This window comes from Rhynchophorus ferrugineus, unplaced genomic scaffold (genome assembly GCF_030347505.1).
Source record: "Rhynchophorus ferrugineus isolate W39M unplaced genomic scaffold, kcgeb_rfMv2 rfM9, whole genome shotgun sequence".
Classification (NCBI taxonomy): Eukaryota; Metazoa; Arthropoda; class Insecta; order Coleoptera; family Curculionidae; genus Rhynchophorus; species Rhynchophorus ferrugineus.
The window spans coordinates 28,939,317-29,051,631 of record NW_027472588.1 but is presented as its reverse complement, the minus strand read 5'-3'; the positions used below and the strand labels follow the sequence as shown (position 1 = coordinate 29,051,631).

Sequence of the window (112,315 nt, the reverse complement as noted above, 5' to 3'; positions counted from 1 at the left end):
TAATTCTTTGCAAATGAAGTCGGTTAAAAATAGAGCTGACTGAAAAAAAAACAAAATTCACATTCCTTCATTTCAAACCAGGAAACTTGTTTCCAGATTAATCCTTGACCGGACCAGAAAGAACGTCCATTTAAAATGCTATTCCTCTTCTCACTTTAACCCTATGATACAACAGAAACTTTGTAATTCCAGAAATGTTCAAGCTTAAACTTCTGTGCCGTACACACAAATCCTCTTTCGTTTTACCCCAAGAACCCAATTTTTGTTCCGATAGAACGGACTTGTTCTTTTCGTGTAGCCATTATTGTTTATGAGTTGCTAGATGTATGGCACCTTTTATTGAATGAATATCTTTATGCTGTAGAGTCTTTCTCATTCTTGAATTTCTCTCTAAACTTATTTGCCAAAATCCTATAACTTTGTTAGGAGACACCACATTTTGGCGTAGACAGCCGATCTCTGAGCTCTTGGAGCATATGAATTTAGAATCTCTTTAACATTAAGGGCTACACTTACATCTTTATCTTTCCTTTAGTATCTTTTCAAACATCGACTCGCCCTAGTTCTATCCACTCTTCTGATTTCTTTACTAACCTAACTGGTAAATTCGATGTTTTTGACATTTCTCTATATAAAATAACAAAAGCGGGGAAAGTAGCTACCACAAGAATTGACTGAAAATGCCACTTGTTTCGCCATCATTTGTTTTCATTGCTAACCAGGTAAACAAAAATATATTTTTCTATAACGTATTGGGATTGGCGATGAAAAGTGGACATATTACGGTAATTTCAAGTGCAAAAAGTCATGGGTTAGCCCAGGGGAGCGTTCCACATTGATATTGAATAGCAAAATATTCATGGCCAAATAGGCATGCTGTGCATATGGTAACATTATCAAGCAATAGTGTGTCACGAGGTACTAAAATAGAATGAAACTATAAATGTTTACCGAGATCATTTTGAAATGTTGAACAATGGCAAAAAGTTGTAGAAAATAATAAAAAATACTTTGACTAATATATATCGTTCCAATATTTTTCAATAAATTAAATAATTAGTGATTAAACCACTAAATGTAAACTTTATTTTGAGATGCCTTCTATTATAGATCCTTAGTTTAAAGTTCACATGAAACCGTAGGTCAATCTGAGAGTAAAGGATTTTTTTCCTTTTGTAAAGTTACTCAACTAATTTACGTTTATATGTTTGCTTTGCCTGTAAAATTGGGGTGATTATTAATAAACTAAAATTAATGTAAAACATTTTATTTTAACATCTTGTATCTTATAGAAAAATACTTTACTATTTACACTTTAAAAATACTATATCACAATAAACATGTGACTTTAAAATTGAAACAGGACTATGCCACCAAAATTCACCCTATTCATTCTTAATTAAAATATCTTATAAAAATATATAATTTCCCGCGATCTCTCCATCATTTCTCGATCTTCTTTTTATATCCGTAGGAGCTAATGGCCTTGAACTCATCATCGCATTTGACCAAAAGATCGTACCACTGACTTCCGTCGATTCTTGGTAAGCTTACAGTACCTCCGTAGCATTCTGGCAAGCAGGTGGGATCGACGTACTGCTGAAGGGATTTGCGATCGGTGCCGTGGAATATGATTCTGCTGCGCAACTTTTCCCTGAGGAATGGTTTGAACAACGCGAAGACTAGCTTGAAGACGTATGGTTGGTTGACTATGTGTATATTTTTTATTCTAAGAGGTACACTGTCCTGAAACATAAAAATCATACGTAATTAATTGGGCTTATATAATTTATAAGTAGTTGATTATTTATGTAAAACTTAGCTATGGTATTTTTATCGAATGATCATAAATACATATTGATATATTATGTTAAATTACATATTTTAGTTAAGTAAATATGATGTTGCTTTTAATAATAATTCTATAGAGGAAAAACTAATATATATTCGACCTTATAACAAAACGTGTTTGATTTAAATGCATAATGATAAATAATATTATCTTTCCATCAAGTAACTAAGCAAAGTATCTAGAATTACTCTTGATACAACACTTCGCCGGAAGGAATATGCTGAAAACAAAAGGAAAAAATTGGAGTTGCAATATAGAAACACCTATTGCTTAATTGGAAAAAAATCACAATTATCATTAGCTAATAAATTACAATTATACAAGAAAGAACTAAAACCTAGATGGATCTATGAAATTGGATTATAGGGATGTTGCGCGAAAAACAATGCAAATATAATACAAGATTTCAAGAACAAGGTCTTAAGAAGCATACTAAGTTCACCCAGATACTGATAGGACTGATTACTAACACATAAATCTTCATATACCGACTGTCATTTAGGAAATCAAAAGAATCGTAAGAAACACGAGGATATACTACATTCTCATGTTAATGTAGAAGTATTAGAACTTTTGAATAACACCAGAACAGGGTACAGACTCAAAAGACTCAAATGACACATGGCGCCGTCTTTTTGAACATATATGTAGTCCATATCAGTATCATCCGGTTTAGGCAGAAAACTCTTACTGGTTACATATCACAATATCAAAGGTTTGAATATTTGAGTTTTAATTATATTTTAATTATCTAATGGAATAACTTTTACACATTATATTTATTAGTAATCTACAAATAATTACTAAAATTGGCAGGCTTCTTGAGATAATAGATCCAAAAAGGTCAAATAAAAACAATACAAAGTAGAAATATCGCAACGCTTTCCAACTAAACAAAAATCCCGTATCATCATTTCATTATTTTCCTAACATGTATAAAGAAATGAAGGAGTTTTAAACAAAAGAAATAAATGAAACCTTGTGAATCATGACTAAATACTATATTGAATTATCATTATTTTCGTATCAATTTATATTTCTACCTCTTTGAATATGTAGTATTTGCAATATTATGATACACAAGTAATGTAGAGGTCTATTTGTATTAAATTATTTTATTGCATTATATTTATTCGTAGACAAATTAAATATTTTTTAATTATTATCTCTTTACTGAAATTTCAAAAAAAAAATAAGACTAAGACTAAAAGATTAAGACTTTAAGACTACCTAGATGGTGAACGAGCGAGATGGGTTTGGTCTGTTTTTGAATAAATAAAAACCCTTAGCGTAGCTTTGTATCGCCGTTTAGTCGAATCGTCTCTTCTTTCTTTGACAAAAACAGTTTATAAAGTAAATTTATAGTTTTTGTAAACAATTTCTCATTTTATAAATTACATCCATAAAAAACTCACTTTTTAATTTTAATAGTTTGATTTTCCATTATTTTATGAAATAACGTCGAAAGTCTTGTCACTCTAGGCTGAACATCAGAGAAGACTTTTGGAAAGACATCATCTTAAAGCCTTATTTTAATTGCTTTTGTTTGAACTTTTGTTCCTGTATGGCTTTCAATATATACATGCGACACTCAAAAATAATTTTAAGGTGATTATTTTAAACATAACTTTTATTTTATTCGGACAATAAAACTAGTTGACTACTTAAATGTTTATTGTATTAAACCTGTCCAATTCAGTTTATATCTTGTATTACTTATTCCCTCTTCATTACCACATTTTTAGTATCTCCTATAAAAGTGTTAGTACCGATGTTGTATTTTCAGTTTTAGGGAATGTTACAAGTGCCTATCACTGTCCTAATTCACTCCCTCGTGGTATTTTCGCGCTGGTTTCTTTAAATTCTTAATAAATGTCGTGATGTTTAACGTGTTATTTAAATGATCTGTTTATGATGCATGATTGTATTGGTGAGTATTACATCATATTATGTACTAAGCCCGGGTACCGTACCTTACATAATTATTAATTCTTCTAATACCATTTATAGCAATGTGCCACTTTGCCAGTACCAACTTTGCAATGTGATCAATTATTGAATATTTACTTCCGAATTAGAATTGGCGAGTTGAGATTAACATTTTTTATCCGAAAAAGCTGATGAATAATGAATGTTTAATTGATTAAGCCAGGTTAAAAATGGGTCGGATTTTAAAGCAATATCTCGATTATTTCTTTGATTTTCTCTAATATTTGTTGTTATATCATAAGCTTTGCTATGTCAGGTCAAACGTTGTCTGATCTTTAAGCTTCAAAAGTTATATTTGTCTGAAACGCAATTTCCTACAGCTGTTTTAAAACTTTTGATTGTTTTGTCTTAATAATTATTCATTGATTACTGAATTCAAGATATCATTGTAATATATTGACGATTAAGATGTCACTGACCTAGTGTTATATATTAGGATTGTTAGCAATGGACAATAACATTGGACTTTTAGAGCATGTATTTACAGCAACTTAGGCGATATCCAAAGAAATTTTCAATACCATAATTACATATCAGAAATGAAACAACGATTAGCACATTAATCTGTTCAAGAATAACAATAAGAAAAGCGAATATAATTTTATAGTGTAAATTGAGTAATGATTATGAAAAATATAATAAAATGTTGTTGGTTCGTTAAAATAGCATGGCAAATATATATATATATATATATATATATATATATATATATATATATATATATATATATATATATATATATATATATATATATATATATATATATATATATATATATATATATAGTAAGAGGCAATTTTTATCGAAAACGACATTATTTTTTATGATACTGGTACATATTAAACCATCCTCGTATATATAATGATTTTGAATGCTAATCAATGTCAGACACGTTTGAACAGTTGCCTTGCTATTGACCTATAACCAAGTATCGAATATTTTAATATACTTTATTAAGGTAGAAATAAGGCCAACTTGATGGTAAACAACCGACATTCAAAATGTATTTTTGATAATCTGTTGGTATTTCCTTTCTGGTATCGCAAAAATATAATAAAATGTTGTTGGTGTCTTTTACTTGGTTCGTTAAAATAGCATTAAAAATTTAATTTATAGCGGCCATGTAAAGATAATATGTATTAAAACTAGCTAAAGTATATGACCACTTACTTGTAACCATTCGACGATTTTGGCGGCGAAGGAAGGTGTAAATTTTGTCGTCTGGGCCAAGGTCAAACCGTCCATATCGAAAATTACGATTGCACCGCAAACTTGGGATTCTTGTTCTAACATGGCGGCTTCAAGGAACAGAACGCAACCTTTGAAAACCTCATCTAGTGATACTTCACTTGTTTTCCATTTTTCTAAAATTATCACAAACACATTTAATAACGTTTTCTTAGGTTAAAAAATGTTGTAAATGTATTTTGAAATTTTACTTACTTCCTAGTTCGATTACTAAAATCCTTCTTCCTAATTGGTCCCTGTTTGGTTGTACTGTAAGAATGTTTTGTTCGAAGATATTTCTTTCTTTGCTAGGCAGTAATCCATCATATAAAGCTGAATGTTTCCGTTTGAAGCCGTAATATCTTTTAATCTGCAATACAATTGGTTCTCAATATTTTAAAATTCATATAGGAAAAAGAAGGCAAAAGTCGCGGATCTGATTTATATAAATATAATAAAAAAATCCGTCTGTTACGTAAATGTTTCATAATATTCAAATCATTTGACATTGACCTACATTGGTATAAGTGACGGTGTTTTTAAAGCCTTCAAAATGATCAAAAATTATATATTAATATGGATTATAACTCTGCAAAAAAACATCTGAGAACTTAGAGTCACTTTATATCTATATCTAATTTATATTATCAATTAATATATAAAATATTAATTTGCCATGATTTGTTAAAATCATTAAGATAGATAGATATACATAAAGAAATATGAATATTTTAAAAAAAACAGTGAATATAATTTGTATACTGTATTCGGTTAAATATATTAAATTATCATAGAAAATTTATTAAAATTATAGTAATATTCTTATTATTGAAATAAAAGCTGTAACAAAACTTTTATTGTACTGATTTGTTTAAATATAATACAATAAAAAATATTTTATAACTCTTTAAGAGCCAAACAAGGCAATAAATTATCAACTTATGGCTATTTTGAGGTTTCATATTTTTCCTTTCATAAATTATTCGGATAATACGCGAATATTTCGATTTATTTAAACTTACCAAATCTCTTGCACTTTCCGGGTAAAATTTAGTCGGTCTCAGGAATCTTATCAACCACGAGTCTCTTTCCAAGGGTACGTGTAAATCTTTTTCCTCTGGAAAAAGTATTATTCGGTTAATACATTAAAGATACATGTTTTATTTCGGAGCAAACCTTTCAATAACTCCCTAAGTTCTTTTATTGCTGCTTTGGCGACATCGGGTGTCTCACGCAGTTCCTTCCTGGCGATTTCTTCTACTTCCGGTTTTAAGTCCTCTAGCTCGATTTGCAGAACATAGTTGCCCAGTACAACGGTGGGCATTTCCTCCAACCCACTCAACATTGTGTCTTTGACTGGAAAAAAAAAATTTTTAGTAAACAATTTAAAGATTCAATTAATCAATATACAGGGTGTCATAAAATAAAGTTTATATATTTTTAGATTTATATGTGAATACGAAGAGCATGGTTAATCGTTAGCCTGAATAACCACACTGCATTTTGTACAAGTACCTAAAGGTAGATCTCTGCAGAATTCAATTGGTGCGAGAATTAGAGCCTCAGCCGCGAAATGACCACTTTTCAACAGATACTATATTATACGCATTGTTCTTCAACGATTAAAACAAACGATCGGTGGAATATGTGATCTGTTAAATCTGTCGCAAGAAAACAAGTTGTTGGTGCTCGGTCAACGGGAGCTTCTATAACGGAAATAGCTGAATTGTTTCATTTTTGAATTCAGTTTATGTATTAAGCAGATCCTCAAAAGAAGCCTACAATATGGACTGCTTGCTTCATACAACAAGCTTCCATTATGTTTTGACCGACAATATCGTGGTATTCAGCTAGTTCCTCTCATTCACATAACTAGCTGGATTACTAGGAATGCATATCTCGACATCCTCAATGAAGAAGTTCCTACTCTGACTAGCACATTGCTGCCAAACACTGCCATATTCCAAGATAATAATATGTCCATACACACATTAGGTTGTATGTGGTTCAGTCGTGGATTGAGGAGCATCAGCATATGATCAAACAGGCCATCAAATGGTAAATATTAATAAAACGACCAGAACTCAACAGAATGGAGAACAGAATGGAATAGTTATGGAAAATTCCAGATCAAAATGAGTAGTAGATTTCCATCTCCAACATCATTGAAGCAATTCGTAGATGTTTTGGGGCAAGGATAAGACACACAATTCTGATGGAAACGATTCAGACACTCTACGAATCAATTTTGCGAAGAATTGCAACTATTGGTGGTTCAATATCAATATTGTGTATATATCAGCAGTTCATATTATTTTGTCCATCCCATTATAGCCGCTAGTGTGCAATTAATCCAAAATTCAAGCACAATTACAAAAATGTCCGTTTACTTCAGATGACTGTATGAAATTTATAAATGAATTTGAATTTGAAGAATATAATTTTTAAAGAAAGAAATTTCCAGACTGTTTGTTTTAATAATAAATACTATTTGATAGACGTATGATTTTTTGAATCATTTCACTAAATATATTCTTTTCAGATACCTTCTTTGACTATAGATTATTCATAAAAAAATTGAAAACTTGAAACAGGCTTATTAAGAAATATTGGGAGAATTATTAATTTTTTTTAGTATTTTTAGATCGTTTCTCTGGTATATGATTTGGTTATAAGAAAACTAATTTATTTTCGGATATTATAAATGGAAATAGTGCTCAGGATAATTGTTCTGACACACGATTAATTTTCCGAGTTTTGTCTATACACCTACCATTTGCCTTGGAACGTTGTTTCGCTCGATTTGAACTTTTGTTCTTTTGATCTGATTATGATCTATTGACTGAATATTTTATTCGAACTGAATTTTTAAAACATTGAAATTAATATTCATCAAAATGACACATGAAATATAATGTTGATTTGATTATATTAACTGATCACTTACAATTAATTTATAATATTGAGGGAATAAGACCGACATAAATAATATTACCAAAAACATCAAATTTTAAATAACTACTTATATCTAAAATATGTTTATGAAAAATACGAAAACTTACTGAACAACACGTATTCTTACTGATAACTGCTTCCTGTGTGCGATTATTAACGTGCACTTTGTATTTTTGTGTTAGTCATACGCTTTAACACAAATGTTAGCTTGATTGATTCTTCACACAATGAAACGAGCTAACCAAATGCAAAATTGATTTTATTCAGACCACAACAACATATAAAAAGTAAGGAATGTTTTTCAGAATTCTTATAAAGCATTTTCCGTAAGATACTGAGTCATTTCTAGTGAATAAACGTTGTTATTATTAATGAGTAATATTTTAACATATGTGATACTTAATGATAAAGAATCTTTAATTGATGGTATTACTTGCCGAGTAAGTTTTTAGTGAATGTACTCGATGTGAACCTATAGTTTCTGATATGCTGCCGTGATCAAAGAATACTAAGACTATTCTTGAATACAGTGAATGTTACAATGACGTCTTGGTTTCATTTCAATCAACTCAAAACGATGACAACAAATATATTTCCTAATTTTAGTAGTTAAGGCAATATTAAGAAGTCCAACTGAGCTAAATCTGGCAAATAAAACATTATATGAGTTGATTTTTTTCTGAAAAATGGGCGCGAATGTTATTTTGAAGATAGTTAAGAACAAATTAGTCTTTATGGCGTTTTACATCTACAGCAGATGTTGGTTGTTGACGTTAGTTGCTGAACAAAAGAAGATTTAAGATATTCAGAAGAATTTAAGTTGATGTTAAGACCCATTGTGAACTAATTATTGTATGAAGATATCGAAAAGCAATTCTGGCAATAATTCAGAAAGACAAAGAATTAATAGCATAAATGTTATGGCACAAAAGACGTTTACATATTTCTAAAACTTTGCTAAACTAAAACAAATAATACTAAATAATAATACTACTACTAAAACAATACCACATACCTCAGCATTTAAAACTATTACAGCCACTGAATATAAATTAAATTTATTGGCCAGGACAGTCAAATAAAATTAATAGTTTTTTCGGTAAAATATCTATTACGAGATGCCTTAAAACAATATTGACAATTATCTTTAACACTTTGTTGACCGTTGAACATATGATTTATTAAAAGTCTAGCGTCATATTTCTTAGAAACGCTTAAACATGTTGGTATCATGTTTAAATATTAGATGGGAGGTAATAAAAAAATTCCTGGGATTCCTAAAAAAAGGAAAACATAATTAAGTTGACCAAAAGTTCGTTTTTTGGTAAAATAATTATGAATGATTGTATCTTTACAATATAACTACAGTGATTTGATTTTTTATGTATTTAAATTAAACATATTTACTTTTAATTTAAATAAATTGAGTTATTTATGTTACGTAAGGCGAGCTATGCGTTTTTCTACTAAGTTAGTACTAAGTACTAAGTAGGAGTGAGACGGGTTGGTTTGTTTTTACCCGCGGTGTCGATTTGTATCGCTTTTCAACCATTCGTCTCTTAGTTTTTTATAATAGTTTTTTTTTTGTTTAAAGCCCTTTCATAAAATATAAATTAAAAATATTTTGCTAAAGCTCTGGAAGTATAGATAATAAATATAACAAAAAGTGAATAAAAAATCCGCTTTGAACTTTTTAGATTCAATTCATCTAATAGTTTATTTAATCAAAAATAACGCTTGGCATTCGATTTTCCTCATAATATCATATATAATATTATAATCACTAACAATGTGATACAATATTATTGACCTCAGCAAGTAGCGACTTCAATTGATTTGTCATTTGATGATTCCTAAAGTTCTTCTTGTGTTTGGTATTACTTTGTAATAACCATGTGGCCAGATACAACTCAAGTTTCTCCTGGATTTGTGAGGCAACCGAATGTTATCTGTCTCTAATTCTTAAAATTCTTTCAATCCTTAAAATGAATTTCCATAAATCGTTTTAGATAGAGTTTGTCATAGTCTTTCACAGTTCTATAATGATTTTTTAACTATTGTTTGGGATTTTCTCAATAGTTTGGGGACCTTCTTTTCTACATGAAGGCTTATGGTCCAATATACACATGTGATATGATGCGTTGAGTGAAAATATAGCGGTATAACATTCATGTTCAAGAAGTCGAGTCGAAATCAAATTAAACCATCTCCTTGATTTAGTTCAGTGTAAATAGTTGAATTAATAAATTAGTAGAATAATAGAGTGAGTGATTATTTACATTTAAGTCTAGCTGAAAACATCAGATGTGACCAATCAAGGTAAATTGATGTTCGCGTCAGTCTGTGAATAGCTGGTGCTAATAATGTAAATAAAAGGTCTCCAAAGGCAGTTTTCACCAGGGATCTATTGAAAATGTTCTCCACTATCGGCAGGAGAACACGAGTTATTGAACATTTTTGGCCCTGCGACACAGATCAAGAATTAGGGAACAAGTTTATTAATAATTATAATGGTGTAAAAGTTTCTCTAAGTAATAAATTTTTTTAAACGAAATTTCATATTTTTTAATAGAGCAAGAAACTATGTTAATTAAGTAGAGCCATCTGTTGTGAAATAGCAAGAATTTATGCACACAACAAATGTATATACATGCATTAAATTTCAAACTAGACAATTGATTTATTTCCCAATCCACTACGCAAGTAAACACGTAGTTGGTCATACCGCGTATTTTTAATTCTGATTGATTTAAATGTCATTAACGCGCCTAGTTAATTAAGTTGCTTAATGTGGAATATTTAATGAGCAAGTATGATTTCGAGGAGGGTCAACTACTCGAAAACCAGTGGTTAACCATATTTTTCTTTGACGTTGTTAGTGACATTTTACGTCTGCACATTTCATGGTGCCCTTGGTGGGAATCCCAAAAAATTAACAATGTTTGCACTTGATTTTATATTTTTCCATATGTAGATATTTATATAGATCTCTTATTTTTTAGAGCGAGATGTACTGCTTATTATGAGTACCAAGTCCGGACGTTAGATTATCTACGGTTATTCCCAAGTAAAACCTGATTATTTAGTACTGTATCCTTGTAATAATTTAGTAAGACTTAAAGATTGACAAAGGATTAAAATCAAAATCAAAATCCCGGTTTTTTTTACTGACATAATTGCGGTAATTATATTTATTATCAAGATAAGCATTTGTTGGAGCAAAGGTGATGCTACCCTTTTGAAAGTTGATTCTTCAACGGTTCTTCATCAAATGCAAATTGACGGACAAAGGTACGATTGATACTCACAAATAGCTTTACTACAATTATTTTTCGTTGTTTGTATATGTATGTGTATGTCCGCGTATAATCTTTCTTTTAAAATGTGACTATTGAAGTGTGTAATTGAGAATAAGATTGTGTCGACTGTATTTAAAATACTTAATAATAAAATACTTCTAAAGTAAACTGAAAGTTTTTGTTTTTATCCATATCAATATCAAGTTTTGGTTATTAGGCAACTTGATTTTAATTGATAGTTTGATAAACTATGGTTTGTGAGATGTTTGAGTGTTTTATAATAGATTTACCCCTGGAAAGGTATAAAAACCTATTTTGGCTTGGACCAAAATTTGGATAAATTTGTTTTCCTTTTCTCTTGTGTTTGAAGCCTTATTTGATTACTTTTGTTTTAATTGTTTCTACAAATTATTAAATATACAACAGAAACAATAACATTAAATATCTTCAGATAATGATCTTGAAGCTCGCCATTTTACTTGAGAATAAACAGTCCATGGTCATTGCAAAAATTCGGGTTAAAATTTAATTATTATCAAATTAATTTGATCTAAATTTATGATATTTCACAATATCTTTGTTTTTTTCTAGAATTTCGGCTATGACTGACATTGCCGAATGTTAGAAAGAACCTTGTGCAACAAGATTTTGATATTTCATGGCTGCAATAATTCATTAAAGTATGGCATTTAAATTTCCAACATAATAATTATATATATTAAATATTTTAACGATAATAAGATGAAACTCATAAATTATTTGACTTTTTTCTAGATGCAATTTACATAATTTACATTATTAGATATACGACTTTATTTTAATAAATAATAATATTATGTATAGTTTTGTTTATGTATACAGTATAATTGAATACTTTCAGTTAGTCCAATTGTTCGCTGTAGTGTTCCGCAAGCACCGTCTAACCTTTTTCCAGGAGTATATAATAAAGTGCTCCTTTCACCAAATATACATGACAATAATATCTTTTGTGTATAATTTAGCGATGAGCTTTTCCCCATCCATTACATTTTCCACAAAACGTATGTTTTATTTCTAGATAATCAACGAATCGTCAATAGTTAGGTTGTGTTCGGTTTATCTTTGTCCCCATTTTCTAAACTTAGCAAATACTTGGACATATCTATATGGGTTACACCTAGCTGTAATTGCGCTTGCGTTAAGCCAGAAGAGGTTGTTATTTTGAACCTTTTCCTTTTTCGGCAATTAATGATGCTTTCTAAGGCAACGTTTGTAGTTATAAATTCATCATAAGACAAAATGTAGACACCAAGAATAATATACATTAGACATCGAAGAAACCTGAATGAACCGAAGATGACCTTCTTTTTATAGAATGCAGTGTTGAATGCGCTTTCTATTCGTTGCCATCATGTATCTACTTATTTTCTGAGAGGTTATGTAATTTAAGTACATATTTCATTAAGTGCCTCGAAAACTTGTGGTCGATCTCTTAAAAATCCATAAATATATTCTTAATTAAAATATTAGATGACCCGATGAAATTCCTGTCACCGATCTATACCTTGCAAATTTTCTCCAACAATAACAATAGCCACTTCTTGATTGTCAGTGAATTAAACTACTTGCGTATTTTGTCAGGCTTCATGACGATATTATAGTTGTCAGATGGCATCCGATCCAATGCTATTTGGATATTTTGATTAAATAAGTTTTTCTAGTGAGGAAATATTGATAGTTTTTGAACAATAGTTTGCTTCACTGTTGGATTATGAGCATAACGCCTATCAATTTCCGTATACGGATTGTTCATAAATCAATTTATAAGTTATTGACTCAGGTTAGGTCTTCTCCTTGGTATTGATGATAATTAAAATTGAGAAAGATTTGGCATACTAAATGTGTAACTAAATAACAGCAATTTTTTCTAAACAATTACTACATACGAGTTCTTCAACTCTATTCTTGGTAAATTTTAACACGGCTTTAATTAAAACACTATTCGACATTACCGTTAGCACATAGTTACATCATATTTGGCATATATATCATTATTTTTACTTGATTTTAATGTTACCGAATCGATACATCTATCAAAAAATACCCATCAATTGAGAAATTATCCTCAATTTCAAATATTCTAATCGCGGTTTTTATCTGTGTTTTGTGACAGTGACAATGACATTTTGCATGGGAATAAACATGTATTGTTTTTACTATTTTACTCGCAATTGTTATTGTTACCATACCAGACTTTCTTGAATTTCTACAAATACTTTAAAACCAAATCGGTCCAACCGTTATCGAGTTTTAGCGAAACTAATAAACGAACATTAATCGTTGATAAATAATATTTTAAACAATCACAAAAGTAACTATAACGACAATGCCCCAGCAGGATTTGAACCCGCGTCTATCGCCTTTATCATTGCGCCACCAAGCCGCCAAATAAATTGTTTTGAAAATCTAATGTAAAGTTCAGTTAATAAAAAATCGCAGTGATGTTTGAAATAGGTGGATGGGTGCATCGAAGTAGAGCAGGTACAATAATTTAATTTTGTTGTCTAAATAAAATAATACTTGCATCAAGCAATACCATATTCCAGGTTCCGCTATCAAATACTTTTCATTTTAGTGAACGTGTTTTAGTACATTGGAAAAATTATTTATTTTTATACTGATTTATACCAGGAATGTTTGGCAAATATAATGATAACGGCCAAATATGCCAAATATATGCCTAATATAATAGTCCTGTAAAATCTCTGACCCGTTCCCCACCAAATTACAAACCTTTTTTGTGTTTTAATATTAATATTAATGAAGAATGAATACATTTTAATATTAAAAATACATTTTAATTCATAGTGCAAATATTTCATTGGGAGTAGAAATACGTCTCCAAAATTTTAAAATTTATAATAAATGGAATGGAAATACTAAATCGTATATTTCATTTGAAATACAATCAATTGCACCTGTCAAGTTGAAAGATTTTCATCTTCACCTCCACCAATATGAAATGCTCAGGCATCTAATGTTCCATTGCTGGAAATAATTAGTAAGCGGAAGCAGTTATTTTTCGTGTAGGTAATCACGGATTTTGTAATATGTGTTAAAACTATAGAAAAATTATCCATGGAAAGGTAAATTAAATGGGAAGCCTCAATACAATTTTCCAATCGGAAGAACATTCGGATAATATAAAAGAGATATAAGGTAAAAATAATATAAAGGATATAAAAGCAAAATAAACTGACATATTTATTACTTCTCATTTTCTGCTTTGATGTTATAGAATATTTTTGGTAAATTTGTTTTTTTCTATTTTTGTCATCCGTTTTTTTATTGTTGTGTAAACGATCTTTCTCTAGCACAGAAATTTTAAAATAAACAATCGCAGACTTAAGAGAATCTCTCAAAAGCTCCTATAGGATAGTTTCGAATGTGAAATTGAGAGCAGCAGAAGTTGTTCAATGCACAATAGGATCTTAAAAAATAATTAGGTCTAAGTAAATATATTTTTTCAGACTAAGTAAATTGAAAGATTTGAAAACTGACAATTATAACAAGTGATCTTCCACGTATTATTTCGAAACATACGAATCAATAACTTGAACTCAAGGCCGATAAGAACTATTGGCCTGTCCAATAACTAAGTGAATATGTTGTAGTAATAATTAAATGTTGTTTGGTTTGGTGAATGAGAAATAGCCGCTGGAATTTCAAAAGAGTAATTCATTTACTATATCATTTTCATATAGTTTATTTCTTTCAACGGCCGTTGTCAAAAATCTGCTAAAATTTTAAGAGAATAAAAACAAACTTGTTTTGCCGAATGGTGGAAACTTATTTGTACATCTAAACGGATGTTACCATGACAAGCATTTGACGCGAGTTTACAACAACACGAAATTTGTTTTACGATATACACAACTCACACAGCTTGAAACTCCTTTCATGAGAATGTGAATCAATATTCTTGTGGCATTTCTATTAAATTATCAGTAGAAAGCAATCATAATTATGCGTCATGATATTATTACACTAATCAGAACGTCGTATTATACATTTTAATATTTGAAAAATTCTTTTAAGAGCGTAAATTTGATAAAATTGTGGTCTACAATCAATAATAAGTAGTTGAAGCGATAATAGCGAACAATTGGTTTAATATTAACAAAATAACTTAAAATTGCCGTTAAATATTATTAAAAATAAAAAATGATTATCAGATCGTCACAAAATTTAAGAGAGATAATTTAACAAAAACAAATCTGATCGGATATAATAAAAATATTGAAATATGTCATCATTATTTACGTATGATTACTTGTTTATGCAAAGAAATGATCTAACTCTCAATCTGGACTTTGTAACTCGTTGTTCAAACCTGTGACGGTCCTTGGTCCAACGGCAGAAAAAATGTATTTTTAATGTTTATATAAAATTACCCAGTAATTATATAAATCATAGTTAATTGGTTACAAAAATAATTATAACGCGCTATTTACGCACATAATTACAAAATATTACTTCGAATTGTCAAATTAAGTGCTGTGAGGAATTATTTCAAGACCAAAATAGTTCTTTAATGTATTTTGTTTTATTTCTATTCTAGTTTCTACTCAGTCATCGAATGAACTGTTACAAAATCATTCAGAATTAAGTTTTCCAGTACTTTGATGAGGCGAACAGACGGTTAGACCGCACGTGTATTTACCGATACGTTCGTAGATTATATGATTGACAAGTAATAGACATAACATGTATATTATTTTTAAAACATTGTATAATAGACCCAAAATCACTCCCAGTATTCCTCCATCATAATAAGCCATCGTCCTATTGAAATGTCATTCCAGAATTCGATTTATTGTGGAACCATTTCAAAGAGTAGAATTAGCGATTGCGAAAATTTATTATCCACAAAAAAGGTTATTTGTGGATATTTTTCTTGACATTAAATCTACCAAATGTCAAGTGATCAACTTAGAAATTATCGTAGAAGAAATCTGACTCAGCCTGGCTACTGGTGTAACAGAGATCTATACTACAGAGAATCACAAACACTAATTATATCCATGAGCATCATTCACCCATTGTATTTAACGCAGTTGCTCCGTTCTATTTTATGATTATAGTAGTTAATAAGTGCATACAAGTCGAATATGATTTTATGATTTCAATCGCACCACTTAACATATTGACTTAACAAAGCCAAATACATGCTTCTATCTTGAAGATTTTTATCAGATTCTTTAGTTACACGTTAATCTTTGATAAGCTTCACAAATTGAAGATATCAATGAAGAGATCGTGTGCTACGTAATAAAATACTATTGCTAAATTCACCAAAGAATCCAAGAAATGGAATAGATTAAAATTCCATCAATCATCAAAAGTTTAATAATATTTTATTTCCGCGTTATTAAAGAAAAAACTTAATATATGGTAGAAATCCTTAACAATTATCTATCGGTATCTGATGCTCAAAATGTCAGAATCAACATTAGTCATAAGGATGAACTCTACTGTACTGTACTTTTTAGAACGCGTCATTGTAGTTCCCATGGCAAAAAAAATTAAAACAGAGTTCTTAAACAGCATCCACCGGATATATCCCTCAGTAACCTTTTTAGTTTCCCTACTAAATTTTAACACAGAAAAGTTGTTAGCGGGTACCGGTTTACGTAGACCGCTAGAAGGTTATCCTCTATTTTGAGGACCTTTCGAAGACAAATTATGTTTGTTCTTTTTATTTTCATCTTATATTTTTAATTATATGTTATTAGAAAAGGTAGGAGAAGCGCCTCGGAAAGTATATAGAACTAGCAAGACATTATGTAATGACACAAAAATTATACCAATATTAGTTTTTCGCCGATTTTATATTGATTTGTTCGATTTTCGTATATTCGTTTAACTTGTTATGGAAATCTGAATGGAAATTGTCTTAATAATTCATCAAATCAATGTCAATATAATTATAAAATTTATTATTAAGTGGGTTTTATTTTTTAATGTGATTATTTTAATTTTATTGCTTATTACATATTTAAAATTTAGTTTAAAGTACATGGAAATTATTTTAAAATAAATAGTAATTAATTAATTATGTTTTAATTAATGTTTTTCTCTTAATAAATCTAAACCAACAAAGTAAGGAACACCAATGAATGATATTTAATTTAACCACTTGTATTAGTTAATAAAAAACAAAATACAGACATATTAGAATAAATAAAATAAGATGTATAGGAATGAAAACTTACTTAGTTCTTTTGATGGCATTTTGTATGCGTTGTATGCAGTAAGCGCGTTAACTATATAAAAAATAATAACCGATAATTAAGCGGTTGGGTCCCGCGGTAATAACCTATCGAATAGTTGTTGAAAACTGACTGAAACGGAACGAAAGAAGGTGTATATGCAGGTCTGAGACCTTAGTATTGTGACCTTCGATGGCGCGCATCAACCTTAAAATCTTGAGCGACGAAAACATCATATTTCTGATGGAACACGAACGACAGAACTGTACAGCTAAATAAGTTTCAGTTAAGTTCTTTTGTTTTTAAGAAAAATATGGAACATCTGTTTAAAGTAATGTTTCTTTATATACCTAAATTTCATAACATTATTGATAAAACTACATACTATATCTATAGTCTATTCAGAGTTTTTTTGTACAAACGTCAAGATGTTTAATGTATGGCCTGCCGCAAATTGTAAATTAATTTTATTCTAGTTAAGAAGAGACCGAACGCTGTCTGATTTGTTCGAACTCGTAAACGAATGAGTCTGTCAAAGTCGTCTGGTTGTCGGATGTATGCAAATTTCTTGAAAGCAATAGTAATGGACATTATAACTCTAACCTATAAACTATTGCGGCTGTATAATTAACTAGTTTTTAGATGTACTGCAATGTTAAAATAAGTTATATTTGATAACAATTTTGTTCAATTATTTTATTTCGATTAGAACATTGTTGTATGTTAAAACCAAACTGAACTAAAACTCAGAGTTGATGCGGCAACATTGTGTCGTTTTGACGTCACAAATTTAGATGACGTATGCACAAAATAACTTTTAATAAACTTTATATATTAAAAGGCTTAACAAAATGTTTGCCTCCCTTTTTCGTGAAAACGGGGATACCTGGACCCTTGAAATTTGGTACGGTTAAATCATATATTGGGAAATCATTATTAGCCATAATTTTTTTGAGTAATATGCTACAACATATAATTTTCAATACATCCAAAATCAAGCAACCAGGAATAGCGGTCAGATCGGCGACATAACATAAAGAAATATATTAGGCTCTGATGAACCACCGACGCGTAATTTTTAAAATCAAAATCTGGCAGCGTTGTACCTCAAAATGTTGGCGGGAAATTATATATAGCTGTGAGAAAAAAATATGGGAAACTTTGTTTACAAGAGATTTTATATTTCGAAATTAGCTTTAGATATAATTTTATGTCTTGTGAACAGCAAACAGCTAAGAAAGTGATATGGCTCTGGAGACATAGTATATCATTGTACTAGAGGTAATTCTAAAGGTTATTAAGATATTTGTGTAAGTTTTAGTGGTATTAGCTTCTGATTCATTTCTGATGTTTTTAATATTCGTAAGTGCATTTCTTAACTAAACACTATTAATAAATGCCCTGCAAATTTCTGTTTCAAGAGTTAAAAAAATATTCTAAAGAATATTAATAATTAAAGAAAAATAGTTTCATAGAATTTTAATTCCTCATTTGTTGGTGAGTTGTTGGCTTCCACGTAGGACATTAGACAAAGTAGAAAGAAGTAGATAAACGAAGTAATAGAAGGCAAATTAAAGATGAGCTACCTGCAAGGGTGAGATTGAAGAGAGGATTAAATAAGCAAAGAATGATGCGTTTTATTTGAAAATTTCGGAAACGAAATTATTTTTTTAATAAGATTGGTATATGTTTTGTTTTTGAAATATATATTTTAGGTGAGAAATATGGATAAAAGATGAATATTATATGAATAAATGAAGTAATGAAAATATGCAGTTAAAATTAACTACATAATTTACATATATGGAACACAGGAAAAATATAAGAAATTATGAATTATTAACAGTAAATTTGTAAACATTTTAGCGTTTATAAATATTATGGTATGCAACGATTAATGTAATAAGATATGTGACCATATGATAATTTATTATTTTAATTTTATATCAATTATTTTGATTACTTATATGATGGACCTAAGCTTTAAAAAATCAAGAGTTCATTTTATGATTGTAAATACACTCCTTTATTATATATGTATAAATTGTAACAAATAAATAATCTAATTGTGTTGTTTTAATATCCATACATATATTACTTCATTTATTATTCCATATTTATAATTATAACATAAAAGTAAAGAAAGATCATGTATACTTATATTTGGTGCTCTGAAGTTGTTACAGTTCTGAAAATAATCTTACTTACGATACTTCGCTATAATATTCAGAGGTGTAGTAATTTAAACTTATCAAGACTTATTTTAATTAATGTTATATATTACATATATTTGTGATATTATGTTGAAAGTACTCTGAAAACAGGATCTAGTAACATTAAAATATCATTTTTAAATTATTCCCTTTACTCTATTATGAGAAAAATATTGTTAACTTAATCAAATGTGGCTGAATTTCGACCACCACAGTTATAGTAAAGCCTTTAGAGAATTATATTTTGAAACTAAGAAAATGTAAGTATGTTAAATAAATGTTGATATTAATAAATTTGGTATGAAGGAAGCCCTCTAAACTGCGTAAATAATCGTAAATATCTTATATATCTTATATAAACGACAACTAGTATTTAATTATTTTCAACATTTACAGAAATATTTCCATTCGAACATATATCATAGTCCCATTAGGTTACAGTAAATTCTGGGAAATATTGTATTGACTAAAAATCACGTATTTTCTATTAATATACGATAAGTTTAAGATACTTATATTCCGATATATAACATGATATATAACATGTCAATTGAAAAGTTCCCGGTCTACTATAGTAAAACACATTTTTTTGGCAAAATTAGTTTTTTTTAATCAACATAACTCCCTTCAAGGGTGGTAGACTGATTATAGCCATCCTGCAACTTTTCGATACCATTTTTGTGGTACGATTTGTTTTTTGCTTCAAAATAGGCCTCAGTTTCGGCGATGACCTCTTCATTCGAGAAAAATTTCTTCTTAGCGAGCACACTTTTAAGAACAGAAAATAGTCACTGGGTGCCAGATCTTGAGAATACGGTGGATGAGGAAGCAATTAGAAGTCCAATTCATAAATTTTTGTTATCGTCTTCAATGACTTGTGACACGGCGAATTGTCTTGGTGAAGCAGTACTTTCTTCTGCAGTCAATTAAAATTATTCCATGCGCATCCCAAAATGCAGACGCCACAACCTTGCCAGCCGACTGTTGCGTTTTCCCAGGTTTTGGAGGAGGTTCATCGTGTCCAGTCGACTGTCGAGTGGACTTCGGCGCGAAATGATAGAGCCATGTTTCATTCATTGTCACGTATCGACGCAAAAGTTCGGGTTTTTTACGCTTGATCATCTTCAAACACTGCTCAGAATGATCAACTCGTTGTTGTTTTTGGTCAAAAGTGAGCTCGCACGGCACCCACTTTGCGCAGAGCTTTCTCATACCCAAATATTCGTGAATGATATGACGTACACGTTCAGTTGATATCTTTAGAGTGTCTGCTATTCCACTCAGCTTCAATTTACGGCCATTCAAAATCATTTTGTGGATTTTTTAAATGTTTTCGTCGGTAACAACCTCTTTTGGGTGTCCACTGCGTTCACCGTCTTCGGTGCTCATTTCACCACGTCTAAACTTAGCATACCAATCTTTGATGGTTGAGTTTCTTGAGGTAGTGTCCGGAAACTCACCAAGCCAAGTTTTTGCTTCTACTTTTCTTATCTTTTCCCTTCAAAAAGCAAAATTTTATCAGCACGCGAAATTCCTTTTTATCCATTCTTTTCACAATAATAAAAGTTTATTCACTAAAAATTCTATAATTCACAAACTGATGATCCGACAGCTGTCAAATTTATAAACGCATCTTTTGATGGTTAGGGCTAACTAAAAAACATATGGATTTAATTCTAGTAGCGCTAACTAAAAACATATGGATTCTGTGTGTCAGGCCGGGGACTTTTCAATTGACATGTTAATAATCAAATATTTTTCATCATTTCCTACAATTTTTTCTCATTCTCCGGGAAACAAGGCAATAGTCTCCCAAAAAAAAGATATTGGTTTTACAACTACCCAATCATAGACAGATTTTCGCACTTATTCACCATTTTAAACCAGTGTGCCAGCTAAGCCATACTGCATCGATATGAACAAGTATTAATCAGAAGGCGGCAGAACTTCCCATTCAAGCTGCAACTGTTCATCGCATCTCTTTTAACTTCACAATTCTTGCAAGGTGTAGCCGAATCTTGTCATACAAAGTGGATGATTTGTTGCTAGATGATGGGTTTGCTTAATTTGTTGAAATGACTTCAACTGACGTCTGTAGATCAGCAGCAATAGTTTCATTCGGTTTCGCAGGTGGTAATATAACACCCCTTACTGATTCCACAATATGTACAGTAAGACTTTATGATAACCTAGTAATTCCGGTAGTAGTTACAAGTCAAAATCATTATTTTAAAAAAAGTTGAAACCAGAACTGAAAATTGGGATATGACCATAAGTTTCTAAATTTACTTGATGGGCTTCGGCAGATTTTTTGAAATAAAACAACAAAAATAAAAAGTACGAAAATGTAATTTTTGTCGTTCCATTATTAGAGTCTGTATATAATGATTAATTCAATAATAGTAAATGGGAAGCTACTAGACACCTGAAATTCATACCGAATGAATGATTATTGGTTTTTATTTTAGTATTATGAGGATGGTCTAGAATTTTAACATTTGTCTTCAACTAGTGACATTTTTCCCGTCATTATTAGTGTTTTTACTTGCTAAAACTGGACTATAGTATTTTAAAGGTCTATAATTTGTTATTTTTGTTTATTTGAATAAATACGGTCCGAAAGCTCATTAAATACTAGTGGAAGCTTGTATTTTGAATGCTCTATTATATACACGCTTATTACTTTGTTATTCATTGCCTGAAACATTATAATAGGCGATGAGAAAAGAATATATATATATATATATATATATATATATACTGTGACAGCTCTACAGTTATGATAACAAAATCGGTAAGACTGATAAGGTCTTTTGAGGCGTAAACAAGAGGCGGTGTATTATGAATAAAACCAGAATTTCTAAAGCCTGTCGAGGTTAATTTAACGTGGTAAGTGAATAAATGTTGGTAATTGCATTACCTCAAAGAGTACCTGTGTCTAAACTGTAATTTAATAGAAATAGATGAGAATTTGAACCCAAATTCCAAACATTTAGCCATTATATTACCATTAATAAAAAATAGAATAAAGATGATAGCGAAAATCATGTTTAATATCAACAGATGAACATATGACTACATGAACATGACCATTATGAGTCGCAAAAATCTTACACTTTAGAAAAATACTGTTTTAAAATCCTACACCGTAAAATCCTGTCCATTGTTTATAAAGAAATATCTAGAGGTTTATGTCAAACTTAAACAATCCTATAAAGTCTGCTACACAATATTATCTTTTTAATTAATTTACATTACCAGATATATTTTCTCAGTTATATCAAATTCAAATTGATGATTTTTCTTTTAAATAATTTTAAAATTTCAATCAAGCTTCAATTATATTAGATAAAAATTATAATTATATAATATAATTAAAATGCAAGGATCAGGTATAAATGTTAAAAAAGGCCACTTCAGTCGTCAATGATATCCCCGTTTTAAATGTAAAATAATATATAAAACTAAAGTAAACACATTTTTTCTAATACAAAGAAGTGTGATTATATTTGAGAGTTCGAAGATCAAAATTTAAATATTACACAACCTTGTAATATATCAAGTGATCGACGATTTCCTTAATTCCTTTCATTTATTTTAGAACAAAACATATTTAATGAGTCATTTAAATTCTTTACTAACGATAACAATAATAAAGGATAAATATTATAATAGTCGCCGAACTACCGCAGATACTCGTTTTAAATTGCTTTGTAATGGGTGGTATATTTGCATTATATTTACATCAATTTAAAAAAATATACCAACAAAGTACACGTAATGACAAATGTAATGTTACTCAACAAGTTTCTAATTTAATGATGATCAATAGATAATCGGCGATATTTTATTAATGTTTCTTATAATAAATTATTTCAATTACTGCTCGTAAAACAAATATCATCAGTTCGAATAATCGTAATTTGTATCATACATAGATATCATATCACCAGTTTAATAAATTCAATAATGTCGTACTCAATAAATTCGTGAAGCTCTAAATTTTCATTAATATTAAAACTGAAAATCGAATTTTACTACTTCTATCATATCCACAAAACAAAAAAATATAGACTGAGAACTTAAATGGGCATACCCTTAACTAGGGATGCAGAAAAAATATCAATATTTTTGGCGGATATTCCTTTGACCTATACATATTTTTTAAAAAAATTATTATGTTTCTTAAGCATTCTAAAAAACCATTTAATATTAAATATAACTGAGAAATAGACGAGAATTTAAAACCAAATTCCAAACATTTAGTCATTATATTATCATTAATAGAAAATAGAATAAAGATGATAGCGAGAATCATGTTTAATATCAACAGAAGAACCTATGACTACACGAACATGACCATTATGAGTCGCAAAAATCTTCCACTTTAGAAAAATACAGTTTTAAAATTCTACACCGTAAAATCCTGTCCATAGTTTATAAAGAAGTATCTAGAAGTGTATGTCAAACTTAATCAAGCCTATAAAATCTGCTGCACATTATCATCTTTTTAATTAATTTACATTACTAGTTATATTTTCTCAATTATATCAAATTCAAACTGATAATTTTTTGACCTATATATTTTTTTAAAAATTAATTATATTTCTTAAACATTCTAAAAAACCATTTAATATTATATTGTAAATTGTTTAAAGGTGTATTTAATTTAAAAGGTTAAGCGTAATTTTAGATACTTAATTGTAAAGGTGTATTATCAAATTATAGTTTTTTTTTCTCCCATATATCTATATATCGACTTTTTTTTAAAATATTGAAACCAATATATCGATATTTCTTAAAATGTCTATATTTTCCTTGGTGGGCAACAACTCTACCCTTAAACATGTTTCAGTTGACAGAATAACACCAAAAAGACTAAGAAATATCACATATAAAGGTAACATTGCAAACAAAAATTATTAGAAATGTTATTTAACGGTACCAGGAATTTATTTTAATTCGTTTTTCTGGGAAGCTATCTTTAGACTTCTTTATTAATTGGTAAAATATATGTATACAAATGACAATTTTTTTACAAAGATTAATTGGGTACAAAATACTGAAAAAAGGAAATGTAATAAGAAAAATAATATTTAGGTGTTCTAGTAGATAAAAAAAAGAGTCCAGAAGTGGCATCATTACAACCCTAATTGTTTTTGTTGTTGCTAAATCTTCTTACCTATATATACGTAATACAGGTATGAGCAATTAATAATAGGTATGAAGAGGTTCCATGAAATTTTTCAAAAGTATTGATATTCATAGACATTTCACTATAAAACAAGACAAGAAATTTGAAATGAGATACTGTAGTAGCCCGATACTGTAGTAGCCCGATACTGTAGTTCCTATATACAGTAGATCTTAACATTTCACAAAGATCCAATAACAGCATCAAACCTCCAAATACACCTTATAATAAAATACACCTATAGCTGAAGACAAGACAATTCAAAGTGTGTAAAACACAAAATTACAATACAATTTGTTTTAAGGTATAATAAACCCAAACAAGTATTCTGTGTAATATTATAGATATAAAAAATATGTTGACGTCATTATTGAATATTGAGATAGTTGCTAAAACAAGCCACTTGTTAATTGAAATGAATATATTTGTCGATCTTAAATAAATTTGAATTTTCAACATTGCTAGTAACATAAGTCGAATATTATTGTTGAAATCTAAAGAATGTCTAAATTTTTCTACTCTTATTACAAAATTACATAGTATAAATCATAATACGTTTATAATAATATGTTGTCGATGTCATAGTTACTTTAATTATCAATTAATTACATCACGAAACTTCCGTTGTCTTAGTTTTTGATAACAAATAGTAGTTCTGTCAATTAATCTTTTATGTGCATACATAAAATTAAACTTCCACGAATATAATACGATATTTTAATAATGTATTATTATAATAACTATAGTGATTTGATACAATCTGGTTTTTATTCAAAGACATACAAATTTATCCCAAAATGCAAATTTTTGTACGTCAGCAGTGACGAAATTGCTTTTTTATTTCTTTCAGTCTTATAAAAAACTAGTCATTTACCATAAACAGTTTTTATTTGTTTCGTTTTGTATTTAATTTGGTTTTAAAAAGATTTGTTATATATTCTATTGAAGTCGCAATATTTATGCTTTTATCTTTAGTTATTTATGTTTTTTATAGATCTAAATCATATCTACCTAAACATATTTTCAATTTAATGTATATTGTATTCATAAACAGTAAACAACAATAAATCATCTTCTTGTTATATTTTCTTATTTATTTTGTGGTTATAAAGTTTTATATTAAAAGTAAAATAAAATAGCTACAACAGTACAATAATATATAAACGTTCTTAATGGAGATAAATAAATAATACTAAAATGGAGACAAGCTAATGACAAAAATGTTTATGAACATACTAACATTTTGCTGGTCAACCTAAATGGTAAGCACAAATTTATCTATGATTTAAATTTGCCGCCATTAGTGTGGTATGGTAAAGTATAACCCTAAAAAATAGTTTAACACCAGACAGTTTACGGTTAGAAAAAATAGAGTAATAGACAATAATAGGTAAAATGGAATTTTCATTGTTAATAATTTATTTGATAATATTTTAAAAATAATGAAAGATGCTGCTCACAAAATGCAATCACACTGTTGGTTCGACTTCAACTGTGAAGAGGACAATTAGAAAATTCAGGAATACTGGTGATTCTATACCCACTGCCCATAAATTCAGTTAATAAACAATTCAATCAATGTATGAGACCTTTTTGGTCGTATAACCTCTAGTTTCGATTGATTGGCCCTATAGATCACGTCATTAAACGTCATTTTTATTATTTTATGAGATTATTTGAAGGTAAACTACACAAGAAAGATGTCATGATGTGGATTAAAATCGTTCTTTCGATACGGTATAACCATGTTACCAGAAAGATGAAAAATTTTGTTGAAGATAATGGAAAATATTTTTATTAACATATATTTTACCAATTTATCGTAATAAGGGTTTTTTTCTAATTTAAAAAAAATATTAGAATACTTGTAAGCACCTGATACAATTAAAACATCACAGCTAAATTTGCTAATTAATTTACATCTTTCGTAAATATGAATAAATTAAAGGGAAAAGGCTTTATAATTCACCACTATTGGAGTAACTATGTGACTAGAAAATATTTGCCTATTACTTCTGAAATAAAAACTATTTGTTCATATTTGTTCATTTTATTTATAATAATGTCTTAAATATTTCATAAAAAGTTTGAGCCAAAAATATTCCATAGTTTCAGATCATTCAATAATTTAATAGGAATGATGCAAAACATTAAAAGAGTCATATCTCCTAAATTACAACACGAGAAAATATTTCATAAAAGTAGAAAAATTTAAAATGGTTGTATTGAATTTTTATTATGCTTTCGAAAAAATTCTTAGACTTCATATATCTGATGCTTATGGAAAAAAGGGACAACATCTTGGGAATGAAACAGAGCTGTTAGCAAGAAAAAGAGATTACTAACTTGGTTTTGGGAATTAATAGATAATCGTAACAAAATTATACCCAAAAATATTCTTTGTCTTCATTCTGTATTTAGAACTTGAATAGCAAGTTTACATTAATATTTATCATAAATGGTAGATATTATTTATATTTTAGGCGTAACTGGGATAACTTTCCTTATCGGATTTAATATTATTGCCTTATGGACAGTCACAAAATAAATTTACATCCCTGACCAGCAGTATTCGAAATCGCGATAAAAAACGATTTTTTTAATGGCTATTTAACGAAAATACTAGATAATTTTAATTAATATATACAAACCAGCACACTAAAAAGGTCACTTCTGGCGATTTATATCAGTTTATGCCCATTTAAAAAAATTAACGTAAATGTTAATTATTTTAAATAGCGTAATCAGTATTCTATGAACATTGTAACTGACAATTTCTTACAACATTCAATATTTAGTTGAAAAATAGTAAGAGTAACGTAATGGTGACCTCAATTTTACAAATACAAGAGTTAAAGAGCTCATTTATAAATATTTTACGTATTCATATTATATAGTGTGGGTCATATGTTAAAAATGTACATATATATGTAATAAATATAATGCAATATAAGTACTGTAATAAAAAAAATAATGAACTTTTTGTGGTTCATGAGTTGATCACTATTAGCTAAGAATATGCTGATTATAGTAATACATCTTTAGCAGAAAAATTATTTTTCTACAAATATATACATTTTGATATGTCTAGGGATGGAAACACACTTGTTCTTGTGGCAAACTATTTTCTCACAGAAAAAAAAAATTGTAACTTGTAAAAGCGATACTGGCCATTAAATAATATAATATAATATAATTAATATAAATAATATAATTAGCCAAATAAAGGCAATATATTTGTCATCACCTGTTAAACACCAATCGATAAATGTATATCGTCTAATAACACCACTGAATACTTTCTGCAAAATACTAATAACACACTTAGTTCCAGTAGTATTTAGTACTTGCATGTATTCTGTTAATTTTAATGTTAATCAAACATATCTTCTTCCACACCTCTTTTCCATTTTTTTGACAGCATTTCGAAACTGTAAGCTGGCCAAATCGTGCTGCATTAATCTAAATAACAACTTGTGCACCAGCGTTGTCATACATTGATGACATGGTCTGTTACTCCCTATTGCTGGCGTTTTTCCAACAATGCATCATTTGACTTGTTCAATTTACGTGGATGTATTTCTCTAGTAACACTCAGGTTTAAGCAGCTCGTAATACACAACACCTTGCTGATTCCACCATATGGATTATGTATCAGCAGAACTTTACGGTCATAAATATTCCACTTCGGCGTGTTAGTCCACTATAACTTTTGATACTTAGAATGGTCGCAATAGATCCCTTTTTCAGGCCCTTTTTTATATCAAGTAATGAAATCATGATGTTGAAACTGTTCGAAATGTCATTCTCAGTCAATTTGTGTTAATTTTCTGTCCTTTTGGATCTTAGTAAGCTGTCTGAAAGTTCTTTGAAACTTTGAGCTAGATTTTTAAAGAATAAGTTTTACAATTCATTCTTTTCCAGTTTGGTTTTTCCTGAAAGCGTACATTAGTGTATATTGTACATTAGACAATATCACAAAACGTAACAAACATATGATAAACTTAACTTAACTGTACAGCTTCAACAGTACATTTCCTTAATCAAACAATAAAAGCAGTGTATGTCCAAAATACAATTTTAAGCGTTCTATGATTAGTTCTTATACTATTTCTAACAACGCATATCTATGAGGAGTTCTTATATATATAATTAAAAATACTACTAAAATACAAAAAAATATTTCGTCTTCCTGGAAAATCAATAAAATCAAAATTTAAATAATTCAATATTTATGTTACTGTCATTTATATCCTGAGAGTCTGAGGCCTAGATGAGCTCCAATGTTAGAACAAAATATGGTGAGATTTCGGGAGTGGAGGTTTAGTTTCTAAAATATTTATTCATATCATATTTAGATTAGATATTACTTTATCATTGATAAATTCGCTAATCAGATTATAATATTAGCTAAACCCTCTAACGACGTTTAAATATATATTTTAAGATAGTACATTTAACAATGAACACAATATTATCATTTCAAGTATCTTTCAATAGCTCGCATAACTCACAATATCATAAAATATGCATATGATAAGTAGGGAGATTACGAAATATTAATTAAATTACAAACGATGTCAACTTATTTGGAATCAATAACAATCCGTTACACAATCTAACCTAGACATATTACGAGGCCAGAGAGAGATCAATTAATATTATTTATTTATATATCAATTAGTATCAATTTTAAACACATAACCTAGAAACAAAAATCCTAAAGAGATAGCATAATTAACGAAAGACTGGTAGTAAATAATTATAATACTATAAAGCAATGGAAAATAGAACAAGTTTATTAGTGTTAATGCAAAATATTTATATGTGTTTTATTCAATAAATTCCATCAATCGGTTAAAAGGTTTTGTTGGTTAGGAATAAAAGTTGTTTAATAAGTTGTGTTTTTCGATAAGATAATATTTGATATTTTATGGATTCTCCGATGATGGAATTTGTTTGTTAATGCATTTTATTATTCAACATAACCTCCTTTCTTCAACCCAGTAATCTAATTACATGATATATGATTATAGCCAATATAAACGAAAGCTAAATATAATAGATATTAAATGAACAAGAAACGCAAATCTCTACTATGTAGTTACTTAGTATTTCTGCAGTTAATGTAATAATGGTTATAAATTATTAAATTACATAATATAATAAAAAATATAAGTTATTAAATATATATATATATATATATATATATATATATATATATATATATATATATATAATATAAATATATAAATATCAATGAATACTTATCTTCAAATATATCATCTAATTATATATATATATATAATATATATATATATATATATATATATATATATATATATATATATATATATATATATATATATATATAATATTTTTACAGTTATAAAATTAAGATTTTGTACAGAACAAAAACAAAAACTTAATTTTATAACTGTAAAAATTCAAAATGACTAAAACATATTAAATATTAATTTATTGCTAACACAAAATGTTAAAAATTCATATATTGATTAGTTTTCTTATTGGTCTGTATGAACCGTCTGTTTTATGATACAGAAATATATTATACACAACTTGCCAAGGTAAGTACGTGGTTTAATTTTAAATAGACGGTTCAAGGAACATTTGCGTTTTCTCCAATCACACTAAACATAATCAAAATATGGTCATTCTTAGAATCATTAAGAAACAACAGGTCTAGGTGGCTTGTTGAATTTTTTGAAATCGAATTATTTTATGTACTACTAACCTGAACTCGTGTGTTACCAATTGAAGAAAATTATAAATATCTTAAATGTTTTAAAGTTTATGAACTGGCAATCAAAGTAGCATGATGGAAAAAGAGAAGGAGTTTTAAATATATAAATTAACTGGGTAATAAAAATTATACATTCGATATATTTTCCTTTATTTCATCATTTTTAAAAGTTAAATATAGATTTGAAAGAACAAACAAGATGCAATTAGTGAGAATACAAAAGCCAGTACAAGTTTTCAGATTATTTGTCTTAAATATATTTAAAAGCATGTTTTAACACTGTTCGTCCAATTTATATATTCAGGAATACTCTCAAAATATCACTTATAAACAAAATTGTAAGTTTATCAGTGGTAATACATAATAGGCAAGCAATTTTCAATATAGCATTTAGTAGTAGCAGTCTTCTGCTCCTTTAACATAATTTCGATCATTATGCCCATATTTATAAAAATACATTATATACAAAACTGTTTTCACTGCTTGTTGTTTTTCTTTTCATCATCGTGGTAGTTCTCACGTCTCTACATATCTAATAAGATTGCTTTATTTGTTTATAATAAGTTTTAAAAAGTTCTGTTTTTTATATACAAAATAAAAGGAAAAATGATAAAATGTTCAGTTTGGGCTCTTATCACAAGATTTCTTGAATTATTTTATCAAAATATCATTATGCGAACGGATACATTATACACAGAATTCCACAAGTTGAACTGACAAAGACTAATAGGACAACTACTTGTTGTACATTGTTAACTAATTTTTCCATTTCCAATAAGTACTTATTTATTAATTAACCAGTTATGTTATATATAAAAATATATATTATCATTGCTGTAGTATATTAGTGCATTTGATTTAATGAAGACACATAAACACATACAAAAGACGATTTGTATGTATTGCTTCGTCATTTAAAATATTCAAAAAAATGTTTTCTAAGACATTTATGGTGCTTGAAGAATGAATTGGAAATCTCTTTTCATGCATTAAAAAAAAGAATACATAAAAAATGGATTTGAATTCAAGTAATAACATATAATTTTAGTTACCAAATTATATTAGTAAGTATATATTTTATTATTTTATTGTTAGTGATAAAATAGTTAAAATGATTCTAATTAATTCAATAATTAAATTAATCAATCAATGTTCATTATATGTGGTACTGACGAATGAAACGAAATCAAAAAAAATATCGAATTGGAGGCATATGCTTCAAAGCCCAGTAATAGGTAACTAATTAATGTTTATAATAATCACGTTTGACGTATACATTTTAACAGTAAATCAGCAAGTTTGTAGTTTATAGCTATTAACTGTTGATGCTAGAGATTTGAATTTGTGGTTTAGTCAGGTCTGAGCAGCCCATGATGAACAACTCCTTCCCAATCTCACCAGTTGCTTCATGGCTTTGCGACCTCTAGTGAAACTTGTCAGACCTTCGATCATGACATTTTCGTATATTATTGTCATATAAAAATCATTTGTCATTGTCCATAATAATTCATTAAAAAATAACTAATGTTTCTCAGTTTTAATTCATATGGAATCCAAGTATCGAGTTACGAAATGAAATATGTCTGTCCATCCCGATGTATTTATTAATTTTATCGACTTGTTCCACCATAGGCCACATGGACAAAGGCGAGGTTCATCTTTAACATTGATATTGGTAAAAATGTTGACGCTAATCTTCATTCAACGTCATAAAAACACAAAATTTGTGAAAACCCAAAATTACTGACGCATCCAACCTAATATATTAAAGTGTGGTTGAAAAGTGATATCTCTATTAGTCAACTTTCATAAGAATTTAAGCAGAAAATAAAGTGGTGTTTATGAAAATATTATTGATTGAACATATATGGAGTGCCAAAAATACAGAAACCAAATGCCACTATATATTTTTTGGGAGAATTATTACAACATACGAAGATGTTAATTGATTACCAAGATCATATAGCTTGATACTGTTAGACTTAGCTGTTATGTGAAAGGCCAAGTCTATGAAAATAATTTCCAATTGGTTCCTGAGCCAAAAAAAAAAAGTATTCAAAGTCAGATAAATCGTCCGTTGGTTTGCGTTTAAGAAGTATAAACATTATATGAGTACTGTATTGCGAATGAAAAACTTCTTCTAATTAACACAAATGTGTAAAAAAAGAATTAAATATACTTTCAGAATTGAACGGAAACCGATTATATAAACCAATTTTTTTTTTAAAGCGAACAGAATTTTGGAAAATATTTTTCCATTTCAATATAGAAAATAAGAGTTTAATAATAAAAGTTTTAAGATTACCAATACTTACATTTGTTATATACACAAACTATTTCAATCTGCGGCATTATTGTAGTAGTTGTTGGTATTACTTTACATGTAAAAATATTACCCGTGTTAAATTAATCAAAATAAAAACAGCACCCTAAAGTAACGAACAATAAATGCGATTAAGTTCAATGATACAGTATCAATGATAATCGGCACCTAAAACATTAATCTTTATATAAACCAAGCAATTAAGCTATACCAAGAACGCATGATGCCACCCATTAAATAGGTGTCCGCAGTTATGGTTTTGGGACGTGTCTTTTAACGGCATATTGTTTCAAGTTATTTCGCACAAACTGACCCTAATTTGGCAGTTATTAAGACAATAAAAACATATATAAAAACCTATATCTGATCCATAAATGGTAAGTCTAATAAAATTTCCATATGGGTATCTTGGAAGTATCTACAAGCTTGTCGATCAAATAACATGAAAAAAAAATGTTTACATACTACATATAAAAGCAAATATGTTTTTAAACTTAATAATATCATTTGTAACTAATTAATTAATGTGCTAAATACGTGTTAAAACTTTCTATTGTAATTATGTATTTTTTAAAATGATAAGTAATCATTTAAAAATAAAGAAAGCAGATAAAAAAAGTGTTCCTTATTTTATCTGAAAACCAATTGACATGTTCCATTAATACAATACATCACAATTAAGATTACTAAATAAAATAGAAAAATACTTACAATTTGGAATAGGAACAATTATTATCTCGCTACAAGGCATTGTTTAAAGATATTTTTAATATCACACACCCGATAATATAAAACATACAGAAACTATTAAACTTTTCAATCTAAAACAGTGATTTTTTGTGAATTCTCACTAGTATCGATTCTCTCTAACGTCTGAATAAATCACGAAAAAAACAGCACGTTATATAAAACCGTAAAGTAAGGACACAGATTGTTATATATGCGATTTTACCGAATTATCCGAAATGCAATGCCATTCTTTAAAATAAAGGCTTTTATATATAACCGCGCTAATAATATTACAGAAAAATAAAGCAAAATAAAGTTTCCAATCAGAATAGTGCTAGTTTTATTATGCTATAAAACTAAAATATAAAAAAATCATTATGATTATTTGTATATAGTGGACATACTTCCTTATAGCTTAAGCATCAATTTTAGAAATAATTTATGAAGCTTACAGTAAGTTCATATTAGGCACGGTATTTAATTATAATGGATTTTTATTAAATTGACTATTAATAAAATGAAGGAAATCTGCAATAGATGGCATAATTTTATTGAGATGTAAATAATATATTATTTCTTAAGGTGTATGACGCTTTTATAAAATTTTATTTTTAATATTTAATTCAACGAAAAATATTGCTGAAAATCATATAGTACTATTTAATATTTATTTATTTATTTTGCAAAAAAGAAAAGAATCTTTCTGGTTAATTGAACAAAATTGAGGAAGGGAATTAGTAGAAATCAAATTAAACAAAACAATAATAAATTTATCTTTTTGCTGACAATATTACTTGATTTACTTATGAAGTAGAATAATGAAATACAACTGTTATACCATAATACGTTATACGTTATACGTTAATAACAGAATATTTCCATCAAATGCTCTAGATCTTTAGATTTAGATTCTCGTCAGATAATCTAACTGAATAGAACCTCGATTTTTACAAAAATAACTAAAACCCCAAGATAATAATAAAATTCCACCGAAAACAATAATACTTTGAAGTTTGTTGCGACGCAAAATACTTAGTTATATTTATATATCTAGTTATTACATTAATTGTTATATATTTATACAAAACAGGATTTAAAATATAGTTGGTGAAAAAGAACGAGTATTTTCTCCTATTAAGTAGGTACTTTAGATAAGAGTACAGACACTTGAAACCGAACCAAGTGCGTCGCGATTTTAAATCGATGGAAGATCATCAATAGCGACACTAAAGGGACATGAAGCATGAGTATTTGGTAATCTAAGAGTCCAGGTTTTTCTATCCCTAGACACAATAAGGAATGAGGTCCAGCTTCCTCAGATACCATCAGAAATCCGGGGTGAATATCAAGGATAACATTCGATATATTCAACATATTTTCAACTACAGCCTTCGTTCAAACCGAGTAAGTCAAGTAACATAATCAATCCCATGAAAGAGGTAGTTTCGCATCAGAAACACCAATATATCGTAAATTCTTAGCCCTAAACTATATGTAAGTTAAACTATTCACATCCACTATTCTTCACCATTTCATACCTATGTTCAAGCACACTTTCTTTAATCTATTTTTCTTATTTGCTAAGTTTCATTCTGCATTTTTTATTTATCTTGTATGTTAATTCAATTAATTGGCAAAAACATTTTAATACTAAATGCGTCCTTGTAGATTAATCTGCACAAGAAAGATAGAAAATACACCTGTATTTTTTAATGCAACACGTATCCTATCCTACACGCTTCAAGAAAGGTCAAGAAATAATATATGCAAATGTTTGCCATAAAGTTAAATGTTTAAAGAATATGTAAAATTAATTAAAATGCGTATTTTTAGTAAAGCAACATTTGCGGTTAGCACTGATGACACTTACAGATAACCGAAAACCTTGATATTGACAATGGTTATTTTTAAAAAGTTACCTGACTCTAGGTTAATATTAATAACTAGATACTTATTTAAGGCACTTAGAAGTTGCGATTTCAATTTAAGGCATCTGTAGATAACTTGTTAGAATAAGAACGAGGTCATGAGGAAACCTAGGAGATATAAATTCATAAAGGAGAAAATCTATACTACATGAAGACCCTAAACTTGTTTTACAAGTTAATGTAATTCAAACTATTATAAGTAAAAATAAATAGTTGATACTTTTTACACGAAAATGTTAGCTGTACATAGCTCAAACTGTATTAAAACTAACAACATGTCGACAACCCAATTGTATAAAAATGTATTATTTTAACTTGCGACAATCGATGAAAATCCATGTGTCACAACTTGAATTAAAAAGATCTGCAGCTATATGATCAACAATCGGCCAAAGCAATTTTAATTCGATAGAATATTACTAATGGCGGCACCAAGGAAACGAACATAAGTATAAGAATAACTTAAGAATCCTAGCAAGTATCATTATTTTGGAAACTAAGAGTCTATGTTTTTCCACCCTATACAAAATAACGAAAGAGGTCACAAATCATTCTAGAAAATAAGTTATCAAAAATTGTAAGAGTGTTACTGTGAATGTTACATCATACTTTATATATAATATAACGCAATTAAAACTATTAAACAGAATAGAAAAGAATACTTACAATTTGGAATAGGAACAGTTACTATCTCACAACAAGGCATTGTTTAAATATAATCACGCACAAGTTAACAATAAACATATAGAATCTATAAAACGCGTCTACATGAAACAGTGATTTTTCGTGAATTCTGATTAGTTTCGAACCTCTCTGACTTCTGAATGTATTGCGAAAAAAGCGACACATTATATAAAACCGTGTAGTAAGGACACAGATTGTTATATATGCGATTTTACCAAATCGTTCAAAATGCAATGCCACTCTTTAAAATAAAGACTTTTAAATAAAATCATGCTACTAATATTACAGAAGAATAAAGTAAATACAATTTTTAATCAATTGAGTGCATGTTTCAGTAATGTTATAAAGCTAAAATATTCAAAAATTAGTGTTAATTATTTAAATATAGTCGACTCACTTCCTTGTTAATTTTAGCATGCAGGGATCAGCAATAGATGACATACGGTTACTAAGATGGACCGACATAGATTTTGAATTGAATGACATGATAATAAACAATATTATGTATCTCATTATAAATCGCTATATTCATAATATTTTTATCTAAATATATTAAACAATATGAGTGTATTCAAGCTATGTAATAAAACACTTTATATTATGTCATTAAATAACTAATTTAATCCTAAATATATACAGGCATATATATTTTAAATATATTTTGAACAGTACGTCGTTGAAACGTCGTATTTTCGAATAAAAACAATTGCCCTCCTGCATCTAAGCATTATTTAGAAATTATCCTGATATCACATGTAATATTTGAAAGTGCCTGTAAAATACTCAAAATATATTTGATATATGCATCGTTGATTGATATATCGCAACTCTGAAAGTATTGTGAAACATTTATATAAAGTTTAAAAAAATGTTATATAAAAAAGAACATAAATTCTTATACAGGCGATTTTACAGAGTACAAAACATCAAAATGCAATATTATTTTATAAAATAAAATTGTATCTATAACCAAAATGACAATATAATATTACAGAAAATTAAAACAGTAATTATTTCCCCTAATATTAAATAGGATATAAATACAAAATAATATATATCCTTTAAATTTAATCAATTTGGTTTAATCATATAGGTTTCTTATATAACTTATATAACAATTTCTTCATCAATCTACATCTTTAAATAATGAAAAATTGATAATGTACTACGTATAGAAAAGTTTTCTCTTTTTATTTTATTCAATTTCGGTAAAAATAATTCGGTTATTTTTTTACTATTACTAAAAATTATATTAAAAACAATAAAATATAACATATTAAAGCTTTTGACGAACCAACGATGATTAATTCAAAATAATTATGTTGATTCGAGTCATATAAGCATCAAAATGACAAATTATTAATCGACAATCCAAGAACAACATAAGTAAACAACTTTCAGTGTTGGTTATTGACAAGTCGTAGGTGAATATCTATGAGATATGGTGGTAATTCAGAAAGAAGGCAAATTCATATTATACGAAAACCTTGAGCAATGTGAAAAGCCAGAAAATTGGGTCAAATATTGGGTGGCTTCGAAGGAAATAAAATGTTTATACGTTTTGCCATCAGTTTTGCAGAGAAATTGGTTATCTAAATCACGTGACGCTTAATTTTGTTTATTAGGTTATTTAAAGCATATGATCTGTGACAAAGAGCCTACAATTGAATGTTTAGATTATTTTAGATTCACCACATGTATGCAAAATGGTTTTGAAAATATTCGGCTAAAGAGTATACGTGTATGTACTAGTACAGCTGTAGAAACCAATTGTTCGATATTCTCTTCCAAAAATATACCATGAACTTAGTGTTCAAAAAATGACATTTTGAAAGATATAACTATAACCCCACTATGCTATGATACATTAGGTGATAGTTAAATACAACAAGCTTTCAATTCAAGTTGAAAAGTCATGGGCGAAGACGACTTTATGAAAAGATCGTATAAGACTAAAACCACTTATAAGAAGAAAAAATCTAATACCTGCACATTAGTTTCGTTATAAACAAACATGTAACTATTTACCAGGAGTATAGAATGACAGAGATCATTGAAGAAGTCGACGAATATAAAAAAAAGTCTGCTGCTCTCTATTCTTAGATGTATTTCTTTCAAAACAAAGTCCTAAGGGGTCTCAGTATATGCAATCAGCACCTCCATCGTAAGATATTCCATTGTCATGTTATTATCGAAGTATTACAACTCTTGAATGACACTCGAGCAGTATTCAATATAATCAATATAGATGTGTAAGCGTCTAACAGGAAAACAGAAGTGTTATTATCAGTTACTATAAACATCATGTTAGACAAGAAACAGAGCAGATCAGACTCAAAATCTAATTTCATATTTTTCTCTCTACTTGACCTAAAATCAAAGAGATTGGATTGTCAATCGATCATAAAAGCCAATTTGGACCTATGGCGCACAAATATGGGGTTGCACCAAAAAACATCAAACCAATTAGTAATCCTAAGTCAAAACAAAATTGTACGATTAATTACCAATGCTTATCGCTACGTAACAAAGGAAGAGCGGCATGTAGAAATCCAATGGATTTACGAAGTTGTCCAAGATGTCTCCATAAAAGATGAAAAAAAACACTACTTAACCACAGCAACTGTATAACGAGCAGGAAATCAGAAGATTGAAGCGAATCAAAGCACCCGAACTTGTGTAGTATAACGTCTTACTCTTAACTTAATTAAGTTATTTTATTTTATTTCATTTTAGGAGTATTCTTGTTTGTGTATTGCAAGTACAACAGTGGAAATCAATTAATTTGTAAATTAAGATTGTATTAAGCATACGCAATGTAAGATTAAAATTATTTTAAAAAAAAATTATTCCTCTAAAGTCTAAGTAAGGACTGATGAGTTCTCCTAGATATAAACTTCGATTTTAAGTTTTTGTTTCTAACCAATAATGTGTTGTAACAATAATTTTTCTAATAAAACATCTTTAGACTCATTTATATATTCAAATATATGCTTTATCGATATCGATATTCAACTAGTATTATTAATAATTTAAAATTGTTTTCTAAATACCGGAAAAACTAACTATAAATACATTGTTCAGTTAGTAGCAATTGAAGAATTAAATAGATACTTACACTTTTCTGGTATTTTCTTAGGAACAACTGAAATCATTTTCAATTATATAAATTACTGGATGCAGCTTTAGAACGATGAAGTAACACGAACTGCAACAACAAAAATATACTCGACTGAACGATTTATATATAGGAAAGAGTGATATATCACCGATGATTGTTTTGCGACTGAACATCAAAATATATAAACTCAGGTCAAGTAGTGAGTATGTTTATAGATATCACGGTTGTTATCAGTATCGTTGTTTTCGAACATCATTTTTAATATTACTGAATAGTTTGTGTTTGGTACGTGGTTTCGAACCAATCAGTTTATGAAAAACAACTTGTAATTTTTTTGCATTATACGATAATTAGATCAATTTAATATACCAGGCGATTGAAAAAATATACATAATCGGTATTGGTTTTTATGCAAAATTTTCCATATTAAATTTAATGTAGCATATAAGCAATTAGTTTTACTGACAAGTTATGTTTAAGTAATAAAAATTATTATTAGTACACACAGTGGCGGGTGGCTATGAAACATGTTCATGAAAAATGTTCCTTAAAAATTGTCAACCTTCTTCGGGTATCTTACGATGGTACCATTGGTTGTGTGTGAGTCAGAAATGATTGTCGAGTTTATTTAAGATGCAGTCCAGTGTTAGCCAAGGGTATGTCAACTTTCCACTGATTTTCAATCTACTAAAGCATGCAATTATGCGAAATTTCTTACAAAAATAAATTACATTCAAAGATGTGATGATGAAACTGATGCTACAAACTCCTTGGCCTTAACCCATTAATGTAAATCGTAACGATATCCACTTAGAGCAAGTATAGGAATTCAAGCACTTAGGATTCGTAATACAGGGGGAGAAAGCGACATCTACCACTAAAGTAGTAAGACAAACCGGTCAAACTGCAGGTTGTTGCTTCTCTAAGATAGTATGTGTGAAAGAAAGGAAATATGACAATCAGAATTAAAATAACCCTCTTTCAAAGGCTTCGTGCACAATGTTTGAAAATGTGAATAGTATAACCGACCGTCGTTTATGAATTGATGATGATAATTGGTATTTGGTGGGATTGAAAACCATGTGAGAAGGTGAAACGATACGCTGCTTCAAACTGCTCAAACCATTAATTCTATAGTAAAACTCGTCATTCAAAGGTGGGTCTCCCATATTTTGTCGGTCATATTTTAGGTTATATTTGAAATTTTCTATTGTTGCGTATAATTTTTAGAACATTTAAAGTAAAAATAATTTGTTTAAATGCAAAATCAAAATAAATATTTGTATTCCCAAAAATAGTAATTTTTTCTTGCAAAGCTTCCTCCTCCAGGGCAAACGTATTTTCTGAAAGTAAGCAATGATACAATATACATCTAAGAGAGTTTCTTGTGAGGTCCTACATAAACCTTCTGGATAAAACTCATTGCATATATTGAAATACGTAATATGTTTATATCTTATAAGTAATTTGCCTTAACCTATTGAAAAGGAAAGTCAGCTCGAATTTCAATGTCAGAAGAAATTAGAAGTAGGTACAAATATGTATTTTCCAATTAAGTAAATTAAAATGTTTGAAAAATTAAAATTATAACACACGTTAATTCGCAGACTCTTTTGAAACAAGCGAATCTAATTTGAATTAAGGCAGATAAGGAACCTGACAGCAAACTACAAAAAAAGACTAAGAAATAAGCGTATATGTATAAGCAAGAATTAATATATAGTTTTTCTGCTATTGTTATTGTGCTTTGTTATCTAAATGTTACTTAACCGTCCTAATAATCTATTTTCAATTATTAATAATTATGTATTATGCTATTTCTTGAGTTTGAGTTAAATAAGAAAATTGTGTACTACACTTAATTTAGCTAAAATTCTTTATCATATTTTATATCATTAATGAAAGTAAATCTGTACATGTACATTTCACCTATAAACAGACCGTACAAGCCCCAATAGCATTAAATAATACTATCATTACATATAGCAACAACAATAAATATCTCGGAGTGAATCTAAATGCAAAAATTCGCCGGAAGGAACATATAAAGAAGAATAGAAAAAAACTGGAATTGAAATATAGGCAAATATACTGGCTAATTGGATGAAAATCGCAATGATCACTACATAATAAATTGCTATTATATAAGCAAAAAACTGAAACCTATATCTACATACGGAGTTCAATTATGGGGATGTTCTGCAAAGAGTAACATAAATAAAATACAAATTTTTCAGAACAAAATCCTGAGAGTTATTGTGGGCACACCCAAATACTATAGGACTGATCACCTACGTCGAGACCTTCAGATACTCAGTCAGTCAACACAGTCAGTCAAGAAATCAAGAGAATTGCAAGAGGCATAAGGAAAGACTCCATTCTCATGAGAATATTGAAATATTGTAGCTCCTGGATACCACCAGAACAAGACACGGACTTAGAAGAATCAAACCATCTGATCATGTGTAATGTTGTGTAGTGAGGTGCATATATTATATTAAAAAATACAGCAGAGACATGTATAAACATTATTTCACCAGAGACTAAGATAGGGCCGATGGGCCCTCCTTGTTATATACCTAGATTTAAGTTATCATAATCACAAATTGTAAGTTAGACGGAAACGACTAGTAACAATGTAATAATTAAATAATAAAAAAATTATATCAACAAATTGCAGTACTTTTAAGTCTAATTATTTCAAACATTCTCAACAGTACTCTGCAATAAGAAAACAGCAATTAAGTGTTGTTTATTTTAGTCGGTGAAAAAAGCAAATGGTAGATTTAAACCCAATTTTGATATTAAATGTAAAAATGGAAAAATATTCACTAATGTTCAATGCAGATATGCAAGTATGATTTAAATGCACTATATAATATTAAATATACATTATATATAAGGAAAAACATTATATTATTACAGTATATTCCCATTTAAAAGTATTTTATTAGATTAGACAATATGTTTTGAAAACGTTTCAGACAACGATTAAATAATATTTAAATATGTTTTTATCAATACCCTTTTTTAAATACCCTCTGGTGATTCAAACGCGCCAAACTTTACATGCATTACAACTTTATACCTGGAAGATCGAATTCTATGTATCTTCCTTCGTCTCTATTTCGACCGTATGGTTCCAGTGGCCATGCCAAGTCCAACGGGTCATCCAATCCGTAGAAACAGTAAACCCTACATCCCCTGAAGGCGACCCTGTAGAACATCCTGGTTCAATCAGTCTGGTGACTTGTTGAATTATTTGGTCTGTTTTTTAATGAATAAAAAATCAAATCAATCAATCAATCATTTTGTATCGCCGTTCAACAAGTCTCCACTTCTTTCCTTAATAAAAATAATATTTTAAAACAAATCAAAAACTCTTACAAATTTCATAGAAGGTCTGCGATTGCGAATGAGATAATTTGGGCAGCAATATCATGGCATTCAGCTGGTTCTTTCATTCACATCACTGGCCGGATTACTGTCTAACCTCATTCCGTCAAACTCTGCCATATTCCAAGAAGATAATGTGTCCATACACACAAGGCTCAACAACGTAATAAATACATATTGTACATCTATCAGATGTTCATGTTCCTTTGTCTATCGCCTGTATTCCTAAGATTAGACGTATGTATTTTTTTATAAATTATTATTCACATAGCACTCAGATCATTAAATAAACATAAGTTATGACATAATTAGTAGTTTTGTATTTGAAAAACAAATAATTAGTGAAATAATCTAGGTATCTTATATTTTATTTATTTCAAAAAATATTACGTAGTTATTTGTCATGTTTTCTAATTTAATATTGCTAGTTTATGTACTAACGACGAAAGTAAAAAAGTATGCTCAACTATATTTTTAGATGAAGCACAAGCTTTCGATAAGGTTTGGCATGAAGCGTTGTTCATAAACTACAGAAAATGCTACCAAAACAACACACCGAACTATTAAAATCATACATTACAACCAGAATGTTTAGAGTCAAACAAGAAAAAGCTTACTCTACAATAAAAGAATCTAAAGCAGGTGTGCCATAAGGAGGTATACAGGGATCAATGCTTTATATACTCTAGACTTGTGATATACCACAAACGGAAAATATTAGGATGGCTACATTTGCTGATGATACTGCGATTATAACTGACGGAGACAATAGTGAAGAAGCCTCACGAAAATTACAACAGGCAAGTGACAATATAAATAATTGGACACAAGGTTGAGAAAGAATTAATTGAAGTAAATCTGTATATCTGCAGTTCACCTATAAACAGACCGTACAAGAACCCATAACATTAATCATTCCATATAGCAACAACGCTAAATATCTCGGAATGAATCTTGATGCAAAACTTCGCTGGAAGGAATATATAACGAAGAAAAGAAATGAACTGGAATTGAAATATAGGAAAATGTATTGGCTAATTGGAGGAAAATCATAATTATCAATACATAATAAATTGCGATTATATAAGCAAATATTGAAACCTATATGGACATACGGAGTTTAATTATGGGGATGTTCTCAAAGAGTAACAAAAATAAAATAAAAATTTTTCAGAACAAAGTCCTGAGAGGTATTGTGGGTGCATCCAAATACTACAGGACTGATTATCTACATCGAGACCTTCATATACCTACAGTCAGTCAAGAAATCAAGAGAATTGCAAGGGGGCATGAGGAAAAACTCCATTGTCACACGAATATTGAAATATTACAACTATTGCATACCACTAGAACAGGACACAGACTCAAAAAAATCAAACCATCTGATCTTGTGTATTGTCGTGTAGTGAGGAACATATATTAAAAATTCAGCAGTGACGAATATAAACATTATTTCACCAGAGACTGAGATAGGGCCGATGGGTCCTCCTAGTTATATACCTAGATTTAAGTTATTATAAAGACAAATTGTACGTTAGACGGAAACGACTAGTAACAATATATTAATTAAAAAAATGTATTAACGAATTAAATTATGTATAGTGTAACATAAAGAATAATTAGCTGGATTTGCATGAGATTATCATTAGCATAAATGTTGGTCTTAATTTATAAACAATATTATCAAATATTTCAAGGAATGTCAGAACTCATGCTGATAAATAATTTAAAGATAATAACCATAAGATATGAGTCAATGCACTTTACGAACTGCCCACAATAGCCGCGATACTAATATGGAACTATATTATACAAAAAAAACACTAGAAGTTAGCCTGTTTGAATTCCACAGAAATGAACACATATCTTTTAAATGATGCTTTTACTAAACCACGAATTAACTCAGGCGTAAGTTGAACTTTAACGCATATTATTCAGAACCTTCGAGCTGTTTATCTTCATTTATATATCCATTTTTGAAATTTTTCTGCGATAATTAATGTCGTTTCCGTTTGTTTCTATACTTAAAACAAGGTTTATCATATTCAAAACATTTATCATTTTTAAGGTAATAGTAATGATTATTTAATAGTCTTTGTAAATGATCACAAGTCATTAATTTAATTTATTTTTGATTAAAAAACACAGTCTAGAAACTATTATTTTTGAGTAATAGTTTCATTTATTGCATTATTCTATTTCTTAAAAACATCTCAAATAAATATTAATTTGGATTTGTAAATCCATAGGCTGTATTATTCACATTTGTTTAATATCACACATTGTGATGTTAAATCTGATACATTGTTATTAGCTATTATAAAAACTATAAAATATTTTTTCAAAAAATTGAACCGCCTTTTTTAATTAAATATGTATATAATAATCGTTGCAATAACGAAGTAAAAATAAACAAAAACCTTATTTAACCTATCTACTACACGTATTTTATATTCTACTATATACACACAATTTAGCTTAATACCTACCTAAACCTACTTAACTATTTACAATATTATTTTAACTACTAACCAACTGATCACTTTGAAGTCGGGGTCGAGCAATACAATAGATTTATTTTGTTTGTATTTGAATTTTGTATATATGTAACAAAATTATATTATTATTTGTGTATAGTTTGGGCTCGGCACCGACTTCAAACTAATCAGTTGGCAGCAGTTAAAATAATATTGTAAATACATAAATAGGTTTACATAGATATTAAGCTAAATGGTGTGTATATAGTAGAATATAAAATACGTGTCTTGTTTGAATATGTTTTACTTTTTAGTGAGTTCCTTATTTACTCTTTAAAGTCAGCTCAATTTTTGTGTTAAAACACCTTAATTTCCTTTTTTTCGTGTTAGATAGATATCTAATATGAGTAAATTATGCAGTTATTTTATTAAGTATTACAATGGATATCCCAAGTAAAAATACAGCAGGTATAAAAAAAGTAAGAATAAAGAAACAATGATTGAAAATAAGGAACGCCTCAGGCCCCGGCGTTCGCTAACTAGTCTAGGTGATTTGACAAATGTTCCAACCAAATTAGACTAAAAGAAAGTTGCCTCCCCCATTGGGAATCGAACCCGCGACCTCCTCGTGAGAGCTCAACGTTCTACCAGTTACACAATAGAAACAGTTTCCTGTAGTCCTGAATGGCTTTTACACTGAACTACTTCTGATTTTTCGTCACATTAGTTCAGCAATAACATTTTACATAAATATTTGATTATTTTTTGGTTTTGCAGTATAAGTCAATACTAAGGCCCATTTGGACCTATGGTACTGTGGGATACTACAGCACATCTAACATAGATATCCTCCGATGCCCCATATTACGTTTCCAACAAACAAATTCAGCGCGATATCCCCTTAGAACCCATAACAAGTGTGATTCGAAGTGTTAGTGCGAAGTACTCTGAAAGACTATATTGGGATGCACTCGCCAAAGAGCTAAATGTGCGCGATGACAGTGTAGTGCTTAGGCTCAAACGCAAACTACCATACGAACTGATTAATAAGCACATATAGTGAGATTTAATAATCTCTAGAATAAGTTAGTAGTTTTTAGAATAAGTTAGGATAGACTTTAGAATAAGTTAGAATAGTATCTACAATAAGATTTAGATTATATGTTTGTTCAGCAGATCACTTACTGAAGTAATCTTCTACATGCTAGGATAGTTATATTATATAACGGAAATCATATAATAATACTTATTGCCCACAGGCAGATTGTTGAAGTTTTAAAAGATTAATAAAAACAAATGCAATTTAGAAAATCATTAAAGCAAACTGGCGTACGAAGCTACAGTCGATACTCACAAATAATTCTACTGAAACTGAGAGCTGCTCAGACGTGACAGTTATCACGTACTTATCTTCAATTGTTTCTTTAAATGAGTGGTACACTGATACAGCATTAGATATTCTCTGGTCTGTTGACATGATATGACGAACGAGTTGTTTACATTTTAACTCGCCCCAAAATATTCTAGCTATTAACAGCATTATTTAAAATCTTACACACTTAAGTTATTTATATTAGTCATAAAGTTATTCCATACCACTATATAGATTCTTAAATAGTCTATTTACGTCACTTATGGGAAGTTTATTATGTGTCAGATTGTCAGATTGGTTGCCTCTATGTGAAGAGGTACTTGCTGTGCTTATTAAATGTTCTCAAATATTGTAATAACGTATACAGATTAGTTTAAACATCCAAAAGTGCACAAAGACGCGAAATTTTAAGCTCAATCAAATTATATTACAAGAAATGGAACGACGTATGGATCACTGTCCAAAATATTTAAAATAATCTAAAGTCTGAGTTCACCGCATTTGTACAATAAACTGTGGTTAATAAAATTTAAAAAATAGACATTTTGAAAGCTGAAAACTATAACAAAAATTGACCCAATTGATACTCCTAAAGATATGAGTTTTCATACTAAGTTTCATTGATACAAGAACTAAAACTAATTTCGCTTTAATAGCAAAGAGAATTCGTCTATTTCCTGTTCTCAGATCTTAATCAATCCTGGCTGGGAAGAAATTTTCGTCGAATGGAGAGGTGATCGCCAAAATTGAAGCATATTTTTAAGCAAAGGACAATTCGTACTACAAAAATGGGATCGAAAAGTTGGAGGGTCGCTATAATCAGTGTATTACCCTTGAAGGAAATTATGTTGAATAAAAAAAGTAATTTTGCCAAAAGAATGTGTTTTACTATGGTATGCCGGGGACTTTTCAATTAAACCTCCCCCTATTTCGAAGTCGGTTAAAAATACTTCACCCTTTTGGATGTTATTCTTGAACAAGGACCATGCTAATCTTATCTATAATCCTATATCGTTTTTAATATATAACACTTTTAATATATGTACCGATTAAGCCAGAACAATTGTTAAATAAGAACCTGAATTATAATCTATTGAATATAAATTTTCAAAAATTTATCCATCAATCTAGAAAGGAAACTATTTGTATTGAAAATTTACCTTGATACATATTTTATTATTTGTTTACTTATATTACCTAATATTTGTTATTATACTGATATACTTAAACAAATAACATTTAATAATTGGGTTTCATTGTCTTACGGTATCTTGTTATAATAAAATATGTTGATAAAATGATTCACTAAATAATTTTATGAGTCATTGATTAAAATATACTTGACTGTTTTCAACATTAATTTCCTTAATAAATAGTTCAGTTCATATTATTAATATTATTACTTTTTATAATAATAATAATAAAAAGTATCTCCAATTATGCTTTCAAATGACCATAAAATTTTCTGAATATTGAGATTTAGAATTATAATTAATTATTTAGTAATAAAAAATAGGTAATGTAATATATATATATATATATATATATATATATTACATATATATATATATATATATATATATATATATATATATATATATATATATATATATATATATATATATATAAGAAATTGTTTATTGAATATGTATATTTATTAAATTAATAAATGTATATTCATAATATTGTATACATTAAATGCATTATTTTATAATATTATATATAAAATATATGTTTAATGATAAATGTGGGCACCATTATTTTTATTTGTAATAAGTGTATTAATTTAGTAACATAAAAGTAAACGTTTGTTATTAAACAAATAATGCAATGTATCTGTTGGGGTAATAAGTAATATATTGTAAATAATAACATGTTATAATAAATATTAATAATCAGTCTAATATATTAAAATACTGATACGTCAATAAGCAATTGAAGTTTAATACATATTTTTGAAGATAAGCATAATTGTTATGATTTCACATGATGATAAAAATGCGACATTCAACACTTTTAACTACCTTAATCTAGCGGAAAAAAATTTATATAATATTAATAGTTATTTTATACAGCCAAAAGGAACCTCCAATTTTATTTCAAAAAATATTTTCCTGTTTAAAAACATGTTATAACAAGGCGAATGAGCTAAAATCTACTCACGTGATGTTTATATTGCATGTGATGTTTAACTTGGACTTAACTAAGCCAGATGTATTGGCTTGTAGGGCGTAAATTATCCTTAGATAACAAGGTATTATTTGTAAAATTTTTCAAATTCATAACATAAGCATTAATCAATCCATTTTCAAATTTAAGAATTTCAATTAATTTAATATCTGGCGAAGTCAGAACAGCTAAGAAAAATTGTTCTTGCTTAAGAGCTAATAGTAATTGATAAGGTTCTGGAGACATGATACATCGCTAAAATGTATTATATAAGATATTTCTATAAATGTTATTGCTGTTGAAATAAATACATTTACTGACTGAAAAAATTATGACAGCTATTGTTTTAAAGATTGAATAATGGAATGAATATGTAAATAACAATGCAATTTTATGTAAAAGTGAAGATAAAAAATTACCCTTTTATCACATAAGCCTTTTTATTCAAATTACTGTTCTTCAATATATATATATTCAATTATTAATACATAAATGAAATAATGAAAATATCTAGATAAAATGAAAATTAATCTTCCTAAATGGAATGTATAGAACAAACAGAAGAAATAAATTATTAATACTAACTTGATAAATTTTTTAAACCTCCCACAAATATTAAGATGTTTAAAGATTTGTAGCGATCTTGAGCATGTCGAATTTTACATCGTGGAATAACGGTCTACAAAATACCCAGAAATATAATCCCAGATGTTGAACACGGGCGGGGTGCCAACTGGAACCCGACAACGAATGGCTGACGGCAACCCCGAGACGTTTATCTGGGATATTATTGAAGGGTATTTCGGTCATTCAGTGCTCAACCCTCGTTCGGTTAAGACGTGCCACCATCGACTGCCCAAGCCTCGTCTTCAGGTAACTCCGCTGCCATCCGTTTCATTATTTGTATTTTTTATATTGTTTTTATATTGCCAATAAATAACGGTCACATAATGTAAACACCACTGTTTCATTTCGATTTACCTCCATTCACCGAGCCACATCATTTTACCCTAAAGTGGTGACCCCGACGTGATCTTTCGCAAAATTGGGTTTGGACTCGTGAATGGAGGGTACGTAGAAAATGGTGTATTTCACGTGACCGTTATATTTTTTGTTTCAAAATTTTAAATATTTTTAATTCAATTCGTTTTCAATATTACCTTCAAGATTCATTTTCATTTTATTCCGATTAATTTCATTATTTCCAATTCATTTTTTAATTTTTTTGTCAAAATTTTTATTTCACAATCTTTTGAATATTTTTCTAGCACTGCTTAATCATCAGCGTATCGGCTAAACATTTCTTTCGGCGCTATGTTTAAATCATAATGTCTTCCTTCGCTCGCCGTCTCCGTCATAATGGCAGATATTTTGATTTGAAAGGCTTTGGGCAGCTTCGGTCGGATACCGTCGTTATTTGTTTTTTCTGAATTAACCTAACGTATGTGACTACGGATTAGTCACAGAGCAGCCCCAGAAGCTAGGTACCGATTGCAGTCACCGTAGACTCGTTTGTCTTCGCCGAAGTACCAGAATTGCTAACGTCTCGTCGTCGAAGAAAATAAGCTACCACGTCGTCGAACAGTCGATCCTCCCACAGCGTCGATTACGGGAGCCCTGTCTGAAGAATAGCTTGTTTTCAACGTCGTCGATGGACCACATTCAAGTGCCAAAGCGACGATGATGCAACGGTATCTGTAGGACCGGAAGATATCAACAGCCGTACCAGATCGCAACCGTACCAACCACAACCGTTTCGAACTATCATATTTTTCAAAGCCCATTTTACATAGCACATTTTGTTTCGTATATATTTTTTTGTATTTAATATTTTTTCAAACATTTTTGTATTTTTTGCTTGAAATAAGTTTATGTAAAATTCTGGCAGGGGAGTATTGTAGCGATCTTGAGCATGTCGAATTTTACATCGTGGAATAACGGTCTACAAAATACCCAGAAATATAATCCCAGATGTTGAACACGGGCGAGGTGCCAACTGGAACCCGACAACGAATGGCTGACGGCAACCCCGAGACGTTTATCTGGGATATTATTGAAGGGTATTTCGGTCATTCAGTGCTCAACCCTCGTTCGGTTAAGACGTGCCACCATCGACTGCCCAAGCCTCGTCTTCAGGTAACTCCGCTGCCATCCGTTTCATTATTTGTATTTTTTATATTGTTTTTATATTGCCAATAAATAACGGTCACATAATGTAAACACCACTGTTTCATTTCGATTTACCTCCATTCACCGAGCCACATCATTTTACCCTAAAGATTAATGTAATAAAATATGTAACTATATAACAATTTATTATTTAAACCTTTTTGACAATTATTTTAGTTATTTACTTTATAGACCTAACTTTTAAGAAGTCAATAATTCTAATCTAGTTCTAATTGTATTCGTTATAGTTTTAATTAATATATAAATATGCATTACTACATTTAATATTCCATGTTTATATTTATAGCATAAAAGTTTAAAAAATCATATATACTTATTATTTGATGTGCTGAAGTTGCTACAGTTCTAAAAATAATTTTACTCTTGATACTTTTGATTGATTGGTAACCTATAAGGTCAATCTTAAATTAATTTGGACCTATGGAGTGTAAATATGAGATTGCACTAAAGCATCAAACCAACTAGTCCAACCAACGCTGCCAAAACAAAGTTCTACGATTAATTACCAATGCTTATCACTTCGTAATTAACGAAGAGCTGCATGATGACCTCGAAGACAGAAATTTACGAAATAAACCAAGATTTTGTCTTAAAATATGAAATAAGATTGTTAAATCTCAGCACAATGAAAGCAGTCTGAAAGATTGAAGCGGACCAAACCACACAACTTGTATAGTGTATAAGTGTTATTCTTAAATTTAGATTAAGTAGTTCGCTTTGTTTTTGTATTAATTCAAGTACAATAGAACAATAGTAATAAATTAATTTGTAAACTAAGATGGTACTCAATATATCTAATATAAGATATAATTATAGAAATGTATAGAAAATATATGTATAGAAAAACTGATGCTAGAGGAATTCTATAATAATGTGGCGTATATTGGCCAATGGACGTCAATATAAATGAAAATATATGTATTTTGTAACAAACAGGTAGAACATCACTTAAAACTTTCTTGCATCTCTAATGCGAATTTATGAGAGAAAATGGCAGATAGAAGGAAAGTTATATCGAATGGCAATTTTAAATAATTATTATTACTGTATCACTTTAATTACTTTTAAAACTATGGTTCATTAATTATTAGCTATTCGTAAAACATACTGTATTTTTATTAAACAAACTACCACTATATTTTATTGATTATATTAAACATATAATATCATATCTTATTTGCTCTTTAATATAAATTTAAAGAGTTTTAACAAGATAAATAACATGCATTTATTTGAAATGATGAAAACTATTCCACTCAGTAAACGGTGAAATCTGTTATAAAATGTTCTAATTGTAATTACTCCTTGTTATTATGTACTTCCTTATTTGAAACTTACATTGTTCCGGTATACTTCGTGATATGATTTCTCGACATTGTGTTTCACCACTATTTTTGTTCTTCGAACCAAACATGATTGCTACTGCAAAATCCGAATGTTTCCTGGCAAAACGTTGGAAAACGATGACTTTTAAATTCGAAAACTGTACGATATTGTATGTAAAACGCGTCGTCAGTTGTGCCACCAACAATGACACGAACACCATTCGTTAGAGCTTTTATGTCGGTTTCGGTAATATCACACGAATTATTAATCATTAGATTAACATTTACGCTCTTTTCATTTTACATTAACTCTAATTAATAGTTTACGATGGACATGTTATTGACAAATATCGCGGTTATTTCAAATTACTCTTATTTGAATATGAAGAAAAAAATATGTATCTAATCCTATTGTCTACTGGGCTTCGAACACTTAAAGTAATTTGAATAAATTAACAACCTGATCTTAACTTAACTTAACTTCTTATCTTAATACTGATGAATTGACTTAAAAAAGATGACGTACATTGATGTTTCCTATCGACGATCATATTTTTTAACGTTAAAAAACAATAGTTGTTCTAGTATTAAATTTGCGACTTTCTCTATTATTAAATTCCTGTGATGAGGTTATTCTGTTTAAGCAAATGTGTCTCATGGCTGAGCTGGGCCAATAAGGACCCTGTTAAAAACCGGAAGGATGAAATGCAGTTAGGCAACTGTTACAAAAAATATATTTTGTACAAAAGAAACGAAAATATATGTACCAAATTTCCAGTATAATACGGTTATTACCATATAAAGTTACGTCTTGTTTTTTCTACACTTTCTTATGTAGTGAAGAAATAATTGAAATCATAATATGCTAATATTGAACCTTCGGATAGTGTACTAGCCGGGTTTCAAATCGAAATAGGAATGTTGAATGTGTTTCCGTACCGAGAAAGCATGTAGCGAACTAGGAATTTATTCTACCCCTTAAAGCATTACGCACGCACCAGGAATCAAAGGGAGGGGCATTACAAATTAAATATGATTACGACATCTAATCAGCACTCTAGATTCAGGAATTCCATTTGGGTACAGTTTCACAAATATGCTCAATATAAGATCGTCTACATAATACATAATACAGACATTGTCTACTAGTTCATTCTAACAATACTATTTTCCAGTATAATACGGTTATTACCATATAAAGTTACGTCTTGTTTTTTCTACACTTTCTTATGTAGTGAAGAAATAATTGAAATCATAATATATTAATATTGAACCTTCGGATAGTGTACTAGCCGAGTTTCACATCGAAATAAGAATGTTGAATGTGTTTCCGTACTTAGAAATCATGTAGGGAACTAGGAATTTATCCTACCTCTTAAAGCACTTCGCACGCACCAGGAATCAAGGGGAGGGGCACTACAAATTAAAAATGATTTCAACATCTAATCAGCACTCTAGATTCAGGAATTCCATTTGTGAACAGTTTCACAAATATGCTCAATATAGGATCGTCTCCTATCGATTGCAAGACGTCACCTACTTTTAATAAATATCTCCAGATCCAGAAACCAATAATACAGACATTGTCTACTAGTTCATTCAAACAATACTATTTCCATCACTAAATAAGTATCCAGGATAACTAAAATACTGGTATAAAATTATAAGAACACTAATTTGTCACATCTCTAACATACATTTAGGTAATTAGTTCCGTTTAGCAACTTAACAGTTTTTCGAAGCTACTTTGTGAACTTTCTCTGGAACAATTGGCCATTTTTTATGACCAAAGCATCATCGGTGTTTATTTGGTGACATTTAAAGCCAGCATACCAATCAATGTTACATTATTTGCTTAGTGCAGAATCTACAACACTATTTTTCTCTTCAAAAAACAACGTCAAATTAATTCACGAAGTTCTTCTTGAAATCTTTAATTTTTTTAACCGATTGTTCCACTAAAACCAAACGCAAAATTCACAGTTTTTTATGTACTAAAATGAATATATTCCCTGGAACTTTAATATGTTTGAATAATATCTTATTGCAAAATAACTCATTTCACTATTTTCTTTAATTTATTTAAGAATTTGAATTTGAGTGCCAACAATTTTTAAGTAAAGAGGTAAAGGTGATAGGTGACCTCAAAAGAACACTATATATAATAGGTCTATTAAAAAAAAGTAATTCTTTGATAAAATAATGGTTATTCAATATTAGATTTAGTACGAAATATTTAATAATAATATCATCCTAATGAAAGTTTTATCCTCCAAAAAGCAACAACCGATAAGTTCTCGTGCTAATCTTCATACGTTTGCTTTAGGAAAACTCAATAGCTCCTGTACTGACTTATATGTCCATTAAGTTGAACTTTATTCAAGAACAAGATGTTTATAAGTGTTAAAAAACTCTCAAATATCTAATTGACAAAGTCATACCTCTAACTGGAATAATGTGGCACTTTAATTCTCGCACAAGCTAAACTTTAGCTGGGTACAACTTTGTGCCACAACAAAAATGTGGTGTAATGATAATATAGACACATTTAATTATATTTTAACTGAATATAGACACTGACTAAGCGATCTATCGCTTTTGATAACCTTAATTTCTGAATTATGTTTTTAGTATTATACTGATTTCTTCAAATTTAACCATTTTGGTATAAGAAAATACTTGAAGTCTTCTAAGTGTCGAAAACTATGAATTACTGTTTCTGTTTCGCTCATAATAATGCGCGATTCTCTCTCCATAACCACTGAATTCACAAGAACCAGGTTTCATTCCGGTATTTCAAATTAACTAATCTGGATAAATGAATGAGTTTTTAACCAATTTCGAAAAAGGAGGAGGTTCTATGATCGATTTTAATGTATTTTCGCCGATTTCGCCATCAATTGTGGACCGATTTTCAAAATTCTTTTTTTATTCGAAAGAGTGCACTTCCTGTTGGATCCAAGTCGCGATCTGATGGGGCGGGGGGTATCGAGGGAAACGCTCAAATTTCAAAGGCACGTACAATGTTTTCACGTATCTTTTGTCTAAAATAAGATATTTGTGTATAAAGTTATTGCTGAGCTGATGTGACGGAAAATCGGAAGTTATTCAGTATAAAATCGATTTAGTTTGCTTTTTAAGCACTAACTATAACACATAAGACCTCGTAGAATTATTGTAGACAACGGCTTCTATGGTGTAGTGGTTAAAGCGTTCAGCTTCCAAATGGGGGTCGCGGGGTCGATTCCAGGAGCAGACAATAATTTTTTGTTGCTCTAGTTTAGTTGGAACATTTGTCAAATGATCTACGTTAGGTAGCGACCTAAAGCGCCCCTTATTTTCAATCATTGTTTCATTATCCCTAATTTTGCTCATACGTGCTGCACCTTTACTTGACCTACCAGTTGTAATATTAAATAAAATAACTGCGTAATCTATTGAGCCAATATATAACACTAAAAAGAGAAAAACGAAATATTTTTAAGAAGACAAAAACCTTATTTAACCTATCTACTACACGTATTTTATATTCTGCTATATACAGACACTTTAGCTTAATGCCTACCTAAACCTATTTATCTATTTACAATATTATTTTAACTACTACCAACGGCAGTGGGTGCCGAACCCCAAAAATACAAAAATTTTTTGACATATACAAAAAATGAAATTACCAACAAGAAATCTAAGTTAAAATAACTGTAAGGGTTAAATAAGGTTTTTGTTTATTTTTGTTTGGTTATTACAATGATTATTATGTACGTATTTTATTTTAAAATGTTTTTTTTATGTTAAAAATCTAAGTTTAATAATTTTTTTAATTTTCAGTGTGTTCCTTAATTTTTTTTGAAGTCTGTTCAATGTTCTTGTTAAAAATATTTTATTAAATGTTTTAATTATAATGCAATTCGAGCCGTAGTGAATTCATGTACTAGTTACGTTTATCAGTTTCCAATTTTCAAGCCTATTTGAGCTATTCATATGTCGTACTAAAATAATTGATTTTAAAATGTCCCAAGTAATACGGTCTGTACGGCCATATATTTTCATACATCTACATTCTAGATCATCTACAGAAAAAGCGACTACCTTCATCTAAATGGCACATGCCTTCAATAAAATAAGAAAACAATAATGTCATTATAACGCTAAGCTTTTAAGTAAAAGCTTCTCAAAGCACTGAATTGCAGCCATTTTTTCATAATATTTAAATTTGGTATCAATCAGCTAAATTATTGCTTCTTATAACAAGTAATATTCTGCCATGGAAATCAATATGCCCTTGATGAGAACAAGTGATAGTCGAATATAGTAAAATGTCAAGAAATTGGATGGAGTGTAACTTCCTACTTAACAGTTTAATGTTTTGGTCGGTTTTGAAAGGTATGAATCAGCATTGTCGTGCTAGGTGAATTTGTTACATGATGCTCATTAATACTTCACTGCTTCTGACGGGAGAACCCGTCAACAGGGGCATTAGTAAATATTGGAATTTACTACTTAAACAAAAAACAGTAACTTAGTAACAGCTATTTTGCAAGGAATAGCGTTTTACATGTCATCTTTTATAACACACTACCAACTTACACACCTAATTAGTTTTACAAATTAAGTATCCGAGTTTAAGCTTTTCTCAAAAATATTAAATACGCATTTTCTTTTTTAACTTTTCAAACAACATAAAGTATATCTGATTTGTTAATATCGTAACAAATAGTTGAACAAGATTTCCACATTTCAAGTCAACTAGATTATCCTATTAAAAACCATACCAATCAAGCAAAGCAGGCTGACTTGTGAAATCCGTTCGGCAATTCGGTAATGAAGCATAGACTAATAGAAAAACGAATTCCATTTATCTCTTTGCTATATTTGGAGAGAAACAACATTTATGGTACAGAAGAAATAGAAATATATGTGCAAATTAACACATAGAATTTCTAATTTAAATATTAGGTTTAGTAGGCTTAATATCTGCAAATATTTTCACCGAGCTCAAATTTGTATTAAAAAAAATGTTTACAGTATCTTTAATATACATTTGCTTCCTTTGTCAGCCGCATCATGCTTATGATTTCTCTCTATAGCTTAATCGTTGCAGATTTTTTCTCCGAGCTTACATTAATATTTTAAAGCATACTTTTGAACAACGAGGGTTTCTCTGGACTGAACCTAACGTCAGCTCCGAACCACGGTCCTCGGAATTTAGCCTACCGACGGACCAATGACCAACTGAGATCATCCGAGAAGGTCATCAGGTCTTATCCAGCCTGGTTACTGACGTGACTGGGATGGTTATTCCTTATCGGATTTTCTGCTGTTGCCTATAAAGACATTTACAATTACAATCAACAGTACGAGGACCGTCCTGTCGCCTTGGCCACTATGCCAAATTTATATTTAGAATAGAAATATATTCAAACTTTAAATACGATTACATTATTTTGATTTTAACATAATCAAGCGCAAGGTTATTCTTATCAACGGTTATCTATGGAAGCTATTTATTATCTGAAAATAGTATGGTAACTGACAAGCAATATATTCGGAACATCTTATGATTTTCAACAATCAAAAAGTTCTACTAAGGGACGAAAATCGGTTTGTAGTACTTTTGGTGTCCATTTTTTTTGTTATTAAACATTGCAGAAGTAGTATCTAGAGCTTAGCGACAAACCGTATCTTGAATGATCTTTAAACTTCGATAATGCAGAATTATAAGGTCTCCAGGATGAAGATGAGAGTATGCAAGTTATCTGGGAGAACTCAAATGACTATTTCCAGATTTTTTTCACTGAAAGTGACTAATTCATACACTTGGAGTATGGGTCCCACATGTAACCCACTTTAGACAAATTATTTCATGTTTACATTTGACCTAATTACCCGGCCACAAAAATTTTTTGTTTACAAATATTGTTTTCTCACTTTGCTTTCATATGTTTTGATCACCGATATCTATCGGTAAAGAGAATCAAGGTAAATAAAATAATAGTTTTTCATTTACAATTATTACGCAAAATTTCCACATTCAATACTTTTATTTGATTTTAAAGAATCTGTTCTCCATAAAAAACTTTTACAATAAAAAAATCGTGATTTCGATCATTTGAAATTTTAACGTCATTTGAACAAACTGAACAACTTATTGCTGAAAAAAGGCCAGAAATTGGAAGAATTTTGTAAGAGAAAATGAATCGGTAATTGGATCACTCAAACCAGCATAATTTTTTCCATACAGTACATCGACATGTTGTCAGATAGATATAAAAACTGTAGAAAATCATTGAAAATATCTTGATTAATATATATTGTACCAATTTTTCTCAATGAATGTATTTTTAAAGTCAGGAAATGATCAGAATACATACAATCCTCTAATAGATTCCTTTGGATACAACACAAGCCATACATAGCATTGGCACCAACGCGGACCATCCAGTTAAATAAATCTCTGTTGTATATCTGATAGGGCATGAACCGAAAATACCGGAAAAGTAACCTATATTGTTGGCATAATACATTAGTGGGTACAGAGTTCAAAATGCTGTTTAATAAAAAGTGCGAAAATTCAGCCATGGTATGCGTAGACAATATTTCAATGATACAGTTTTTACAAATTCTGCAAAACTTAAATAATTCATCTAGCATTTACAGCACGATACCCTTTCATCACCTAATTCCATCTAACATAATTGAAAAAAAACTTTGGTAACAGTGTCAAAAACCATTAATAACAAAACAGAGGGAATGAATTCGTTTCAATCACGACCCCTTCTCAGTACACTTATGCTTGGTAACTTGAAATCATGAGGTTCTATTTTAATAAGAGGATATATCGAAATATGGAATATGATTAATTTACCAGATTTCGATACACTTTGTTTCAATTACTTAACGTTAATTTGTTTCATGATATATGAAATATCTAGATAATTAAAAATATTTTATTTACATACATACATTTATTTGGGGGCCAAAAAAAAGTTTGTCGATTAATTATCAGTGCTCATCGTTACGGAAACAATGAAGAACCGCATGGTAACCTCGAAATGAAATATATCTATGAATATATCTAAGATTGCGCCTTAAAACATGAAATAAGGTTACTAAAACAACGGAATGTTGAAGCAGTACAGTTAACAATTAGCAAACACAGAAAATCGGAGGTTTGATGAGAAACAAACCACATAAACTCACACTTCTACCACTTAACTTTGGCTTAAGGACTGTGATTCAATTTTAATTTAGGATATATATGCCGACCTATTTATCCCGCAATAGTTTTGGTAGTGAATTAATGCCAGTACAACTGAACAGTAGAAATAAATTTATAAAATGAGATTGACTAACCGCATCTAACATAGAATGTAATAAAAAAAACATATATTCATTTAAGAATAGAATATATAAAATAATATAAATAAAATAATGGAAAAAATAATCGAAGGAATCGATAATACTTAAGATATGTAATATGTATATGTATCCAATTAACCCACTGAAAATATTTCTCTGTGTATTTCTTACATACAAAATATTATTTCAAACAAAATCAATTGTTAAAAGTCATTTCTCATTCAACCTAAATTGTCGATAAATTAAATAAATAAAAACAATATCAAACATGATCTACCGTTCTTACCTTCCTCGGGCAGAACAACATTTACGATCTGCACTTCCACAGCGACCATTATGTCGAAACTTTCACCAATGCACTAAACCAAGACGCAAATTTTACTTTTAATATCTAGCGGACTGAACGTTCCAATTTTCTTCTTCTGCCGTTCGACGTTGGTCAACACTTTCGTTTTTTTTCGGCGTTTTGAAAATCCACCAATTACGTAATTAATTTACGAATCCAGTTAACCGATTGATTTCGGTATGTTTGTTGATACACGTCATGATTTGACGAAATAGACTAATACAAAACTAGTATATTTAATACTAGCACTAAAATTATATATTCCTCTAATTATGAGAGTAAGATTGTTGTTGACATTGCATAATTTTCTTTATATATAACGTAATTTGAATTAATTAACTTAGATTAAAATTCAAATATTATCTTGACAGAATGGTGGTATTAAATTTTTGGTTTTCTATTTTAACTACGCTTTTATCCATAGAATAATAGAGAGTAAAATTATTAGGGATATTTAGCGAATAGTTTTGCTTTACCCGACATCCAGATGGGGTTATATTGGCTGTTCAAGTAATTTGATTGGTCAAATCAAATCTATATTATAGGCACTTGTAAAAAACATTTCTCTCTAAAGACATTTCATTGGTTCTTTAATAAAGTTTGCGACGCTGGTGCGGCCCGTGACAGCCCTGACGTCACTTTTAATTAACCAATATTATGTAAATAGAAATCAATATAATTTCTGAAATAAATGTATTAATTCAACGAATGAAATAAATATAATCAGTAAAAATAAATATATCTATAAAATATAAATATTATATATATAAAATCATAAACAAAGACCTATGGAAGAAATTCAAACTCATTATGTAGTGCACAATTAAAAAGTTTTAAATTTACATGTTTTAAAGATATTTGACAAAAATATGTTATATTGTGGACGTGGCAATATCGCCGGATAAAATAAAGAGACCTAAGGACAGTATAATAAAACAATTTTCTGGGGCGTAAAGATATTGTCTTGACTCATTTATTCATTTAGGAACATCTGGAATTGAAGTTATAGAGTCATCCCCCATTAGTATAAAATATAAATTATTTAAAGAGGCCTTATGTTCATCTTCTTTACAATTTCCTAAAGGCCAATGAGATGAAAAAAATTAACTTATGTTGAGCGCTTCGAATGATTTCTAAAACATACTAGCCGAGGATGTATATTTCTGAATCCATGAGCCAATATATTTATTTGGGTAATACACATTTTTCTTTAATGAAATGAACCCCTCAAGGTAGTTATTAAATTGATGACACTTTAACAAATTTGTTCTTACTTGGGCAATAAATTTTACACCAAAATTCCTCGTGTATTGAATATCGGTTAATTATCTCCTAATGAGCTGCAACTATTCATCCAAGAAGAAAAGTATATAGCTGTTTGCGTAGTTTCTTTCAGAAGTGGATGAATTTCTAAAATTAAAAAAAAATAAAAATTTTATATTTATATATGTATGAATAAACTTACCCCAATTTACAACAACAAAACATGCTGTAACGATCATAAATTTCTTTGATACTGAATCCAATCGGTTTCGGATTTTTAACATTATCAACCATTTGTTAATGATAGCCAAATACTTCTTCGAATGAAAACGATTCTGCATTTCTTTACTATCGGTGCATCCAGTTACACAACTCTTTCTAGATCGATAATTCACTTTACTTTTTGTACTACCGACTTATATATACTAATGAACTAATAACTTAATCTTTAAACGCACCTATTCCTTATGTCAGCCATATTGAAAATGGCGCTCATAGAGTATATACAAAGGTTTTACTTATTTAAGTAAAACGCAAGGCGAAATTGAGGAAATGATCTGCGTGGTCCATTTAATTCTAGCTAAGACCATTTTTTTGATTGGTTCATATAAATAGGCCCATTCAAATGACTGGCTCATTTATATAATGTCATTGTTCATTGTCATTGTCTTAAATATAATCACTATTATTTGACTAAAATGTATCTTCATCCTCAACAGTGTTGTGTATCCAGTGTGTGTGCGGAAATAAAAAACCAGATGTAGTTTTCCTTGGAATAAACAATCCAAGTTAGCTAGACTAAAGATGTGTGACTTAACATAACATTGCTTTTACCTGATACGTATACAATTATTTATTAAAGCATTTGTGTTCATATATATCATTATTTACAGGAATACAACAGAAGAAATCATGAAAATATCACACACAGTTTAAACACAAAATGTGTCCAAATGGGGTGATGACAAAATGACATTGAATGTAAATGTGATTACACTATATGAAAATATTTTGTTACCCTTTAAAAGATGTTTGCAAAGTGTCACTAATTAAAAACCTCGTTATTTTGAATGGTTTAATTTGCTTGACACACGTGTATATTGGTCAAAATACTTATAATTAATATTTTGGTTTAAGGCTTCCTAACCGAGATAAAATTTTCAACAAGGATATTATTAAAATACATTAATACAAAATAATATAATAAAATTTATAGACCAACAAGATGAGCTTGATTTTATAGACAAGAGGTTGTCGTGCCTGTTTTATTATATTGTTAATAATAGATGGTTAAACTGTCTTTTTAACTCCTCTATTTTACCATAATAAGAGCACAGTAATAATTTCAATATATATCATACATTTTAATTTTTGTGGCTAAGTATTGCTTTTTGGTATGTTCTCTGCATTCTGGCGTATATTGATTGAATTATTTTAATTATCCGTTCCATAATTTTCACAATAACATTGTAGTAATAATTATATCTTATCTCAATATATTTTTATGTTGAACAAGTAAGTAAAATATTAACAGACACAGGCTTTCAGCTGTGCTGCTCTGCCTTCAGTATGAGGGAAAAAAAATGATTTTAATATATCTTATTTGTAATGATAGTACCAAAGAGTTATGATATAGGGAAAAAGAGCTATAGACAATTTTGACACATTCCACATTTAATTATACATATATATATATATATATATATATATATATATATATATATATATATATATATATATATATATATATCATTATTTTTTATTTATATACATAATATATATTCATTACATATTTTAGCTTCTTTTTGATATTGACATGGAATTTTATATTAATAAATGGTTTAAAAAAATTACCTTTTGGTTTTATTTGAAATTTAATCAGTCAGTTAATTAAAAGTAACGACATCTAGATGTGGGACGTCGCGAAACATCTCTATTTCTCTATGGCATTATATTTTATAGTTTAAAACAGATAATGGTGGATTTTCTATTACTTCTTTTTTCAAGTTTTTTTAAATGCTAGACGATAAGAAGATCAAATTTACGTATTTGACTTGATATAATATTATTCTACGTAAATTACATGATTTAAAACATAAACTAGACGTAGTTTAAAAATTATTTAGTTTAAAAATTTAAAAATTATTATCAAAACTAAAAATAACCGATAATAAATAAGTCCGAAAATTTTTTAGATATTTATATTTATAGAATATTTAGATTTCTCAAGTTTGGTGAATTCGGATGTGCTTCACCATTATACCCGTATTATATGCCATAAATAGGAACTCAGATTCTTCCTCACCAAGGAATATGTTATTGATGGCATAAAATATGTTTTGGATGTGGGGTTTCAGTCTGATTTTCTCAATAACGAAGGCGGTTAAAAAGTATAATCTATCAAAGATAGCGAGGACGAAGATTTATTTGGTGAGTACCTACTTGCAAATACTTTATATGCTGACGGATTTAATACTTTATCTAATCCAAATAGAACCAAATAAATGGAAAAGATATTGTCAGGGGAATTCATAAAAATGTTAATATCTAAAAGTCTCCACGGTATGATCTAACAAGCGGCCAAGTACTTAAACAATAGGTAAGAAAAGGCATAATAAAAATAGCAGAACGGATATTGTTATAATCTCTAAACCAGGTAATTCGCCCAGTGATAAAACATCACATCGACAAATATCTCTATTACCCATCATAAGTAAATTACTGGAGAAGTTGTCTCTAAAACGCCTCAAAGAAGTTATTGATGAAAAGCAACTTAGTCTGGCTCACCAATTTGGATTTGTATTATGGATATAATTTAAAAAAAAGGAAATTTATTTTGCCCAAGTGTCTTTTGTCTTTGATATAGTATGGCATGTGGGCCTCGAATGTAAATTGGCAAACAAATTACCTATTCAAATGAGCCAGATTTTGAAATTCTACTTTTCTTATCGTCATTTCAGAACAAGACGAATGTTCAGATTCGAAACCCATCTATGCGGGTATACAATAAGGTACTGCCCTTGGACCAATATTGTATACCAGCGACGTTCCTAAATATGAAGGAGTAACAATAGCCACATTTGCTGATAATAATATTACAATGTGGACAAAGAAATGTGAAGTTTACACATGCGGATTTGACATACAAAAGAGATTACTAAATTTTGAAGCCAGTGTAGACTTACGGTGTTCTATACAGAGAAATCCAATATCAAGATGATCCAAATGTATCAAAACATTAACCGATAATAATACATAACCTCATACTATATTAGAGATGAGGACTACAAAGATCTAAGAATACCAAAAAAATTAAAAGATTTGCGAAAAACACCAAGAGAGATTGCGTGAACATAAATACGTCGAAGTACTACAACTGCTCGACAATACTGGACTTACCCGGTAGAAATTCAGGAAGCAAAGTGATCCAAAACCAGAAGTTGTCGATAAAGTCTGAATTGACATCTATGATATATATACGCACCCAAAAAGGATTTACGCTTAGTGTTAAACGCGCAAAGAGCCAAATATTTTTTTGTTTTTCCTAAAAAATATATTTTTTATATTCGTATGATTTGTTCATATTCATTGTATAGTTGTTTGACGAGTTTATTTTTTTCTAAAATGATACTATTCATATCGTGTATAAAAGGTGTAATATATATTTTGTCATATAAACACAAACATTTTACTTAGGAATATAAAATAATTACGAATATTGTTATTCCTTAATAAAATTAGAATTATTTATCACATGAGATTCAACAGTTAAGACACAATGATAAATTAACATAAAAAATAATTCACCATTTTGTCATATTCATGATGCAGTTAAAACTGAATATCATTCTTATATATTTAAGCTTTACTATTTATATATTCAAATTATTACAAAAGACTATCTAGAAAGATGCATCTTCCAATGCAGTTCAACCCCATTACCGGACAATCTTTTTCAAGTGTTAGATGCTACAGTGATTTTTGCTTGATTATTGTCGTTGATGTAACTCATATTTATTATTAATATCTGGTGCTTTTAGGATTTGATTACATATACATTACATTAAAATGTTTAAACATTATAGTATAGTATACTTAAACATCATAAACCAAGTGATTGAATCCATCTACTAAAATACAAGATAAAGATACAGATGTAGTTAGTATTTCAAATTCCTTTTCTTCTACAAATATATTCTGTTTCAAAATGCATTTACACATAAATACATCAATCAATAGATAAATGGGACATCATTTAGCGCAAATATTAATATAATGTTTACGTATATGTCCCACACAAAATGGAACCCTCGTTACGATTCTATACTACAGCTTCTGATGAGTAAAAACAAATTAAATGACTTATTTGATAAATTGGGTAAGACCGACACTTTCTCAGTTATAGAACCAAAATACTTGGAGGACTACACCTTGTTGGGTATTCCTTTTAATGATTATTTTGCTTACTAAGCCTTTTTTGTGTGTATGGTATGGGCATCAGCTAGAGTTCGAATTTATCAAACGCTATTATGTTCGCCGACAGACTGGAGATTACAAGGTAATCTGCCTGTTTGGGAATAAAGTCCCAGGTTTTTCAAGCCTGCTTGTACTGTACTTGCATTGTAAGGGTCGGGATCCAGAAGAGCATGTAAAATAATTTTAAATTTCACTAGTTTGATCTAAATAAAATAAGAATTAAAGTGTAATTTAGTAAATCGTGAATTGGATATTCCAGAGATAATATTATATTATTAAAGTAAGTACTTCATTTACTCATATGATGAATTACAGCACCGATGTAATATAATATATAGAAATATCAAAGGGTTATACTTTAGTTACATAGTATTAACAATATCCAACTACCCTACAATAAAAAAATGGTATCGCCTTGATTCCAGCGTAGGTTAGTCTGGCCTAAACTTAAAATGGCTGCTTAAATTTTAAACCACAGGAACCTTTCCAGAAGACATTCGGTCTTACCTAGCCTGATTAATGTAATTGAGACAGTTTTTCCTTATAGGATTTTAAATTCTAACTTATAACTAGGAACAATCATAAACATACATTTACATCCCGTCTTTTTTTTTGTTCTGGCCTAAAATCAGGAGGTGGAATGCGTGACGCATACCCGGTCATGAAGATTCGCCCTGGAGTGACAAGTTGGACAGGGTTATGTGGAACTGCTTCTGGGCTTACCAATACACTAAACCGAAGCCGCCTCACAGCTGATCACTGCAGATCACTACTGTTGCTTCATTACATTTGGGGATATGGCACCCGTCAACCGGGTAGTCGTTATTGGGCACGATGGCAAAGAACAGTTAGTAGAACTGGGAATCGCGAACTTTAACACATTACTGGGTACTGTCGTGAGGGGGAAAAATTAAGACTGATGCGACGGTTAAGCTCGATACTGCCTTGGAAAGGAGGATATTAGGGTGACGCTGTACTAAACTCCTAGCATGTGGACCAGCTTGCGAAGAAACGCGTTTTCAGATGTATTTAGGCTGAGTTGATGTTTATGAAAAGCTTATGACGTCAAATGTTTGACTTTTAGTGTGTCAGTTTCTCTGTGAATTTGATTATTTCTGACAAACAATGGAACATTAATAATTCTCCTGACAAGCTTACTTTTCGAAACATGAAGAGGTTCCACTTAGTTGGGTGTCGCAAACTTGAAATAGACAGTAGATCCGTAGAGAAGAACGAACCGAATTAACATCTATATCATACTTCATCATCATCTATAGTTGTATACACATTTGATGGAGATGGGGAATCTGCTAGAACCGCAGATCAAAGAAGATAGCAGGTTTGCTATCCCCGAAACTTTCTCGATTTGGGAATGCCAATAAATCATGGTGTTTTGATCAATTTTGCGGCGGCTTAACAGCCGGCATTTGAGCGAAACCAAAATAATAAAATACCTTCGCCATTTCATCATGCCACGCTAATACACATTATTAAGTACTATGGACTAAATTATATTGACTTAAAGTAGTATTAGACAGGAAAAGCATTGATATTACAAGGCAGCAAGACCATTCCAGAATCATCTCTTTGGCTTCTGAAAGCTATTCAGACTTTAATGGAAACGACTATCGGAATAAATAAAACCACCATTCAGAACTATTAATGCGTGGTAAGACACATTTAATCTTCTATACCATCAAGTTTACTTATATCTAATGACATGTTTTTGAATTATCTATTGTATTACATTTCCAGAATAGCCATCTTCGCTTCTGTTTTAAGCTCAAAACTATTTATTGGGAACGATTGTCAAGTTTAATGAATTGCCAGAAGACCGAGGGAGCTAAATCGTTTGTGTAATGGTTTTATTAATGTTTTATTTTTCAATAAGTTAACAAAATTAATATAATATAAATCACAATCCGGGGTTGATTAACGTGAGGAACAGTTTTAGGTATGTTATAAACGATTAACTCCTCCTTCAATTTCTGTTCATGAAAAAAATTCGTTCGAACGCTATGTATAAAAAGGATTAGATCTCTTACCGTGACTCTGAATCAAGTCTAAAGAGTGAAACTGCGATTTGAGAGGACACGAAAGGAATTTTATGAATACGTTAACTCCGATGGATGAGATGATAAACTGAGATTATTATTGTAACCTTTGGACCAACTGCATGTATAATTTCACGAGAACAGACTTGTTTTAGTGAAGAAAAATAAAAGTTGATGATGAACCAAAATAAAGTGAGGTAATTCCAAAGGCTATTAAGATTTTTCTGTAAATTTTAGTAGTGTTATCCTCTAATTCATTTCAGGTTTTATTAGTAAACACATTTCCTAACAAAAAAAGCACTAACCAAATATTACAGTTAATAAATATGTTATTTTCTTTAAGGTAAATAAAAGTAAATAAATAAGATATAGTATAAAGCAACAGATTAATGAAGCCACAGAAGGCAAATTAAAAATGAACTATGTGCAAAGATGAGATTTCAGATGAAAAAATTACAAAGGTCAAAGAGTGGAATAAGTAAGCAAAGAGCGGTACAATTTTTTTAAAACTTAGGTTATTAAGACATTATTCTTTTAATCAGCCTGTAGTATTTGTAGGTTTTCAATATATATTTTTGATAAGAAATATGGAAAAGAGATTATAAAAAGTTTATGAAAGTAAGTAATTAAAATATGCAGCTGTAAAAATGAAACTAGCTACATAATTTACATAGATAGAACACATAGGGATAATAAATGGAATTTTGAATTATTAACAGTCATTTTCTAAACATTTTAAGGCATTGCTAAACATTAACATGATTAAGAATTAATGCAATAACAAATGTAATTATATGACTTTTATTCTTTGAACCTTGTATCAATTAATTTAAATATTTACTTTATAGACCTAAAGTTTTGAAAAGTCAATAGTTTATTTAATGATTTTTGTAAATGCATTGCTTTCATATACAAAAAATAAAGTGCCTAATTGTATTCGATATTCTTTTGATATGCATGCTAAAGTCAAGCTATTCTATTATTATATATATAATATATATTATTATAATATATATATTATAAATATATTATATATATATATATATATATATATATATATATATATATATATATATATATATATATATATATATATATATATATATATATATATTATATGGAACTATTATTCCATATTTATGTGTATAACATAAAAGTAAGTAATCATATATACTTATATTCGATTTCCTCAAGTTGGTACAGTTCTGAAAATAATATTACTTAGGATACTTTTGTTTCAATATTTAGTGGTTTAGTCATTTAAACTTTAAGTCATGTAACTGTACATAATAAATAAGTAAAAAAATAATAAATAATTTATTTAATTCTAATTGGAGGTCATGAAGACACTCCGTACTACTTCCTTATTACCTTATTTAGTTAATATCAAATAATAAAATGCATTAACAATATTAATTAAAAAAGTGGTATTTTTCTTATAAAACAACGAAACTCATTGGAGAAATCCACCAACATCCTAACATACAGTTTAAGAATATGCTACATAAGTGAATAAATTTGAAAAAAAATGCATCTAAACCTAAAGTACCGGGTACTACCGGTTCTGCGATTTTCCGCCGGTACCAGGCTATTTCAGTAGTTCTCTGTGTAAATTGAAACCATTATCCGATTCAGAGTTGTAGTCGTCGATGGTCTTCAACGAATAAAGTGCGCCAGGCTACTCTCCATTTGGTTGTGCATTATCTGTTGCGATACATTTAGAAAGTAAGTAATTTTGCAATGTTGATATTATAATGCATTTTGTACCATATTTAAAAGAATCAACCACAAAAATTTATTAATAATTTTAATAATTGATTTAATAATTTAATTAATAATTGAAAAATGTTTAGCTTTGTTTATTAAGAATTTTTGATATCATAATGTAATATTAACTCTTTTTTCTTAATAATTTTATTTATTAGTACAAATATTCAAGTATATTCTTTTTTTATTAATAGACTATTAATTATTAATTATTTATTATTATTATTAGTATATCAATATATAATATTAATTAATATGATAAAATAATTTAATATTAAAGGAAATATATAAATAAATTAATTAGAGTTAATTTATTAGTGTTAAATTACATTTTTAAATATATATATTTAACTGTTATATATTATTACAACTTAAATTTCGACATTTAGACTTATTACACATTTCCTCATCATTATTATACCAAACGGTTTGTCCATATTGTCAGTTACACTAATTATATTTGTTTATTATTTATTTAGAGAATTATTTAGCTTTCTTTATTAACGATTTCTTATATCATCGTGTAATATAAACCCTTTTTCCTATATTGTATTTGATAATTTTATTTATTAGTACCAATATTCAAGCATGTTATTTATTTATTATATAGTATATCAATAAATCATATTAATTAATATGAAAAAATAATTTAATATTAAAAGAAATATATAAATAACTTAATTAGAGTTAATTTATTAGTGTTAAAATATTTTTTTTTAAATATATTCAATTGTTTTAAATTTCGACTTTTAGTCTTAATACACATTTCTTCTTCATTATTATACCAAACAATTTGTCCGTATTGCCACTAGCACTAATTATATTTGTTTATTATTTTTTTTAGAGAATTCTTTAGCTTTGTTTATTAACGATTTCTTATATCATAATGTAATATAAACTCTTCTTCCAATATTTTACTTTGATAATTTTATTTATTAGTACCAATATTCAAGCATGTTATTTATTTATTATATAGTATATCAATAAATCATATTAATTAATATGAAAAAATAATTTAATATTAAAAGAAATATATAAATAACTTAATTAGAGTTAATTTATTAGTGTTAAAATATTTTTTTTAAATATATTCAATTGTTTTAAATTTCGACTTTTAGTCTTAATACACATTTCTTCTTCATTATTATACCAAACGATTTGTCCGTATTGCCACTAGCACTAATTATATTTGTTTATTATTTTTTTAGAGAATTCTTTAGCTTTGTTTATTAACGATTTCTTATATCATAATGTAATATAAACTCTTTTTCCAATATTTTACTTGATAATTTTATTTATCAGTACCAATATTCAAGCATGTTATTTAATTATTATATAGTATATGAATAAATAATATTAATAAATTACAATGAACATCTTGCACCTTGAACTGTGATATATGTGGCGGGAATCTACGGACTATGAGTCTTTTTCGCAGTACTTGAAATAGTTTGCGGCTAGGGATCGTTGAGCACCTTCAATCCACCTTTTGTGACCTTACAGCTTCAGCTGCGATACTTTTACCCAAACTCCACTTAGTTACTACTAACTACACCAAAAAAACGCTTCAAATAACTGCGATACGATTGTCAATCCAACGTCAACCTGCCTTCTTTTATTGATAATTAAATTGATTTCGGTTAATTGAATTAATTTTAAAAAGGACAACCTTATTATCTCCCCGGAAACCTACCGAGTGCGCCAGATATATTATATGAAAGGGTTTTAAATAAAAAAAAACTATTAGTTTACTTAAAAACTGATTTATTCAATAAAACAAGAGGCGACTAGTTGAACAGCGAAAAAAATCGACATTGAGGGTAAAAACAGACCAACCCGTCTCACTGGTTCGTCTCACTGAAATGGTTAGAAAAACATTTGTTTTCCATCTGGCCGGATGGTCTGATTTATATTACATAATATATGTGTGTATTTGTGTGGGTTTTTATTAGCATTTAATTGCTAGATACGGCCCTGTATAACAACCAAATACTATAAGTATTAGATTCCAGATGTTGTAATAACTTTTGGTCTTAACATGAGAGAGAGTATTTTAAAAATATGTATAGGTAGCACTTACAGTTTATCGTTCAAAAACCTATTTTCCTTCTATACTTATTAATAATGAAATTGAATAATTGTTGGTGTTGCTTCATTCATCAATTATCGAATTATGTGCTGGAAAACGGACCCCAATTTTATGAAATTAGTACGTCTTGATTTGATATATGAATCGAGATTCAGCAGGTCGTTTAAGTTAAAATGTGTGAAAGGGTATGTAAACAAAAAAGAACTATTAATTTACTTGCAGATATTAAATTTAACGGTAAGAAGAGACGACTTGTTGAACGGCGATATAAAGCTACACTGTGGATTCTTATCTATTAGAAAACAGACCACCCCATCTCACTTGTTCGCAATTAGTTTTTACACAGGTGGCCGCATAGCCGCATCTGTGTTATATAACACTTCCCTCCTAAAAGAACGCCTACAAAAATGTATCAGGTGGTTATTACGCCTGGACAGCTTATAGTTATTGTAAAATTAGGTTTGAGTATCAGCTATAGCTTTGATCGCCTGTTTGACTTTTAAGATCTTCAAAATGGCACCATTTTTACCAAAATTTCCATTATGGTATAGTTTCCCTATTGATTCCCTATGGAAGTATTGGTGACTCCAAATTGCAATAGTCTACAGATAAGAAACAGAGCAACTGCAATCCGCATTTGGTGACCGTTCACCCTTAACTGCAAGCTTCACATTCATATATATCGTATATCAGACGAATCAGTAATTCCTTTCCCATTTCCTCGCTAAAGAAAACACGTTATTTACAATCGATAGTTAAAATGTATTTATTCATAGTATGGGCCATTTCATTCTATACATTTTGTCAATCTCTCATTCACAATTTATGAATGCAATTCCAAAATAACAGTTTTTCCTTTGGACTATACCATTCACCGACTAATTTGTAATTTGCGTAAATTAAATTCTTCGAAATCGGCGAAATTCTGCTCTGCAATCGCGTGCCCCATTGAAGCGAAATGGGGATAGTCGGATAGAGCTAGTTCTGAAGAGTCCGGTGGGTGTGCCAAAACTGATTGTCATGCCGCAAAATAACCTTATCATGTCTTTGAGCGATTTGTCTACGTTCTTTTGGATCAATGAGCAGTTAGGAATAATGATTTGTTATAGGTAACAAACAGCATTAACTAATTCTCCAGGTTCCACCAGAGAGCCTTGTTTTACCAGAAAAGCGATTTGGATTTACTGTCAATGGACCAGCCTCATCAGGTGATAATCATGACTGACACCAGTTCCCGCTTCCCATCCACTAGATTCTTTCTCATCACTGGTAACTATTCACAAATTGCGACTCGGGCTACATTCAACATTTCTGTCAATTGTTTTTGAGTGTGTATTCGGTTTTCATTTTCCAATTTTTAATTCCACATTTTCAAGCATTTTCGGCCTACCAGGACGCCTTGAACGTTGAAATCACACATCTGAACTATTGAAACCACGGTTCACATGTTCTTATAGTTGGTACATTACCGTAACTCTAGCAGGAAACGATAACTTTCAGCAGTTTTTTTATTTTCATGAAGCAAGAAAAGTAATGCGTTTCATTTTGTGGAACGTTCAGGCGCAAAACTAAACATTTTCAAAACATTATAAATCTATAACACTGTTATTCCAATAGTGCATACTTATGACTAGTGACTGAAATATGTTAGAAAAATCGGAAAATAATTACCGATACACCTATATATCACCACTAACATTAATAACATAAACATTAACATTAATATCAATAATGATTTGCAAGAGGACATGTTATTAATTTAAAATTTAATATTAATGATATATATTTTTAGGAACTTACTTTAATAGATTCTTATTAATGCAAATTGCAATTAATGCAAATAATGCAAAACAATTCAACTAAATTATATTGGAGAATTTGAAAATGTATTAAATAAATAATGTTGAAAATATAATATAATAATTTTATATCAAATATAATGATCATATTACAAGACACATTTCATTAATTATGAGATATAAATTAATTAAAGGACAGTTTACTACTGTACAGTTTTACAGAAGTATGTATTGTTTATGTCAACGATAACTATTTAATTCTTTCTTCCTAATTTCACTAACAATGAATAAAGTTTATTGCTTCTAAATAATTTAAAGTAATTAATAATTAATTTTAATAATTTAGATATGGAATTTTGAGGACCTGAAAAAACTGTCCGTTACTATTTATTGATTTCTATCATATTTCTGGCAAAAATAATTTCTGCAATTCAATATTATTTCTCCAAACCTTATGATATTTCTAGATTTTGTTGATTTTTTATTAAATTTGAGTTAAATTATCTGTCAATAATAAAATTACAAATTCCATTCCATTTGGATATTTCATCTTTCATTTGAAGTTGTGCGCCAATTTAAAATAAAAATTTTTGATCACAACAAAATGTGAGAACTGCATTTAATTGGGGCCTTTAAAAGGATTAAGGATTTAAAAACTTCTTCGTTGGCTGTAAAAATGTGTTATTAAATATCCATTTTAAAGAGAAACAATTCAATAGAATTAGGTTTCTCAACTGAGACATAAAGCTCTTAATTTTATTACGTTTTAAATTCACCAAACTAGTCTTGTGATGTTGAAATCGACAAATCATCTCTTTACTATCAATTTCAATAATCAAGCGATAACTTCTTATGGTAGTTTTTTTTATTAAGGTACAAAGGTTGCGTAAAATGCAAATATACTATATGGTTAAGCTCATAAAAAAATAATTTGTATTTACATTTGCACTATTCTCCCATTATTAAATATTTTAAATAATATTATACAAAACAATAACCTAATTTAAAATAAAATATTTTTAACAAAAAATTGAACCGACTGTGTTAAAAATCTCAGTTTAATTATTTTTTACTTATTAGTGAGTTCCTTATGTATTTATTTTTAAATCGGTTCAGTTTTTTTGTTAAAAATATCTTATTTTTCTATTTTTAGTGTTACATATTTACTCAATAAATTACGCAGTTATTATATTAAATATTACAATGGATAGTCAAGTAAATTTACAGCCTGTATGAGGAAAAATAGGAATAAAGAAACAATTATTGAAAATAAGGAATGTTTCAGGCCCTGGGTTCCCCTACCTAGACTAAATTACTTGACAAAGGTTCCCATCAAACTAGAACAAAAAAATGTCTGCCCTGTTGGGAATCGAATCCACGATCACCGCGTGTGATACATTATACCATTGAAACAGTTGTCTACATTGTTTCTATGCCGTCTCATAGGTTATGGTTACTGCTTAAAAAGTAAACTGACTTTTACACTAAAGTACTTTCAATTTTCCATCACATCAGCTCAGTATTAACATTATACTCAAATATCTGATTACTTTATATAAAAAATATTTGAAAACATTGTGCCTTTGAAATTGAGGCTTTCTCTCAATTTCCCCCCCTTCCCCACATCAAATCCTATGTAGATATATATCTAATTCAAAGAAAGAAAGAGAACATAAGAGAGATATACATATATACTTCTATACTCTCTAATAGAAATATGTCAACTTTTTGATGATACTAATTGAAACCCTAGCTAAATTATGTTTCGAATTAATTGAAATTGAAAGTATTTTTACGTATTATTTTTCTGCTTTACCCTGCCTTATTTTCTCTTCTATTGTTTTTGATTTATGCAATCAATGCTATGTAATAACATTATTTTTTATGGTAACAATACTCTTTTATAATTCACGGAATCAAAATATTATATACTCGATATATTTCGATATAATCGTGACCAGTATAGACTAAATAAGTTCCATACGTTCAACAAAAAAGCTAAAGTTAAATAAACGAAAATTGATTTAAAATATAAGCTTGGGTATAGTCTTAAATATTATCGATTTTGTATCACATTATCAGAAATATTTTCATAATTTTCTATTATAGTATCGACCTGAGTAAGCGTTACTTCCGATAATCTTTTGTTTTACTTCCTCAATTTGAATAATTATGCAGACGAGACACATAAGTTTGAGACAAGTATTCAATATAAAATATCATAATAGATTAAAAAAACGATCAAATGATTTTACACTATGGAAACAGTCGGTCAAATCTTACAAAATCCGCGGATTTTTATGAAAACTAGCTGATAACCGTCAGTTTGTAGCACAGGATGTTGCAAAAGTTGAATCTAAAATATGAACAAAATTTTTAATTTCAAAACAACAATAAAGATGCATTTAAAATTTGAATGTGTTGCATTTAATATAGCCGATTCCTGTTTACCTGGGTGTAACATAAATAAAGTATTAGTCCTAAATTCGAATCTACGAATTTAAATATTTACTTATTTTATTGCAAGTAACAAACATTCCTTGAAAACATGTATTAAATTCACGAATTGTACATCGAAAATTTTCTGAGAGCAGATGCTAATGGATAAGGAGATAGTTCAGAGGTTCAAGGAGGACCAAGACAATCACCTCAGTAATAGTCAATAATAGGAGCTGGACCTCCACTATACCACATTTTTATATGTTCGTCCTTCCATTTTAAATCACGTCACCAAATACAGTGCAAATGATTTCCTATACTTACAATTTTATCATTTGAATAGTGAATAATTTTTAATTATAAGACCCTCTATGTACTTCATAATTGTGTATATCTTCCATCAGCTTCTCCAGGTTCTTCAGTGTAACTTATTTTGAATTTATATTTTGAATTGGCATGTTTTAAGTCTTTATTCCTACCTATATTTATCAATATTTATACATGTTCGTCAATATTGTCGTTTTAACCAGTTAAAAAAAGTCAATCTGTCAACTCTCTCCTGTGTCACTCTTGATATTATAAGCTTTAAACATTAAAAAAAATTCCTCAAGCTCTTTTTATTTTGTTTTTTTTTTTGTACAAAAATAATAACCAAAAAATTATTCAATTTGGAACTGTATTTATTCGCATGCATATATTTCACCGATTGATTTATACGTATTAATTAGACATTAATTAAACATTATATTGTTTCTTACTAAAAATTGGATTGATTTTTAGACCCTATATTTAATCATCAAATAATTTCATCACCATCCGTCATACGTTGAATTGTTAGGTTTTGGTTTTCTTTAAACACATCTTACATTAGATATATTTAGCACAATATTAATTTACAAATTACATCAGTTCCTATTTCCCAAATTATATTTAAATTAAACTACTTAAACTAAAGTTAGAAGTAACACTTTTAGAAGTAAACTATTTATTTGTTTGAATCTTCTGATTTTCTGCGAGTTTCCCAGTAGCTGTATCGCTTCCACGTGCGTAAATAACCGTATTTCATATTTTAAGGTGAAATCTTGGATAACTTCGTACATACATTTGATTTCGAGGTCATCGTGGAGCTCTTCTTGATTATGTAGCGATAAGCATTGGTAATTAATAGTTGGTATTGTTTGGAAGCATTGGTTTAGTAGTCGGTTTGATATTTTAGTGCCTTTTTAGTGCACACAAGTTCACGTGGGGAGATATTAAAAAACTTTATTAGCAGATTCGGAATTGCATTAATTTAACATAAAATAAAGATAATTTAAACGTCGAAACCGTTTTTTTAGCGGATCATTTTATCTGGGCTATCATATCTATGAGCCTTTTAATTAAAAACTAAATATTTTTAATTCATTAAACTCTACATTTACTGCATAATACATAAGTTACTATTAGAAACGGTAACATCGATCATTATGCGAAACAACATCCACCGTAACTAGATCGACCCGTTGGTGAATGGCTGATGAATTGTTTAAGATAAATGTCGCAACGGCGTAATTAAACCTATTTTAGTAATAGCCTGTATATGTGAAAAGGTTCTCATGAAAGCAAATGTTTTATGTTACTTGTTCAGTTAATGTGGGTAAACTGACAGGGCTGGTTCCCTTTCACATTGATTTAGATTTTCTATGTTTTGTTAGTTTTAATCGGTAATTTTAGTTTAAAAAATTAAATTAAATTTAAGTTTGTAAGTAAAATAATAAATTCTATGATCCAAAAACAAAAAATAAACTAAAACCACATATAATTGGTCCTTATTATTAAAAATAACCATCGAGACATATTTGATCATCCGAGTTCGTGTTAATAATACTGATATAAATACATACTGATAAAAATGACTTTATTTTTCAATATAATTTCAAAATATGTGGGATTCTATTAGTTTTTCCAAAAGCCTTAATAATCGTCACAACAAAAAACGACAAAACTAATATCTTAGTTCGATGAAAATGACTTTCCACAAAAAAAATTTTTGTAGTGTGAAAATAAACAACAGTAAATAAATAATAAATAAAATACTAAAATAACATTATATTTCTAAATTATACATTAATGAATGGATGGTTCTGACTAAACCTATTGTATCAAGTACGTATTGCAGAAATCTATAAACAATTTTTTTGCATTATATCTTATATTGGAAGGGGTTAGCACAACCTTAATTTATAATTTCATTTATTGTTATTATTCTGTTGTACTTCTATCTATCCACAAGCAAGACGACTGTGGGATAAATACATCAGTATGCACTTAAACTAAATTTAAGAATAATGCCCGTGAAGCGTGAACCACATTCTGCATCGTCCTGCAAAATACTGATAATCACCTTTATTGAGCCAAAAGTATATTAACGTTAGTTAAGTTCTTGTCCTTTGACTTTTTGCATAATTTGAGGATATTTGAAAATTTTGGCCCTTTTATGCCTATACAAGTTCGATTCAATTGCTTCCATATTACTGTAATTTAGTAATCTTATCATGCCTTAAGGCGAAATCTTGTATAACCCCATAAAAATAATTAATCAGTACCTTAACGTTAACTCCTAACCATGATCCTTGGCATTAAGCCTACCAACTGGTGACTGGCCAAGTTAGAAACCATCCCAGACCATCCAGACAAAACAGTCTTACCCAGCCTGGTTACTGACGTGACTGGGATAGTTCTCCTTGTCCTATTTTACACTCTTGCCTACGAATAATTACAATTAGAAACAATCACAAACATAAATTTACAAACATGTCACGGCAGGATTCGAACCCGCAGCAACAATCAGATTAGAAAGACAGTCATTATATCGCATAACCACTTACGACTACCAAATATAATGAATGACAAATATTTTACAAGAAAGACAGGAGAATAGGAAACAAAAACATTATAAGTCGGTTTGAAATATAAAATAACGAACACGCCCGTATATTTCTGCAAAAATAATATTATAGCACTTGGCTAAACGTAATTCTGGAAACTCCTTGCAGGTGGATCATTTCGTAGAATTTCTTATTAGTAAATAATGTTATTATATGTTATATGGCTGAAATTATATGAGTGAATTCATTAATTCATTCATTAATTACAAAAAAAGATTAATTATAAATGTTTGTTTTTCAATCTGATTGTAAGGTTAAGGCTCCTTCAAATATAAACATTTAATCGAAATCAATTTACTTATAAACAAAAAAAAACTTATCAAGAAAAGAAGATAGTTACTCAAAAATGTCTTTCACTTAATTTATTGAAGTTCTGTGTAACGTCGTCAAAGGCAGAAAGGTTGCTACGAACAAAACTAGTTTCCTAGAATTTGGGAAATTTTTAGGAAAGAAAACTGAATTCAGTTGTATGTAAGGCAAATTCCAGCGCTCAGTTATTCAGCCCTGAACTATTAGAGTTTTGAAACATCAGGAAGTGGGAAAACATTCCATACAAGCCATCCATACAAAAAAAATTTGGGTAAAGACAATGAAATTTGGTGAATCAACAAAGCTAAACTATCGGACACAGACAGAATCGATACTCAAATGATTTTACTGGAACTGTAAGCTGCCCAAGCCGGGTAATGATCACGTACAACAATTTGGTCGATTCTGAACATACCGTTCAGGGTATATTTTACATTAAAATAGGATTACAACTCCAATATCATGTAGAGTCGACATGATAAGTAGAAAGGAAAGTCTTTTTCGATGCAGAACCGGGTAGGGGAATGCTGTAATGTGACTCACAGAATGAAGTGAGTTGGACTAGGTTATGTGAGAACTACCCCTACGTTACTCACTAAACCTCACCTATCAGTTGATCTCATGATACCTACTAATATTTATTTTAGTAAGGAACAGCAGCCGTAACCGGAAAACCGTTAGGAGACACGAGGACCCAGAGGTGGCTAAGCTTCGTTATTACACCAAGTAACCCGCGAAATTTTGATTTAGTGCCTTGTAATATCAACCAGTTTGATGAAGAATATCTAGAGAATATGAGACCTGAAATATGTTTTATGAATATATCTGATATGAAGACCTAGACGTGATATGTCAGTTTCATTGTGAACCTAGTACTAATTCCTGACGAACCAGGGAGTATTGGGAATTATTCTGAGTAGTATGTTCTGGAAGAGCTGAAGGCGCCCCACCTGATAAGGTGAGAAGTTATGCATGAGACCTTTGATGAAGAGAAGTAACCTGCTGGCCCTGCAGATGAGATGGGAACAGCAAGTTGGAGATTAGAGAATCCATCTGAATCTTCGGTCAAGAGGATATACGACTGTTTTAACCATATCTATAGTGATCATATCATAATAGTTTCTATTTTTTGCTTTCGACGTTAAATTCACTGACCTTTTAAAAAGTCCTTTCAAAGACCTTTCAAAACTTACAAATAATTTTAACATTTTATTATTTTTTAATCTATAGTACTACTTTTAAATATTAGCAAATTCCTGTTTACTATTAAAATATCCATATTTAAAATATTTAATCGTAAATTAACGTAATTGGAACTTACGAGAAACCATTCAATCAGAATATTGTCATAATAAAAGTGATGTATAGCAATTTTATCTTTTTTTAATTGGGATATGGATATAATTTTAATATGAATTAAATCTAATTCTAATATAAACTAAGTGAGAAATCTCTGTTAATATTGGGTCAATTGAAAAATCCCCGGCCTGGCACATAGATGGTGCTACTAGAATTAAATCTGTAGGAATGTTCGTCTGCTCGGTCAGTCGAAATGTGTGGCTGTCGATGCGATTGTTTGTCCGAACACTCACTACAATTTTTGGAAGGAATCTGTACGGGAACTGAAAACACTGCTTGGATAAAAACTTGTTTATAGCGATATTAAATGATACATGTGGTCGACGGGAGAATTGACAAGATGTTAGGTAAAGGAAGTACGGTAGCGCTGTCGCAGCGGTACTATTACAAGGGGTAGAGAAAAGAAAAGAGAGCGAGACGTCATCGGGGGTCTTTTATAGCCGGGAACCGCATGGAACCAATCCACCGGTGTTGTCAAGCTTTGAACATGCTGTAGGTGAATGCGTGGTGGCCTAAAGGGTCGTAGCGGTCGCTACAAATCCATATGGTTTTTGTTGTTTGTTTTATGTGTTGATAAAATGTGGCTTTTTGAAGGGAAAAATACAGTTGAAGAAAAAACTACTACATAGCGTTATACGACCGTTTGAAGGACGAAATCGCCGAAAAACGGCCGCATTTGAAGAAAAAGGAAGTGCTGCTTCACCAAGACAATGCAACGTGTCACAAATCAGTGAAAACGATAGCAAAAATCCATGAATTGGGCTTCGAATTGTTTCCTCATACACCGTATTCTCCAAATCTGGCCCCCAGCGACCATTTCCTGTTCTCAGATATCAAAATATTGCTCGCTGAGAAGAAATTTTCGTCGAATGAAGAGGTGATCGCCGAAACTGAGGCCTATTTTGAAGCAAAGGACAAATCATACAACGAAAATGGTATCGAAAAGTTAGAGGGTCGCTATCAGTGTATCACCCTTGAGGGGAATTATGTTGAATAAAAAAAACTAATTTTGCCAAAAAATGTGTTTTACTGTGGTAGGCCGGGGAGTTTTCAATTGACCTGTTGTTAATTAACCTTGTTAATTAGAATCTATATTATAGAAATGAGATCTCTGTTAACATCTTGATGTAATTTACAGGTTTACTTTGACTGTCTTCGTTGTATTACATACATTTTATTATTTTTTAATCTATAGTACTCATTTTAAATATTAGAATATTCGTGTATATTATTAGAAGTTGCTATAATCAGTGTATCACCCTTGAGGGGAATTATGTTGAATAAAACAAACTAATTTTGGCAAAAAAATGTGTTTTACTGTGGTAGGCCGGGGAGTTTTCAATTGACCTGTTGTTAATTAACCTTGTTAATTAAAATCTATATTATAGAAATGAGATCTCTGTTAACATCTTGATGTAATTTACAGGTTTACTTTGACTGTCTTGGTTGTATTACATACATTTTATTATTTTTTAATCTATAGTACTAATTTTAAATATTAGAATATTCCTGTATACTATTAGAATATTTATATTTAAAATATCTAATCATAAATTAAAGGAACCTAAAACTTACGAGAAACCATTCAATCAGGATATTGTCATAACAAAAATTTTGTATAACAATTTTATCTTTTTTTAATTAGAATCTATATTATAGAAGTGAGATCTCTGTTAACATCTTGATGGAATTTACAAGTTTACCTTGACTGTGTGGGTTGTATATATGTATTTTGGTCGCTATAGTAAAAAACACTCTTCCATAACAAATATATTTTCTAACGTCACACATAAAAGGTTGATATTCTATTGAAATCTAAGCTAAGCAGCTTTGACATTTATATATCTCATAGAGATAGTCAGTTTTTTTGATATATCGCAGTTTTTTAAACCACATAATTTTGGTTAATATATTAATACGTTATAAATTATATACATTTATTTAAACAAATATATTACAGGTAAGTTTTTGAAAAGCTTTATAAAATAAGATATCGTTCTATATTCTATTTATAAACTTATATGTGATAATGTGATCAAAAGTGAATAAAACAAATCTGAATTCCAGTTTCTATATTATTATACAAAGTGAATGAACGTGAAAGAGGTCAAGACCTAGAAATATTACTAGTTTATAATAATGAACGATTATTAAAAATAGCTATATTGAATATTTTTATTTATATAAAATCGATAGTTTATATAAATTATACTTCTACGGATTTGAATATTGAACAAAGTAATTACCATTTAATGTCCAGATGTATTATTATTATTATATAATCTATTAGAGGTCACTTAATGTACCTGAAGTTTTATAAAAATATCGCGTATGTTTCGTTTTAAATGCTACTAATTACACACTACTTTCAACGTTGATGTTACATTAATATTTTTTTATTATTTAATTATTACATTATTACTAGTCGTTTCCGATTAACTTACAATTTGTCTTTATGATAACTTAAATCTAGGTATATAATTAGGAGGAACCATCGGCCCTATCTCAGTCTCTGGTGAAATAATGTTTATACCTATCACTGCTGTATTTTTTAATATATGTACCTCACTACACAATACTATACAAGATCAGATGGTTTGATTCCTTTGAGTCCGTGTCCTGTTCGGGTGGTATCCAAAAGCTGCAAAACTTCAATATTCTCATGAGAATGGAGTCTTTCCTCGTGTCCCCTTGCAATTCTCTTGATTTCTTGACTGACTGTGGGTATCTGAAGGTCTCGATGTTGGTAATCAGTCCTATAGTATTTGGGTGCGCCCAGAATACCTTTCAGGATTTTGTTCTGAAAAAATTGTATTTTATTTATATTACTCTTTGTAGAACATCCCCATAATTGAACTGCGTATGTCCATATAGGTTTCAGTATTTACTTATTTATATAATAACAATTTATTATGTACTGATAATTGTGATTTTCTTCCAATTAGCCAGTACATTTCCTTATATTTCAATTCCAGTTCTATTCTTTTCTTCTTTGTATGTTCCTTTCAGCGAAGTTTTGCATCAAGATTCATTCCGAGATATTTAGCGTTGTTGCTATATGGAATGATAGTATTTTTTAATGTTTTTGGTGTTTGTATGGTCTGAGTGTAGGTGAACTGCACATTCACAGATTTACTTTCGTTAATTTTTCTTTTCCAAGTTGTGTCCAATTATTTATATTGTCACTTGCCTGTTGTAATTTTCGTGAGGCTTCTTCACTATCGTCTCCGACAGCTATAATCGTAGTATCATCAGCAAATGTAGCCATCGTAATATTTTCCGTTTGTGGTATATCACAAGTGTAGAGTAGATAAAGCTTTGGCCCCAGTACATTTCCTTGTGGCACACCTGCTTTAGCTTCTTTTATTGTAGAGTAAGCTTCTTTTTGTTTGACTCTAAACATTCTGGTTGTAATGTACGATTTTAATAGTTCGGTGTGTTGTTTTGATAACATTTTTTGTAGTTTATCAAAAAGACCTTCATGCCAAACCTTATCGAAGGCTTATTCTACATGTAAGAATAAAAGTGAGCATACATTTTTACTCGTGTTCTTTTTTAATAATATCTGCGATTCTGTGGACATGGTCAATTGTTGAATGCTTGTTAATAAACCCAAACTGGTGTGTTATTATTAGGTTTTTTCTCTCTATGATTGATCTTATTATTTTCAACACGAGTTTTTCAAAAATCTTAGATATTACTGGCGGCAGTGATATAGGACTATAGGCATTTATTTCGTTTGGTGACTTCGCAGGTTTTAGGATTATAATTTCCACAATCTTCCAAATGCATGGGACATGTTTGAATCCAAATGCTGCATTGATCAGGTTGGTGAGTTTTACAATCGCTTTCTTGGTACTTTTTGCAGTAATTCTCCTGTTATTAAATCGTAGCCTGGTGATTTAATGGGGTTAATGTCAGCTTTAAGAACTTTGGTTAGAGCAGTGTAGTCATCATGCAACAACCTATACTATATTTCATGGTATTCATATTATTTCGTCTAGTCCCTATGTCTATAGTTATCATAATGGTCTCGTTAGATATTTCCGGCCAAATTATAACGAAACCTCCATCATGCTTGAGTGCAGCAGCATGCAAGCAGTCCGGATCGTAGGCTCCTTTTGAGGTTATCCATACATAAACCTGGCCATTTGTAAGAAACAGTGTAAACGATGATTCATCGGACAATACCACATTTTTACAGTCATCAATCATCTTAGTTTTAGAATTCGCAGCTTAGCGTTCGCTTCTTTTAAAAGGTGTTGCGGTTGCAACCCTTCCATGAATGTTAGCTTTGTGGGGCTCACGCCATACTTTTTTTTATCTAATCAGTTTTACTTAAGTGAGTTTTGAGCTGTGCTGTCACTTTTGCCACTGTAGATTTATGTTGTCCAGTTAATCATGTTCCACTAGGAATAGTCCCACTAATACTCTTCACCGATGATACTTTACCATGTTTTGTGTTGGGTGTCTTTACCATGGATATTGTGGCTCTTGAAACTTTAAAGAATTAAAGTGTTTTCGTTACAGACGCATCCGCTAACCGATAATCAGCGATTTGTTTTCTGGCTGAGAGATCATACATATCACACCGATCGCTTGTTTTAGCCATTGAAAAATAAATCCCAAAATACACTGAGATATAATCTACAATATTTAGCAAGCAAGAAAACTGAGAAATACATACGCGTCGTATTATTTAAACGAAAGCAGTGTAGCCATCATGCAACAACATATACTATATTACATGGTATTCATATTATTTCGTATAGCCCCTATGTCTATAGTTATCATAATGGTCTCGTTAGATCTTAACCTTATGTGTGTTCGTATACTTTCGTCTTTCCGCTATTATTCTTATAAATAGCGGCTGCAATTTTTTTTGCATTCAGTTCATAATTTATTATAACTCCGAAACCTGTTCCCGAACCAAACTTATCTAAGCGGACACTACCTTAAATAATCATTTTAAAAAGAATTTTAATGCGATGACTGTAATGTCATGTGACCATTGCAGCGAGAATAATTATGATCTGCTTTGGAAACCTATTTAATAGCATAACCATTCGCTGTTATTAAATGAACGCAGTCGGTAATGTATAATCTACATTAAAAAGAAGGTCATGGTCCAAAGGCAATGTACTATTTTTTCAATAAACTGACATTATTTTGTTGTTCCACTGCAAACGCTACCGTAAATAATAATAGAGTGCATTTTAAACGAATAATAGCGGTACTGAAATACGTCCTGTATTAGTATATTCCTTTAGTTCCTAATAATGAACAATTTTTGTATTTGCCTCTTAATTAACATTTATCACCGTTGTCAGAGACATTTAATGAGTCATGTCGAATTTTACATAGTGGAATAACGGTTTACAAAATACCCAGAAATATAATCCCACATGGTGAACACGGGCGGGGTACGAGCAGCACCAACTGGAACACGATAACGAATAGCTGGCAACCCCGAGACGTTTATCTGGGATACTATTGAAGGGTACTTTGGATCATTCGGTATCTGACAAGCGTTGAATTTCTACATTTTTTATATTGCCAATAAATAACGGTCACATAATGTTACCACACCACTGTTTCATTTCGTTTTACCTCCATTCACCGAGCCATATTATTTACCATAAACCTTCTTACCGCTTGAATTGTAACATTTTCAATAAATCTACTTCATATAAAAAAGACAACAACGAACTTAATCTTGGAAATATTGTCCATTGTGTTCTACGATCTTGTTCCATCTTATCAGGTTATCTCAAAATGAAGAACTCAACACAATTTAAAGAGTAACATTCGTGAGCAGTGTTAAATTGAATGTTGTCATATAGCAATTTCATTTTCCTTCAGTTTGACTTCCACAGTCACCGTCGGACCAATTTCTATGATTTAAAAATAGGACCACATCTTCATATGTTACCAGGTAAACAAGAGAACCTTGTCTAAGTGGATGTACTGTTTTTGTGTTTTTGGCTACGATGTTTGGCTAAGAGCTTTGGCAATCTGTATTTCATTACCGGACAATTAACCTTTTTAGTATTTGTTATGATTATTGGAATAATATATACATGGCAAGTAGAAAATCGCTTTATTTATTGATTTCCTGTATAAATTTTCTTCTATAAATCTTACCCTAAAGTCTATATATGTCATCACAAAAAAAATTATATCACCATAAATTATATCATCACATCACATAGCTCATAAGCAAGCACATTGGGGTGCAGTAACACTTTTTCTAAACGGATATCACTGCATCAGAGACGTAGTATAGAGCACCAACACATAAGTATTGGTTCGTACAGACATACCTTATTATCCAATATCAATAACTTAGATCTAAGCCCGATGAGAAAATAATTTTGACATAATTTAAATCCAAGTTCTTTTTGTTTCGAAAATATTGTTCTTTTTCCAAGTGAGTTGTTGGTCAGGCATGCCAATATATTGTTCATCCACCCTCTGTGGAAATTTACAACTATTAATATTTACGGTTATGCAGGTTCTTCTACAGCAGATCTATTATGATCAGCTATATCTACTGCTAAGAATAACAACTATCAATAAAAACAATATATGGTATTCTTCGGGGCTTGATATGATCAGATATGGTGAGTGTCGCCATCGGAGCCCGAGTACCTTTTCTCTGCTGTAGTATCGTAGCTTGGGGATAGCAAAAATGGTTAACGAAGCCTAGGGTTCGGCTTCTGATCCCTAGTCAAACCATGCTATTATCGTCTGAGGTCATGTCTCGCGAACAATCGCATGGCACTTTGACTAAACCGGCTGCGTCAAGAGGAGACAACCTCAATAAAAACCTTCATCCTAAAGCTGGGTTGAGCCAAAACGATGCGTGGCTGACTAGATGATCGTTCTCTATCAATCCAACTACAGAGTAATTCCCGCCCTCCTGTAGTAATAGGGTTGCAGCTACATCCCGGGCTCTGTGGTGATAGACATAAATTTCATCCCGTGGCTCTCGCAGGAAAAACATGAAAACCATTAATTCATTTATACCTCTTCCAGTGTCAAATAGGCCCCGACACTAAATTTATACTAATCGGTCTCCGTTCGATATTGATCACATTTTTATAATATCGAGTAATAGTACTTCATTTGAAAATATGAGCGCAGTAAAATTATTTAATTAAATCCTGACACAAATTGGCAAGCCTGTAACTATCAATAAAATCAGAAACGCCCCATACTCGTTTCTACAAAGAGCGACGACCAGACTTCAATCGCTGTCTTTCTTATGCGACCACCCTGTGACTATTAAGTCCCACTCCACTGTGAATTATTGTCGTATTGTAATCACTCACCGTCAACTGACTCTTTACACGGATTATGAAATCATGGAAAACCTAAAACTATTTGGAGTGTATAAACCGAGATGTATCACTCAAACCAGAGATGGACTAACCACCTCTACGTATAGCGTGATCCTGAATTTAAAAAGAAAATTTCTCCCAGAAAGAGTCAAGTTTGTTGACCTTTCGCTCCTTGTTATTCTCTATGCGTTGCTTCAAATGCCAACAGTTCGGACACACCTCAACATCTTGTTCCGCCAACCCTATCTGCCCATCATATGGTCACACAGTGTATGAAAATTCTTATAACAACCCTCCAAAATGCCCTAACTAATAAGACTAACTAATAACTAATGAGATTACAGTCATTCACCGAAATATAGGGGTTGTGAGAAATACAAGTGGGAAATATCCATTCAGAGAATAAAAACAACTGAGTGCATATCGTATCCAGAAACCAGATGAAAATTTAATGTTCTCATGTCTCACCCTCGCGAAAAATATACCACATCCCTTACCAATCAGTGGCTCTATCGGCTCTCTCTCCCATACCTCGTTATTGTTTTTTGTAGTCTTTTATTTATGTCCATTTTTAAATTTATATATACACTATGTATACTTTTAGACACCCGTTTGTGTTATTCATTTTATTTTATTAATTAATTTATTATTATATATATACACTTTGTGTCTGTCCCCATCCCCATCTACATTAACACTGTACAAAATAACATCCATCAAAACGACAAAAAACAACTATTGAATACCCTAACCTAACTGTTAAATTCATTGTTTTTGACATTTCTGTCCATAAAATAATAATTTTTCATTTAGTATTATTGAGTGTATACAGGCGCAAATCATAGAACGCTCAAAAATGCACTTTCGACATTTATTACTTCCGTTGCTTGAAGTTATCGTTCTGGCATTTTCCCATTATTGATTTTGGTTTTGATTATTAAGTTCATGTATCAAGTTATTAAAGTAAAATCAATGACAAAGAACTATCTGCAGGATCAAAAATGTTCAAAGACAATGAGTTTCAAGACTTATTGGATGATATTCAAACACTACTCCGAATCATCAGCTCCTCGTCGTTTTTGGTCAAAAGTGAGCTCGCGCGGCACCCACTTTTCACAGAGCTTTCTCATACCCAAATATTCGTAAATGATATGATGTACACGTTCAGTTGATATTTTTAGAGTGTCTGCTATTTCATTTAACTTCAATTCACTCAGTCATTCAAAATCCTTTTGTGGATTTTTTAAATGCTTTAGTCGGTAACAACCTATTTTGGGCGTTCACTGCGTTCACCGTCTTCGGTGCTCATTTAATTACGTCTAAACTTAGTATATCAATCCTTGATGGTTGATTTTCCTGTAACAGTGTCTGAAAACTCGGCATCAAGCCAAGTTTTTGCTTCAACTGTATTTTTTCCCTTCAAAAAGTATTATATTATCAACACGCGAAATTCCTTTTTATCCTTTTTTTTTTCACAATAACAAATGTTGATTCACTCAAAATCCAAATCCAAACAAATGGTCCGACAGCTATTCCTAGTAGCTATTCTATATGCCAGGCTGTGGACTTTTCAAATGACTTGTTACTTCGTTATTCAATAAGTTCATAGAAATGTATAGTTTTTTTAACAAAATCTTGCGAAATACTATACAATGATAGCTATTTCTTCGTTTTCCATCAAAATTATTTTTAAGGCGAAAGAATACCTCAGAATTCAAGAAGAACTAAATCTGAACTTTAATTGGTTAAATTTACCAATAGTTGCTTAAGCTGTCTAGGCAGGTGCCTACGAAGATAAGGAAGTATTATTTGGCTTTTAAAAGCTTCCTCTTGCTACTTCACAATACTGACGCTATTCCTTTCTTGGCCTATTTCTAAATATAAAATTTCTTCGAAGACGAAAAAACGGATTCACTCCTAATATCACTCCCTAGTTTTCATTCAGTATCTTGTTTGATGTGATTACCACTCGTACTAAAGTCATAAATATATATAAAGTCAAAATCTCAAAGAACTTAGAAAGGTAGCTTAGCAATTGATGAATCATCAACAAGCATAGACTGATGTCTACCGACGTCAATTGACTGAATTAAATTGTGAGTAAACTGAATAACGTATTGTTGCAAAAATTCTTACCTACAAAGTCATTCTCCAGCATGACAATCCTCGGCCACACGATGAATTTTGAAGGATTCATTGTTGCAACTCGAATGAAAAGTTATTCCACACCCAACGTACTGACCAGACATAGCGCCATCTGATTACCACTCGTTCGGATACACAGTTCAAAATATTAAGGAAGATTTAGACAGAAAATATTTTGATTAATATATATTTTACCGTCTTTGTGCCTTCCTAAACTGACAAAATAATCTAATATTAAAATAACGTTATATACCAAAAAAGATAACATAACCTACAGTATATAAAACTGTTTCATTCTTATATTAATTGAAAGTTTAATCATTCAGAAGCTGACAAAATAATTAATTATAATACCATATACTGTCACTTATTTACTTTTTCTTTATCTCTTCCATTTATAGTGATTCCGACATTTTTTATAACTAGCCTTAGTAGACTTTTATCCTTTGATATCGAGATGTTATTGAAAGTATATAAAATTGATGGTATTTGAAAGAATATAAACAAAAATATCTATCCCTAATCGACCTGGATTTGCTGTTCACTGTTCTCGATTCCAGTAACTTACGGATTATATTGACAGTCTCTACTGATATTTCCTGATATTTTTCAATTTTGTAACATCTGTATTTTTACATATATATTTCTATATATTTTTTGCAACTTTCTACCAAACAAAAACAATTAACTAGATGAACATGTCCGAGAATTCGATAAACCATTACTATACTATCAGATTTTGAATGTTGTGTTTTCTGTTGGTAGTACATAGTAGTGATAGGCAATCCGCTAATAAAATATTACGTATACAATTTCGGAATTTACATTCACTTCACGTGACTGGGAAATTCCGCTGATTATAAGATTACCAAATCGTTAAGACATCAATTTAATTTGTAACATATGTCATCATATTTCAAGCCATATACATAGTCTGAAAATCTTCACCTCTTTTGATATATTAAACTAAATAAAACAATATTTAACAAATAGATTAATGAACCAAAATGGTAAATAGTTAATAACGATTAAATATTAAGTTTAATAGATACAGTTAGATATTTAGCGTCGATACAAAGTACGTAGTTATTTATAGAAAACTGCAATTAATGATGCATTAAAACATTAAGCTAATTTTTAATTTTTGTGTTTTTTGTTCCTAATTTTTCATTTTTTCAATACAATTTTCCAATTATTTAAAAATATTTACAAGTTTTATATTTAAAATCATCATTTTTCAATCAATGAAAATACATAATTAGAATATAACGGAGCAGCATCAACATAAGGTTTTAAAAATATGTTATGAATTTCCGCAGCAGATTTCTTCAAATCAAACAGCTAAAGTAATAAATGCTGAAAATTCAAATTAGAACGTTCAGTGATTAGCGAGATCACGAAATAACTCAATAATACCAAATAGAAAAATGTTAATTTATGTAGAGAAATGTCAAAAGAATTGAATTTAACGATTAGATTGGATTGTTTAATAGTCGTTTACTCTCGTGGATATCATTTTCATTAATATATATTACTGGTCAAGGAAAATACCACATAATTGCAATATATTTGCAATGTGCTTTTCAAATACACAAAGGTTTTTTTTTTAATTATTGTCTTAGTTAATTTAATTAAATAATTTTCTTAATTTAATTTAGTGTAAATTAAATAGTATATTAGTTTTGTCTTTCAAGTAATCCAAACTATTAAAGAGCCAAGCCATGATGGCAAAAATAACGTCAAGAAAATCATTGATATGGTATTTATAAATATCTATATATTATATGAATAATACTCTAAAATATATGATATATATATAATGATATCGTATGATACATAATTTTTATTTAAAACATCGTGGTATCCTAAAGCGCATTATTAAGTGAATTAAGACATACACTTACACATGCCATCCTATTGTCATTATCATTCTCACTGAAAAGCAATATTCAATATGCAAACTTCACTAAAACCGCTATAACAATTGCCCATGGCTAAATAGGTCATTATATCTTTTCAAATATCATTATGTATTCATTATGTTCTTTCAGAATAGTGTCGAAGTTCCTAGAGACTTTTAGGTCTATTTGTACATCTGTTACTGGGGCAAGATTCTTTAAGTATATAATATTCTCTCAGTGTGAAAGTAAATCAGTCACATAACAAAGCGGATAAATCACATCATCATCACATTGTGAATTTTGTTTACGTTTTAAACCAACTTAAATATCCTTGTATAAAATTTTTTTGAAAGAACCGTTTAAAAATTGGTATTAAATACATTTTGTATAGAATTCCAGAATATTTTAATTGGTGTGTTTAGTTTAACAGGTCAATTAAATTAACAATTTTTTTTATTTAAATTTAAAAATTATACATCCCACACATTTTATGCTGTATAAAAAACTATAGGTAATTATAAAACGAGTTATTATAATAAAATGGCTAGAAAAAAAGAATATCAGTAACTTTTTTATTTTTGAATAGCATATGTGTGATCTGAAATGGTGACTAACGCTACTAATGATCCTAATCAATACCAAAACAAGTTAATAAAATACTAAAATATCATTATGCTAAATAGAGGCCTTGGGAATTTCTAATCATTACTTTGATGTATTTTTACATAATAATTTTTTACGTACCCAAGGTTATAATTATTTTAAGAAAAACTGCATAACTTGGTCATCTTTAATTAATTATATGGTTAAGTGCATTTTGCAAAAACCCATTGACTTTATAATATATGATGATAATAGACATTTTAGTCGGCTTATATTTTGCGACATTAATAATATGAAGAAGCAATCTGCGACAAAACTGATAAATAAAAATCTTGACAACCAAATGTAATTCAGTGGACATCGGTACTTAGAGTATGTAAGTAAGTACTGAGGGTTTTTTAAACAACTTTATTCAAAGTATTAACCTCAACTTGTTTTATTCAATCTATTTTTATCATTATCATTTATCATATCTTGCGGCGAAATAATAAAATCTTAATTATATTACTCAATGGATGCCCGATTCCTCAAGCAGAATCAGCTAAATACCTTGGAATCCATCTTGACGGTAGATTGACTTGGAAACATCACGCTAGACAAAAAGGAAAACACGTTAGTACCAAAATAAAACAGCTATACTGGTTAATCGGAAGATACTCTCAACTTGATCTAAAATCAAAGAGGTTGATCTATAATACAATTATAAAGCCATTTTGGACCTATGGGGTGAAAATATGGGGTTGCACTAAAAATTCAAATCAACTAGCCATACAGCGCTGTCAAAACAAGGTTCTTCGATTGATTACCAATGCCTATCGCTATGTAACCAATGAAGAACTGCACGACGACCTGGAAATCAAATGGATTTGCAAAGTTATCCAAGATTTCGCCTTGAAACACGAAAGAAGATTACTAAATCATACTAACGTGGAAGCAATACAACTGCTGGACAGCGCGCAGGATGTCAGAAGATTGAAGCGAACCAAACCATACGAACTTAAATAAAGTGTATACCTTTAGTGTAAACTATAGCTATAAGTTATTATAATTTTATAATTGACGAATACTTAATGCATATTCTCGCATTCGTCTTGCTTGCGAATTAATTCAAGTACATAGAAAAAGTAGTAATAAATTAATTGTAAATTAAAATTGTACTAAGCGTATCTAATAAAGATGTTATAAAAAAATTATCATATCATATTTATCATTTTAAAAAATGCCCGTGAATCATGGATCGAAAGAAAAAAAATGTTAAGAAATATGAATATAGAAATAGATGAACAACTAGTTTAAATTCAGTCAGCATTACCATATACTTCTAAAAACAATTAATAGGCCTCATCTGCACATTTCCACAAATTATGGTTACTTTACTTAAAACTCAAATAAAACTTCAGAAATCATATATTCCTTACTCTAATATGACGATAAGTAATAAATCTTTAATGGTTGTAACTAAAAGGTTGTTGCCTAATCTTACGATATGACAGTTTGAATAAGACAATTTTAAATTACTTAACTATTAACATCTTATTTTGTTAAACATATCTAGGATTGTTTAGAATTATTTTAGTATATTTAAGAAGATTTATACCTAATAGAAAATTAGAAGTCCTTAGAACAGCACTAAAATTAATTTGGAAGCATCGAATTTAGATATTCTTGAGTTGCCTAACCTAGTCTGAAATTCCTTAAATTCTTAACCTTATATACTAACATTTGGAAGAAGATTGGACAAAATGTATATATGCAAAGTTGATATGAAGCAACTCACTATCTCAGCCGTAAACTATTAGAATTTAATAATACCGAAGCTTAGAATAAATTCTATAAACGGAATAGAAAGGAAATTTAAATTAGAACAATACAATTCAAAAAAGCTTCAAAGGCTTTAAATATTCACAAATGTAACTTTTTAATCTTTTTTTGCACTCTGATAATTCGATCCCATCATCACTCGACTGGTGATTCGACCAAGTTATAGTATCAAGACATATCTCAGCCTCCAAAAATATATAGAATATGTTATTATTCCGATGGAATCCTTCGAAGCCGACATTTCGACCTTCAAGCAATAAATACTTGACCATTAAAATGATTCTGTTAGATAGAGACAGAGAAGGAAATAGACAGATTCTTTTTTCAAAAAGAAAGAAGAAAAACATAAGGTCAACAAAATTATGTTAGATTTTAAAGACAATCATTGAGAATTAATTAAAACCGTATTTTAAAAATATATTTAATTTTAATAATAATAATAATAATGTTAAAAAGAAATTAATATTTTCTAGATCAGATATTTGATAAATATTTCGTTTCATTCCACTTCAAAGTAGATCCAAACATTACTTGATTAAAACGTCTTTTAATTAAATTTAAACTACATAACATGTTTTGTTTTATTTCAGAAGAAACTGTTAGCCCAACAAAATTCAAAATGCCTTCTGACACAGATGTTGTATTTGAGTTAGATCTCGACGAACCACCACAACATTTGCAAGATTGGGCCAAAGAGAACATCAAGGAAAATCCAGACACCAGATGCCTCGTGTTAGAAGATTTTCGAGATATGATTTTCGGTAAAATATTTAGTTATCAGTTTGAATAAATATGTTTAAAATGATTCAGTATATTAGCCAGAGGTGACTGTACCCCACACCGTACTGACGATGACTTTCTATTGAGGTTTTTGAGGGGACGTAAATTTAATCTCGAATCAGCTTATAGATTGGTGAGTTTTACTCTTCCTTTATATAGAATAATGATATATTGGTATAATTGTGTACTTTTTGTTCTCTTAAACTTTTAAGAAAATAATTAAGCCAATCTAGTATGAACCTGATAAAATAAAACCCTTATTACTATTGTAAAGTGTCCTTCATATAAAAATATTTATAGAAATATATGCTAAACAACTATTTAAAAACTCGCTTTTTAGGTTTTCTTGGAAGAAATTATTGTCGTAAACGTGTAAATTAAGTTAAAGTGTTAATTAAGTGGACAAACGCAGTAAATCACTCAAAAATTTACATCATTTTACATCGAATCTACTAATTTTTGGAAAAAAAAGAAATATTTATGAAAAAATCGAATGGGAAATGCTTTCCCACATATTGTACTTGGCATCTTCTGACTACCACTTGCCCAGATTGAGGCAGCGTAAATGATTTCCGGATGATTTCATTGCTACCAAACCAACAAATATATGTACTTCTTTCCACACGCTGTCGTCATGTTGCCATAAAGATGGCAAAAAGATAGTTAAAAATGATAATAAATATTTTGATTACCAGTTTTTCCCTTCAAATGTTTTTAGTGAAAAAATTATCAGTACAGTAATACATGCAAGCACCTAATAGTTTTCACTATCTGCTAATTTATTCTTAATATTATTCCTTAAATCCAGTTAGAATATATCAGACACCAGACTAGATGAATCTTCTGGTCAACAAATAATTACCTAATTTTTAGTATGAATCGGATTTGTAAGATCACTGGCTATACCATACGTTAATCACTTGAAAATTAGACCATAACATTACAATTTTCTAAAATTTCTGGTGAAGTCCAAGAAGAGTCCCCTTGCAGCATGCTGGATTGAAGAGTACTTGGTTCGAAATCCAAATTACTCATTTTGAGGAATGTTCATGTTCATTTCGGCAGCTTCAAAAAGAATGTTGATAATTACTCTTTCAATTATTTTTAATAATGAGAAGGTTTGTCCCTCTTTGTCTGAATAACAGCGGTCGAAGTATTACCTAAAATAGATATCTATTATTTATCTTTAATTTTATGATTTGTTATATTGTTTACTCTTTTTTATAACCTTTTTCTCAATTCACTTTCAACACAGACACTTGAAAAGACATTATGCCTTCCTCTGTTGAGTGTATGCTGCTGAAAATAATCGATTTCTATGGAAAGCTAACTTTAAACATATTCCAATGTTAAAAATACGTTAGAATCATCGCAAGAGAGCGTTACAATCGAATTCGATGTGTTTGTCCCAATTCAAACAATGCCAACACATTATTTGAATTGATTTAAAAGCACTTAAACATGACTTTATAAAAAAAACAGACTCTGGCTACTTATTGCAAAATTTGGGAAAGCTAATAAAAAAACAGTTGAAATGAAATATCTTAAATTGAATCCTACATCAGCCATTCTGACATTTCAAAAACAATAATTAAAATTAATTAAAATATCTACATAATGTGTTTCGTAATAAACCATTACATTAACCAAACGATTTTGTAATTATGTAAATACGAATTTTACAAATATGTAAATAAATATATCATTATTGTTCAATTTTCAGTTGGTTAACTATTATGAATTTAGAGAGGATAATCCGGAATTTTTCAATAACATCAATATATACAAATTATTACGAATTGGATGCGATTCTATAATTACTGTACCTCCGTACCGAGAACAGACAGGACGAAGGATTATCTTGTACAGAATGGGTAAGTTTAAAAAAAAAATTTCCACAGAAGAATCTAAGTTAAAGACATCAAACATTTAGTTCTTAATTCTTGTCCTGTGACCACGCTCTACATATCTATGATAAGTCTGTTCACGTGATTTTATTACGCACTAAATAGCCTTAGTGATTCTACTACTGCGCCATCTATGATATTTTTTAAAAAGCCAAGCAAGTGAGACTGTTATAGTACTGCGTTAATAGCAGATTCGATTCCCAGTTCAGAGCAATTAATAGTAAAATATATGACATAAATGTATTAACTTCATTTTGCTTTCTTTTCTCTATTTTATAATATATAAGATAAAATTATTACTATGGCCAAAATAAACATTGTAACTGTTGTTTAGCTTATTGTTTTTAATTCCTTGAAATGCGTAACTAACGGAAGGTATTTATTTTCGGTTTTCGTTAATAATTTTTACTTTGCGTTGGTAATATCTTCAAAATATTAAAAGGTTGAAGAAATGGACCAATGATTTTAATAAAAAATAATTTAAGGAAACATGAACTAAAAAAATCAAAGCAAACGTGATAAATCAAATTCTAATTCAAATAATTTTAATAACTGTATTTAAAAGAATTCAAAATTCAGCCTTTATATTAACGAGAAATTCTGGTTCTATTCTAAAGAAGTCAGTACATTCTAGTATTATCATTTCCAAATTATCTTATAATAATTATGTATGATTTTTCTTCCTAATATTAATATTAATTGTTAATTATTAGGCTTGTTTTTTAGGAAAATGGAACCCAGAAAAATACAGCATTACCGAGCTTTTCCAGGCCACATTAATTGCTTTAGAATTGGCTATATTGGAACCGCGTGCTCAAATTCTGGGCGGAATTGGCATGTTTGACATGTCGGATCTTACGTTAAGTCAGGCCTATCACATGACACCCAGTATAGCCCATAAAATTGTTCAGATCATGGTTGTAAGTATCTAATTCATATATTTATCGGTTTTTAGTTTGAACCCAATAAATAGTATGGAATTACTCTAAGAAAAAATTGTTATTTATTTACATATTTAGTGGTAATAACAATAATAATAATATACCTTAAATTGAGAAAAATAATTTATTTAAATGAAATTATTTTCGATAACTTTCTATTTTTCACATAGAACCATAATACCATCGGTGAAAACTTCTTCAGATTGAAAAACGGAATTAAATGGTTCTCGCAGGATTTGTTTGGAAGACACACCAAAAGTGCCTAACCAATCTCTCGCTATATGGCCAGACGTTGTCTTAATGCCAGACAATGTAATCTCCATACTTGTCTATAATAGAGTTGACAATCAATCAGCATGCTCCTTTAATATCACACAAACATAGTACCCTCCTTTTTTGTACTAATAGTCCTTCACATCCCTTATCATACGTAATCCATTTTTATGCGCATTATATTTTAGCATCTCATCGCAATATTAACTCATAAGGAAACCATGCAGAAATATTCCTTTTGTAGACAGAATTGTGGTGAATTCTCCATATCAATATCGACAAAGCGAATACACTTATCCAACTGGCCTAGTCTGAAAATTATACCTTTTTTCAGTAATTGGACAACCACACTCTTTCACAACAAAATTAGTAGAATGCAAACAAATTCACCATTCATGCGATCAGACATTGGTACCTTTACCATACATAGTAGAATAATATCACAAGCCTGTGCAATACCAACAAAAGAAAAATAAATTATATGTATACTGCTGGGATCAAAAAATAATAAGGCATAAAAAGATATGTTCTCATCACTATGTCAAAGTTCAAAATTTGAGTAAGCTATTTTATTCAACTTTTAAATTTTTTTAATTTACAATTTGTCTTTAAGATTACTTAAATCTAGATATATAACGAGGACCCATTGGCCCTATCATAGTCTCTGATGAAATAATGTTTATACCTCACTACACAACACTACACAAGATCAGATGGTTTGATTCTTTTGAGTCTGTGTCCCGCTCTGGTGGTATCCAAAAGTTGCAATACTTTTTGAATGCGATACTTATATTTGAATAATATTCTCATGACTATGGAATCTTTTCTCATGCCCCCTTGCAACTCTATTGATTTCTCGACTGACAGTGTGTATCTGAAGGTCTCGATGTAGGTAGACAGACAGTAGTATTTGGGTGCGCCCACAATACTTCTCAGAACTTTATTCTGAAAATATTCTATTTTGTTCATGTTACCCTTTGCAGAACATCCCCATAATTGAACTCCGTATGTCCATATAGGTTTCAGTATTTGCTTATATAACATAAATGTATTATCTACTAAGTTTTGCATCAAGATTCATTCCCAGATATTTATCGTTGTTGCTATATGGAATATCGATTGTAATCTTTAATGTTATTGGTGCTTGTACGGTCTGATTATAGGAGAACTACACATGTACAGATTTACTTTCGTTAATTTTTATTTTCCAAGCTTGCATCCAATTATTTATATTATCACTTGCCTGTTGTAATTTTCGTGCGGATTCTTCACTATTGTCTCTGACAACTATAATCGCAGTATCATCGCAGCTACATATATGTAGCCATCGTAATATTTTCCATTTGTGGTATACCACAAGTGTAGAGTAGATAAAGCATTGACCCCAGTACACTTCCTTGTGGAACACCTACTTTAACTTATTTTATTGTAGAGTAATCTTCTTCTTGTTTAACTCTAAACATTCCGGCTGTAATGTACGATTTTAGTAGTTCGGTGTGTTGTTTTGGTAACATTTTCTGTAGTTTATGAACAAGGCCTTCATGCCAAACCTTATCAAAGGCTTGTTCTACATCTAAGAATATAGCTGAGCATAATTTTTTACTTTCGTAGGCTTTTTCAATAACATCTGTTATTCTGTGGACCTGGTCAACTGTTGAGTGCTTGTTAATAAACCCAAACTGGTGTGTTGGTATTAGATTTTTTCTTTCTATGATCGGTTTTATTTTTTGCAACAGGACTTTTCCAAAAAACCTTAGATATTACTGGCAGCAGTGATATAGCAGGTCTATAGACTTTTATTTCGTTTGGTGATTTTCCAGGTTTGGGGATCATTAAAATTTCTTCCAAATCTTCCAAATCCCTGGGACATATTTTAATGTAAATACTGTATTGTTCAAGTTGGTGAGTTTTATAATTCCCTTGCTTGGTAGTTTTTCAGTAATTCTCCTGTTATTAAATCATAGCCTGATGATTTCCTGGGATTAATGTCAGTTTTAATAGCTTTGGTCAGCTCTTTCGGCGTGACTAATTCAATCATCGAATTTTCAGCATCTCTGTCCAGCAAATTATAACCACTATTAGTTTCGTTTAGTTTGAAAGTTTTTTCTAGATATTCAGCAAATGCTTCCGCTTTTTGGTGATTTTCAAGTGTCCAATTCCCACATGGGTCTCTTATAGGTGGACTGTGTAGACATTAGAGCTTTAGATATTTCGTGGCTCTCCAGAGTGAATGATCAGATTCTTTATCATCTGTTAAATTTCTCAGAAAGTCATTTATGGATTTGTTTTTAATTTTCAATATTTCCCTTTTCAGTCTTTGAAATCAATAGTCATACAATAATGTTCTGAAATATTAGCAATTAACAGTTATTGACCTTTCAAAATACCTATAAATAATTCTTGCAACGTTTTGTGATTCGAGAATACTTCATCATATTTATTCAAATTCACATGAATTTTCGTTCAATTTATTTTAGCGCAGCAAAATAATATAGCAGATGAATTTTTCATAAGACATATTATTTATAAATTAGACCGGTTATATTCCAACCGATATACCGTTCCTATAAAGTAATACTAGCCAAACTCTACGGTTTGCAAAAATATTAGAAAACCAATATATAAAAAATATTTTTAATACATAAATGAGTCTCATCTCAGGATCATACGCCATGGAAATAATTATATAGTATATGCGGAATTATAGAGATGAATTTGTTGGACTACAACAAAATGCACGCAATAATGCATAAAGTTTTACTCATTATCTTTTTTAAAAACACTTTGAAACATTGTACTTTAATGGATAATTTTTTATGGAAATATTGCACTAAATCAAAAGCATTTTTAAAATTTTAGTTAAACCATGATTTCTGCTTTTATATACCCTGTACATCTTGATAACAAGCAGAGAATTCTTTATGAGCAAGGATATATATGCCATCTATAGTGAAAACGTTTAATGACGTTCAAGGATCTTCAGTTAAAATTCCATGTAAATCGATTTGCTTTTTGTCTGTATCTATTAGTTAATATTAATTAAATTTTATATATACAAATATATTGTTTGTAAAACTGTGATTTTGATTATAATATTAAATGATACTGTAGATTCAACAAATGATATTTCATAATAATTTTGCTTATACTAACATTACTATTTTCAACATTATAATATTTTTAGACTTCATTTCCAATGAAAATCCACGCTGTACACGTAGTATTTCAGCCATGGATATTCGATATAGTATATGCTATGTTCAAACCGTTCATAACTGGAAGCATGAGTGACCGAATTTTTTTCCATGGAGATGACATGGACAGCCTGCACAAACACATCGACCCAAAACATCTACCCGAAAGGTAATTAATTCATATTACATTAATAACAAACAAATTTGTATGGCAATCTACGTTATGAGCATATACAGAACATTGTTAATACTTCCTTGGTAGTCCAACAGTTCACAAATATTTTTATCTGTTAACAAGTTTTTCGCCCATCCTAGGATTGATCATGATGTTTTTCCTCAATTAATTTACTTAAAATAAACTAAAATTGAATAGTTAGGGTTTTGTTATTTTGAGTAATAATTCTATTGGGTTGATAGTGTATGGTTCTACAATCTAATCAGATTCGGTAGTTAATTTCTATAAAGGCAATTTTGATTTTACTTAATTTTGATTAGGTATTTACATTATTTACTATTTTTATTGTGTTTAGTGTGCGCATAAAATAATATGGAAATCAGCAATACTGCCAATGAAATTTGGGTATATGAGTACTTAAAAATTATATTCCTATAGCTATCTACTCCTTATATTTCAGCACAATATAGGGCATACGTAAATTTTGAGTAGAATTGCTCATATAATCCGATTTTAATGAATTTCGAATCTACTATTGGATGATACATCTACCACTTGACAATCCCTAAGCTGTTATACTTCATAAGCATACCACCCGTAGATCATTTGGATTTCTTTCGATGACAGTTTGCAACTGCACGAAATTCTATCATGTGCTTGCAGCCTCTTTTAAAAGTGTTCAAATCAATCAAAAGATCCCCGGCCTGACACATATATCTCAAAAGATGCATGTATGAATTTGACAGCTGTCGGATCATTAGTTTGTGAATTATAGCATCTTGAGTGAAGAAACCTTTGTTATTGTGAAAAAAATGGATAAAAAGGAATTTTACGTGTTGATAAAACATTGCTTTTTGAAGGAAAAAAATACAGTTGAAGCAAAACTTGGTTTGATTCCGCATTTCCGGACACTGCCCCAGGAAAATCAACCATCATTAATGAAATGAGAACCGAAGACGGTGGACGCAGTGGACGCCCAAAAGAGGTTGTTAGCGAGGAAAACATTTTAAAAAATCCATAAAATGACTTTGAATGACCGTAAATTGAAATTGAATGAAATAGCACACTCTAGAGATATCAACTGAACGTGTACATCATACCATTCACGAATATTAGAGTATAAGGAAGCTCTGTGCAAAGTAGGAATTGCTTCCTCATCCACCGTATTCTCCAGATCTGACCCCAGCGCCGTTCGATTTTCAACGATTTCCTGTTTTCAGATCTCAAAAGAATGCCCGCTGGGAAAAAATGCTCGTCGAATGAAGGGGTGATCGCTGAAACTGAGGCCTATTATGAAGCAAAGGACAAATCGTACTACAAAAATGGTACCGAAAAGTTGGCGGCTCACTATAATCAGTGTATCACCGTTGAAGGGAATTATGTTGAATAGAAACACTAATTTTGCCAAGAAAATATGTTTTACTGTGGTAGGCCTGGGACTTTTCAATTGACCTATTAACAGCTTATAGTTCTGTATACAAATATTGTTCATCACTCTTAAGCTGTTCATAGTTCATAGCGTCATTACAATAAGGATATTAAAAGAACATTAAGTGCCCTTATTTATTCTGATCCTTTTCAAACTCCAAAAAAATATTTATGGCGAAAAAATGGTCCCATACATATTACATTCAAAAGAAATACATTGATTTAGCGGCGATTCAATCATTGATTTATTTTTGTACTTTTTCAGCATTCTGAAACTGTGTATCATCCAAGATAAACTAAATCGATCTAAACAAATAGTATGGAGAGGCTTAGTGAGTGCGCTACTGTGTCAGAACTATTCTTATCATGTGGCCAAGCGTTGTCATGTAAGAAGATGGATTTGCAGCGTTTCTGGTTTTTTTTTTGCAACAATATAACATTCAACTTATTAAAATGACATCGATAAACAGCTCGTAATACTCTACACTTTGCTGATCCCACCATCAATAGCCATAACACCACTGAAAGGTATTGTGGATTCATCAACAGCGGTCTAAAAATACTCCGAGAATTTGAGTTGGGCTCTCATTTAAGAGTCCCTCTCCATCTAGTAGATAGAGTGACTAAGCACGACATTTTTTCCACCATCTGGCCCTGTGAATAAGAAAATTGGACACTAGCTTATACGCCTTTGACATCGAAACCCCTTATTACCGAATCACTGTATATTGTTTGGATGAAAGGGATTCCTCTCCTCTCTAACGTTTTTAAAATTTTATTCAAACAGCTTTACATGTTAATAGTATTGTTTTTAAAAACTTATATTTTTTAGATATGGTGGTAGACATCCCGATTATGATTATAGTCCATGGGTGGAAGGTTTCAAACGAAATAAAAAACTCAACGAACAAATGGAGTCTATAGGATACATTATCAATTCAGAAGAAAACTCAAAAGAAGAATGAACTGAAAATTAACCAAATAATTCTTATGTTTCTTATTATTATTATTATTATTATTATTATTATTAATTATAAGATTTCAAAAATTTGTCCTAATTAGCTGAAAACGCATCATACTACATTTAAAGAATAATAATTTAATATCTGTTCGTACATGTTATATTTCTATTAGTGAACATATAAACTAAGTATATGAAATTACTGCTCAAAGATGCTATTAATATATAAAGTAGACTAATAGTATTTTAAAAACTATATGCGAAATATGTAATATTCTGAAGATTCAAAACCAAAAATCCCATGAAGTTTTCCCTGCTTTTTTAACAATTTTCTCACCAATCAAACAAATTTTACTTATCAATAGACTTGAAAGGTCGCTATATATTATTGTAGAATATATTTGTGATATATATAGATAGTCTAGTGGGTTGTAAAATCCTATATATTAAAATGCTGGTGGATGTTTTATTCTTCTTTGAAGCTAATTGATTCATTATAAGATATTGGTGAACGGATAATCTAAAATACATTGCAATTAGAAATGATCTAAATGTAGTTAAGTATTTGTGAATATATCATATACTTACTTTTATTAAAAGCCTTTATTATTCACCTTTATATGACATAGGCTGTAAGACATCTTGAGATTATAATAGAAATAAAAAAGTAGAATTAATTAGGTGAACTTATCAAATAGGTAATGGTGATTTTTTATTCTTCTTCGGAGTTTAGATTGCTTAGAGCCGCATAATAAGATAATGATGAACGGATTATCTAAAATAAAAGCAGCGCAACTAATAATAATCTAAATCTAGTTAAAATTAATATTAATAGTTTTACTAAATTAGTAATTTCTTTTAAATAAATTTAAGTTACCTTTACAAATGTGACAACGGATATTTCAAAAAAATTAGCGGCGTAAAGCTTCAAGGGATCTTGAGATCGTAAAATAAAGAACGAGATGTCTTTCTTAAATTCATTATCAGAATCAATCCAGTTACAAAAGTAGGCAGCAACTGCGATTTGTTCACTCTGCAACCACAATTAATTTCTGTTAGAGAAAATTCAAAAATAAAAACACAACATTAATAACCTACTTGTTCGGTCATTTGTGTAGCAAACCAACAAGGTACCAACAAGAGAAAACTGATCGCTACCTGATAGAGTATCAAGTAAAAAAATTCCACGGAATTTGGTTCGCTCTACAAAAGAAAAGTACAGCGTCAGCATATGTAACGATATTTAAGTGGTCAAATACAAAAAGCCAAGCAGGGTCTGTGGCGTGAAGAAATGACTATTTAAAAAATGTATATTAAAAAAGTACGGTTTTAAAATAATCACTAAAATTACGAATATAGTACAATCACTAGTAAAACTATTTGGGTCATTTTAACTTATTGAAACTAAAAATACTTATGTAGATCATGATTGCTTGCTATAGTATTAAGAACTTCTTAATTAGTATAATTTCTCCGTCAAAATCACGTCACTACTCTAAAAATAAATTTTCCGGTTTCAATATTGTACTTTTAGTTATTTTCAATTATATTGCATAATATAAAATTGGATAGAGACCGAAATAATTCCTCTTAATATTATTTTAACTACTACCAACTGACTACTTTGAAGTCGGTGTCGAACGCAAACAGTTATATTAATTTATAATTGTTTTTTTGGTAATAATTAAAATAATATTGTAAATAGATAAAAATGTTTACGTTAGGTATTAAGCTGAATTGTGTGTATATAGTAGAATATAAAATAGGTGTAGTAGATAGGTTAAATAAGGTTTTTGATTATTTTTATTTAGTTACTACAACTATCATTATGTACATATTTTATTTTAAATTGTTTTTTGTGCTAAAAATCTAAGTTTGATTATATTTTAATTCTTAGTGAATTCCTTATATATGAAGTCGGTTCAATTTTTTTGTTAAAAATATTTTATTTTTCTCCTTTTAGTGTTAGGTATTTACTCAATAAATTACGCAGTTATTTTATTTAATATTACAATGGGTAGGCCAAGTAAAGTTGCAGCGAGGAAAAATAGGAATAAAGAAACAATGATTGAAAATAAGGAGCGCTTCAGGCCCCGGGGTCCGCAACCTAGCCCAGGTGAATTGGCAAATGTTCTAACTAAACATCAAGAAAAAGTTGTTGTCCCCGCCGGGAATCGAACCCGCGACCTCCGTTTGTCTACAATATTTCTGCGACTTATGTCTTATGTGTTATAGTTAGTGCTTAAAAACCAAACTGAATGGCTTTTACACTGAACGATTTCCGATTTTCCGTCACATCAGCTCAGCAATAACATATACAGACCAAGGAATCCTAACAGAGAAATTGGCGAACAAACATTAAAAAAACCTCCTCCTTTTTCGAAGTCGTCTAATAAATATATTACACATTATTGAAAATACGGAATCTAAAACCTTTGTGACCCATTATAATTATGTCCAATAGTTACTTCCACTTTACTTTCTTCTTGCAGTTGATAAATTATTAAATTCGCGTGTCACGAACCGTCCCGTTAATTATTGCACTTAAGCTAGATCAAACAATACTTCGAATTATGTACACGTTGCTATTTATAGTTAAAAACTAAGCTTATATCTCACGCTTACATAAAACATCTCATATATAAGAGCTTTCAAATTTGCATCTCCAGATAATTTTAAACGTTATTTGCCTATTAATAATTTCAGTTTTTTTGGCCTGTCATATTGCCAATTTTCAAATGTTTCTTCCATTTCAATTCCAAAAATTCTATTACTCAGCAATATTCTTGTACGTAGTACAAGCCTTCGATCTTCAATCTGGCATTTATGTATCCATAAAATGTTACTGAAACGATACGTTGAACTCTTAAACTCCTGTATCTCAGTCAGGATTTTTATAAAGCGAAGAAGCTTACTCCACAATGAAAGGAACAAAAGAAGTTGTAGCGTAAGAGAGAGTTTTGAGTCCTATTCTTTATCTGTTTTATACATATTGTATACCACAAATAGAAAATTTAGTTACTATCATTATATCTGTTAATGACACTATGACACGTGCTATTGGAGACAATAGCGAAGAAACAACCAGGAAACTGCAACACGTAATCAAAAGCAAATCAATGCATATTGAATTTACGTACCAAACTGTTTATACACCAATAGATATGAATAATACTGTTATTATATACAGTAAAAGCGCTAAGTACTTAGAGATCTCAAATAAAAATTCAAAAAATGTATTGGTTATTTGGAAGGAAATCTAAATTATTCATACATAATAAGTAGCTGTTGTACAAGCAAATGTTAAAATCTATATAGACTTATAGAATTTAGTTATGGGGATGTTCTGCGAGAAGTTACCTCAACTTCATACAAGTATTTCAAAATAAAATCCTATGGAGCATTATGGATGAACTCAGATACTATAGGAACAATTGATTAAACCCAGGTTTTCGGAGCAATGGTTAATCTGCAGACGCTGTGCGTTCGGATATAACCGTAATTGCCCTTCGAGTATAATCGTGTACTCGTGGACGATATTTTTTGTCATATGGTCGGACTTACGATGCAGCATCCAAGAGAAGCAGATCGTTGAGGTTAGACTTCTATCTTCTACCTAATAAAAGTTGTTTGCTATATCAAAAATTTTGTCTATGTTCGTTAATGTATGTTGCGTGTTTACCAGAAGGTATTAGATTAGTGATTGAATATTAATCATATTTGAAGAAGGAAAGAAGGACATTTTTAAATTAACTACTTGGTTAGTTGATTTTTAATTAAAAAATATGAACATTTTATTGAAGAATGTTGATGAACAATTTTGTTAGAATATTTGTGGTTAATCTTGTCTTTATATGACTTATGAACTAATTCGGTTGTAAAAATAACTTCATTAATCATATTTGAAGAAGGAAAGAAGGACATTTTTAAATTAACTACTTGGTTAGTTCATTTTTAATTAAAAAATATAAACATTTTATTGAAGAATGTTGATGAACAATTTTGTTAGATTATTTGTGGTTAATCTTGTCTTTATATGACTTATGAACTAATTCAGTTGTAAAAATAACTTATTGATACTGACTAAATTGGTAAAATTAAATATAAGTAAATGTGTGCTATATAAAATCAAAACAGTGAATTTGAAGGTGATGGCAAAGGTAACATCTTAATCTGATTGTACTTAAATGTTTTTGGTTTAGACATTGATACAGTTCAACAATTAGACTAGTGTATCACCACTCCATTGTATGTAGACTTGATTGTTATTTTAACTAAAGAGTGATATATAGATACACATTTTATAATTTATAAGGGTAGAATTACAAAAGTAAATAAATAAATAATAATGACATATATTGAATTGTAAAATTTAATTGGGATTTAACAAATATTCATGGAAAATTTTATAGTAACCTACAAAAGGTTATGGAAATACTTATTCCATTCGCTGTACTCAACCTGGCACCAAGATTCGAGATACCATTTTATATCTGCAAGACACACAATATAAATTTTTAAGAACTATTGCTTACATACCCTATTACTTCTACTTTTTTCTTCATCAGATTCATGACTGTTATACTTGAATAAATAATGAAATTAAATTAATTACGACATAATTATTAACACCTAAGTTATTTTCAATTTGCTTGTTAGAATGACTATCTACGAATATTTTTAGTTGTATTTAATCAATAAAATTAGTTAAATTATTAGTCAATACATGACTGTACGAAATATGAACTCATTACCTATTTTATTTTATATAGAAAAGCTCTTTGTTCCACTTTTCTAGCTTTAGAGTAGTAGCCGTTATATCATTAAAGTGTCATTGATAATTAATATTATGTGTTTTTATGAAATTATTTTGTCAACTCTTGTCAGCATATTTATCCTTTTAAGAGTATTATACCACTCTATCATTCTGCAAAATCCTATCAACAGTTACACCTGCGGTATATTCAACGAAAAATATATAACGACTAAAATATAGTTATAATTGTTATTGCAATATTTGCTATTATTCTTGACGGACACACTCCATTAATGAATTGACTACCTCTAGCTGGTGGCTGACGTACTGCAAATGCATTTTCATAAAGTTAGTTAAAATAATGGATTATACCCACGAATATGTTTTCTAGCAGAATTGACTACTAAATTCTCCCTATAAACGTAATATTATTTTGTAAAAAATTTATTCAACATAATTTAAATAAAATCAAAGGGTACTTACTTTTCGACTTCCATTTTTAAAATCAATTGTTATAACTTTTATTATTAGAGATATGCTCTCAGCGACCTATCCCACTTGAACGCTGCGTCAAAAATGGATTACAAAATTCCGATTTTACCCGAACGCACAGGGTCTACAGTTTAACGAAAACTGATTTTCATATTCCAACTGTTATAAGAGATAAGGAAAGATACCACTCCTATGATGACACCAATTTGTTACAACTCTTTTAACACTAAACTAAGATGCAGACTCAAGAGAACTAAACCGTTTGATCTTGAGTAATTATGTATTGAAGTGTACTAAATGGTAAAAATACTGAACAGTGCTAGTAACTTTTATATTATTTTAATTTATTAGAAACTAAGTAAAGGCCAACGGGTTTCCTAGATAAGTATTTAGTTTGCAATCACTGCAGAGACAAATTGTAAATTAGTCGCCAACAACAAGCTATAATATATTAATGAAAAATATATATTTAACTTACCAAACTTAACAGGAACAGTCCCATACATAACGTCATAGTGCATAAACAGATTTGCCAAAAATATATGGTACCAAAAACATGTTTGACATTACCTAGAAATCTAATTTTTTTTAGTTAGTTTATCTTTCGATATCTAGAAAGTTTTAAGAAGATAAAATAGATATGAGTGAAATAATATATTTTGAACTAGCATTGAACAATTATCAAAACCAAAACATATTATGTGAGTGGCGTAGATAATATTTCATTTTTAGGTACCTCACCCATACCCTTTTTGTAAATCAGATAGTTAAATAGATTTTATAACCTGTTAAGAAAATAAACAGTTTCATGGTATGAAAACATATCAAAATCTTATTCAAATTGACTTGAATATTTCTAAATATCAATGAGAGGTAAATCTGTCCAAATGATTTTCGAACATTTTCTAGGAATTATATTAGAACATATATATTCAAATGTCATAAAATCATAGCGCCAATTATTTCAATCAATCAATATTTCGTAACAGGTAATAACTGCCGCATTTTATAGATCTTTCAGAAAATTATCACAATGGTGGGATCCATCGTGTACTGAAGTTAAGAGAATTTATATAAAAAATTATACTTAAAAAAAAGAATTTATTTTAGAAGAAAATTCTAGAGAAAAGTCATTTCATATCAGTTCAAAATATAAATAAATTTTCCAAACTAAGACATACTGAACAGCAAATATACATCATATAATAAGTTTGGAAAAGGGTTATTTTCTTTTCTCGTGTTTTCCAAAGCGAATTTCCTGTAATTTCGCAACACTAATCTTGAAATAGAGCAAACCATTTCATTCTTTAGAGTAAGTAATTCTTAATATTATTATGGATATACTACTTAAAATTCATCTATTAAGAAAAACGGAAATTTTTTTCCGACCTGTTATAAAAATATCTGAATAAACAACTAGATACAATAAAATTAAGTACTTTACCTTAAAATCAATACATGATGTTTGACACATTTTACCAGCATTTTCTGGCGCTCATTGTGTGCCATTTTACTAATATTTCCCAATCGAAGACATAATATTTGACATTGTAACCCAATAAAAGTAGCCATACCACTAATCACTATATCACAATACATATTCAGGCCTCCAATAATCAAAACACAAATAAATTGATGCGAATAAACAAATATGAAATTCAGAGGCTTAGTAATGTTAAAAGGGTACCAAGCAGGAAACGGTACTAGTCTAGTTTGATCAAATAATGGATACAAGCCGGATCCCACTATCCCAGTACCAACTATAGCTATCATAACGCGCTTATTTTTCTGAAAATTATCTAAGACTTCCTTTACCAATTGCAACTCGAAATAATTTTCAGGCTGAAACAATAGATCCTCCAAATCAGCTAATACTGAACGAAGCTCACTCAAATTATTCATCAACAGAAATGATTTTATCGGTGCCATAAAACAAATAGGTTTGATATAAGTGATGCCAAAGTCGACGAAACTTCGTGTGTTAAACACCCAATCCATCATTAAACCCAAACTTATTACAAGATAGTTGATGTTGATTAAAACAGTATACCAACTTTTGTAAAGGTTGGTGTCATTTTCTATCCAAATACCAACAAATTTCAACATATCCAAATCGGCTTTGTAATACCGTCTATAATTATAGGAAACCATATTTAATTAACATATTTGTTTCAAATTGTCAACTTATATAGATCTAACACCTGTTCATTAATGAATAATGCGTTATTATTTGAATCAATGGAATACTTAATTGTTCTTCGATAATGACTTGTACTTTGTACATGGCCCATAGTCGTAACTGATTTGTTATTTATTTTTATTTGTTAATAATATATAAACATTGCATTAAAAGAGTATTGCAAAAAAAAATTCACAAAATTCAAAAAATCACTAAATAGTTAGTAAATAGTAGTGTTGAGAACTATCGACTGAAAATGACTATCGACTTTAGTAAGTGACTATTTTTTACTATCGACTGTTTCAGTCGCTATTTTTGGTTCGCCTGATTTTACTACTCTTTACCAGTGACTGTTTCAGTCGAATGTTTTCAGTCGCTATTTTCGGTCCGACTGATTTTTTTTACTATTTACTATCGACTGTTTCAGTCGTACTTTTAGTTACTATTTTTGGTTCTACTTGTTTCATTCTTCTGAATTTCAAAGTTGTGGCTCTGTCGTCCTAGCAGCGACCTTGACAAAAATGTACCCAATTTACAGACCTTTTTACTTTTTACAGATTCACACAACATTTTTTAAAGTTAGTTCATGACGGAATTTATACAGAAAAGTCTGACATCACAAATTGAAAAAAGGTGACAAAGGTGACAGTAGAACAGATAAAATTCACATTCTACCAGATATTGAAGTAAATTGTACATTTTCCATATTGATTATTTAACTTATATGAAATCAGTCACCATCAGCTTTCCACTATATAATCTCCAGTTTCT

At 29.7% G+C, this 112,315-nt stretch overlaps 3 protein-coding genes across 12 annotated transcripts; 1 reads left to right on the top strand and 2 right to left on the bottom strand.

The window, feature by feature from the left end:
* Positions 1-1,251: 1,251 nt before the first annotated feature.
* On the bottom strand, positions 1,252-60,228 carry LOC143202611 (alpha-tocopherol transfer protein-like). Of its 8 annotated transcripts, none has more exons than XM_076414250.1 (6): positions 60,104-60,228; positions 6,245-6,424; positions 6,091-6,185; positions 5,285-5,438; positions 5,012-5,205; positions 1,252-1,746 (listed from the first exon to the last, which is right to left on the bottom strand). In XM_076414250.1, the coding sequence occupies exons 1-6, from the start codon at positions 60,150-60,152 to the stop codon at positions 1,444-1,446; spliced, it is 975 nt and encodes a 324-aa protein (XP_076270365.1). In that variant the 5' UTR covers positions 60,153-60,228; the 3' UTR covers positions 1,252-1,443. The 8 variants fall into 8 exon arrangements, with proteins under 8 accessions (XP_076270365.1, XP_076270364.1, XP_076270368.1 ...); XM_076414249.1 differs by lacking the exon at positions 60,104-60,228 and adding an exon at positions 52,472-52,583; XM_076414253.1 differs by lacking the exon at positions 60,104-60,228 and adding an exon at positions 39,527-39,694.
* Positions 60,229-69,524: 9,296 nt separating this feature from the next.
* On the top strand, positions 69,525-106,043 carry LOC143202610 (alpha-tocopherol transfer protein-like). 2 transcript variants are annotated; one of them, XM_076414247.1, is made up of 7 exons: positions 69,525-69,681; positions 95,049-95,219; positions 95,277-95,371; positions 96,962-97,112; positions 97,872-98,065; positions 101,544-101,722; positions 103,989-106,043. In XM_076414247.1, the coding sequence occupies exons 2-7, from the start codon at positions 95,078-95,080 to the stop codon at positions 104,119-104,121; spliced, it is 894 nt and encodes a 297-aa protein (XP_076270362.1). In that variant the 5' UTR covers positions 69,525-69,681; positions 95,049-95,077; the 3' UTR covers positions 104,122-106,043. The 2 variants fall into 2 exon arrangements, with proteins under 2 accessions (XP_076270362.1, XP_076270363.1); XM_076414248.1 differs by having other exon boundaries at positions 69,585-69,681; positions 95,269-95,371.
* Positions 104,461-111,679, bottom strand: LOC143202609 (odorant receptor 43a). 2 transcript variants are annotated; one of them, XR_013007201.1, is made up of 6 exons: positions 110,810-111,677; positions 109,844-109,943; positions 105,216-105,320; positions 104,995-105,150; positions 104,706-104,892; positions 104,461-104,637 (listed from the first exon to the last, which is right to left on the bottom strand). XR_013007201.1 is itself a non-coding variant. In XM_076414246.1 (5 exons), the coding sequence occupies exons 1-5, from the start codon at positions 111,514-111,516 to the stop codon at positions 104,830-104,832; spliced, it is 1,131 nt and encodes a 376-aa protein (XP_076270361.1). In that variant the 5' UTR covers positions 111,517-111,679; the 3' UTR covers positions 104,461-104,829. The 2 variants fall into 2 exon arrangements, 1 of the variants encoding a protein (XP_076270361.1); XM_076414246.1 differs by having other exon boundaries at positions 104,461-104,892; positions 110,810-111,679.
* Between the last annotated feature and the right edge of the window lie 636 nt (positions 111,680-112,315).

What these genes read in the sequence shown, in the direction of transcription:
- LOC143202610 (XM_076414247.1), top strand. Translation starts at nt 95,078, where the DNA reads ATGCCTTCTGACACAGATGTTGTATTTGAGTTAGATCTCGACGAACCA. An exon ending in TTTTCGAGATATGATTTTCG is followed by an intron (nt 95,220 to 95,276) that starts GTAAAATATTTA and finishes TCAGTATATTAG; the next exon opens with CCAGAGGTGACTGTACCCCA. An exon ending in AAATTGTTCAGATCATGGTT is followed by an intron (nt 98,066 to 101,543) that starts GTAAGTATCTAA and finishes TAATATTTTTAG; the next exon opens with ACTTCATTTCCAATGAAAAT.
- LOC143202611 (XM_076414249.1), bottom strand. Translation starts at nt 52,547, where the DNA reads ATGTTTGGTTCGAAGAACAAAAATAGTGGTGAAACACAATGTCGAGAA. An exon ending in TTTAGTAATCGAACTAGGAA is followed by an intron (nt 5,206 to 5,284) that starts GTAAGTAAAATT and finishes TGATAATTTTAG; the next exon opens with AAAAATGGAAAACAAGTGAA. An exon ending in AAATCGTCGAATGGTTACAA is followed by an intron (nt 1,747 to 5,011) that starts GTAAGTGGTCAT and finishes TTTATGTTTCAG; the next exon opens with GACAGTGTACCTCTTAGAAT.
- LOC143202609 (XM_076414246.1), bottom strand. Translation starts at nt 111,516, where the DNA reads ATGGTTTCCTATAATTATAGACGGTATTACAAAGCCGATTTGGATATG. An exon ending in CATCATGTATTGATTTTAAG is followed by an intron (nt 109,944 to 110,809) that starts GTAAAGTACTTA and finishes AAAAAAAATTAG; the next exon opens with ATTTCTAGGTAATGTCAAAC. An exon ending in CCGTTGTCACATTTGTAAAG is followed by an intron (nt 104,893 to 104,994) that starts GTAACTTAAATT and finishes CTTTTATTTTAG; the next exon opens with ATAATCCGTTCATCATTATC.